Raw genomic sequence first — 144,179 nt, forward strand, 5'->3', positions numbered from 1 at the left:
CCCACAGGGGAGTAGGGTGTTGAGGAATGATCAGAATCCACCAAAGAGGACAAGAGGCATACAAGTTTCTTAGGGAAGAGTCAGCATTTTGTTTAGTTAAGGAAGTGGAAGGAGTATGGTGTAGTTTAGGGATGTAAGAATGTTTGTGTGAGAAGTACCAGGGGATTCAGAGAACTTGGAGTGATGTTCTTGGGTAAGAGAGCGATGGTGAGTGTGCATTGGGAAGTTGGGTCAGAGGAGAGGAAACACAGAAAAATGTGAAAAGGATAGCTGAAAAGATAGCCATTTAAAATTTGGAGGGTGACCAAGGATATCAGGAATGCGAGGCCTGGTGAGTTAGGTGACATTGAGGTCATGACTTCCTATTAATTTGAGCTCCTTACTCTCTCCCATACTATGCCTTATCTCTTCCATGATCCTACCATTTTCCTTAGAGAGCACACCCTCCTGAATTACTACAGCAGTCTCCTAATTGATCCCCCTGGATTCAGTCTTATCTCCCGCAATCCATTTTCCACACAGTGGTGTTATTGAAATCTTAATATTACAAATCTGATGCCACTCTCTTATTTAATATACTTTAATAACTGCTCTCAAGACCATCTCCAATCTTCTTGGCATATTATACAACATAGATCATGATCTGGCCAGGCTGACCTTTCATCCCTTGTTTCTTACTATGGCCCCTAGCCTACACCTATCTTCTTCCATCCCTACCCAAACTCCACTTTCCTCCATACTGATCAAATTGGAATTATTCAGGAAACGGTGTTTTCTCTTGCCACTAAGCCATTACACCTGCATCTCCCCCTACTTAGAATGCCCCTTTCTTTCTTCTCTTCCTATTCCACATACCCTTGATCCTTTTTCTTGGTTAAAGCTTCCCGGTACTTCAGAACATAACCTGTCACTACCACCTAGCAGCTTGTTATTATGGCACATACCTGAATTATAGAATATCCTTAATGATTATTCTTTGAATGAATGAGACCAACATCACTGAGGTGTCCAGGACCTAGAGTATGGGTGATGTTTCTTAATCAGCTACATTTCCTAACTAGGTTCCTGCTCCCATTTCTTAACCACTCACTTACAGACATCTCATACATCCCTTCCACTTCTCCAATAGAGATAAAATCCTTACCTCAGACAGGAGATGTTGATGATAGATATCACCGAAGACCGTGTAGCTTGTTCAGGGGAGCCAAATGTGCATATACAAATTAGTGAGTAAAGAAAGTAGTTCTTTCACCGGTATTGGGGAGGGTACCAGCCATGAGGAGATGTGCGAGATCAGTGAGTCAGAGCCCTACTATTCTTCAGGCTTTGCAGTCCATCTTTGGAAAGGGGCAGCCTGGTCCCTGAATGACCTACACTTCTGAGAGAAAGGTCACGTAAGAACAAGAGGTTGCCTGCCTCCTCTCTTATGTGAATGAAGAGTTAGGTCAGGCTCCTTCTTCAACCCAGTCACCCTGTGAGGGAATGTTTCTAGCCATGAAGCAATTGTCAGACAGAGGTCAATTCTTAGTCTTATAAAAACACTTTCACTCCTATTAGACTCTGGAGAAAAAGCCAAATTAAAAAAAGAAAAATAAAAATAAAGAAGAAACAGGAAGATGACTAAGAGGGGAAGAAGTGAGCCAGGGTCCTGCCCTTGGGGGTGGCTCTTATGCCTCCTTATGTGATGACAACAACTTTGTTCCTCCACTCAGAAGTTTTATTTAAAAGGAAAACTCTCCCTAGCTGACAAGATCCCTCTCTGGAAATGCTGGTCTAGGAGGTAGGATTTTAATAAATCCCTTGGGTGCGATTCCTGACATTTCACTTCTGCTTTCTTCTGGCAGTAAATGAGCTTTGTGGCGAGAGGAACCCTCCATCTGTAAAGGAACCTCGGAGGGCTCTTTCCACATCCTCCACTATGTGCATAGTGACCAAGCCTGAAGCTAGTACACATGTGCCCCAAGTCATGGGATATAGTGAATACCCCAGTAGGTCTCAGAAAAGCTGCAGAAGCAGGACTTAGTCTTTTTTTCAAGAGGTAATTCTCTCAATGAACAGAAATGAGTACCCCAGAGTAAATTAACTAAGATTGATGCCTGCAGTTTTCATACTTTGTTTTCCCTCCTTTTTGTGGTTTAAAATTAAAAACATTTTTTTTCTCATTCGATCTTATTGAACTTTTGCTATGTGCTAGATACCAAATGCTAAATTACATAGCAATGAAAAAAAATAGACAACTATCTGTTATGACATAAATCATAGACATAAAGACATAAATTCTAGAGAGGGTGGGAGGACTAACAAGAATAAAATATTAGAAATGCTATATATTACATGATTGAAAGTGCTTTGGAGCTAAGAGAAAAAAGGTAAGGGGAATAGAGAATATGGGAAAGAGTTGTAACTTTAAATAGGGTGGTTAGGTCAGACCTTAATGAGAAGATGACCTTTGAACAAAACTTGAAGAACATTGTAGGCAGAAAAAAATAGCCAGTTGAAAAGATTCTAGGGTGGTACCAAGGAGGGCAACAAGGTACAGTGGAACCGGGAATAGTGAGTGAGCTGGGATGCATTTGGAGATGAGGTAAGAAAAGTAAGTGGAATAAATATGTTAACCCATTGTAAAGAGTTCAGCTTTTAGTCTAAGCGAAACAGGAGGCTATTAGAGGGAAAATAGAGAATCAAAATAATTTAATTTTTTGTTTAAGAGAATTCTTCTGATTACTCTGTTAAGGACTTGAGAAGGACAAGAAAGGAAGGAAGGAGACCAATTAGGAGATTATTGCAGTGGTCCAGGAGGGAGCCAATGTCTTGGGTCAGAGAAGCTGCTTGGAAGAGCTGTTAAGTGATATGGTTCTGAATATATTTTGGAAAAGAACGTGTATGTTTATAAATGTTAGTATGTAAATGTTAGTATTGTCATGTTGTCTCTGCTCGGTTAAGCTAGATGGTGTGAACTCTGCGCTGATTTTAGTCCATTGAAAATTCTCTGTGATGCTGAGATTCATTAATGAATTCAACAAATAATTATTTAATTTCTAGTATGTGCCAGGCACTGTGCTATGCATAGTGGACTCTGCGGTAGGAAATAATATAGTTTCTGCCCTGTTTACATTGTAGTGGGTGAGATATTGAGAATCATAGAGATAGCTCATATCTGAATTCAGAAGGATCTAGACAACCTATGTGCTGGCTGGAAAATTACTGTTTGGCTATCACCCATGGGAACATAATGCTCTAACAATAAGCTTTCTGCTTCTGTACCCCCCACTTGTACAACCGACCTGTGGGTTGACAGTTAGTAAAAGGAAGAAAAATAGACTTGTGTGTTTAAATGGGATAAAGAATGGGGTTTAGGGCTTAAAAACCCTGTACCTCTACATTTCGGGGCTGCTTAATCTGGGGTCTGCATACCCCCGGCACGCAGAGTATGTTTTCTATAACTCACTGATTTCTGGGGGTCTGTGTGTCTGTCAGGGGCTGGCGGCTACAACACCTAGAGTTGCTAAGAAGGTGTATTTCTGCAGACTTCACGATGGCACACCACTGTATAAATAGGAAGAAATCATCTTTTTAAGGGGAAATGGAGTCTGTAGGTATTGTTTGTTCCCTCTGCTCCATGGGTGGTGGAACTGAAAAGCAGAAAATTTGTGATGGTCCCCAAGATGGGGAGAGAGCTTCTCAATCACAAATTGGATGTTTGCTGAATCCAAAGACCTGCAGATCTGTCTCCAGGGCACTTCAAGTGAGGAGAAAGAAACTTAGGAAGAAGATAAATGTTACTCTTTGTATATGGCCCTAAAGAAACCATTATCTTCTTTAGCCTGTGGCTAGGATTTCTAAAAATTACACCTAGAGTATCACTCTGCCAGTGGCTAAATTATATGGTAAAGTAAATTACTAAGTTTCCAAGGTGTCTTTCATTAAAGTGAAGGCATCGATTATGAAAGAATGGGATCCTGAAAATTGTATTGGGGCCATATAGATAGATCTAATGACCCTGGGGACATTGAAACTTGAGTACTGCTAAATTGTTGGGTTTGTTTTGTTTTGTTTTGTTTTGTTTTGTTTTGTTTGCCAATAGAAGCAGTTCTTCCACTTCTACCTGAGAGGTTAGCCCTCCTTTGTCATAAGAACTAGTAATGGCCTCCCCTGAGGTCATTGCCTTGCAAAGCACTACCGATTTTCCTAAAGTCCCACCCTTACCATCACTTTTTGCTTCTAAACCAATTAGTAGACTCATGTTCCTGCAGACTCCAAAGGGGGCAGTACAAAGTTGACCCCTGAGATGTGCTAATACCAAAAAGAACAGCATGATTTTTTTTTAAATGTATATAGACAAAAATCTGGACAATGTGTGGGAATGGATCTTATGGGTGTGGAATCATGGTGGAAGAAAAAAGTTGAGTTGGCTTGAATTTATTGATGTGACAATCTGCAGATATCCTGGATTCAGAGTTTCAGCTTGTGATGTTAGATAGGGCACTAAAGATAGTTTAGTTGGTTGGCTGAATATGAACCCAAAGGTGGTCTAGTTCCTAAATAAGATAGAAATGTCGGAATTGCCTTGGTATACTGTGGAATAAGGTGTCCAAAGGCTAATGAAGATTAATCTGTTGGGATGTATTTATTCCATAAGACCTGCTCCTTGACTCCAAAAAAATACATCTTTCACTGTGACTATGAGAAATAAATTTAGAAGAGAGACTAGCATCTTTGAAGGGTCCTGTGGTTGCTCTCCACTGTAGGTCAGAAATGATGACTTACTGATAGTGAGAATTGACGCCATTAAGCTTGGATCCCTAAATGAAATGAAGATAATGGGATCCCAGGATGACCTGGGCCAAGTGATGGTACTCAATCATCAAAGATAAGGTGAGTGTAGTTACTATAATAGATGGAGGAGTGAAAATAGTAACCATACTCTGACTCACAGAGACTTTTGGTAAGGCTAATTGATGACGTCACTAGTAAAGGCATAGAAGGCGACTTACCAAATTTTTACTTGATTTGTATCAGCAAAATAGTTCTAGATCAAGTGAAGATAATTCTAATCGAATCACCCAAACAGAGATTTATAACCTCTCAGTCAATCCCCCAAATTAAGCCAGTTTACAGACTTGGAGTCCCTGTACAGGGAAGTTGTAATAAAAGAACCCCAATGTACTGTTAATCTATTAATATTTCCTTCAGCCCTCCCCAAAGAGACCTGCAACTCTTTTACCAGACTGGTATGTACTAGTTAGAGAGAAACGATAAGGTTTTCAGGGTATTACTGGGTACTGGCTCTGAACTAGCATTAACTTCTGGGGACTCAAAATGGCAGAAGAGGGGCTTATGGAAGTCATGAAATCATTGGAGATTTAGCTCAAGCCTGCCTCACAGTGAGTCTAGAGGGTCCCTGCACCCATCCTGTGGTTATGCTCCAGGCTCTGGAATGCATAATTGGAATTGATATACTCAGCAACTGGAAGAATCCCTACATTGAGGTCTTGACTAATCTGTTGATGAGGGCTATTATGGCATGGAAGGCCAAATGGAAGCCACCACATCTGCTCATCTACAAAAATAGTAAAGCAAAAGCAATACAGCAGGTCCTTGAAATAACATTTTATCAATATCATTTTGTTATGTTGATGACAAAAAATAATCAGTTCTGGCTGGGGAAACCGTGTATGTGGAGTTTGCATGTTTTTTCCCATGTCAGCATGGGTTGTCTCTGGATACTTCAGTTTCCTCCCGTATCCCAAAACTGTGCACATGAGGTGAGCTGGCATGTATAAATTGTCCCAACCTGAATGTGTGTGTGTGTGTGTGAGTGTGCATGTACACACATGTGTGCATGAGTGTGCATCTGTGATGGAACAGCATCCTGTCCGGGGTGGATTCCCCCCTTGTGCCCTGAGCTTGTACCCTATTCTGGTCACCTATGACCCTGAAGTGGAATAAGTGGATTGGAAAAAATTCTCTTACTTTTTTTTTTTAAATTAATCTTTCTTAAATGTGTAAATGTATAGCTCACATTTATTTCAAGGCTTAATATTTGAAGCGTTTGGGGGTCTTTATTTAAAAATTTGGTGATGTTTTAGTGAAAAGAGATACTCTGTAAAAAGTTAAATTTGTTGTTTCAATTAGCTCATGGAAAAATTGGTTTTGTTATACTTCATTTCCTTTAAAGTCATAGTTTCCAAGAACCTATTGATGATATGAGAACTTACTTTACTGCCTTCTGGTGGGACTGCAGGGATTCGTGATTCATCCAAGTTTGAAATATGCAGGGGCGGTAATTCCCAACATATATCTATTCAACCTTGTCTAATTAGAATGTGCAGATAACTGCTGGATCTTGCAGAATGACAGTGGATCATCGTAACTTAACCAGTTAGTAAGTCTAATTATAGCTACTGTTCCAGATGTGGTTTCTCTGCTTGAGCAAATGAACACATACCCTGGTACCTGGTATGCAGCTATTGATCTCAGAAATACTTTTTCTGTCTCTATATCTATTACTAAAGACCCCCAGAAGGCTTTCTTTGAGCCCACAAGGCCAGCAATACACCTTTACTCTCCTACCCTCCGGCCCTGTCATAATTAGTTCACAAGAGCCTTCATTGCCTTTCCCTTTCACAACACATCATGATGATCCAGTTCACTGATGGTATTATGCTTATTGGACCTGGTTAGCAGGAAGTAGCAACTACTCTAGACATATTGGTACAATATTTGCATGTCAAAGAGTGGGAGATAAAAATGACAAGAACGCAAGTGCCTCCTAAATTAGTGTAATTTCTAGGAGTCCAGTGGTGTGGGGCATGTCGAGATATTCATTTTAAGGTGAAGGATAAGTTGTTGCATCAGGCCTTTCCTACAACCAAAAAGAGGCACGACATCTAGTGGCCTTTTTTTTGGGGGGGGGGGAGAGGCAACATATTGCTCATTTGGGTGCACTATTCTATCTCATTTACCAAATAACTCAAAAAGCTTCTAGATTTTAGTAAGGCCCAGAATAAGGACCCTGCCATGGATCCAAGCTGCCATACAAGCTACTCTGCCACTTGAACTGTTATAGTGCTTGAAGCGTCCATGGTGCATAGGGATACTGTTCAGAGCCTTTGGTAGACCCTTAGGGTTTTGGAGTAAGTGTCTGCCATGCCCTGTGGATAACTACTCTCCTTTAGAGGAACAGTTTTTGGCTTGCTGCTGGACCTTAGGAGACCTGGAACACTTAGCCATCGGCCACCAAGTTACTGTGTGCTTTGGCTGCCCAGTATGAACTGGGTGTTGTCTGACTCATGAACTTGTAAGTTTATGCATGGACAGCAGTACTCCATGACAAAGTGGCAGGCTTGAACAGGCCCTGCAGGCATAAATTACATGAGAAAGTGGCCCAAATGCCCATGCCTTTACTCTTGCTGTATTACCTTCTATCTCCCAGTCTATACATATAGCCTCATGGGGAGTTCTCTATGACTTGTTGACTAAGGAGCAGAAAACTTGGACCTGCTTTACAGATGGTCCATCACAATATGAAGGAACTGCCCCAAAACAGACAGCTATGGTAATACAGTCCCTTACTGGGACATCACTGAAGGTCTTGACCAGTGCATCTGATTGTTCATTTTGACTAGAATGAGAAATGACTAAAAGTATATGTCTGTACGGTCTGTATATTTATAGGCTGGAGTCAATGGTTTGTCTGAGTAGTCAGGAACTTTGAAGGAACATGATTTGAAAATTGGTGACAAGGAGACCTGGAGAAGAGAAATGTGAATTCGGCTCTCTGAATGGGCAAAAATCATGAAGATATTTGTGTCCCAAACCAAAGTTTGAGGTCAAACCAAAGTTTGACCTCAGCAGAAGAGTGTTTTAATAATCAAGTATATTGGATGACCCATTCTGTGGGTACTGGTTAGCCTTTTTCCCCAGTCACGGCTGTCATTGCCCAATGGGCTCATGAAAAAAATGACTATGGTGACAGGGATGGAGGTTGTGCATGGGCTCGGAAGCATGGCTATAGTCAGTGCCCAGGCAGTTAGCTGGCCTGGCTATAGTCAGTGCCCAAGCAGTCAGTAGCAGAGACCAACACCAAGTCCCCGGTAGAGCTCTATTCCATGGTGTGATCAGCCCGTTAGCTAGTAATGATTGATTACACTGGCCCACTGGAAGAGGCAGCATTATGTTCTCACTGGAAGAGACACTAACTCTGGATGTAGATTTGCCTTTCCTAAATGGAATGTCTGTCAAAACTAGCATCTCTTGACGTACTGAATGACTTATGTACTGTCATGGTATTCCACACAACTTTGTTTCTGATTAATAAAGAAAGTATACTTTTGCATTCAACAAAGTATAGCAATGGGCCCGCGCTCATGTAATTCACTGATCTGACCATTTTCCCTACCATCCTAGGGCAGCTGGTTTGATACAAAAATAGAATAACCTTTCAAAGTTGCAGTCATAGCCCCAGTTAGGTGGCAATATTTGCATGGCTGAGGCATTGTCCTCCAGGGTGCTGTATGTGCTCTAAATTGCCATCCAATGTACAGTACTATGTCTCTCATTACCGGTATTCATGTGTCTAGGAATCAAAGGGTGGAAAAAGGCGTGGCTCCACTACCAATTACCCCTAGTGAGGCAAGAGTAAAATTTTTGCTTCCTGTCCTTGTAACTTTTCTGGTCTAGAAGTCTTAGTTCCAAAGGAAGGAACATTTCTACTAGGAGAGACAACAATGATTCCATTGAACTGGAATTTGAGACTGTCCTGGCCACTTTGGGCTCTTTATGTATTTGAACCAACAGGCAATCACCAATGCTAATGACTAAAAGGAAATTAAGTTGCTACTACACAATGGAGATAAGGAAGAGTGTGTAATATAGGAGATCCCTTAGGGAATCCCTTTTATTAAATTTATTGGGGTGGCATTTGTTAATAAAATTATATAGGTTTCAAGCGTACAATTCAATAATACATTATATGTAACTTGTATTCTGTGTTCATCACTCAAAGTTAAATCTTCTGTCACCATATATTTGACCCTCTTTGCCTGTGTCTACCACCGTCTTTTCCCCGCTTTCCCTCTAGTAACCACTAAACTGTTGTCTGCATCTGTTTTTTTTTCTTGTTTGTTGCTTTCAGTTTTATAAACCCACATATAAATGAAATGAACTGCTTCTCAACTTTTTCTGCCTGACTTATTTTGCTTAGCATGATAATCTCAAGGTTTATTCTTGTTGTCACAATGATGTATTTTATCTTTTCTTATGACTAAATAATATTCCATTGTATATATGAACCACATCTTTATCCAATCATCTATCAAAGGACACTTCGGTTGTTTCCATGGCTTGGCCACTGTGAAAAATGCTGCAGTGAACATTGGGATGCATATGTTTTAGGGGTTAATGGGGTTAATATAAAAAATATATGAAGAATTCATACAACTCAACAACAAAAAAACAGTCCAATGAAAAATGGACAGAGGACTTGAACAGACACTTCCTTCAAGAAGATGTACAAATAGATGTACAACTTCATTAGCTATTAGGGAAATGCAAATTAAACTATAATGAGATACCATCTCACACCTGTTAGAATGGCTATCATCAACAAGACAAGTAATAACAAGGGTTGGAGAGGTTGTGAGGAAAAAGGAACTGCCATACACTGCTGGTACAAATGTAAAGTGGTAGAGCAACTATAGAAAAGAGTATGGAGGTTCCTGAAAAAGTTAAGAATAAAATTACCATATGATCTCACAATCCCTCTTCTGGATATCTACCTCCAATATTTTTAAACATCCATAAAGATATATCCACCCCGATGTTCATGGCAGCATTATTCACAGTAGCACAGTTGTGGAAACAATCATAGTATCCTTTAATAGATGGTTGGATAAAGAAAATGCAGTTCATTTATACAACAGAATATTACTCAGCCATAAGAAAAGATTAAATACTGCCATTTGGAACAACATAAATGGATCTTAAGATTATGCTAAATAAAATAAGTCAGACAGAAAAGGTTGAGAACCATATAATTTTACTCATATGTGGGATATAAAAGTGAAAGTAACAAATGAACAAGACAAACAAACAGAATCTCGCAGACATAGACAACAGTTTAGTGGTTACCAGAGGGAAAGTGGGAGGGGAGAAGTAGGTAAGTGTAAAAGGGGTCAAATATACGGTAACAGGAGGGAATTTGACTTTGGGTGGGGAAAAGACAATGCAATATATATGGTGTGTTATTAAACTGTACATTTAGAGCCTATATAATTTTATTAGCCAATGTCACTCCAATAAATTTAATAAAAGCATTTATTAATCTCTAAAGGATAATTATTGCTATTTAGAAATCTAACAAAACTATTTATTTTAAAAAACTTTTTAATTTTAGTTAATCTGTCCTGAGGTCATTCATAATTATAACCTCTACTATCATCTATATTTATAACCTGGCATTTTTTTTCTGGTCTAAAGCATCTGATTTTTAAACTTTGTTGTAGAGACATTAGATTATTTGTTATGCAAATTCTCTCTGTCCTTATTTTCTGTTTTACTTAATAATTTGGACTTCTGACAGTTATTGTCTCCATAACAGTACATTTTTCACTCTCCTTTTATTGTTATGAATTTGCTTTTTATGTTTCTTTTACTTTAATACTTAAAATATTTTACTTCTAAACATTTAAAACATACAGAAAAGTAGAGAAAATAGTATGACTGAAACTTTGTCCACAACTCAGATTTTAAAAATTGAAGATTAAAAGCAGCACATAATTAAATTATATAATTTGTTACATATTTAGTACTGTAATTATAACTATGTTGCTTTATATTAATATATAATATATAATACATATATTAAGAGATGTATCACATGGACCTGGCTTATGCAATTGTGTAGACTGACAAGGCAAATCTAAAATTCATATGACTAAATTTCTGAAATTTAGAAAAGGCAACCTGGAACTCTCGATCATGAATTGAAGTTGTTTCTCACAGGTGGAATTTCTTCTTTTTCAGAGAAGCCTCAGATCCTCTGTTCAGGCTATTCGACTGACTTAATCAGCCTCCTCTAGATTATCTAGAATAATTGTTAGTACTAAAAGTCAACTTATTATGGACTTAAATCACATCTACAATATACCTTCACAGCAACATCTAGATTAGTGCTTCACTGAAAAACTAGGGACTAAAACCTAGCCAAGATGACACATAAGGCTACAATGGTCCATCCCTTGTCCTCTTGGCACTCATACACATCTCCTTAAACTACACTTAATCCTCAAATAAAGACAGTAATAAAATCATACTTCCACCTAACGCTTTGCCACTATCCTGTGTATAACTGAAAATATGCTTTCTCCAGGAGAGGCAAAGTTCTTGGAGTGTTCACTTTTCTCTCTCGATATACTATAACTTAAATACTATAATACAAAGTTCATTTATTTGAGTTTGGAGAAACATGGTGGAGTGAGAGATGTCCTCAGATCTCTCCCCTTGAAACAACAATAAGCTGAATATCTAAAATGCAATGAAAAACACCCAAACTGCACAACAGCAGATCTGAATGTGGGACCTGTGCATAAGAGCTACCACAGGTCAGAACCATGGGTGTCGGGAGGAGGACTGGGAGAAACAAAGAACCTGTCTCTTGCAGCTGGAGCTCCCTGTAAGAGGAAGGGGAGGGAGAAGGTATGGCAAGTTCTCTGAAAAGCCTTGCTCGGGAAAACAGTGACCTCCCCATGGCAGTGGCAAGGCCCAGGCATCAGGGCAGAAAGTAGAGAAGTGGGATGGCAGAGAAACAGCGTTGAATTTTTATCAGCCATGGTTACAAATATGAGGCTGAGCTGCAGCCCCTATACCTCAACACAGAAGGCTCCTCCCCCCCCCATACCCTCTGAGACTGATCACCAGGAGACCCAGAGGAATCTGAGCAAATGCTACCGAAACTGTCACTAACACTGACAGGGACTGAGACTGAGAGTAGCAAGTGTGGTAACAATAATAATAAAAAAAGAGATAATTAAGGTTTTATATAAAGCAGGAATCCAAGAGGCTTAGACTCCACCTACTGGAAATCGAAAGAAAAATGCATTCTTTGCAACTAGCTAAGAGACCTTTAAATAATAAATCTTCTCTCTGGAAAAACTGCAGAATACACTTCCATTAATGTCCCGGTGGAGAAATAGTCTATTAAACACCATGAACAGCCAAAGTGACAAAGCATCTCAGAAAGAAAGAGAAAAATCTCCAGAAAATAAACTTACAGACATAGAAATATGTGATTTAACAGACAGAGAAATCAAGATGGTACTTCTGAAAAAACTCAATGAGATCCAAAACAAGTCATATCAAAAATTTTAAGAATTGAAAAAACACCTAAATGAGCAGAGCAAGGAGATTAAACTCTCAAAAAGAACCAAGTAGAACTCCTGGAGATGAAGAACACACTACAAGAGTTGAAAAATAAAATAGCAAGCTTGGGAAATAGAGTTTACAATATGGAGGAAAGGATCAGTGATATCAAAGACAAATCTAGAAATGCATCAGAAAGAAGAAGAGAGAAACCGAAGAATGAAAAATAATGAAAGAGAAATTCAAGATCTAGCTAATACCATCAAGAGAAGAAACATAAGAATAATGGGCATTATCGAAGGTGAGGAAAAGGAGCAGGGACTAGAAAGTATTTTCAGACAGAAGGTTGACGAGAATTTCCCAAATCTAAGGAATGAGCTGGAGCTTGGAATTCAAGAAGTCAACAGAACACTTAATCCAAAAGGCCTTCACCAAGACACATTGTATTAAAATTATCAAAAGTCAGCAACAAAGACAGAATTCTCAGGACAACCAGGAAAAAGAAGACGGTAACTAATAAAGGAAAAACCAGTAGACTTTTGTTGGGCTTCTCTGAACAAACCTTACATCCAGAAAGGGTTGGAATTAAAAATTCAAAATATTAAGAGAAAGGAAATACCAGCCAACAATAATGTATCCAGGAAAGCTCTCCTTTAGATTGAAGGAGAAATAAAGACCTATCCAGTGAATTCTACCACACTTTCAAAGAAAATTTAATACTTATTCTCCTTAAACTCCCCAGCTCATTCTATGAGGCCAGTATTACTCTGATACCAAACCCAGTAGGGATAACACAAAAAAAGAAAACTACAGACCAATATCTCTCGTGAACACAGATGCAAAAATATTAAATAAGATACTAGCGAGCAGAATAGAGCAGAATACAGCTACATATTAAAAGGATTTTACACCACGATCAAGTGGGTCATCCTGGAGGCTCAAGGATGGTTCGACATAAGCAAATCAATTAATGTGATACACTACATAAATTAATAAGAATCATATGATCATTACAATAGATGAAGAAAAAGCCTTTGCCAAAGATACAGCACCCATTTATGATCAAAACACTTAACAAAATTGGTGTAGAAGGAAAGTACCTTAACATAATAAAGGCCATCTATGACAAACCCCCAGCCAACATTTTACTTAATGGTGAAAAACTAAAAACCTTTCCTCTAAGATCAGGAACAAGGCAAGGCTGTCTACTATCTCCACTGTTATTCAATATAACATGGGAGGTCCTAGCGAGTGCAATCAAGCAAGAGAAAGATATAAAAGGTATCCACATAGGAAATGAAGAAGTCAAATTGTCACTATTAGTGGATGACATGATTCTCTATATAGAAAACCCAAAAGACTCCACAAGAACACTACTAGAAACAATAAGCAAATACAGTAAAGTCTCTGGGTACAAAATCAATGTTTAAAAATCCATGGCATTCCTATACTCTAATAATGAAGTGTCAGAAAAAGTAGAAAAAATAAGTCCTTTGCCATTGCACCAAAAAGAATAAAATACGTAGGAATAAATATAATGAAACGTGAGAAGGACCTTTATAATGAAAACTACAAGACCTATATTAAAAGAAATTGAAGAAGATAAAAAGAAATGGAAAGATATTCCATGTTCTTGGATTAGAAGAATCAACATAGTTAAAATGACCATATTACCTAAGCATTATATAGATTTAATGCAATCTCCAGCAAAATCCCATCAGTAGTTTTTAAAGAAATAGAATAAAAAATTATCAGATTTGTATGGAAACACAAAAGACCCTGAATTGCCAAAACCATCCTGAGAAAAAAGAATGAGGCTGGAGATCTCACTCTGCCTGACTTCAAATTATACTACAAAACAACGGTAATAAATATGGCATCATATTGGCAGCAAAACAGACACACGAACCAGTGGCACAGAATTGAGAGTCCAGGAATAATCTCCTGTCTATATGGGCAAATAATTTTCTACAAAAAAAGCCAAAAACATACAGTGGAGAAAGGAAAGTCTTTTCAATAAACGGTTCTGGGAAAATTGGAAGGCCACCTGCAAAAGAATGACTAGACTGGTGTTATCACCACACACCAAAATTAACTCAAAATGGATTAAGGACCTGAATATAAAACCTGAACCAATGAAATGCATAGAAGAAAACATAAGAACTAAACACAAAAATTTTGGCCTTAAAGAGGATTTTATGAATTTGACCTCGAAGACAAGGGAAGTCAAAGCTAAAATAAATGAATGAGACTACATCGAACTAAAAAGCTTCTGCTCAGCAAAAGAAATCATCAAGGTAAAGTGACAGTCATCCAAATGAGAAAATATGTTTGCAAGCAACACCTTCGATAAGGGCCTAATATCCAAAATATGCAAAGAACTCATTCAACAACAAAAAGCAAATAATCCAGTTAAAAAATAAGCAGAGGACCTGAACAAACAGTCCTCCCTAGAGGACTTAGAAATAGCCAACAAATATTTGAAAAGAAGCTCAACATCACTAGCTATTAGGGAAATGCAAATCAAAACCACAAGGAGTTATCATCTCATACCTGCTAGCATAGCTATGATGAACATGACCAGTAATAACAAGTGTTGAAGAAAATGTGGAGAAATAGGAACCCTCTTACACTGCTGGTGGGACTGCAAACTGGTGCAGCCACTATGGAAAACAGTATGGAGTTTCCTCAGAAAACTACGAATTGATCTACCATATCATCCAGCAATCCCTCTACTGGGTATTTACCCCAAAGATTTGAAAACTCATATCCAAAAAGATATTTGCACACCAATTTTCATAGTGGTCTGGACATGGAAGCAACCAGTGTCCTATGATAGATGATTGGCTAAAGAAGCTGTGATACATATATACAATGGAATATTACTCAGCCATAAGAAGAGATGAAATACTGCCATTTGCCACAACATGGATGGACCTTGAGATCATCATACTAAGAGAAATAACCCAGACAGAAAAAGTTGAAAATCACATGATGTCACTTAAATGTGGTATATAAACCTAAAAGCAACAAATGAACAGGACAAACAAACAGAGACTCATGGACATGCAATATAGACTAGTGGTTACCAGAAGGTAAGGAGGAGGGGGGAAGGGGAGTTAGAAGGGGTAGAAGGGGTCAAATATGTGGTGACAGAAAGAAATCTAACTATGGGAGATAACACACAGTTTAAACATATGCATGTCTTACTGTTAGAGCGTACAGCTGAAACTTACTGAATTTTGTTAATCAATATCACCATAAAAAACTAATTAATTAATAAATAAAAATAAAGTTAATTTATTAACATATTCTATGTTCCATGATGTAGGGATAAAAGGAAGAACAAAAAATATATACATCTATATATATACTTTTATGTATATATATTCATATATTCATAGCAAAAGAAATACCGATAATTAACACAAATGTTTCTGTAACTGCTTACATGGTCTTAATGATTATATTTGTAGTCCTTTGCCTGTAGGGTAGCCCAAACCTTCATTTTGAAGGGCCTGGACCATTAGATGTCTTTCTTGAACTGGGTCGTTGTTTCTTTCCATTACCTTTAATCACAGTCATAGTGATATTAAGAGATACCCTTTATGAATAAATGTTTTCAAATTTTGTGGGTAGATATCCAAAAGAAGGATTTCTGGGTCAACTGGTAATACTATTCTTAAGTTTTAGAGGAGTCTCCATACTGTTTACCTTCATGGCTGTACCAATTTACATTCCCACCAGCAACGTATGAGGGTTCCTTTTTCTCCACAACCTCTGAACTTTTATTACTTGTCTTGTTGATAACAGCCATTCTAACAGGTATTTGGTTGTATCTCATTGTAGTTCTGATTTGCATTTCTCTAATAGGTAATGAAGTTGAGTATCTTTTATATATCTGTTGGCCATTCATATGTCATCTTGGAAGAAGTGTCTGTTCAGTTCCTCTGCCCATTTTTTAATTGGATTATTATTATTTTTTGTTGTTGTTGTCGAGTCGTATGAGTTCTTTATATATTTTGGATATTAACTGCTTATTGGAAGGGTTATTTGCAAATATTTTCTTCCATTCGGTTGGTTGCCTCTTTGTTTTGTCGATGGTTTCTTTTGCTGTACAGAAGCTATTTTGTTTGATATAGTCCCATTCATTTATCTTTTTTTTTACTTCCTTTGACTTTGTGGTCAAATTCATAAAATCCTACCAAAAAGAAAGAATATCTAGGAATAAATTTAACAGAGCATGTGAAGGGCCTACATGCTGAAAACTACAAAACATTATTAAAAGAAATTGAAAAAGACATAAAGAAATGAAAAAATATGTCATGTCATGGATTGGAAGAATCAATGTAGTTAAAATGGCCATATTACCCATAGGAAAATACAGATTTAATGCAATACCCATTAAAATTCCAATAGCATTATTTAAAGAAATAGAAGAAAAAGTAATCAGATTTATCGGAAATCAAAAAAGATCTCAAATAGCCAAAGCAATCCTGAGGAACAAGAACAAGGTCACTAGTATCCCAAAGCCTGACTTCCAATTATACTACAAAGCAACAATTATCAAAACAACATGGTTGGGCAGAAAAACTGGCACACAGACAAATGAAACAATTGAAGTCCAGAAATAAACCCAGAGAAAAGAAAGCTTCTTCAATAAACAGTGCTGGGTAATTAGAAAGCCACATGCAAAAGAATGAAACTAGACTGATATTTGTTACCATACACCAAAATTAACTCAAAATGGATCAAAGGCCTGAATATAAGACCTGAAAAAATAAATTGCATAGAAGAAAACACAGGTACTAAATGCATGGATCTTGATTTTAGAGAACATTTAATAAATATTTTTAAGCATACATATATACAGTATAACACTACTATTCTACAAAAGGACTAGAATATTCTAGCATTGGGATAAGAACTTACACGATTCAAAGTAAAGCATATGTATTATTTTTACTGTCTAAGTGAGGGTCATGGCCCAAAACATTACTTTTTTGACTGAAGGAAAATGGTCCATAAAATTGGGAATATACCTTGTTTAAGTTAAAAGTAATGAAGGCCAGGAGAATATAATAGGTTTAGATAAACCGGAAACTGACAGTTTGTAAATTAGCTTAATCTATACAAAAACTAAATTAAAACTATTTCATCAGGCTAATATAAAAACATAATACAAAATGGATAAACCATGTAGTTACAAGGTAAATAAAATCAAAGCATATAAGGTTTATACATCAGTAACCCAACTAAACTTAGGAAAGAAATGTGTTTTCGAAAGTGCTAGGGTGAAATAGCTTGTCATCCTTAAACTCTTGGCAGACCATATTTGTTAATTCACTCATCCAATATTGTTGCTGAGCCAGATAGGAGCACTTTCTCTTCTATCGCTTTATGATGGCTAAAGAACAGCATATACCACTTCTTAAGGCATTGCATCCACCTTTCCAATATAAAATAAAAATCAAAGAGAACAGGAAAGTTCTGGGAGACCTAGGAAAATCCTGCACATCCAGGCCAAGTACCATCTAAACAAAGCACATGGCCTCTTGTCAATGCTAATGCTTCCTTTACCCAAAAAGGAACGGGCTTTAAAGAGTTACCATTAGTCTTTTATTAGGGGCAAGCCCCCAACTATTACATTAAAAACAAAACAAAAACAAAACAAACACATGTACAGAAGTTCGAACAAAGAGGATTAAAGTATGAAAACGCATATACATATATATAGTATAATTATATATAAAATTTCACGCCTTAGTTCTCTTTCTTTGTTGGAATGTCTACATTTGTGTATACTATATATAATAGTACATATATTTTTTTTGTTTATTTTTTGTTTTTCTCTTTGCCATGACAAGTTTTACAGCAAAAAGACTACAAAGAAGTCTCATATTTTCCTAAATTTGAAAAAGTAATTAAAATGAGGTATTACAAAGTCAATTGATTATAAGAGGAACCAGTCTCCTAACCCCCTTGGAAGCAATAAACAGGCCAATTGCCATGAAATTGACTATGGTAGAACCTCTATTGGTATACTCCTCCTAAGATAGAGAGGATATTTAAAACTAAACAAAACAAAAACCAAAATGGAAAAATATCATCAATAGAATTCTAAAAACTAGTTGGATAATAATTGGTTATTTCTTAATATCTTCACAAAATATAAAATTATTGTATAACTCTTTTACTAATATGTCTCTTAGAGTTCTGGTTATTTTATCAGTGCCTTGTTAAAGGAAACACTAATGAAGGCCTAGCAGAAAAGAGGATTTTCTTTGATATCTGGCTCCTTATCCCTAAATCATTATACTATGTTAGTATGTTTATAATTGCAGACTTTTACCAGATGAAGGTGTTTTTTGAGGTTAGGTAAGGATGAAAAAAATGTGTGGATCTCTTCACCAAAGAGAATCTCTCAAGAAAAGGTCTCTACCACTCGCCATGGTTTTTCTGATGGCATCTTTGACTTCCTTGTTCCTCAGACAGTAGATAATAGGGTTGAGCATGGGAGTGAAGACTGCATATATGGCTGAGATCAATTTGTTATAATCGAAAGAAGCAATGGCTCGAGGTCGAACGTACATGAAGATCATAGCTGTGTAGAAGATGACCACCACTGTAAGGTGAGAGCCGCAGGTGGAGAAGGCCTTTCGCCGTCCAGTGGCGGAGGGAATGAGCAGGATGGTAGAGACAATGAAGGCATAAGAAATAACAGTGGCTGAGAGAGGAAACACAAGGATGATGATGGCAAGCACAAAGTCTACCATCTCGGCGATGGAAAAGTCCATGCAGGCCAGTTTGAGGATGGGGGACACATCACAGAAAAAATGGTTTATGATATTATTGCCACAGAAGGAAACTTGGGAGATGAAGTAAGTCTTTACCATGGAGATGGTGAAGCCACTCACCCAGGAACTGAAAGTCAGCTGAACACAAAATTCTGTGGTCATGATGACTGGATAGCGAAGAGGCCAACATATGGCCACGTAACGGTCATAGGCCATGGCAGCCAAGAGCACACACTCAGTACAGGCAAGTGCCATAAAGAAATAGAGCTGGGTCATGCATCCTAGGAAGGAGATGGTATTGGGGCAAAGTAGGAATCCAGCCAGCATCTTGGGGACTGTGACAGATATATACCAGGTCTCCAGAAAAGACATGGTGCCCAGAAAATAGTACATGGGCTTGTGCAAGGACCCAGTGACCCATACAGTGAAGATGATGACCAAATTCTCCAGCAGCACAAACAAGTAGGTGATGAGAAAGAGGAGAAAGAGCAAAACCTGTAGCCAATGGGAGGCAGAGAAACCCACCAGGATGAACTCGTGAATATGGGTGATGTTTTCCTTCCACATAATTAGAATGCTGAAAGACAAAGGATTTAATGATAGTAGCACCAAACTGAGGAGTGAGATCAACATTAGCAGCAAGGGGCCCTTAGACTACAGGTATTTATCATTAAATTTAACCCTAGAGCCATTATCTGGACCTAGGACATTATTTGGGAATTACAAGAGGCCGCAAAATCAGGTGTCAGAACAAGAATCAAAAACAAATCTACCACACACACAAAGCTAGGAATCTTGAAACAGAATCTCAAGGTCATAGTCAGGGTTCAGACCTTTGGATCTAGGTCAGAAAGATCTTCAGGTAGTACTAGGAGTAAATACTTTCCTTATTGGCATATTCCCAGATTTCAGAGGCAGCCATAAGACCGGAGACCATGGAGACTGGAATAAGTTCCAAGAATGGCCCGGGAAGCAGAGCAGGGAAACAGGGAAGTTCAAAATCTGAAGAAAATAAAAGCAAAATATTAACTGGAAAAGACCCTTCTGGCTAAGAGAATTGCTGACCCTGGCTACTCTTCAGCTATGTTGTAAATCTTTTGAAGACTATGATAAAGGTGGCTAACAATTTTCTATTTGTGGACCATTGCTCAAAAAATTGAGGAAAGGGATATCTACCCTCTTATAATAATTAAATACATTTTCAGTTTTTAGATGGCTCCAAAGAACACTAATAATAATAGTTATATATATTTATCTATAACTATTTTATATATTATTATGTATAACTTTTATATAATATAACACAATATATATTAATATATAACATGTGTTACTATATATAATAATTATAGATACATATATAATAGTTTGTATATATACATATGTAATAGTTATTATACATATATACATATACATAACAGTTATATTTATATAAAATGTTTACATCTATGTATTCTATATGATATAAAAGTTCACATTTGACCCCTAATTAATTTGTGCATTCATCTATATCTACTTCAAAGACTGGCTCAGTTTTTATATTGCAGGAAGAAGTTACGTTATTATTCAATCTGCTCCTTGACCCTGGAACTTCTCTTTATTGTGGACACTACTTGAACACCAGTTGCATTTAAGGAGCTGCCTTGGGAGTGGGGAGTGGGAAGATTTGACAACTTGGCAGGGTCCTGGGCTTCCAGGGTACAGTATGGTCTAAGGAGAGAATTGATTAAAAAACACCATCTTCACAAGTAGGTAGAGAAGAATAAGAGAAGTAGAGATAAAAGTTGGCTTAAGATTATAAATGAAATTAATCTAAGAAACATACTATTCAAGGCCAATAGAGATGTCCTGGAAACGGAAATACAAAATTAGGTAACTGGAAAGAAGAATAAGGTATGAAATTTCCTCAATTTCAGTATTATTACTGATTTATATGTACTTTATGGCCTAAAACTCCCTGATCAATAAAAGACATTATAGTAAAGTGGTTTTTTATGTGTTGGAAAAATGGACACAGTGAAACAGAACTCCAATTTGATTTCTTTCTCCACTAAATAGAAGGATCCTTTAATTAATTTTAACTATGCTCTCAGGGAGGTCCTTTTGCCCAAGAGGTGTGAGGCAGCATGAAAGCACATAGACTAAATATGAACAATTACAGAAGAAGTTTGTGAAGGAATTTTCACATGTGAATGCATAATCCTTCATGTCTGATTTTTTAGGAATCATAGAAAATGAAAGAGTAGCATAATAAGAGACTCAGCATGAACAAAATTTCAGAGTGTCCTAAAACATAAAGAAAATAAAACAAAACAACAAAACAAAAAAACTGCAGAACAGTGAGACAAATAATTGGAAGACTTGAATTGTATTTACCTCTTACTAACTTCACAATCTAAAGCAAACTTCAATTTTCTTAACACTGGTTCCCTTAAAAGTAAAAAAAAAAAAAAGTCTATAATATTAAAAAATCCAACAAACCATGAATATATACAATTTATAACATTGTTAAGATAAAGATCTATGAATACTCATTGGGGGCTTGGTCCCACCCTGTATACTGAAAATATCAAGATGAAAAAGTCAGGTTTCCCTATTCAGAGTTTTGAGAAGGAAATAAAACAAGTAAACAAGCCATTACAGTCCAATGTGGTACAGCCGTAAGAAAGACACATGCTAGGTAGCACATTGGATGAGGTGCTAGCACTGCCTTCAGAGGTGGCTTTCAAAGAAAGCAATGGGGCTTTTTTCTTATCTGTACCTGGGGGGCTGAGCCCAGATTATGCTGGAGAAAAATAACAAAGGAGACAGATATTGGCATTAGTTTATGGTCAACTAGGTCACAAATAATGTCTGGCTAGCCTCACTGTTTTAAGTCAATTCACTGCCCACTTTTCCCAAAGAGTCTTGCTTTGTCATCAATTCACCCCTCTACTCCCTCCTCCAAATGCCAGCAGACAATTTCAGTTTTTAATTTACAAAGACAAATGAGCCTATGAAATGTGTATTCAGTCAACTTCCCACTATCAAATCATTATGCTCACCTTCTGACATCTCTGTTCACCTGAAATCACCGCTTGTTTTATCTTACTTTTTTGTAAGGCCAGTTCCTCCACCTGCTTTACGTCTCATTTCTCAGGAGACTCATCTATTAGAAATACCATCTCTTTCTGTATATTTAAGTCATTCTTTTCATAAATAGTCACTGCGCACCTACTATGTGACAAGCACTACTCTAGATGCTTAAAATAGCTCACTGAACAAAACAAAACAAAACAAAACAAAAACAGGCCATAAACCATAATCTCAAGAAGTTACATCCCAGTGAAGGAATACAAGCTATAAATAGATTCCTTCTCAAGACTTTGAATAAGTGCAATAAAATTATAAATGTAGAAATTGAAAAGTTCTATTGAGAAAATAGAACAAGTTAAGGTGTAGTGGCAGGTTCATATTCTAAATAGGTTGACCAAGATAAACCCCTTAGAGCAGAGTCAGAAGAAGGTGAAGGCATTGGCCATCTGGCTGTCAGGTGGAAATGCTTTCCACACACAAAAAATAGGTAATTCAAAGACCCTGAGTTGAGATTCAGTTTGAGGTACAACAAGGAGTCCAGTATCGTTGGAGCAGGGTGAATGGAAGCAGGAAAGGAAGTCAGAGAAGTAGGAGTGGAGGAGATGATGGTGAGCAGATCACTATGGTCCTTTCAAAGCAGTTGTAAGCATGTTGGCTTTTACTCTGAGTGGAGTGGTGCCACTTTGGATGATTTTGAGCAGTCGAGTGACCTGATCTTATTGATGTTGTAAGAATTATACTAGCAGATTATTTTTTTATATTTTATTAAATTTATCTGCAATGACATTGGTTAGTAAAATGATATAGGTTTAAAGTGTACCGTTCTATAATACATCACCTGTATATTGCATTGCGGTTTCCACCCAAACTCAAATCTTCTTCTTTCATCAGATTCTTCAGAGTCATTTTCTAAGCTTTTAAAGATGATCAGTCATTTCTCTTCCTAAAAACAATCCTTCTTTACTGTTCATATTTTTGTATCTGCTTTAGAATACTGTATGATCAGTTAACCCTGTTTTGTCCTTACTTTTGACTGCTAACTTTCTACTGCTGATACCTTTCTGGTAATACCTTTTTCATCTATAAAATGTTAGTTCCCTAACCTCTCTCCTAACACCAGTCCCCACACCTTTAACCCTACCAAGGGCCAGGTAGTCCCAGGCCCTGAAAATTCCAAGATAAATAGACACTGGAACTGTCTAATAAAGGAGGCAGAGAATGAAACAGAGAGTTGGAATATAATGTCTTAAGCATTACAATAGATAATCCAGTATTAGGAGCCCAGAGTGGAGAATAATTCTTTCTGTCAGAGGGGCCCAGAAAGCTTTCACCAAGGAGGTGTCATTTGAACTGATGTGAAGCATTGTAGAATTTTAGAGAGGGGAGAAATATGAAAAAGAGAAAATAGCAAATGTAAAGATATAGATAAAGAGAGAAAGAGTTAATGATCAAATGATTTGCATTTCTATTAGAAAGAAGTGATGTGAATGGATCCAGACAAGATCGGATTATAAGGCTGTACAGGATTAGTCTTCTTCACACTTTTCCCAAAATTTTTTACTAATTCTTATTTCCAACACACTGAGTTCTCCTATACCTGACAGACTATCTCTTGTCACACTGACCACATGTGGGAAAAAGATGAGTCCCATTCACATGTTATCTAACATTACCAGAGCTCCTTTGAATTTTAAGATTCATGTTATATTCTTGAAACCTTAAGTAAGTTGATGGTACTTTATTGCTTCAGTCATGACCTAGATCTCTGCATATAACCCACCATTTGGGCATGTGAATGAAGGTCACAGAGGACTCCTGTCCTACACTTTCCTCCTGCTGAACACTCACCTGGTTTTCCTACTTGGCTTTCATCATCTTCGCTCCTCATCTCTGTCTTTGCCTGTATAAACTGTCCAATAGTAAACATTTATCTTTTGTTGGGTACCTATTATTTGGCAGAATTTATACTAGGTTCTTTCCATACTTTATCTCACTTAATTCTCACACAAACAAATTAGGAAGATATTATTGGTTTCAAATTACAGATAACAAGGTAAATTATTTGTCTATGTTTACACAAGTAAACATTAAAAATCATAGAATTATAACCTAAAACTATCAGTTTCCAAAGACTATACTCTCTCTATTATGCAATAATACTCCTCCTTTAAATATTGCTTCCCACGTGTCTCTCCGCTCACTGCCAATGTGAATCTACAGTCTGCTCCCTGCCTGTTTCTTTACCATCTTGCTCACTATCTTGATCCCTGGCTCTGATCCTCATACTTAAACCAATTTTCCTTTTCATTCCAGTCTCTTATGCCCAAACTCCTTGCTTCTGAATTTAGTGTTTACACCCCATCTGAACTTATGTGATTAGTCTAAAGTTCTAAAACCTGATTACTCTAGCTGTTCCACGAGCAAGGTGCTCCCCAAGTCTACATAACAGTCAAAACTTCCTAATATTTGTGGTACTTTTCACCCTACCCCTAATAAGACCCCCATGTGTGTCTAAAGTCTGAATATATAGGGCCTCCTTCACTGTACATTGACTTCTGATCCAGCCACTAACCTGGTGTATTCTACCCAGTGACTGCTCATTTCTTAACTCTGAAGGGCTTTATTACGAAGAGCATGTTGGCTCATTCAGAGGAGGGACTTACCTGCTGAATCGAAGGAATAGAATTGATGTGTATTCCTTGGAAGATGCTACAGGAGTGAAATAGGGTTTCTCCAGAAGGAAGTGGAAATTGGAAAAGAATCAGGAAAATACTGCTAATGATACAGGTTTTGTGTAATGGGGTGGAAAGTAAGCTTTAAAAAATCAAAAGTTCAAGCCTCAGCAGAGTGGGCATGCACTGCATGGGGCCAGGACCCAAATAGAGCTGGCAAAAGGTCTTCCATCAATACGTATAGATACTAAATAGTATTCCTGTCTCCAGTTTGAGTCATCTTGCTAAAATATAAATATGAACATGTGACTCTGTGGTTCAAATCTATCAGTGGCTACTGTTCTCTGAACTCCTTATATTACATAACAGGTCCCTCATGATCTGAACTCCACATTCCTACTATCTTAATATTCTTCTTTTGATAGATATTCAGTTCAAACCACACTGAGAATTTGCAGTTCTTCAGTGCAACATCCTCCTTCAAGACTTTATGTAGTTGTATATACTGTCTTCTGCCTGAAATTCTTTCTAACTCTGCCACCTGGCAAATGCCTACTCAGACCCATCCCTAAGCACCCCACTATCACCAGCTACTGCCCATCACCTCTAGTTATCTGATTTTGTAACATATTGGACCTTAGAGCATCTTATCATGGTAACATGTATTATTTGCTTACCTGTCACTGCTATGAGACTTGTGAAATCCTTGAAAATACCAATTTATATTCTATTTTCAGCTTGTTCGTCCTATCTCCATTGTCTAGCACAGTTTCTGATGCATGGTTGGCACTTTGAGATGTTTAATTAATGCAGATACCTCACCATAGTACATTCTGTTTATTTCTGGTTAGGGACTGGGTGAAGTAGGTCATCTTGGTTGAGTCTGACTTAGAGATCTTGTTTCAGTTGTCCAGTGTTTTGATCTTTAGAGAGGTGTTCCAGCGAACATGGCCAATGTCATCCTGTGAATCCTTGCCTTGTCACCTGAAATGAGGTGCAGATAGATTACAGAAAGCAAAAGGTGAAAAAAAAAAAGGGAAAAGGAAAAAAATGAGAGACTTTGAAATAGTCTGATCTAAATCCTGGAAAATTGCTTCTCTGTGAAACTCAGGAGTTTCATTATTTTGTGATTCTTGTCAGTTGAGAAAGACTCTGGGATCCAGATCGATTATAGGGAAATAAAAAAGTTATTCTGCTATTAATTAAAAGAAAACACAGCAGAACCTCGATTCATATTTATGGTCACACCTTTAAATCCCAAATTCAAAGGTTATGTTTTGGCCTGTTGGATGCTCCCATTGGATGATAAGAGCCCAAGATGGAAGAAATTTTTCTGTTTTATATGTCTTTTTCCCTCTACATCTATTCAATGTTGTTTCTTTCCCACTCCTCTCTCTCTTACTCTCATTCTCTGCTTCTCTGCCACTGATCTTGGATTGGCTTTGTGTGTTGACTCCTCTGGCAGTCTTCATCCAGGCAGAACCTATAGCTGGAGAGGTCTAGTCTGCAATGAGCTCACTGCTCAGTAGAGACAACTGTGTTCTTTAAAGACACTTCCTTAGGGAGCTGATTCACAAATGCTTGAGGATTTCGAAGAGCAACAATGACAAAGAAGTTAGAGAAAATTCCCTAGTGATGTCCATGGGTCAACAAACAGAGGTGATACTAGAATATTATAGATGAAGAAGCAGAACAGCAAGTTTCATGGCAAATCACCCTGGTGATTGATCCTACTCCTAGTTTCAAGACTTCATTTTCCTTTCTGGTTCTGATTCTCTGGGCAGTAACTGTTACTCATTACCTATTACTTTAAAGCATTAGTATTATTCAAAGTGGTTACTAGTGAGAAGATTAAAAAATATGCAAAAGATGATTTAGCACTGTTAATAGTATGTGCTAAACTCAAGGGAGAAGCACAGCTGTCTCTCCACTTTCTCTAGTCAAAAGAAGAGTACCGCTAAGCTTCAAAGATAAACAGTTGCACATAGGACTAGGAAATGGAGCTTTGGTGGTAAAGAGATTGCAACATGCCCTCTGGATAAATCTCTGTTTCAAGACAGTAAGTGTGGTGGCATCATCTAAAGATTCTTGTTCAATATTTGGAGATATTCTTTGTTCCCTGTTAAATACTTTTCTTTTAGAGATAAGACCAACAAACACAAATATATTGATAGGTAAAATGCTTTAAAGCATATTTTCTAGAGTAAAAGTCCTGAGCAAGAACAAAGAACATTTTTATTGGTGAAATTGATTTTTATAAAAACACAAAGAGTGTTATCAACAGATATCAACTTATGCATTCAATTAATGTTCTTTATTAAAATAAAATAAAATGAAATAATTATAAAATTCAACAGAAAATAGAGTTACTATGCTTATGTGGTATTTTCATCATTCGTCTAGCATAGGGGTTCATATATTTTCCTTGTATACTTAAAGAACTCTGCTTCTAATTGAATATTCATAAGATTTATTGATTTGGTTAATTTAATTATTAGTAGCTGAAACATTGGAATTCTAGGATAATTCTACATACTTTAGGGACTAGTTAAACTGTTCATTTAATGTCTCATGCCAGAAACCTTTACCTGAAAACACTCCAATCAATCAAATGACTAAGGTCAACTCTATTTGCAAAAATATGAGGACTGCCATACATAAGAGCAACTCTTTGTAGAAAACGAAATAACATTCATAGGTTGTGTGCTTTCTATTGCGAAAGACTTCACATGTGTTATCTAAATTAATGCTTTAACAACTCTGTAAAATGTTATTAATAGTCACAGTTTTCAAACAAGAATGTATCAAGGTTCAGAATAAATAGTTATTTTTGTAGAGATATTGTATCACTGTTCTGTTGTAGATAATGGAAATCAACTTAGTTTAAGCAGAAAGACAACTTGGTCCTTATAAAATCATACAGAGGACAATAGTGGGGGTCTTTATTTAGGCTGAAACCCAGGAACAACTTTCAGTCCCCTAAATTACCTTGTCTTGATCGCAGCAGAGAAAGTTGCTGCTGTGGCTGCTGCTTCCTCTCCAGGGCTGATGAACTAGAATCTGCTGGCTCCAAAACTTTGGGCATAATCCACATTAGCTGAATGAATTCCCTGCACTCTGCGTCCTGCTGCTTGTGACATATGTCTGGGTCAAAGTCTTATATACATGTGGTCAGACAAAACCCTAAACATAAATGAAAGCCTGAGAACTGTTGTGTTAAGCTTTCCAGCCTCAGTATGTTAGAAAGTATTAAAATTCATATGAAGATCTAATCCATGATATTTCCCTCAGTCTAAAAATTGGAAAAGTTATAGTAAAAGGAATATTTTAAATGGGAACTATGCCCCCATATTTGGAAGATATGGGTGTTGTGGTTATTAATTGAAAGTATGACATACATTCAGATGGGGATTTATTCAATATATAAATATCTATTGATCATAGAATACATAATAAGTAGAAATAATTTTTAGTAACAGAATAATAAAGAGATGTCTATGAGATAAGCAATGTACAATTCAGTATGAGAAATAATGTGTGTATTTGAATCATTATCAATATAAGGTGGAGTCTGTAAGAGTATTGTAATCAAGATATTGTCACACTGAAAAGGAGTTAAGTACAGCAAGAGAGAATTTCTTCCTGATAGATATGGAGATAAAGAAAGAATCTGTAACTATTTGTTGTTGCTGTTTTTGATGACTGTTATATTCTCATAGGCTATTATAGTGTTTGGCAAGGGATAAGGGCACAAAAACTATGAATGAATGAATAAATGAATGAATGAGTGAATGAAGTTAAGCAAGATAAGAAGTAGTATAATGTAATTATTAAGTACATTAAGGTGACTAATATCATCAGAATGGATGTTTCATATTGAAGATCAGAAAAATCAAGGCTGATTCCAAAATAATAATAATGAATCAAATGAGTAGGTCCTATTTAATTGAAATTAAGAATTCTTCAGTAGTAGAGTAACCTTATGAGAGCAATGTAGAGGAAAGATTAGTTCAATGATGTTGAGAAAAACTGAAGGGGGCTTAGGTCAAAAATAGGAGACCAATTTTAGACTCCCACTTAAAATGGGTAGCATATAGAGTCATGCTACCACTTTCTTATTATTTCTCTCATATTTTAGTCTCAGTTTGATGAATATTGTAGAATTCTCCCTAGTACACTACATTTCCTTATCTGATCAGCAGGTCCCCCTGTGATATCTAACCCTCGCATTTGTCTTAGGAAATTTTATATTTGTTTTTCACCTGATTTGTATATAGCATCTATGTTCTATTTGTGTATTGAGGGCATATACTGAGGTAATGGTGTTCCATTAATTTGCTGATAACAATCACAATATAGCATAGAAAGCCACAAGGATCCAAGAGCGCAAAAGTTGTCAACTGCAAAAGTTGCAGTAATACTGGTTCTTTCATCTTTCACGAAACTATTGATCTCATCCCTATAAGGAGAAATGAACTCATACAGTCTTGGAAGGTGGCTAAAATTGGGAGAGGACTGGGACATGATCAACGTTATTTTTTAACATCAATGGGATTCCATCATCAATATAATAACAAACAGCACTATCACTATCATCACTACCACCACCACCACCACCACCACACCATTATCACCTATCATCACATCTACATATAACTTACTGACTGGATTGCTTGTTCCTTCCAGGCATCAGTGTTTGTTAACTAATGTGTCCCTAGAGCTATTGTCATAGACTCTTAGACATACAGGGAATCTAGTTCAGAGTGTTGCAAGCTAGACTCCTTGGTTTCAAATAATGGTTTCACATTTATTAAGTGTGCATCTTGGACAGCTTATTTAACCTCTCTTTCCATGAATCAGTAAATTCTGTAAAATCAGGTAACTAATCATAACGAACTCACAGAGGTGTTATGAGAATAATGTAGTTTATTACTGTCAAAAGTTAATAACATCACTTTATATGTTAACATTTATTATTATTACTCTCATTTCAGACACTGATTAAATATATACAATATGTATTAAACATAGTTCAATACTAAGTAATATGTAATGAGCCATGTTTTGATTTTTCTTTTTTTCTCTTCTTCCCATCATGTGCTTACTTTAAGAATCCAGATTATAAAGTAACCTAGTATGCAGACTTATGATAAGTGTCATGGGAATGATATCTTTGCTTGGATACCATTTTATTCTTAAGGCAGTGAGGCTTAGGTGAGCAGAAGGCCCTGGCCAATCCCCATGGCCTTTATGATAGCATCTGACTTCCTAGTTCTTAAGATAGTAGATGAAGGAATTTAGCATGTGTGCGAGGACTTCATACACAGCTGAGATTGAGGTATTATATAAAATAATGCAATAGCTCTGGATTAAACATACATAACAATCATGACTGTGTAATAAGTTATAGTTTCAGTGAGGTGGGATGCACAGGTAGAGAAGGCTTTTTTTCTTCCATGGATGGAGGTTTATAAGCAAACGATGGGGACAATGTAGATATGGGAGAGGACAGTAATGATGAGAAGAAAGACAAGAATGACAGTAGCCAAAGCAAAGTCCAGTCGCTCAGTTGTGGACATGTCTTTGCAGATCAGTTGGCATTTGGCGGAATGTCACAGAAAAAGCAGTTCATGACATTGGAGCCATAGAAGGTGACATGCGAAATGAAATAGACCTTGATTACAGTGCTCGTGAAACCAGTTATATAGGAGAAAGCCACCAACTGCACACAATAACCTGTGGTCATGATGACTGGGTACTAGAAAGAACACGTCAGTGCATTTTATTTATGATAAGAGAAACACAGCATATGCTAAACTTCTACAAATACAGGATTAGTTAAACAATTGATAGTTTGTAAATTATATGTCTATGTAAACAAATATTTCTGGATCAGAATGTTTTCAATATTTTTAGTATTTGTGACACATGTTGCCAAATTTCCTCTCAGCAAGGCTGAGCCAACTTGAACCTCTCCATACTCAAGTGAAGCATGAGGGTTTAGGTCTTGCACCTGCCAATCCCATCTATAAGTGTGAAACTCATGCCTTGCCTACATGACTGCAAATTATATTCATTCATTATGTTTCTTCATAGACACCATATGCTAGACATTGTTCTGGGACATGGTAATAAAATGATGAATAAGCAAATGTGATTCTTATCTCCATGGAACTTACAATCTAATTAGGAAGACAGAAGACTAAATAAACAGCTCTACTCAGCCACAAGTTCAATGTGTGCACTGACCTCAGTAAATCAGAAATGAAGCTAAAATATCTGTAGTACAGGAGGTGATATGCTGCCAAAACAAAAATCCACATTTTCCTGTCTCCATGCCTTGTAACTCACACTAGAATGATCACCTCCTGGGCCCTGTTACCTCATAGGCTGTAGTTGGTGGCCTATGGGTAGAAAAGAATTCATCCTGAGTCTTTGATGCTTTTCCATAATGAAGCCTATGCTTCCCTGAATGGCTTCATCCTTTTGCTTCCCTTTGCTACACCTTCTGCCTCAAACTAAAGCCAAGGGCAAACCCGGGAAAGACTGTGTAGAGAGAGGCCAGTTCTGTGTTTGTTTACTTGTTTAAATATTGAAATGTAGTCATGCATTTTGCTCAGTGTCAACACTTTTCCCTTCACCAGGATGCATGATTCATGAACCTGCTCCATGTAAATTATATAGAAATTCAGATGCTAGCTTGCAATTGATCTCTGTTCTTTCTCCAGAACTAGTTTCTTGGAAGTGTCTTTGAAATTCTAGTCCATAATTATGCCCTAAAAACTGCTCTGGACTTCATGGAAGACATAGATCCCAAGTTTAGAAACATGTTCTAAGACAACACCTCCATACTACCCATTCCTGCTGGTTTTCTGGACTTAACATCCTGACCCTAGTACAAGTGCAGAGTATGGCGTAGGGCTCTCTTGACCTCTTGGTTGCGCAAGCAGTAAATGATGGGGTTGAGCAATGGTACAATGACAGCATAGAGGACAGAGACTAGCTTATTGGTGTCAAAAGCTGAAAGTGCCTTTGGCCGAGCATAGATGAAGATGCTGGCTGCATAGAAAATGACCACAACAGTGAGGTGGGAGGCACAGGTGGAAAAGGCCTTGTGGCGCCCAGCTGCTGAGGGAATGCGCATCACAGCACCCGTGATGGCCATGTAAGAGGCTCCAGTAACAGAGAGTGGCCCTAGAAGGATAAAAATGGCTAAGACAAAATCTGTAAGCTCTGCTGTCGACATGTCAGTGCATGAAAGGTTGAGCAATGGGGAGACATCACAGAAAAAGTGGTTGATGATGTTGGGGCCACAGTAAGAGAGACGAGAAATGAGAAAAACTTTGACCATGGAAATGCCAAAACCTCCAGCCCAGGAGCTGGCTGCCAGCTGTACACACAGCCGGCCGCTGACGATGATAGGGTAGTGGAGAGGATGGCAGATGGCCACATAACGATCATAGGCCATAACGGCGAGAAGGACACACTCAGTGCAGCCCAGACCCAGGAAGAAGTAGAGTTGTGTCATGCAGCCCTCAAAGGAGATTAGCTGTCCATTGCCCTGTTTGGACCCAACGAAGCCAGCTAGCATCTTGGGAATAGTGACAGTAACATACCAGATCTCCAGGAAGGACATATTAGCCAGAAAGAAGTACATGGGTTTGTGGAGGGTGGGGTGGTTCCTAATTGCCATAATGATGAGTGTGTTCTCAGTTAGCACCAACACATAGGCCAGCAGAGAAAGGGCAAACAACAGTGCCCGCAGTGGCACAGGAGCCGGGAAGCCCAGCAACACAAACTCGCTTACTCTCCCACTCTGGTTTTTTCGGTCCATCGGTTGGGTCTTGCCTGCAGCACTTCAAGAGAGGGAGTAGAGTGTCTTCTGGAGGCAGCAGCAGGTCTCCAGCTTTTCTCTTGGTGCGTTTATATTGGTAGGATGCAATGTATGTAGTACATACAATCTGTCAGCGATCTGAGGCCACTGTTCTCTTCTGTAATCTGGGAAAGAGCTAAGACAATAGAGGACAAGAATAGGATAGGAGACAATAGAGGACAAGATAGGATAGGAGTCTGTTCTGGCACTTGGAGAAGCAGGTATTGATTGATAAGCACCAGGTAAAGATGATACACTAGTTTTTCCCTGAAGGACATAGATACTAAACAAAAATAGGAAGAGAATCTGATCTGCCCTCCTAACATGAAAGGTTGTTTCTGAGCTGGATTGTGACTTTGTTTTGAGGAACTAAATTACATCATGAAGGAACAACAATAATACATTACACTAGTGAGTATTTGTTCTGTGTTATTAGTACCAGCATCGTTCTAAAAAATTTGCAGATATTAAATCACTTAACCTTCAAAAGAACTTTGAAGAAGTGCCATTAAACCCCACTTAACACTGAAGGAAAGTGAAACATAGTTAAATGACTTGTTCCAGGTCATGCAAATAGCAAGAGGTAGAACCTGGAAGTCAGGATCTCAGAGTTTCCTAAATATTCAGACAACATGAAGTATGGACAGTAAGAGACATCCTGGATTTACATCCAAAAGAAGGAAACTTTGAGGCTTATCTAGGGAAGCAGTTTTTTCCTTTGAGGGTACAAAGTGATTCCAAAAGTTCAGCAGCTATTGAATGAAAGTCCTGCATAACCTAGTACTTCAGAGGAGGACCTGGCCTCCACCTGACAATCATATTAGGGAGAGGATTCTGGACGGCAGGAGAACTGAGAATCCCAATGGTTCTGAAAGTTGTTCTCTCTTGGAATGAAAGTAATACACCTTTTTAGTACTATTAAAAGCTGAACTGAATATTGCATTATGTGTTCACCATCCAAAGTTAAATCTACTTCCATCACCATATATTTGATCTCCTTTACCCTTACTTACACAATGCAGTAAACGGATGTATTAGTGAATTGTCCACTTGAAGCCTATGTAATTTTATTAACCAAAGTCACCCAATAAAGTTAACTTTAAGAAAATGAAACAAAGAAACAAACAAACAAATAAAAAGAAAGTAAAATACATTCTTGGTGGAAGAAGCATGCCTGATTTAAAAAAACTAAACTGAGGCACATAAAAATTTTCAAGAGTTTATTTGAGGAAACATCAGTTCAAATCAGGCAGTGCTGAGCTGATAGCAGTTAGGTGTGCACCGCTGAGAGAAGCTAGTGGCAAGACTTTTATAGAGTGGACCTGGAAGCAATGCAAGGATATTATTTGACTGGTTATAGCTTAACTCGTTGCCTTTTTGGAAAGGCCTAGCTGGCTGTTTTTGACTGGTTATTTTTAAATTTAGTGTTCTCATGTATGAATGCATTTACAATTAACTCTCGCTTAAGTTTTGGTTTGTTTACCTATGTAGGCTACCAAAGCTAATGCCACCTAGTCTAATGGCATACTTGTTTAATTATTTTGACAGTATCAAGACCAATATTAAAGCATACCTTTAGTGGAGTACTCTATTTGTTTACCTTAATATCAAAAATAAAACTTGCCCTTTCAAACTTCAAGCCTCTTCTGGATCTAATGGGGACATTTCCACATGGGAGCTGATATGAGGAAATGGTTATTGTTCCCCTACTGTCCCTGTATGGTTTTATCACTGGAAGGGAGTATAGAGATTAGAAAGGAGAATGTGGGGAGAATCAGCTACACAGCTGAGCACTAGTACCCTTCAGCAGATTCCTTATTTATTAGATTTAGTCTTGTTTCTATGAGGTTAGCAGGAGCAGAATGTGTTCACACATCAGACTTTAACCCTTGAATGATTTTTTTCCATTTTTATTAAGATTAATTGGCATACAATATCATGGAAATTTAAATTGTACAATGTGACAATTTGGTACAAGTATATATTGTGAAACGTACCACAATAAGGTTAGTTAATTCATCTTTTACCTCACATAATTACCATTTTGTTGTCGTGGTGAACACTAAAGCTTCGTCATTGTGACCTTCAAATTTACAATACAATATTATTAACTTTACATATAATATTGTACATTATATCCCCAGAACATATTCATCTATAACTAAAAGTCTGTACTCTAGACCAACATCTCCCCAACTTCCCAAACCTCAGCCCTGACACTTGCTGTTCTGCTTTCTGTGTCTGTGAGAATCCAAGACATGGGAACAACCTAACTGTCCATCAGTAGATGAATGGATAAAGAATATGTAATACATAAAATTTACCCATACAAAAGAAGAAAATCCTGCCCTTTGCAACAACATGGATAGACCTTAAGGGCATCTTACTAAGTGAAATAAGCCAGACTGAAAGACAAATGCTATATATCCCATTTATATATGGAATAAAAATTATCAAATCTGCTAATAGTTTTATACCTGAGGTTTTTTTTCTCTTTATGCTCTGTGATCAATAGTTGAACATTTCTCTCCATACTAGAGAACTCTAATACAACTACAAAATCCCAATTACCCTGGCTTTTATTTCCCACCACTCCATCCTTAACATTTATACCCATTATTTATTTTGAAATTTATGGTCGATTAACTATGTCCCAGACCACAGGCTAAGAATTACATTACATAAATGGTAAACAAGGCATGTACTAAGTTTTCAAGGAGCTCATAATATAGGGTAAACTTCTCATCTCTAAAAGTTTAAGCTGCTACACCTGTCCCTACATTATATACTAGTTTCATAAATGGGAATCTCAGAAGTACAATGGTCATTCCTAAACTTAGCCTCGATCCTTTCTCCTCAATACTAGTCTCATCTGCCATTCATTGGGCAGTTGACCTTCTTGGCCCCAGACCTTCCTGCATATTCTTTATTTAATCTTCTCCACCTTCACATTTGATGCTCTGAATCCTTGAATAAAAAGATTAGTTTCTCACGCACGGACTCCTAGTTGGTCTTACTGCCTATAGTGTCTCCCCTACCCCTCAAATCTTCCTATAATACCCCATTGCCTACACAATAATGTTCAAGCTATTTAACAAGGCATGCAAGTATTTCCTGTCCTGCCATTTCTGCCACCAAAACCTTATCTCTTGTCACAACCTACATCATATTTTATACCCTGCAGCACTTGGCATACAGCATATGTATTACCAGTGTAGCTTTGCTCATACAATCTCTATGAGTATGGCTAACTTCTAGTTGTCTTCAAATCTTGGCTCATGTGGCATCTCCTCATAGAAACATTAGTTGTCCTTGTATCCTTTCCCCTTCACTGCTTTGGTGAGCTTCCTCTCACTTCTGTTCCCAGTCTACATTTCTACAGACATAGCTTATTCGCTGGTATTTTTGTCTTTCCTTTTGACAATAATTCCTATTATAGGATCTGCTTTAGTAACCAATTAGTAAAGATATTATAATATTTGTATGTATGCATGGATGGGTGGGAAAACAAAGAAAGTTATGATATAGGCAAATCAGGTGAATTGTAGGTGATATGAATGAAATATGAAGAAGGCAGAATGTAAAATGTTGTTGGGTAGAAATATCAGGAATAGAGAATTTAAAAGGATTACCAGAAAATCTAACAGAGTCAGAATAATATGTAATGAAAACAGACATCAAAAGTAGGAAAGTGAGGAAATCCACAGAGATGAGATAAAACATGAGGAAGTTAGATTACATGCAGAGACATTGGAACTTCTATGCATAAGATGTATGACATTTGGTAGGATAAATTTGCTGTATAGACAACAAAACCAATGAGAGAAGATTAGATAAAGATAAATATCATATAAAAAGGATAGACTAGGAATCAAAGTTCATAAACACTGTAGGGAGGACAGACAGATTATGAATAAATAATGAGACCAACTACAAGTGGAAAAGATGAAGTAAGTGACCTTGGTCTGAGTATCCACAGAATGGGCCAAATGTGGAAAATGTTGATAGGGGTTTGGGTTTTATTAGGTGTAGAGAGGAATAGGAAGATGAACATAAGAGGATTAAGTACTTGAAGAGGAATGTAGCAGATAACAGAATCCACTCACTTTATTCAAATGTCTTTGACTCAGGGTCCTCCTAAGATGGCCAGGCTGGTTAGAAAAAAGACTCAGGAGTGTATATGAAAAGAAGGTTGAAGCATCAGGACAAAGAAAGCTGTTGCAAAGACTCCACCTTCTCTTACTCTCCTGATTAGAGAACTTGCTAAACCAGGTAAGATTGTTTACATCCCCCGCCTGTAGTCCGCATTTTGCCCTCCTCCTTTCTGACGCTTTGGGATGGCACTGATGCTGTAGCCCAAGAGACCAAAAGAGGTACAACAGAACGGGGTGAAAAAAAGACTGAAGCAGAGGACAGGAAAAGAGAATATTTGGGAAACCTATAAAATAGAAGTTTATCAAGAAAGTTCCGTGAAGGAGAGGGTCACACTAGACCCTACAAGCTCAAGGTTCTCCCCTTGCCTTTTCCTTCCTTGGCAGTCTTCATGTCTTTCTATCATGCCACATTCCTGTTGAAGGGAAAGCCTTCGGGGTTAGGCTAGGCCAACCTGGGATTATATCCTAGCCCAGTCATAGAATCTTGGAAAATTTATTTAACTACTTTCAACCTTATCCGGAGTGCTTGGAACATTATAGGAGTTCAACGATGTTATTCCATCTTTTATCTTCTGGGTTTCAGTCCATGTTTGTGATTTGTATTTGGTTTATTCTAGTTTTCTTATATATCAGTTTGTTTTTCATAAAATACTAATAACATATATTCCAGGTATTTTAAGGATTAAGTGAAACAACGTTTGTGAAAGGTTTGCACAGTGCTTAGTCCATAGTAAGCAGTGGAAGTACAGGTTAATAATGTGGGCTCCACAGTCCCACTGCTTGTGTTCAACTGTGTGAGCTTGGGAAAATTATTTGACCTCTCTGTGCATCTTTTATCTGTAAAATGAGAATAGTTCTAATATCTATCTCACAGAGTTGTGAAGAGTAAATAAATATATGGATGGAAATTTTTAGAACAACACATGAAAGACCATATTTCTCAATAAATGTTAGGTGGCGTTCAAGAAATATTTGTTAAACCTGAGTCCGCTGAGATTGGAGAGGAAATTATTCATGGGAATATTTAGAGATGTAAGAGAAGACTCTTTGATATTCCCAGTTTAAGAGAGATTCTCATATATACTTGGGAGAAAAAAGTTCTTATTTTCAATAATTATAAAATTTCTTATTTTAAATAATTCTATCATGAGTGTGATTGGGCCTTTATCATCGTCTGGATCATTATGCTGTTTATGAGCCTCACTAATCTCATTATGGAAACAAAAATCAGTATTCAGGAATGGAAAAGATACCTAGGAAGACATGGGGGAAGGAACCAAGCCAAAAGAAAATGATGCAGCAATAAGGAAGGTTAGAGCTTAAAAGAATATCTGCAAAGGCCTTTGCAAAAACAAACAAAAAAAACCCTAGTTTTGAGTAAACTCATCTGCCACAGATGTTGTAGTAAACCCTATTTTGAATAAAGGAAAATATCTATATTCATAAATATTATTGACATGTTATCCTGTTAGTTTAAAAACTACCAGCGCCGGCAGCTGGTCGTTAACCTAGATCTGGTTGATGTGGTAGTGCTGTTTAAATGAGGAATGTTTGTAAAAGTTTGGATTTGTTGAGGTTGATGTCAGTTTGCCTTTGGTGATTATTAACAGTCAACATACCATGACAAAAGGCTAAATAAAATGAGCAATAATCATGTTTACTATTTAATCCATCTGACAAACACAACACCTTCGAGAACAGAGGAAGTACATCCATAAAATAAAAAATACTAATCCAAATTTCTTTATCCAAAACGAATGGGACACTTGGAATTTCCAGATTTTAGAAAGGTGATATGCTGCATGCACCGTGCGATTCCTAACACCTTCGGAGTGTTCAGAAGCAGCATATTGAAATCAAGCACGTGAATATGTCTACAGCAAAATCTGTGACTACTTTTACAATGTGGAATAAATAAAGGTAATAAATAATCTCATATCAATTCATAACAAAGTTTGTCATTCAATGAGTATAAGCCTCAAACACAAAAAAAATAATTAGCAAAGTTGCTTGTATTTTGGATTCGCAGATAGAGATTTGTGGAATCCATATCTATTTAAAATCAAAAGAATATAAAAATGGAGAAATACTGAATAAGTTCATCTTGAGACTGAAGATGGCAAAAATATTCTTCATCCCCATTATTTTGTGCTGCTTAGGCAGTTTCTGTGAATATAATTTGTGAAAGAAATGAATAATAAATATTGAAAAGATAGATGCAAAAATATTATTTCCATATATGGTTATTTTTTATTGTATTAAATTTATTACAGTGACATCAGCTAATAAAATTATATAGGTTTCAAGTATATATATTCGATAATACATCATATGTATATTGCATTGTGTGTTCATCAATCAAAGTTAAATTTTTTTCTGTTACTGTGTATTTGATCCCATTTACTTTTATCTACCTCCCCCACCACCTCACACCTAACTGAATTCTAAACTCTTGTCTGTTTCTGAGTTATATTTTACTTGTCTTGTTAATTTCTTGCTTTCATTTTTATATCCTATGTATGAGTGAAATCATATGGTTCTCATCTTTTTCTATGTGACTTATTTTGCTTAGCATGATTATCTCTAGATCCATCCATGTGCAAATGGCAGTATTTCATCTTTTCTTGTGGCTAAGTAATATTCCATTGTATATATGTTCCATATCTTCTTTATCCAATCATCTATCAAAGGACACTTAGGTGGTTTTAACATCTGGGCTACTGTAAATAATACTGCAATGAACATCAGGTCCATATATCTTTCCCAATAAATATTTTCCAATTTATTGGGTAGATACTCAGAAGACGGGTTGCTGGGTCATATGATATTTCTGTTCTTAATATTTTGAGGAACGTCCACACCGTTATCCATAGTGATCATACCAATTTACACTCCCACCAGCAGTGTATGAGGGTTCCTTTCCCCCACCCCCAACCTATGCAATACTTGTTATTACTTGTTCCATTGATGATAGCCATTTTAACAGGTGTGAGGTGGTATCTTATTGTGGTTTCAATTTCCGTCTCCCTAATAGCTAGTCAGGTTGAGCATCTTTTTATATGTCTGTTGGCTGTTTGTATGTCTTCTTGGGAGAAGTATCTATTCAGGTCCTCTGCCCACTTTTTAATGGGATTATTTGTGTTTTTGTTGTTATGGAGTTATGTGAGTTCTTTGTATATTTTGGATATTAACCCTTTATTGGAAGCTTTGTTTGCAAATACATTCTCCCATTTAGATGGTTGCCTCTTTGTCTTGTTGGTGGTTTCTTTTGCTGTGCAGAAGAAGCTTTATAGTTTGACATAGTCCCATTCATTTCTTTCTGCTTCTAAAGAACAAATTAATAAAATTCTCTCTAAATGTAAGGCTCATGAATTTAGTACCTATGTTTTCTTCTATGCTATTTATTGTTGTAGGTCTTCTATTTTGGTCTTTGACCTATTTTGTGTTAATTTTGGTGCGTGGCGATAGATAGCAGGTCTAGTTTGATTCTTTTGCATGCGCTATTCCGATTTTCCCACACCATTTACCAAGGAGGCTTTCTTTTCTGCAGTGCATGTTTTTGGATTCTTTGTTGAAAATTATTTGTCCATATATAGGTGGGTTTATTTCTGGGCTCTCAAATCTGTTTCATTGGTCTGTGTGTCTGTTTTTTATGCCAACACTGTGCTGTTTGGATTGTTAATGCTTTGTAGTATATTGTGAAACCAGGCAGTGTAATATCTCAGGCTTTGTTCTTTTTCATAGGATTGCTTTGGCTGTTTGGGATCTTTGGTGATTTTTTTTTCACTCATGGATGCTCAAATGTTCCAGCACTATTTGTTGAAAAGGCCTTTTTTCAACTTTTACATGTTTTTCAAAAATCAGTTAACATATATCGAAGGGTCTAGATTCTCTATTTCTTATTCATTGGTCTGTGTGTCTATAACTCCATAAAAAACTCACAGTCTTGATCACTGTAGCTTATATGATGTGAAGCAGCTGTTGGCTAACACTTTGGTGGTAATCATATTGCAATATGTAAATGTAGGAATAACATGCTGTATACCTTAAATTTGCAGAATGTTACATGTCAAATATATCTCCACTAAAAAAAAAAAGAAAACTGAAGAGAAGTCTTAATTTACTCATGGTTTTGCTTGCTCTGTTCTTTCTCCTTCCTTCCTTCCTTCCTTCCTTCCTTCCTTCCTTCCTTCCTTCCTTCCTTCCTTCCCTCCTCTAGTATCAATTTTTTTTTTTTCATTCTCTTTCAGTTTGGGGACTTCCTATAGCAATTCTTTAAGGGTATTTTTGCTGGTAACATATTCTCTTCATTTTCATTCACCTGAGGATGTCTAGATTCCATCCTCATTCTTGAAAGATATTTTCACTGGATATTGGATTCAGAGTTGACTGTTTTTCCTCAGCACTTGAAACCTAGTGTGCCCCCTTCTTTCTGGCCTTCATGGTTTCTGATGAGAAATTTGCTTTCATTCAAATTGTCTTTCTTTGTAGGTAAGGTGTTCCTTCCTTGCTGCTTCAAGGGTTTTAATTTACCTTCAGTTTTCAGAAGTTCATCTCTGATATTTCTTGTGAGTCTCATTGGGCTTATCCTGCTTAGGGTCCACTGAGCTTCTTGAATCTGTAGGTTTATCTTTTGTCAAATTCGTGTATTTTCAGCTATCACTTTTGAGTACTTTTCACCCACTCCCTTGCTCCTCTTTTTACTGGACTCTGATAATCTGAATAGCAAGACCTTTTGTGATAGTCTCACCAGTCCCCTTTGTTCTTTCCCCTGTTCTATCCATTCTGATGTTGAGCCTGTCCACTGAACTTTTTTATTTCCTCATTTTTTTCAGTTCTAAAATTTTTGTTTCTTTTTATATGTTCTATTTCTTTGCTGAGACTTTGTACATAAGTCTGACATTTCTATAATCTCAGTATTGCGTCCCTTATTTGATTTTTATCATTCAGTTTGAGGTTTTGCTGGTTCTTGGTATGATAAATAATTTTATGTTGAAACCAGAATATATTGGATTTCCTCTTATAAGTCTTGGATCTAAAGCTTCTGCTTTATATAAACAGGAGAGACACAGCCTTGTTATTGCCAGGTGTAGACAGAAGTCCAGGTTCATGACTCATCTTCCAATGACATTCAAAGGTGGAGCTTCTCATTACTGCTAAGCAGGGATGGCAAGTCCAGCTCCCTATATACTCCAGTGATACCTTCCTGGGTGGAGTATGAGTACTTAGTTAGTACTCACTATGTGGTCTCTACTGACACCACAATGGGAGGCCTTGTTACTGCTGGGTGGCAGTGAAAGCCATCTTCTGATACTACCTGCACATGAAGGGAGTGGGTGGGGCACCTTATTACCCCTGGCTGGAGATAGAAATCCAAGCTCTTCAGTGACACCTGGTGGTACGAGGGCAGCAGAGCTCACCACCTCCCAGTGGGGATGAAATTCCTGGCTTCTTACCCAGCCTGCTGGGGGTGGAAGTCTAGACTCCTCACTCAGCCTTTGCTACTGTGGATGGAGGTAGCACCACAGTGCTGTGTTTTCGGGGAGTGGCTAGAGTGGTTGTGGTCTAAAACATTCTGTGTTCCTAGGTTTCCCCTTTTCTTCTCATTTGGCAAGAGGGACACACTTTGGTTGGAGCTCTTTTGTTTGTACCAGTAGTTAGCATGTCCAGATTTCTGGCTTCTCCAATACCAGGTTTGGAATAAATGAAGCCAATAGTAAACCCAGGGAACTCACTATTGTTTTATTCCTCGAGCCACAAGGTTTCTAGCTTGTTAGGCTTCTTTCCTCCACCTTTCCAAGTCTTACCGTGTGTGTGTGTGTGTGTGTGTGTGTGTGTGTGTGTGTGTGTGTGTGTTCAGTGTCCAGGGGTTTAGTTGTGCTTATGGATAGAATCAGTAAAGTGGCAAATCAATTTTTATAGCAAAGTAATAATAGTAACAGTGTGTTGTGAAATTTATAGAAGATTTATAAGTCAAATGTATGTCAGCAATAGCACAACAGAAAGAGAGTTAAACTGTACTTTTTGAAAAAATATTACATTAAATATGAACAGTTATATTGCTTCAGGTTGGATTCCCACATGTTGAGAATGCATATGGTAATCTCTAGAGCAAACACACAAAGAATAATTCATAAGCCTACTTAAAATACCTAAAGAAAAAAAAATAATCCAATAGAAGGCAGGAAGGCTAATAGACACAAATTTACAAATTAATTGTAAAGTTAGTGTATTTTGACAGAAGATGATTTTCATACCAATAATTTTCACAGCAATAAGCAATTATTTTAATGTAATATAGAAATCATTATATAGAGATCTTATTTTTTTCCCTCCATTGATTGATTGATTGATTGTTTATTGGGGTAACATTGGTTAATACAATTATATAATTTTCAGATGTACATTATAATTTTATCTGAGTATTCTATCATGTGTTTACCACCCAAAGTCTAGTTTTCTTCTGCTATCATATATTTGATCCCCTTTACCCACTTCTCTCTCCCACTTCATCCCTGTATTGGACCTCTTTTAACTGTCTACATACCCATTTCTCCCCTACCCTCTACCCTCTGGTAACTACTAGTCTATACTCCATGTCTATGAGTCTCTGTTTGTTTTTTCTGTTCATTTGTTGTTTTTAGGTTTATATCCCACTATAAGTGATATCATGTGATTTTCAACTTTTTCTGTCTGGCTTGTTTCACTTACCATTATTATCTCGAGGTCTATCCATGTTGTTGCAAATGGCCATATTTCATCTCTTCTTATGGCTGAATAATAAATAGTCCATTGTATATATGTACCAGAGCTTCTTTAGCCAATCATCTACCATAGGATACTTTGGTTGCTTCCATGTCCTGACCATTGTGAATACTGCTGCAATGAACACTGGTGTGCAAATATCTTTTTGATTGTGGGTTTTCAAGTCTTTGGGGTAAATACCCAGTAGAGGGATTGCTGGATCATATGGTAGATCAATTCTTAGTTTTTTGAGAACCCTCCATACTGTTTTCCATAGCAGCTATACCAATTTGCAGTTCCACCAGCAGTGTGTGAAGATTCCTTTCTCTGTGTCCTCTCCAACATGTGTAATTACTTGTCCTGTTGATTATAATTATTCTAACAGATATGAGATGGTATCTCATTGTGGTTTTGATTTGCGTTTCCCTAATAGCTAGCAATGTTGATCATGTTTTCAAATATTTTTTGGCTATTTGTATGTCTTCTAGGGAGATGTGTCTGTTCAAGTCCTCTGCCCATTTTTTGATTGGATTGTTTTGGTTTTTTTGTTGTTGTTATTGAGTTGTATGAGTTCTTTGTATATTTTGGATATTAGGCCCTTATCAGAGGCATTGCTTACAAATATACTTTCCCATTCAGATGGTTGTCCCTTTACCTTGTTGACAATTTCTTTTGTTGAGCAGAAGTTTTTTTAGTTTAATGCAGTCCCATTCATTTATTTTAGCTTTTACTTCCCTTGTCTTTGAGGTCAAATTCATAAAATTTTCTTTAAGTCCAAGGTCCTTGAGTTTAGTTCCTGTGTTTTGTTCTATACATTTTATTGTTTCAGGTCTTATATTCAGGTCCTTAATCCATTTTGAGTTAATTTTGGTATGTGGTGATAGACACCAGTCTAATTTCACCCTTTTGCATGTGGCTTTCTGGTTTTCCCAGCACTCTTTATTGAAGAGGCTTTCCTTTCTCCAATGTATGCTTTTGGCTTTTTTGTTGAAAATTATTTGCCCATGTAAACATGAGTTTACTTCTGGACTCTTGATTCTGTTCCACTGGTCTGTGTGTCTGTTTTGCTGCCAATACCATGCCATATTGATTACTGTCACTTTGTTGTATAATTTGAAGTCAGGCAGAGTGATGACTCCAGCTTCTTTCTTTTTTCTCAGGATGGCTTTGGCAGTTTGGTGTCTTACGTGCTTCCATACAAATGTGATGATTTTTTAATTCTATTTCTTTAAAAAAGGCCAATGGGATTTTTCTAGGGATTTCATTAAATCTATATAATGCTTTAGGTAATTTGGTCATTTTAACTATGTTGATTCTTCCAATCCAAGAACACAGAGTATCTTTCCATTTCTTTATATCTTCAATTTCTTTTAATAAGGTCTGGTGGTTTTCATTACATAGGTCCTTCACATGTTTTGTTAAATTTATTCCAAGTATTTTATTCTTTTTGGTGCAATTACAAAAGGAATTGTTTTTTCTACTTCTTTTTCTGACACTTCATTATTAGAGTATAAGAATGCTGTATATTTTTTAATATTAATTTTATATCCAGAAATTTTACTGTATTTGCTTATTGTTTCTAGTAGTGTTCTTGAGAGAATCTATTTAGAGATTCTATGTAGAGAATCATGTCATCCACAAATGGTGATAGTTTGACTTCTTTGTTTCCTACATGGATGCCTTTTATAACTTTTATATCTTTTTTGAGAAGATACAGTACAGGGAGCTCTCATATGCCCTCCCCTCCCTATACACACTTTCCCCTAGTATTAAGAGCTTACATTATTACATTTGTTACAATATAAAAATAACATTGAAACCTCATTATTAACTGACATCCATACTTGTATTTTTTTAGGATTTTCTTTTGTATTCTGTATTTTCTTACTTACTTACTTATCCTTTTTCTGAGCCAGGATCTCATCCAGGATATCATGTTACATTTAGTTGTCATGTCTCCTTAGACTCCTCTTGGCTACGACAATTCCTCAAACTTGTTTTTGATGACCTTTACAATTTTGAGGAGTACTGGTCATATATTTTATAGGAAGTCCATTTTTTAGAATTTGCCTGATGTTTTTTGCATGATTAGATTGAGGTTATGGGTTTGGGGAAGGCAGTTAACAGAGAAAAGTGCTATTTCCATCGCATCATCTCAAGAATACATACTATCGACTTATCACTTTTGATGTTAACCTTGATCAATTGACCGAGGTAGTGTTTGTCATTAGACAATTTTTTTTCTTCTGTCAGTGGCAGAGGAAGCAGCAACATCCCAGTTTCCAGGCTCAGCAAATAAGCAGCTCCAGCGGTAGGGCTCCCACTGGTGATGGTAGCAGTGTAGATTGCGCCAACTAGTGCTGATTTTGGTCTATGGTTGTGACTACAGGAACAGAATCAGCATTATTTCAATATTTGTCCTTTTAGCTTTAATCATGCATACTCAGTTTCTGTTACTTGAAAATAAGAATACTGAATGATACATCTTATTTATTTTTATGTTTTCGGAGTTTGTGTACTAAATATTTTTTCTTTAGAAACTTTCTGGCCCTTTATCCCTATCCCCACCCCCCATATAGCATGAGAGGTAGTATTTTCAAGCAGGTAGCTTTTCACTGGTACTGTAAAAAAGCCCCACTGGCATCTACTTTGATGAAATTAATAGAAGCATGATTCTCTTAGCATTTTAGTTACCCATTGCCGAGTAACAAAACATCGCAAACTGTAGTGCCTTAAAAGAGCAACACTTTTATTTTTCTCAGGATTCTTTGGGTTTATAATTTGGACAGTGGGAATGGCAACTATGGTAGAGAAGGAATTTTAAAGGAACAAATAGATGGTTGGCTGTGAAAATTGAATTTAGACAAATAAAGAAATTGACTTTAGTGAGTTGTGGTATAGAAGAATAATGAAAATTGTCCCAGGAGTAAAACTAAGGAAAGTGAGTTGAAGATACATGGAAATTGGTTTTAATCTACTATGATAAATATCTTTTTAATATAAAACTATCTATGTATGAAAGAGAACAATCCAAGAGAGTAAGGGTCTATATGATTCATATTTAATAAAATATTAGACAATTATTCAATAAAAATAGTATGGGATGGTTTAAGCCCTCACACGAGTGGTTGGATTAGATGACTGTTGAATTTATTTTTTATCCCAATGCTCTATACTCATATAAAATTTGGAGTGATGATATAAAAAAAAAAACTTTTTGAGGAGCTTTCAGTAAAGAACAACATGAACTACGAAGTAATATTGCCTCTGGCACCTTTTTACAAGCTAAAATCTTCTAAGCCATGACTGGTGGCAGTATTAAAGGCTCTTTCTGATATTTTGATTTTTTCAGTCAAAAACTATTTCTACCTTTGTATGACTGGGATGTTCACATTTAAAATATTTTTGATGTTAGAATCATGCATGCAACTCATATTAGACATTATTTCAGGATAATCCACTTTAAAACTCCTAATTGCGATCATACTTAAAACATGTCTATGTTAGCTTAATTAACCACAAACTCCTTCAAAATAGAACTTAATTCTTTTCATCTTCAGGATATAACCTAACTTTTCATCCTTTTACTTCTTCCCTATGTTCTAGCTTCAAGTGGAGTATTCAGTTTCTAGAATATGGTTTCCGCTTTCACACTTCTCCCTGAAATTCAGCTCCTTTTTTAAGGATGTTACCATAGCTCTAAAAGTCACACCCTGAGGTCACTGCCTCTGAGAAAAAGACTTTCCTACAGTTAGTTTCCTTAGAGCCCCTTTGACATCCTTGTTTCTCAGGCTATAAATAATGGGATTCAACATTGGTATTACCACTGTATAGAACACAGATATAATCTTATCCCGTTCTTTTGTGGTCTTGGAGTTTGGCCGCATGTAGGTGAATATTCCTGACCCATAAAAGAGGACAACAACAATGAGATGGGAGCCACAGGTAGAGAAAGCCTTGAGCCTCCCTTCCCCTGACTGCATCTGGATCACAGTGGAGATAATATTCCAGTAGGAGACAAGGATCAGAGAGACAGGAGCTAAGAGGATGACCACACCCATTGCAAAGATGGCCATTTCTGTGCTGTAGGTATCTGCTGAAGCCAGCTTCAGGAGTGCAGGAGGTTCACAAAAGTAGTGATTGATGATGTTCTGTCCTCGATAAGGAAGTTGGAAAGTAAAGGAGGTATCCACCAGAGACACAAGTGTCCCACTGGCCCAGGATGCTATGGCCAACTGGAGGCACACCTGTTGGGTCATGATGGTGGAGTAATGCAGGGGCTTGCAGACAGCCACATAGCGGTCATAGGACATCACTGCTAGCAGTGCACACTCTGTACAGCCAGCCAGAAGGAAGACAATTATCTGTGCCATACATCCAAAAAAAGAAATTGTTTTCCTATTTACCAGAAAGTGGATCAACACTTGAGGGACAATGCTAGTAGAGAAACAGAGATCTGCGAAAGAAAGGTTTCTAAGAAAAAAGTACATGGGTGTGTGAAGTCGAGAATCTATGAAGATGAGAATGATGATAAGCAGGTTTCCCAGCACAGTCAATAGATAAATGATGAGAAAAAGGACAAATAAAAGGATCTGGGTCTGTAAGTCCTGGGAAAGGCCGCGGAAGATAAACTCAGCCACCAAAGTTTGGTTTTCTTCTCCCATTGAGATTTATGGCTATTTACCTGTTTGGCACAAACAAAAAGAAAAACTTTAGGTTTATGATATCAAGTCCTGTAGAAGAGGCTCATTTAAAACTGATGCCTAATTTGATATTTCTATCCAACTTGTTCAAATTGATACTAAATAAAATATTTTTTATTTTTATTGGTTGTAATTTTAATTCACTTATTTTTCCAAAAACTCTCTCCCCCAGTGCTAGTTTTTTTTTTAATAGATAGAATGTGACATTGTGAAAGCCTTTTTGACAAGTTCTGATGTGAGTATATTAGAGTTCGTGTAAACTTTACTAAAGGGCCATCACATACTGTTAGGAAATGACTGTATACCATAAGGACTGTCACCATGCATAAAACTACATTCTAATTAGGACTATCACCATGCATAAAACTATACACTACCTGTTCAAAAATACTGTATATTTAGTTATAACCTATCCTCGAAAATGTGAAATAGCTTTTAGGTATCAAATTTAACTTGACCTTTTAAAAATCAACAAACTTTACTTGGGTTTAAAAATAAAGCCCCAACATATCATACACTAAGGACCATTCTATTTGGATTAAAAGGCAAAATATTAAAACTAAAAGAGTAAAAAAAGAAAAAATAAGTTGAAATTGCGGTGACATCTAGGTAAGATGAGATTGAAAAACACAAAAAGTTCCTAAGAAACCATGAAGAAAAATATGTACAGTTTACAATACAAATTGAAAGACTTCAATGAGATAATATCTGAAGCAAGATTAAAAGAGAAACTGCAAGCTGAGGGAATTATTCAAGGGAGATGCCAGACAAAAGTTAAAATACTTTATTACATTAAGATTTGATCTAAAACAACATGAAAACTGCTGAGTCCAAAGACATGAACAGACTTATTTAAAAAGAAGAAATGCAATATCTACTCAATCTAAGAAAAATATTCAATATAATTATAACTCAATAATACAGTAACAATAATGAGAGATACATTTTTTACTTGGGAAATTTGCTAAAATTTTAACAGCAATGACCACAACCAAAAATAATAACTAGTATTTTATTGAGCATTTAACCCATGACAGGTATTACTTTAAGGACCTCAACTCAAGATCTTGAGAATATCACTCTCAGCAAAATCAGTCAGACAGAAAAAGTCGAGAACCATTTGGTTTCACTCATATGTGGGATATAAAACCAAAAGCAACAAATGAACAAGACAAACAACAAAAACTCATAGATACAGACAACAGTATAGTGGTTACCAGAGGAAATGAGTGTAGGGTATAAAAGGATAAAGGTAATCTACTATGTGGTGATGGCAGGAGATTTGACTTTGGGTGGTAAACATGCAATGCAATATGCAAATGATGTATTATAGAATCGTACACTTGAAACCTATATAATTTTATATTTTAATGCCACCCCCAATATTTAACTTTAAAAAGCGAGAGAAAAAAGACCTCAACTTTTCTTACAGCTTAAATCCATAGTGTATCATCATATTATCTTCTGGCTGGCAACATGGTCAATTAATATAAAGTGGTGCCTTCTTTTTTCTTTTTTCTTTTTTGTAGACTCTAAGGGGAGAAATGACCAGGACTCGAGTAGCATTAGGAGTTCCTGAGTCTCCTAGGCCTAATATCATCTAATACCCCCAAATGTTATCTCGATTTTTAAATCCAATTCTAAGAGTTCATTCTAAATTAATACCACAAGTTGCAGAAAATATTCCCAAGAAAATATATTTATCACGTCATATAATAAAATAATGGTTTTAAATAGACATACAGACAAATATAATATAATAGAGAGCTCAGAAATGAGCCACACGTATATATGGTCAATTGATGTGTGACAAGGTTCCAAGAATACACAATGAGGGAAGAACAGTGCTCATTAAATGGTGTTGGAAAAACTGCTTATCCACATGCAAAAGAATGAAATTGGGCTCTTATCTCACACTTGACACAAAATCAACTCAAAATGGATTAAAGACTTAAATATAAGACCTGAAATCATAAAACTCCTAAAAGGAAACATAGAGACAATGCTTCTGGACGGTAGTCTTGGCAATGATTTCTTAGATATAACACCAAAAGCACAAGCAAGAAGAGCAAAAGTTGGTAAGTGAGACTACATCAAATTAAAGAGCTTCTGCAGAGCAAAGGGAACAATAAAAGAAATGAAAAGGCATCCAATAGAATGGGAAAAGATATTTGCAAACCATATACCTGATAAAAGAGTTAATAACTGAAATATATAAGGAACTCATACAACTCAATGGCACATAATCCAATTTAAAAATGGACAAAGCAACTGGATAGACTTTTCTCCAGAGAAGACATATGAATGGCCAACAGGTACACGGAAAGGTGCTCAACATCACTAATCATCATAGAAATATAAATCAAAACCACAATGAGATATCACGTCATCCTTGTTAGGATAGCTATTATTAAACAAACACACACCCCAGAAGATAACAAGTGTTCACAAGGATGTGGAAAAAAAAAAAACACTTATACACTGTTGGCGGGAATGTAAATTGGTGCAGTCCCCATGGAAAACAGTGTGGAGCTTTCTCAAAAAATTAAAAATAGAACTCCCTAGTCTATGGCCATGCTACCCTGAACAAGCCTGATCCCATCTTATCTCGGAAGATAAGCAGAGTCGGACCTGGTTAGTACTTGGATTGAGATGACCTAAGAAGGCAAGGTGCTGTAGGCAGAAAAAATAAAAATAAAAAAATAAAAAATAAGAGATTGTAAACTGACAAGTTCCTTGAAATCTGTGAGGTCAACCAAGGGCTGCTTCGCCAAAATAATAATAATAATAATAATAATAATAATAATAATAATAAAATAAAATAAAATAAAATAAAATAAAATAAAATAGAACTACCATATAATCCAACATTCTCACTTCTGAGTATATATCTAGAGGAATGGAAATCAAGATCTTGAGATCTCTGTGCTACTACATTTATTGAAGCATTATTCATAATAGCTGAAACTTTTGATGAATAAAGGCAATATTGAATATACAAACAATGGAATACGATTTAGTTTGTAAAAAGAAGGAAATCCTGCCATTTGTGACATCATGTATGATCCCAGAGGGCATTATGCTAAGTGAAATAAGCCAGATACAGGACTACACAATATCACTTAGACGAGGAATCTAAAATGGTCACATTCATAGACACAGAGATTGATATGGAGATTTCCAGGAACTGAGGGGAGGAAGAAATGTGGAGGTGTTAGTCAAAGGTTATACAAGTGTCAGTTATGCAAGATAAATAAGCCCTAGCAATGTACTGTACAGCAAAGTTCCTATAGTTATTCAAAGAACCACATCTTCTCTCACAATTATTTATGAAATCCCACAGGGAATAACTTACCTGTTCTCAGAAGTGTCAGCCCCAAAGAAATGTCTGTCATTTCTTTTTTCTCTGTCTCTTGTCTAGGCATTATCTGAGCATTACCGTTTCCTCTGTACCCTGCAAATAAGTATTAATATCATTAATAATTAAACAATAAAAATCATCTTCCATTGGTACTTACCTAAAGTGGTTTTGCTAATGCCTTATGTACCAATGCTAATATATAGTTTCGAAATGCACAGAAAAGACCAAAATAAAAATATTTCCAAAATGTGGAGAGTGGTTGACTTTGGGTACTGAAATTATGGATGAGTTAATTTTCTTCTCTTCCAATGTTTGGGTACCTTACAGTTTTTTAAAGGCTATATATTACTAATACCGAAAAAATATATAAAAATAAGAAAATCTCAATAGTACTTAATTGAGGATACTCTAAACAAAAATCACTTTATTGCTTCTATTGTCAGCCTTGATAAAGTAACTGGTACAGGAGTAGTAGTTAGAAACGAATATAAAACAAAATGTGGAACAATCATTTTTAGACACTGTACTATAGCCAATGCAGAAATCAACCACTCAATGCAATAAAACAGAGAATTCAGAATCAAGTTCAAGTATATAAGGGAATTGATGATAAAGATGTCATCCAATTCAATAGGAAAAAGATATATTATTTAAAAATGGTATTAGAGTATTTGGCTGCCTTTTTGGAAACAAAGCACTCTCACATCAACTCTTACTCTTCCCCCAAACCCAGATAGATTAAATATCTGAATGTAAAACAAAACAAAAAGAAAAGACACCATAATATTACTGGGAGAAAATGTAGGTGAATATGTTCTGTAATCTTTGCATGGAAAGGACCTTCTAAGGATACCATGAAAACCATAGCCATTAACTTAAGTTTGGCATATTTTATTATTCAAATGTTTTAAATGAATGGTTAAAGAAAGAAAATGTGCATTTAAAATATAATCGACAGATAAGAAAATGACTTACCATGTCAAAGAGCTTTTTAAAAATCAAGAATAAAGAGAATTCCAATGGAAATGATGGGAACTGGACCTTAAAATGGCAATTCGAGAAGAGACAAGATGTTAAACAGGCAATTTGCAAAAGAAGTACAAATGCCTAACAATGTAAACAATGTTCATCCTTGCTTGGAATCAGACAAAAGTAAATAAAGTAAAATAATAGTTATGATTTTTTTCTCACATTAGATTAGCAAAAGTAAAATAGATTGAAATCACCCACTGTATTTTTGAGAGTGGGGCAAACAGGTATGAAAAATGTAAGCATGTACATTTTAAAAATATCTGTGGAAGGTAATATGAAAATATTTTAAAATTACAATTTGAACTAATCTTTTTTTCTGAGCATTGGTATTTTCAGGACTTTATATTTTGTAAATCATTATAGGTATGCAGAAACCTGTTTCAAAGGATATTCACACATAGAATTATTTACAGAAAAAGGCAACTAGAAGTTAATAGTAGGTGATATGTGAAATAAATTATAGTTTTCCTTATAATATAATCTATAACATATAGAGAAATGAGTAAGAGTGAAGATGTCTCATTCACAGAGACAAGTTAAATTCTTGTTCTCCCATTTCTGGGCTCGGTGACCCTAGACAATTTATTGATCTCTTTTATGCCTCAGTTTCCTAATGTACAATGAACATAACATCACAACTTCATAGGACAGTTATAAAAATTAAATTACGAACCAAATGAAAAATAGTTTGCTCAATGTCTGGCAACTACATTTAGAAAACGGCTGTTACGACGATGATGACGATGACGATGATGATGATGATGATGATAAAGCTGATGACAGTGATGATACAAACTTAAACCATTAAAAGGTAAGTAGATCTGTATTTTCCATAGAAACATGTGTGACACACTGTTGAGTTACAAAAATGGGTTGCAAAATAATATGTGTGGGTATGATTTATGTAAATGTGTGTGTGTGTGTGTGTATCTTTCTCTCTCTGTTTTTCAATAATTCCATTAAATAATACCCTTACCACACTGATAAATTCTTAACACACAACAAAACTTAGAATCCAAGTCGAATTGTATGGTATATATAAGAAGAGTTATCCACCTGTTCAAGGTAGGATTTGTACACTTATGTACACATGTGTATATATATGGATTGAGGAAGAATATGGTTTAATCTCCAAAAAGGAAAGGAGGGTAATAAATGAGTGAAAAGGAAGTAAATAAGATGAAATGTGGTATGATAAATATACCAAGAAAGGCCAGGGATAAAAATTTAATATAACTATCAACTTTACTAATTAAGTCAACGATGATGACTCTTTAATATGCAAGAAAAAAATAAGAGTGGTGTAAATAGAATAAAGAGAACAGAAGTTAGTAGAAAGCCGTGCAAGAGAGCTGAACATAGAGGACAGGAGTCCAGAGATATGGAGAAAAAGCAGAAAGAAGACAGGAAACAGGAAGAGGTCTGTAAGTCTGGCTGTTTCCACACACCAAGAGAATGGACAATGAATCCTTTATCCCTCTGAGGCCCAAACTCCTTATAACTAATATGGCCTTTCCAGATATTTCCTCATAATTACTTGGATGCACACAACTGCAAACATGAGGATTATTATACACACACACAACACATGCTACATATACATACATATACTACTTCATAAACAATAGCTCACACAAACACATAGACATCCACACATCACAGATATGTTCACATAAGTATTTCATATTCTTATATATGAGCCTTCATGGCCACCAAATCTTTCACCATAACTAAAGGAGTTACAGAGTAGGTACTGAGCCAGTTGGATACTGACCAAGGCTGAGTCGTGTGGGAACCCACCATGCCTGACTTGCATGGTAAAGATATTGGGGTGTGGGGTGTAGCTATGACAGCACAGCAGTGGAGGTTCGTATCCTCCTCTGGACTAGAAGGACAGCACTGATTGTAACTGGACCCACTCCCTTCCATCTGCTCTTACTCACCAAGGGGACTGGAGATGGCTGTGCCAGCATTCCTGGTGTACTATACAGTCCTGGGTCCTTCATGTCTCCTAGACAGAGAGCATGCTTAAGATCCAGAGGGTCTTGATGGGGTTCCTCAAAGCAAGAGTCCTTGTTTCCTTTCAGTTCCCTGCCTGTTGCATGGGAGATGGTGGGACAGAGGGAAGCTGATGGAAATAATGAAAACAAGGGCTGACAGCAGTGGGCAGGGGAGAGTCAGGTTGACTGACTTTTCAACAGCAAGAGGAAAGTGATCTGAGAGGACTGTCTCTGTGATTTCTCTGGAAACGAGTTCATCCCTGAAGAAGAAAGTCTAAACAAGGATTTTGGAGCTGGAATTCTAAAGAAGAGTGGGAACAGAATTATTGTCTCTGAAAGTCTAGCAATTAAAAAAAAAATCGAGGTGTAAGAGAGTAAATGTCAAAGTTCAGCTTTTCTCAACACCATGCTCGCCTCCTACCCCCGCAACCAGTATTGCAGAATCCTGCAGACCGAGGCTCAGCAGCAGCCTTCCTGCTCTTTTTCCCAGCTTTCTCACCTGAGGACAGACACCAGGCAGAAACAAGGCTGAGGACTCATTGGTTCAGGAATCAACATCAAGCATGGGAAGGAGTAATTTCTGTAGCCTGCATGCTCACTCTTGGAGGACAGTACCAGTTATGGGCTGCCTCTTGATCAATGCCCCCCAAGGACTGTCTAGAGTCTTCCTAGGAGTTGGACTTCATCCCAAGCCTCCCTGCCTTATTTGATTCAAGGGACAATGGCAATTCTCCTAGGTCCCAAGTCTGAACAGAGGATCTCCTTTCAGGAAAATATTTAAAGGTGAGGTCCTGAGGTGATGTAAACAGGGCACTCCCTGGAGCTTTAAGAGACCTCAACTTTATTATCTTTCCATCCTGTGAGACACCCTAGGGCACTTAGAGTTGTATTTGAAATTAAAGCCTAAAGCCTCCAAATCATACCCATCCCTCTTTCAAAACTTACATGAATTTCATTTAACTGGAATCAGCAGATATATTCTGAGAGAGTCACAATTTACCAAACTCGTGTTTTTGTTTACATGGAGATTAAATAGAAGTGACAATCAGCGGATGTTGGATTATTTGGACGCCAATGGTCTAATTTAGGAATGCAACTTGTATTTTGGTTTTTGGTTGTTCTGGTGCAATGTGATCACCTTAAGTGGTGGAGTTTAATTGGTCAATACTGTCCTAATATCAACATGACAATAGGAGTTTTGAGTGTGTTGCTATATTCAAATGGTATACTTTTACTGAACATAGTTAAAGTCATTATTTTGTGGGGATAATTCGAAGAACAGTTGTGTGTACAACTGTTTCTTAAACAGTTAATTTCTTGAAGTATTAAATTAAGATTGTTTTTTAAAGCCATTTTTAATTAAATTTGTTGTGGTGACAATGTTAATAAAATTATATAGGTTTCAAGTGTACAATTCGATAATACATCATCTGTACATTGCACTGTGTGTTCACCACGCAAAGTCAAATTTCCTTTCATCACTATCTATTTGACCCCCTTTTACCTTTATCAACCTCCCCCTCTCATCCCTTTCCCCCTTGTAACTATTAAACTGTTGTCTGTATCTATGAGATTTATTTGTCTTGTTCCTCTGTTGCTTTCAGTTTTATATCCCACATATAAGTGAAATTAAATGGTTCTCAACTTTTTCTGTCTGACTTATTTTGCTTAGCATGATAATCTCAAGGTCTATCCATGTTGTCACAAATAGCAATATACCATTTTTTCCTGTGGTGGAGTGATATGTCATTGTATATATGTACATTTTATATTCTTTCTTTTCTTATTTATTTTTAGAATTTATTATAAATTCCTGATAGTAAGTTCTTATTTATTACTGGTTTTATATATCATTGTGCAAATATCTCATTCATTTTCTTATCTATATTTTAACTTTGTCCTTAATATCCTTTATTTAAGATAAACCCCAGATTTTAATGAAATAAAAGTCATCAAATTTTTCATTATGGATTGTGCTTTGGAATTATCTTACTCTAAGTAAAAAAGATGTACTATGTTTTCTTCTGTAATGCCGGTGTTCTATTTTAACTTTTAGGTTTTAATCCATTTAGAGACTACCACTCTATGCTATATTAGGTTATATTAGGTAGGAATCCTGTTTTATTTTTCTAATTGTAGTAAACTAATTTTACCAACACTATTTACTAAACTATTTGTCTTCACCCTGATGATTTTTGGAATTAATTTTGTCGTACATTAAATTTCCACATGGGTTTATCTGTGAGACCTCAATTCTGTCTCGTTTGTCTTTTTTTTCCCAACAGTACCACTTAGCTTTTATTTCTGTATCTTGGCAATTTGTCATCATATATTGTAGGTCATCTCTATATCACTCCTTTCAATATTTTAATTGTGGGTTTTTATTTATCCACATTAATTTAAGAATAAATGTCTTGAGCTACTCAAAAAGTCCACCTGGAATTGTTATTGGTATCACCCTAAATTTATAGATCAATTTGGGGGAAAATGATATCTTTATAGTATTGAAGTCATCTGATCCAAGAGATGAAATATCTCTCTCTTTATTCAAAGCATCTTCTACTTCACTAGAGCTGATTCACCCTCTCCTCCCATGGAGACTGTTTGTATTCTTCACTTGTTTCTACATAGTTTATAATTTTTGCTGCTATTGTGAAATTGTATTCAATTTTTTTAAATTATATTTTCGAGTTGGTTATTATTGTTAGAGAGGTAGAGCATTTTTTTTTTTTTTTTAGGTAGAGCTCTGATACAGGAAACTGGCAAATATTTCTTTGTTACTTGTAACAGTTCAATGAATTTTTTTTTTAGGTGGATAGTCATACATTCAGCAAATAGTAGAGTTTTTTTTTCTTCTCCTCCAATTATTACATCTTATATCTTTTTCTTTCTTCATGGTATTTTTAATGACTTGCAGTACTATGCTAAACGGTAATGGTGGTAGAAGCATTCTTGTCTTGTTCCTGATCTTAGAGATTGCACCTAAAATTTCTCTGTCAAATATGAGATGTATTATTGGGTTTTAGTGCATGTAAAAAACCTGTATCTTATTCCTGGTTTACAAAGATGAAAAATAATAATAAATAGGTGTTTTAATTTTTTTTTAAAGTAAGGCATATATATATTTACTCTGTGCGTTCACCTCTCATAGTTAGATTTCTTTCTATCACAACTTATTTTATCCCCTTTACCCGCTCTACCTCCCTCCTCCCCCTTACCCTCTGGTAACTACTAGTCTATTGTCCATGTCCATGAGTCTCTGTTTGTTTGTCCTGTTCATTTGTTGCTCTTAGGTTTCTATCCCACATATAAGTGATATCATGTGATTTTCATCTTTTTCTGTCTGGCTTATCTCACTTAGCATAATTATCTTGAGGTCCATCCACGTTGTCACAAATGTCAGTATTTCATCTCTCCTCATTGCTGAGTAATATTCCATTGTATATATGTACTGCAGCTTCTTTAGCCAATCATTTTTGTAGAACACTTTGGTTGCTTCCATATTCTGGCCACTGTGAATAATGCTGATATGGACATCGGTGTGCAAACATCTTTTTGGATATGGATTTTCAAGTCTGCAGTAAATACCCAGTAGAGGGATTGCTGGATCATATGGTAGATCAATTCTTAGTTTTTTGAGGAACCTCTGGACTGTTTTCCACAGTGGCTGTACCAATTTGCAGATCCACCAGCAGCGTTTCCTTTTCTCCGCATCCTCTCCAACATTTGTTATTACTTGTCCTGTTGATTATAGCTATTTTAACAGATGCGAGATGCTATCTCATTGTGATTTTGATTTGCATTCCCCTAATAGCTAGCGATGATGACCATCATTTCATAAGTTTGTTGGCCATTTGTATGTCCTCTAGGGAGAAATATCTGTTCAGGTCCTCTGCCCATTTTTGATTGGATCTTTTTTTGTTTTGTCTTATTATTATTGAGTTATATGAATTCTTTGTATATTTTGGATATTAGGCCTTTATTGGATGGAGGTGTTGCTTGCAAATACATTTTCCCATTCGGATGGTTCTCTCTTTACCTTGCTGATGATTTCTTTTTTGTGTGGAGAAGTTTTTTAGTTTGACATAGTCCCATCGTTTATCTTAGTTTTTACTTCCTTTGTCTTTGAGGTCAAATTTATAAAATCCTCTTTAAGTCCAAGGTCCATAAGTTTACTTCTTATGTTTTCTTTAGTTCTATGTTTTCTTTTAGTTCTTATGTTTTCTTTCTTTAGTTCTTATGTCTTCTTTCTTTATTGTTTCAGGTCTTATATTCAGGTCATTAATGCATTTTGAGATAATTTTTCTTTGTGGCGATAGAAAACAGTCTAATTTCATTCTTTTACAGGTGGCTTGCCAGTTTTCCCACCACCATTTATTGAAGAGGCTTTCCTTTCTCCACTGTATGTTTTGGCTTTTTGGTCAAAAATTATTTGCCCATGTAAATATCGGTGTACTTCTGGACTCTTGATTCTGTTCCACTGGTCTGTTTGCCTCTTTTGCTGCCAATACCATGCTCTTTTTAGTACTGTCACTTTGTAGTAGAATTTGAAGTCAGGCAGAGTGATGCTTCCAACCTCTTTTTTTTTTTTTTTTTTAAATCAGGATGGCTTTGGTGATTCAGGGTCTTTTATACAGATGTCATGATTTTTTGTTCTATTTCTTTAAATTTTTGAAGGGAGTTGAATTAAATCTGTATAATTCTCTAGGTAATAAGGTCATTTTAACTGTTGATTTTTCCAATCCAAGAACATGGACTATCTTTCCATTTCTTTGTATCTTCTTCAATTTCTTTTAATAGGGCCTTGTAGTTTTCATTATATAGGTCCTTCACATGTTTTGTTAACTTTGTTCCTAGGTATTTTATTCTTTTTGGTGCAATTGCAAAAGAAATTATGTTTTTCCACTTCTTTTTCTGACATTTCATTATCAAAATATAGAAATACTATGAATTTTCGAACGTTGATTTTGTACCCAAAGACTTTACTGTATTTGCTTATTGTTTTTAGTGGTATTCTTGTGGAGTCTTTAAGGTTTTCTATATAGAGAATCCTGTCATCCACAAATAGTGACACTTCGACTTCTTCATTTCCTACATGGATGCCTTTTACATCTTTCCCTTACCTGATTGCACTTTTTAGGACCTCCAATGTTATATTGAATAACAGTGGCTACAGTGGACAGTCTTGCCTTGTTCCTGATCTAGGAGGGAAGGTTTTGAGTTTTTCACCACTGAATATAATGCTGGCTGAGGGTTTGTCATATATGGTCTTTATTATGTCAAGGTACTTTCCTTCTATACTGATTTTGTTAAGTGTTTTGATCATAAATGGATGCCGTATCTTGTGGAAGGCTTTTTCTGCATCTAGTGATATGATCATATGATTCTTATTTTTGAATTTGTTTATGTGATGTATCATATTAATCAATTTGCATGTGTTGAACCATCCCTGAGCCTCCAGGATGGAGCCCGCTTAATTGTGGTGTATATTCCTTTTAATATGTTGCAATACTCGGTTCGCTAGTATCTTATTTAAGATTTTTGCATCTGTGTTCTTGAGAAATATTGGTCTGTAGTTTTCTTTTTCTGTGTTATCTTTATCAGATTTTGGTATCGGGGTGATATTGGCTTTATAAAATAAGTTGGGGAGTATTGCCTCCTCTTTGAGTTTTTGGAAGGGTTTGAAGAGTTTGGTATTAAATCTTCTTTGAATGTTTGGTAGAATTAACTGGTGAAGTCATCTGGTCCCTGACTTTTACTTTTCGGTAGGTTTTGATGATTGTTTCAATTTCCATACTGCTGATAGGTCTATTTAGATTTTTCCAGTTCTTCTTGATTCAGTCTAGGAAGGTCGTATTTTTCTAAGTACCGGGCCACTTATTCTAGGTTATTAAGTTGGTGTTATATACTTTTTTCATAGTATTCTTGCATGATCCTTGGTATTTCTGTGGTATCTGTCATAATTTCCCCTCTTTCATCCCTGATTTTGTTTATTTGCATCCTTTCTCTTTTTTCTTTAGTGAGTCTAGCCAGGGGTTTGTCAATATTATTTACCTTCTCAAAGAACCAGCTCATTGTTGCATTTATCTTTTCTATTTTTTTGTTTGTTTTCAATTTCATTATTTTTTGTTCTGATTTTGATTATTTTCTTCTGCTGACTTTAGGCTTTATTTTTTCTTCCTTTTTCTAGTTTTATAATATGACGTGTTAGGTTGTTTATGTGAGCTTGTTCTTGTTTTTAGAGATAGGCTTGTAATGATATGAACTTTCCTCTTATGACCACTTTTGCCAAGTCCCAAAAGTTGATATGTTGGACTATCATTATCATTCGTTTCTATGTATCTCTTGATCTCTCTTTTTTTTTTAAATTTCTTCTTTGACCCAGTTATTCTTCAGTAGCATGTTGTTTAATCTCCAAGTATTTGTGGTTCTTCCTGATTTCCTTCTGCAGTTGATATCTAGTTTCAAAGCATTATGATCAGAGAATGTGGTTGGTATTATTTCAACCCTCTCATATTTGTTGAGGCTATCTCTGTGTCTGTGTGTCTTAGTATGTGGTCAATCCTTGAGAATGTTCTATGTGCACTAGAGAAGAATATGTAATCATCTGTTTTGGGATAGAAGGCTCTGTAAATGTCGATTATGTCCAGTTTGTCTAATGTGTCATTTAAGGATGTTATTTCCTTATTGATTTTCTATTTGGATTATCTGTTCATATTTAACAGTGGGGTATTTAATTCCCCTACTATGATAGTGTTTTGGTCGGTTTCTCCCTTCGGTTCTGTTAGTAATTGCTTTACATATTTCGGGCCTCTCTGATCGGGATCATAGATATTAATAAGTGTTATATTTCCTTGGTGCATGTTTCCCTTTATCATTATGAAGTATTTTTCTATACCTTTTTGACTTCGAAGTCTATTTCATTCAATATTAATACCGCTACTCTCGTTTTTCTCTGAATGCTATTTGCTTGAATAACATTTTCCACCTTTTCACTTTGATACTATATCTGTCTTTGGAGCTAAAATGTGTCTCCTGGAGGCAGCATATGGTTGGGTTTTGTTTTTGATCCAATCTGCAACTCCGTACCTTTTTATTTGTGAGTTCAGTCCATTTACATTTAGGGCGACTATCGAAATATGAAGTTTTCTTATAGCCATTTTATCTTTTGCTTTCTGGCAGCTCAGTGTTTCCATCGCTTCCTTGTCCTTGTGTTTCTGTTTTTATTTTGGTTGGCTTTTGTGGATTTTCCCTCTGGTCTTTGTTTTAATTTATATACTTCAGCTCTAAATCTTTGGCATGCAGTTACCATTACAAATACGAAAAAGAGTTGTATATGTATACAGTCATTCATTTTCTTCTGAGTGTGACTTATCTCCATTCCCCCTTGCGAATTTGGATCTTTGAATCCTCCACTTTTCCATTATGGTTGTCTCACTTTGTCCCTGTATATGGTGAATGTTCATTACCATCTTGCTATAGCAAATCTCTTCTTATTGTTTAAGCTCGTAATGCCCTGTTCTTAATAAGGGTTGCGCTCCTTTGCTTCTATCAACCAGCTAGTGTCTTTCCTAATTATGTGGGGTTTTTTTTTTTTGTCATTTTGTTTTAGGTGAGCTGAGACCTTTCAGTATTTCCTGTATACAGGCCTTGTAGCGGAGAATTCTCTCAATTTTTGTATGTCTGCAAAGGTCTTAATTTCTCCTTCATGTCTAAAGGAGAGCTTAGCTGGAGACATTATTCTAGACTGGTAGTGCCTTTCCCTTACTAGTTTAAATATTTGATTCCATTCCTTTCTGGCTTATAAGACCCATGTTGAGAAGTCCTACAATAATCTGATGGGTTTTCCTTTATAATTTACCATTTTCTGCTCCCTGGCTGCCCTGAGAATTCTTTGTCATTGATTTTTAATAACTTTAATACAATGTGTCTTTGCGAAGGCCTTTTTGGGTTGAGATAATTAGGTGTTCTGTTGACTTCTTGAATTCCAAGCTCAAGCTCATTCCTTAGATTTGGAAAATTCTCATAAACTATTTTTCTGAAATGTTTTCTAGTCCGTGCTCCTTTTCCTCGCCTTCAATAATGCCCATTATTCTTATATTTTCTCTCGTGATGATATAAGCTAGTTCTCGTATTTCTCTTTTATTATTTTTCATTCTTCAGTCTCTCTCTTCTTCCTTCTGATTTATTTTTAGATTTCTGTCTTCGATATCACTGATCCTTTCCTCCATTTGGTCCACTCTATTTCCTAAGCTTGCTATTTCATTTTTCATCTCTTTCAGTGTGTTCTTCATCTCCAAAAGTTTTATTTTTTTTTTTTGAGGGTTTCAGTCTCCTTGCTAATGAACTCATTCTGCTCATCTATTTGTTTTTTTTCAATCCCTGAAGTTGTTAATATGAATTGTTTTGGATCTCATTGAGTTTTTTCAGAAGTACCATCCCGAATTCTCTGTCATATAAGTCATATATTTCTATATCTCTAAACTTATTTTCTGGACATTCTTCTCTTTCTTTCTGAGGTTCCTTGTCACCTTGGTTGTTGATGGTGTTTAATGGACTATTTCTCCTCCTGGGCATTAATGGAAGTGTATTTTGCTTTTTTTTTTTTTTTTTTTTTTTTGCCAGAAAGAAGATTTATTATATACAGGTCTCTCTAGCCTGTTGCAAAGAAGGTTCTTTTCTTTTGGTTTCCAGTAGGTGGCATCTAAGCCTCTTTGATTCCTGATTTATAGAAGGCCTTAATAATGCCTTTTATTTCCTAATAGATGTTTAATCACGCTCACTACCCTCAGTCTCAGTCCCTGTCAGTGTTAGCAACAGTATTGGTAGTGTTTGCTCAGATTGCCTGGGGTTCCGTGGTATTTAGTCTTAGAGGGTATGGGGGGAGGGGCTTTTGGAGTTAGGGGGTAAGGGTTGTGGCTCAGCCTAATTTTTGCAACTGCGGCTGATAAAAATCAACTGTTGTTTCTCTGTCTTCCTCGCTTTTCTGCCATCTTCACTTGCCTGCTTTCTGCCTTGATGACTGGGCCCTGCCTCTGGCCATGTGGAGCTCCCAGCTTTCCCAGCCAGGGCTGTTCAGGGAACCTGCTGCACCTTCTCCCCTCACCCTCCTCCTGCAGGGAGCTCCAGTGGCTACAATAGGCAGCTTCTTTGTTTATTCCAGTCCACCACCCGACACGTGGTGTTCTGACCTGAGGTAGCTCTTTTGCGCAGGTCCTATGCTCAGACATGGCGGTGTGCAGTTTGGTGTTTTTTGTTGAGTTTTAGATATTCAGCTTATTGTTGTTTCGAGGGGAGAAATACGGGGACATCTCGCACTCTGCCATGTTTCTGACATCACTCTGTGGTGATTTTTTTTTCTACATTGCTGAGATTATTATCTGATTTTACCCATCAGTGTAATATTTTGGAAATTTCTTTTTAGGGTTTCTGATATTGCAATGTATTTGCATCCCAGAAATAAACCCTATTTGATCATGCTGTGTTATTTTTAAGTACACCTTTGCATTCAATTAGCTCTAATTTTTGGTAGGATTTTCTCATCTACATTGTCTCATAAACAGAGATGCAAATGCTAACTATATGTTATTTTCTGTCTTCCTTATAACCATTTGGGAAGCTTCTGAGAGGAATGGTAGCTCAGGATCCACGTTAATGATTCAGAATTCTCCTGAGCACTTTAGCCACTCCAGAGACTGCTTATGTGTCCCTCTGTTTACCTCATTTAAATGGAACTATTGTTGTACATTATGAACTGAAGTCAATGATAAAATCTCTCAATAGAGTGGGAAGACATTGGAGATGTAGTGATTCCCCTTCCTGCCTTGTCCTTGATGTTACTGAACTCTTTGACTGTATGACAAGATGCTTCTAGTCTCTACTCTGTCCATTCTGCAGCCAATACACCTGCAACAGTTTCCCTCTCAACGGTGGGATATTTTTACTGACTCTGACATGCTAATCTGATCTTTTGTCTCTACCAGATGAGAAAATGTTGGTAAGATTATTTGAGGGAGGAAAAAAGAAGACAGGATTTAAACTCAGGAGATAACCTGGCATATATTGGCAGTGAAATTGGTTTCAATCCCTTTATAGATTTGATGTTTTTAAATTCAAATAATTTTGTCCAAACGATCTGATTCTTAGAGCTAAACATTCTGTAATAGATCTACCCGAGGTTTTTTTCCACAGTGTATCTACCTTAGCAAACCACGATTACAATGCTGAATTCCCTGTGAGGAAGAATCATGGTCCTTACATGGTGGAGATGTAAATATGGCTTCCACAGAGTCAGTATTGACCCTTTGGCTGGAAATTCTTATGCTTCTGTGAACTGGGCTTGGAAGAGAATAGTGGGTGTGGAGGGTAAGGAATACATGATTTGGAGGAAAAAAGACCTTGGAATCAGAAGATAAACTTAGTATTTTCTCTTGGTTCCTATAGATTTCCTCAATATCATCTTCTTAAAAGAAATATTAGCTTAGACAACACATGGCTCTGTGACCCTATTAGTCTAGTCTACATCCAGTAATATATGTCATTTTTAGACAAGTGAACTTACAAATGGAGAAAAAGCAGAATAACATGAGAAAAAGATTGACAAAGGCATGATTTTTTTTTACAGAAGCTTCCTGACCTTAAAGGTCAGATTACTTGGGGGAACATTCTCTCTTCCACATTTGCTTGGGAGAATAACATGCTTTGAAAAACAAATTGGGAAAGGTCAAGGGTGTAACTTTCTAATGTTGTACTCTTAGGGTCAGTGGGAACTCTTACCATCTGACAAGTCACATATCACACTCATCTCTTTTATTTGCTCCTGATACTTTGGTTAAGGTCAAATCAGCTCAAAAAACACCAGTGGGACACTTATTCTGTGCCAGGATTTATCTTATTTGCTGTGAATAAAGATGAGTCAGATGTGGTTGCTGCTCTTGAATATCTTGGAGTCACAGAGAAAGAAAATAATTTCAATATAGTTTGTTAAGAGCTATGATGGAGGTAAGTACATCATGCTGTAAGTACACTTATGTATCTAGGGTATACTAGATGTTTGTGAATGTGTATACTTGTGTGTGTCTATGTCTATGTATGTTGGAGATAGGTGGGAGTGCTGCCCTTCATTAAGTTAACTACAGATTATAGGCATCACTTAGAATTTTGTGACAGTGTTTAGTTTTATCCTCTATATCTCTTTTCAGTAAAACTGAGAAACATTGTTTGCTTACCATTTAATTTTCCCTGAGATCTAGACACCTGATTGATACTGGTGTACTAATTTCTACTCTGGGAAGGATATGAAATGAAGCAAAAGTAAGTCCAAAGGACCTGAGCTGAACCATAAGTGGAGACTCTAAGAACCAACCAGGTAGTGCTTTCCACTAGATGGATGGTAATTTCAAAAGTATCTATCTTAAAATAGCTTGAGTTTTCAAATTTTATTTTTATGTCAGCTATTTAACAATAGACTATACTTATCATTAGAAGCAATTCTGTATCAGTTTGGCTTAATTGTTAGATCAAGCAGACTCACTTGGTCCAGTACATTTATTCATTAAACCAACATTTGCTATGGCTCTATGGTGTTCCAGGGGACCTGGGGATAAAACTATAGTTTGGTACCTCCTATCTGAGAGTCTTTGGCCTCAGGAGCTGGGTATTCCCTCTATGTCTCCATTACCAAGGAAGTGCTTGGTCAATAACATTTAATCAATAAATAATGTTATCAAATACTCAAAATATGGTGAATGTTCAATGAAAATGATACTAACTCCATGTAGTGGGCATATCTCTGAATAGAGAGGCTATGCTGAGCAAAAACCAGTGGAGCATAAAAACCAATGTGTCCTAGTTCTGTGGCAAGGAAAGCAACTGGAAAGGTAGAGATGTTGATTGTTCATATTAATGTTTCATTTATTCATTTATTATTTCAATGATGAATTGAAATCTTTCATCATTTGACTCATGGACTCATCCAAATGCCTAAGACTCTGTTATCAGATTACATAGAATATAATTGTGTCTTTTTAAGAAAACTGGGCATTCCTTTAGCCCAGGAGTTCTTAGAATTAAGGGCTTTCTTCAATTTAGATGTTAATGTTACTTTTTAATTTTTACTTCACTCTCACTGAAATTTAAAATTTCCTTCTTGTTTGAATATAGGTAACCAACCCAAATCAGCATTATCAGTATCCATAACTTTATCACCAATAAAAATCAGAAGTATTTTTATATTACATTGCAATTGTTTAAGATATCTCAAAATATAATATAAGCTCATTATTTTGAAATTAAGGTGGTTCTTAGACTTTCAATAACATTTTAAAATTTAACATGTTGAAAGAGCACATGTATTATTATTATATCACATATTTGTTTTCTAAAACCATTTCAATAACTATATTTTGATATAATTAGTTTCCTTGGTAATCCCATACATTCTATTTGTTGTTTGTATATAAGCACATGTGTATGTATGTATATATGTTTGTATGTATTTGAAGTATTTAAAACATTATTTTAAAGCACCTTTACCAGACAGATAAAGAGTTGAAAGCCTAAGCTTTGCACAGGCTCTTAAACTTTAGACTTTAAATTTATTTTCTCTCTTTTTCAAACAGCTCCATGATATTTCAGTATTGTTCCCAAATTCCTGCAAATGCCTCTAGGGATATTGGCAGGCTTTTAAAACAACTCTACTAAATTATGTGACCAAATTGTTTTTATTTAATTTAATTAATTATAATTTATCAAACGAAGTTCTATGCTATGTCTAATAAAGTACATAAAAGTAAAAAATACATAGACACAATTTTTAAAGGCGTTTGTGATCTCCGGGGGGAGTAGACAGATAATGCAAGGCGTGGAGAGACGATGAGCTGGAAGTGGCAGATTAGTGCTGTTTAGTCTGAACATAGAGAACAAGTGAAGTTGGTGGCTTACAATGGAAAGTCTGTTTTGAGGGTGTGTCTGCTACTTTGGAAGTTTACCGATGGTTTAAGAATGATATCTGGGAACTGCAGCTGAAGCTGGGGATAGGATTTCCAAAGAGATTATGGCACTATCCAGAGCTGCCTCTTGGTTTCCCAGCTCCTTCGAAACAGGTTTTCTCTAAGAAAAAGTCAGTTCTGTGGGGTACTTGGGATCTTTTTGAATTCTTATACCCTGGAGATTATCTTTTCAGGGTGGCAACAATAGGTGCGGTTGTATGTCTAAAGAAATCAATACATCTACATCATCATGAGATGGGACGGTGTGCAAGAGCAGCATAAGGCTAAAGGTTTTTGTTGATAAAAGGTGAAATCAAATGGCATGATTTATAGATGAATTCAACCTATTGTTTTGTTATTAGAATAAAGAAGATGATATTCAGAATAAAGAAGATGATTTTTTGAGCTGCTCTACACTTGCCAGATGGCACTAAAAGTAAATGCACCGTCTTATAAAGTATTAAGTTTTCCAGCATTGAAAATGTTTCAACTAAGGTGGCATGATCATCTTCTAAAAATCTTAAAAGGGGATTCCAGAAATGGTTTATAGTGATTTAGGGCAATTTCTAAGCCCTTCGTCTTAATCATATTATTTTATAGGTTATACACGTTTATGTTTTGTATGTGTGACTTTGTACCAAACAAACAAACTATGAAACAGACAAATCAGACACAAGTGACAGAATTCCTCCTCCTGGGACTTTCTGATGACCCACACACCCAACAGCTGCTATTTATCTTATTCCTGGGTATCTACTTGGTCACTGTGCTTGGGAATCTGCTTCTCATATCCCTTGTTCAGGTTGACTCCCTGCTTCACACACCTATGTATTTTTTTCTCTGCAATTTATCTCTGGCTGACCTCTGTTTCTCTACCAACATCGTTCCTCAGGCCCTAGTCCATCTTCTCTCAAGGAAGAAGGTCATTCCACTTACACGTTGTGCAGCTCAGCTCCTACTCTTCCTCATTTTTGGGGGTACACAGTGTGTCCTTCTGGCAGTGATGTCCTATGATCGGTATGTGGCCATCTGCAATCCTTTGCATTACCCCAGCATCATGACTTGGAGGGTGTGTGTCCAGCTGGCTGCCGGATCATGGACCAGTGGCATTCTGGTGTCTGTGGTGGACACCACCTTCACACTACAGCTACCCTACCGAGGCAGCAACAGTATTGCTCATTTCTTTTGCGAGGCCCCTGCACTGTTGACCCTGGCATCTACAGACACCCGGACTTCAGAGATGGCCATTTTCCTCATGGGAGTTATGATTCTCCTCATACCTGTTTCCCTAATTCTGGTATCCTATTGCCGCATCATAGTGACTGTGGTCAGGATGAAGTCAGCTGCAGGGAGGCTCAAGGCATTCTCTACCTGTGGCTCCCACCTTATGGTGGTCATCCTTTTTTATGGGTCAGCAATTGTCACCTACATGACACCGAAGTCTTCCAAAGAACAGGAAAAACTGGTGTCTGTATTCTATGCAGTGGTGACCCCCATGCTTAATCCCCTTATCTATAGTCTGAGGAACAAGGATGTGAAGAGAGCTCTGAGGAATGTAGCCACAAGAAATTTTCCATGCAGGCTCGGGATTTTCCACTGACAGTGAGACCCTCCTGACTCCCTACTTGTAAGGCTCACTGAGTAGTTCCCTAATCAAGCCTGGAACGTGGTACAATTCTTATCCTTCGGCGTTATCCATGGGCCTATCCTCCATCTTTCATCCAGTACTTCCTTTGTCGAAGAAGAATTCATGGAGAAATAGAAAGGAAGGTCTGCTTCCTTATAGTTGGTTTTTTAGCACTTATGTGTTAGGAAATCCTTTGAGAAATATTCACATTTTATAGACCCTGGAACCTATAAAATACATATATTTTTATCATGCTACATACTATTATCTATCCCAGATGCTACTTCAAGTCCTTTATCTTTTGGTATTTCGTAATCACTTTGCATCAACAAATAATCAATAAATTAACAAACACTACTTAATCACTTACTATGAGCTAGATGTTACATATATGTGTGCATATACATGTACCTACATGTGTCTTTGAGGTGGTATGATGAAGCAGAATTTATGAGCTCCGCTGTACTTTTCACACTCTTATTAGAGACATGAGTATTGTACATATCAGGACACAACCGTATAAAGGTAAAGATGGGGTTTTAGAAACCAATAAATTCTGACATCCCAGAGTAACAAGAATGAGAAGCTGTTACCAAACCTGGGCCTGATGGATCAAGAGCAGTCAACTAGAACTTGGAGAGGGTAGCTGTATGTAGAAAACCACCAGGGAAGAATTGTGAATTTAGGTATATGGAGGCGAGGAAGCTATGTGAATGAATATTTCAAGCTCATTTTTTTTCCTACCTTCTGATTTCTTATTATTGTATTAAAAAAAAATCCAGGATGGCCTCCCCATATGATGATTCCTAATTTAATCATATTCTCAAAGTCCTTTTAAATGTAAGGTACCATATGTACAGGTTCTGGGTTTAGAACATGGACATGAGAGCTGAAGGACACCTTGTACAGGAGATTGAACTGGCACATAGAGTCTGTAGACAGGATGTGCCTATGCAGGAATGCTATTTTATGTTGTTAATTATCAATACATTCTTATGAATAGTTTACACAAACTACGGTGTCCATGTTCCAAGTCTGTTATTTGCCAAGAGTCCAGAGTTGGACAATGTTTGCTGGACAAAATCATAAAGAAGGGCTGGTATATTGGTTGAGTGATAAGTAAGCTTAAAAGAGACAGTTGATTTCATCCAATAACAATAAGATTCCAAAAATAATTTAGTAACAAAGACACTTTGGGTTATTCATAGCAGTTTCCTATAATTTGTCCACTTATACTTGACTGGAGATTTCTTTCTGTCAAACGAATGTCATATGTGGATAATTTCAGATTGAGGCAGTTGTTGGTAGTGTGGAATTATCTTTCTCCAGATGAAGCACAGACCAATTATAGTAGTAGAGGAAGAATTCCTCATTTGCTAGCATTTAAGTATGTGTATTTTATAAGTGAGTGGAGGTTTTAAGCATCTTTTTGTTACCTCTATTTCTCACTATAATATAATTTCCATGAGGTAAGTTTTGTTTTGTTCCCCAATGTGCTTCGAGCCCTAAACAAGGTCTAACATAGGCTGAATACTGCATAAAAATTTGTTGAAATTTCAAGTTCAAATAAAAGAATGAAAGAATAAAATCAGACTCTATTGTTTATTGTCATTATTTTATCTTGTAAACAAAAGGATCCTTAAAAGTTTCAGATAGAATTTTTGGACAATCAGAAGAAAGTAAAGGAGAAGATTATAAAAATGATATGGGTGAAGAAATTCAAGAAAAACTAAAACAAATAAAAAATGGCAAATTGTAATAGGCTCAGATAGGCTCCCAACCTGTGCAAACAACCAGCATCCTCAGGAACACTGGTACCACAGTCCCACAGAACACTGAACCTGCTACTGTCCTTTTTGTCACCACTATGTTCTTTTATTCAGAAATGGATCTCAGTGGAAAGTCCAAAATCCCAGTGGGTATACTGTGGCTCCCAGAAATAGTAGAGACCAAAAGCCCATGCGAGGAATTTGTTTTTCTTTCCTTTGTCCTTGGATTCTAGCTTTTCAGTTTCTATCTAAGTCAGTCATAGTTTCTGTGGCCCCAGTGTCCTGCGGATGACCCGCCTCAGTGCAGACTTCACTTCATTATTCCTTAAGCTGTAGATGATTGGGTTCAACATGGGAGTTACCACTGTGTAGGAGAGTGATAGCAGCTTCTTGCTCTCTGGAGAAGTGCTGGACCGGGGTCGGAAGTAAGTGAGGATGGCAGTGCTGTAGAAGAGGGAGACAACCAAGAGGTGGGAGGAACAGGTAGAGAAGGCCTTGCGTTTCCCCTCAGCTGAGGGCATCCTGAAGATTGTGGAGAGGATACGGACATAGGACCCCAGGATCAACAAAAAAGGGAAGAGGATGAATAGGACAGTGGCTGTCAGAGCCTCCAGTTCAAACAGAGAGGTATCAGCACAGACCAGTGCAATGACAGGGGGGCTGTCACAGAAGAAGTGGTTCACCCTGTTGGGGCCACAAAAAGGGAAGCTGAAAATCCATGAGGTTTGCACAGTGGCCACTGGAAACCCTGCAAACCAAGAAGCAGCGGCCAGCTGGGCACAGGCCTTGTGGCCCATGATTACTGGGTATCGCAAAGGGTCACAGATAGCCACATAGCGGTCATATGCCATTGTGGCCAGGAGGCAGCACTCAGCAGCCCCAAAGAAAAAGAAGAAATACATCTGAGTGGCACAGCCAAGGAAGGAGATGGTTGTATCTTGGATGATCAGGGTCCCCAGCATCTTGGGCACAATGACCAAGTTGAACCCTATCTCCAGGAAAGACAAGTTCCGGAGGAAGAAGTACATAGGACTTTGTAGGGCAGAGTCAGCTGTAGTAACCAGGATGATGAGGACATTGCCCATCAGTGTAATCAAGTAAATGGTCAAAAAGAGGAGAAACAGCAGAGCTTGTAGCTCAGAGGACAAGGCTGAGAAGCCTACAAGAACAAATTTGTTGACAATTGTCCAGTTTCCCCACATCATGCTTCTGCCCACAACTTCACTGGGCATTTGCATACCAGGAAGGAGAAGTCTCCATATGTTATTTAGACCTCAATTATATTTTATTTAGACCTCTATTAGACTCTTAGAAAATTAACTTCCTATGGCTTCTTTTTCCACAGCCGTACTTTCAAAAATGTAAAAAACAAGTCTAACTATGGGATTCACAATTTTTTGGAAGAATATTATCTTTTTTTTCAGACTGAACTGAGGCTTACTGTATATATCTATACATATCCTGATTTTCTCTGCTTTTCTATTTTCTTTAGCACTAATCGCAGTGCAAAAAAAAAAAAGCTAGGTCAAGCATTTCTGAAGAGAGGGTTCTTGAGACACAGTGAAAGATGGTGAGGTAGGTCAGAATATGTTTTCTGCAAAATAAAAGGGTGAGAAGGAGAAAAGCAACAGAAGTGAGCCAGCAGTTACCAATGATCCCTGAGGCAGAGACCTTAATGTGTCCCAGTCTCCAGCAGTTCACACCTGAGAAGATTTCAGAATATTAGAGGAATCATCATTTCTATATTCAGACAATCTCAGTTATAGCAAGAAGACACACAATATAAAAACTGGTTTGATTCCTGGGCTAAATATTCTCTATTGAATATATGTGATCAGACAAAGGGAAGACATAGTATGGAAGACAGATTTTAAACAAATTATATAAATAGAATGTATAGCATATTAGATATTAATAAGAATAATGGAGAAGAATAAAGCAGTGGAGAAGGAGATAGGCACTTGGGGTATGTGTGGGGAGTGTCACAGAAGGCTTCACTGAGAAGATTATATTTGAGTGAAGTCCTGAGCAAGTGCAAGAGGTAAAGTCAGTGTGGTGAAGGAAGGAGGGAGGTAAAGAGCGAACATACTGAGAAAGTGTTAAAAATTTTTGATTGGATAAAGAAGCTGTGGTACATAGATACAATGGAACACTACTCAGCCATAAGAAAAGATGAAATATTGCCATCTGCCACAACATAGATGGACCTCAAGATAATCATGCTAAGTGAAATAAGTCAGACAAAAAAGCAGAGGACTATGTGATTTTACTCATATGTGGGATATAAAACTGAAAGCAAAGGAACAAGACAAACAAAAACTCATAGACAGAGAGAACAGTTTAGTCATTCATTACCAGAGGGAAAGGAGGGAGTAGAAATGTAGATAATGGTAAAGGGGGTCAAATTTATGGTGAAGGAAGGAGATTTAACTTTGGGTGGTGAACACACAATCAATATACATATGACGTATTATTGAATTGTACACTTGAAACTTATATAATTTTATTAATCAGTGTCCCCTCAATACATTTAATAAAAAATTTTTTGCTGAATTCTATTCATTTTAAAAACTTCAGTCTGGGCATCACTTGCATGAAAGCTTTTTTTGATACCTTATCTCGATTTTAATAGTGGAAATTAACATTTAACACAAAATAAATGCCAGACACTAGTCTAAGTGTTTTGCATGTGTCACGTTTTTTGTCTCACAACAACATGAAGGCAGATTATTATTTTACAGCCAAGGAACTCGAGGCACAGATAAGTTGTGTAATTTTTCTAAGGTTAGGCAGCCAGTAAATATTGGAATTAGGACATGCATCCTGGGCAATCTTACTCCAAATTATGGATCTAACCATTAGGCAACACTTTCACGCACTCTCTGAAAATAAAAATGAGTCTCAGCTCACAGACGAGGTCAAGCGGAGTGTTTTGCACTGGTGGCAGTTGGAGAGCAAAGAGAAAGACAATTTCTAGAGAGGGGCAGGAAGTTTCGAGATAATAGCAACGCGAGACCAGAAAGCCACTTTCATAGTCTTTATCTTTGAATAACCAATTATTTATGTCTCTATCTTATATTCTAGACGATATACTCCTTGAAAGGAGAAATTATGTTATTTAACTTTTTATCCCAATTCCTAACAAGGTATACGCCTAGTAAATTGTTATTGAATGAATGAATGAACAATGAAGATAATATGGAAAATAATCAGAGAAATACCTGCACAGACAGAATGTGGGCACAATGAGCTTCACACATAAGGAATGTAGACACAAAGGATTACATACATCAACATTATAGCCTCATATAAGACACACAGATTTAAATAGTGATGAATTATAAATTATACCCATTAATATTCCTCTGCTCCAAGCCTTCTTTTTCATCTACTCCATTTTAGAAAATGACAATACCCACTGCATAACCCAAGAACTGGGATAACAATCATTTCATCCCAAACTTGTTATTTTTCCTCCTAAAGGCTAATTCTTCATTCCTACTACACAGCTTTAGATTCTGGCTCTTATTTTCTCCAGTCTGGAATACTGTAGGAACCTAATTCCAGTTCATTCTCTTCAAACCATCTCTGACTTCTCGTGTGTGATCTGACAGCAACTGATTAAGTTACCTGCTTAACATTTTTCAATCACTCCTTACTGTCTCTGGAATAAGTATAAACCCTTTAACAAGGTCTTTTTCTCTGATATCTGCTTATTTTTCCAGTTTCAAATAGCCTAGACTGCTGATGCTCTAGTCACATGAAAATATTTCTGTTTTGCGCACATTTCATATTCTCTCACTCCTCCTTGCATTTGTGCATGTGACTCTCCACTCTTAGAAACCTCTTCCTGTAATTATGTATAACTTTCTACTCTTGCAAGTCTCAGCTGAAATATCATTTTCTTTGGTAGGTTTTCCATCTTCCCTTGGCCTACTCAAAGGATTGTTCCTTTACTCTCTTGTAACACTGTGTCAACCTCTATTAGAACACCTTTATAATTGTATATGTATGCATCTATTTATATTATCTAATTGTTAACACTATGAGTACAAATCTATTCCTTCATCATAGCACTATCTGCACTTAGTGGAGCTTAACTCCTAGTGCTTAGTAATTAGTGTAGCCTATTTTTACAGCAGTTTGCTGACACTATTGGATTGTTAGTTAAACTTATAGTCAAGTAAGACTTTTGAGTGTGTGTGTGTGTGTTATAGATGGCACATTAGGTTTCATCTTCCAAGGTATATTTATTTTGTTTAAATTTTTTGCTATGTTCTGAGAAGATATTTTTAAAACTTTGCTTTATTACGAGAGCTTTGCAGCACTCAGTATGCCAGGGATGTCCACTCCCCTCAAATACATAATCAAAATATATCCTAGAACAGAGACAAGATTCTGGGCACATCACTTGAGCCATATTACAAAATGGATTGACACTAATTTTTTTAATCTCTAATTTTGGGGCAAATAGCAAAGCTATTTATTATTATTTTTTCTATCAGTGATTATAAATCACTTCAGACATGGGTTGGGTATAAATAAACATAAGTTATATGCTATAATTGGGAACATATCTCTTTAATGTAGTAACGAAGGTCTCATGAAAGAGTTCATGAAATGCCTTAGTGAAATGCAAGTAAATCATGCCACTACTCACTCTTCAGTCCAAGATCTAATGCCAACTTTTTTGCAAAATCTCTTCTGACACCACCATCCTCCAGCTAAATATAATTAATTACTCTCTCCTTTGTGTTCCTCATAGCATTTTAAAATACCTTTATTATAACGGTGGTTTTCTACCATGATTATTTTTATATGTGTCCTCTCCTGCAAATTGTGCACTCTCTGAAGACACAAACCAAATGGTATCCATCACTGTATCTACATTACATTGTCTGGTACCTACATAGTACCAACAAATGTTCATTGAATCACTAATTAACTTTTATATTAATGACTTTAGTTAATTGGTTTAACACACTAATATCTTAAAACATTAATGAAGTTCTTTGTCATGAGTCCACGATGGATTAATCACTACTCTTTTTTTTAAGTATTTGTAAAAAATCTTTTTAACAATACTTTAAATTATCATATGGAAATAAATGTAGAATTATAAAACCCTACACAAATTAAAATCATTATTATTATAATTTTGATATTACTGTAATTTCTATAGTTTAAAAAAGACTCTAAATCAAATCTTTTAGTAAAGCAGTGTTGGATAGAAAGGAAAAAAAATCTAATGAAGTGTAGCTGAGACCCATAACAATTGAAACCAAAGGAAAACTACAGTACAGCATAATTTGAGAATTTCCTAATGACACACTACCAGATGACACCACTTAGACATTGGACAACATGTGATGAAAGGCTGGAGTAAAAAAGGTTCTCAGACCAAAAATTCAAAAGTTATCAAAGAGAATCTCTGAATGTCCAGTAAATGAAGTTGAAGAAAATTACATATGCTTAACTGTAGGTTTTTGACTTTTAAAGCAGAGGTGCCCTCTCCTCTTTTTTTTTCTAAACCAAATCTGATAAGGAATCTCAATACTTAAACCCAGCGAAGATGAACAAGGGCAGGGGTAGGTGCTCAGAGCCCCACTTGTTTGGCTTTCCTTTTTCTCCTATACACTAAAATAGCTCCTTTATGGATCTTCTTAGGACCCTAGGGCTGCACAAAACACAATATGAAAGCATGATTCATGACTTCACATCTGCCTCTGTCCCATAGTTGTAATTCCATATTTTTCTTCATTTACCTTGATCCTTCTCTAACCCTTCACTTTATATTTCCTTCTTTTGAGCTAGACTTCCTTCTCTTTCTCTTTCATATGTTTCATTTTACTCTCTGTTTTTATTTTTCTATTTGTTTTCCCCTACTAAGTGGGAGATGGATTGTAGAGGGGAAGTTGCTGGGAAGAATTTGAAGAACCGATTTCCTGTAACCACATGACTGCAGTTATGGTTGTAAGGATGTTATCGATGCAATGTAATTCAAGTGCTGTTTTACTGCTGGTTTTGCAAGCACAGAGTCTTGGATAGGTGTGGTTGTGGTTGCAGCCATCAGACATGGGAAGAGTGAACCCTTAGAGGTGAGGGGAAGATACGGAAACACTTGAGGTTGCCTGCCCAGCAACAGCTCTATCCACAGTGTCTCCTTTCAGGGATAACACCATGGAGATTCTATGTTTTGTTTCAACAAAGAGGAACTGAATAGCAGACTTTAGAGAATTCTGTGAAACTACCACATATGTGATAGTTTGAGACCACATAGTTTTATTGGCAAGAACTTTGGAGTCATAAATTCAGAGAGTTACAGTTTGGGTTATTAGTTTTGTTTGTTTGTTTGTTTGTTTTTAGCTGTGAGACATAGAGCTACTGACATGATGTTTTCTGAGTTATGGGTTTCTCAACTATAAAATGATGATTATTATAAATGCCCTATCCACCTGACAGGGTGGTTGTGAAATAAGGTAATATTTGTGCAAAAACTTCCAACATTCTAAAGCACAATACATTTTTATCATTGTTTTCTACCCTTTCTCATGTTTCATAATTTGTTGAGTCTTACAAAATTGCATGTTCTTTTCTGGCCACCTCTGATCTCCTTCCTTGTCTCTCAAAAATGTGTTAAAGAAGACACTTTTTTGGTGGTGTGCTAGTATCCCCCTTAATGAAGATTTTAAGCCCTATCTTCTCACCCTTTACTTACCTCCTGTCAGTGAGACTTGTCTGTATCACATTTCAGAGAAGCCCTGGTTTGTGACAATCACTTTAAAACAGCCTGAGACTATGTCTGAATGAGTGACTCCAGGGGAATCCTTAAATAATGGCTGCGTCTATGCAAGTCGTGCCAGAAAAGCCCTGGACTGTGTCAGTCATTCCATAGATACTCTGGGTTGTGCTAGTCTTGGTCCACATTGCTGGTGAATCCTAGGGTTGTGCCTTGTCACATTCTCAAAGAAGCTTTGTCCCAGTGCTGTGTCAGACATCCCAGGGAAATCCTGGGCTGGTGCTGGGTCGGTCCTTGTGAAGATGCTCTGAACTGTGCAGCATTAGTCATACCAGAGAAACTCTGGGCTGGGCTTGTGTCAATCACTCTAGAGGATTCCAGGCTAGGTCTCAGGACTATTTAGGTCCCTGCTGTTTACTGTAGGGAAGTGATTCCCCCAATGCTGCTTCTTTCTCAGGTGAAGTCACAGGTTCACTTTCTGACAGGTGTAAGTTTGAGGAGTTCCCAGGAGTGCAAAAATTCATAAAGATTCTGCAAACCCATAATTGGAAGAAGACCTGTACTGCAGCTCCAACTTTTCCTGCACTTCTGAGGTTACAGAGCAAAGGGACAAAACTCAATAGTCTGTCTTTTAAGGTTTCCACCTGAAAGAGATTAGAGGAGTATGCCAGAATTCTTTTTATTTTAATTTAATTTTTATTTTTTCCCAGCTTCATTGAGATATAATTGACATACAACATTGTTTAAGTTTAAGGCACACAAAGTGATGATTTGATACATGTGTATATGCAAAATGATTATCATAATAGGGTTAGTTAACACTCTAGCACCTCAAATAATTATCTTTTTTTGTGGTAAAAACAATTGAGAGATATTCTTTTAGTATCTTTCAAATAAATGGTACAAATTGTTAACTATAGTCACCATGCTATACATTAGATCCCTAGAACCTATTTATCCTATAACTGAGTTTATACCCTTTGACAAACATTTCCCCATTTCCCCCACCCTACCCAACCACTGGCAACCATCATTCTTCTCTGTTTCTATAGTTTGTGTGTGTGTGTGTGTGTGTATGTGTTTTAATTTCACATATGAGATTATACAGTATTTGTCTTTTTCTGTCTGATTTATTTCACTTAATAACATATCTTCAAGTTCCATCCATGTAGCAAATGACAGGATTTCCTTTTTTAAAATGGCTAACAAATAATCCTGTGTGTGTATGTATGTGAGTGTGTGTGTGTGTGCGTGTGTGTGCGCGCGCGCGCACATGTGCTTCTATGTGTATCTCCTGGTTTCTTTCTCCAGTCATCTGTCAATGGACATTTAGGTTATTTCCATGTCTTGGTTATTGTGAATAATGATTCAACGAACAAGGCAGTGCAGAGAACTGTTAGAGTTAGTGATTTCAGAAATGTTTCTGATGTGGACTCATAAGAAGTTTTCAGGCATAGGGAAGAAAACCCATTTTTATTATCTAAGCCATGTGGAGAATATTAATAAAAACGGTAAGCAGTTGGTTGGGAAGGACATTAACTCCTGATTAAGATAATGGCAGAGAAGTCTGACTAACAGTATCAAAATCCAAACCCTTATGGAATAGGAATTGAAGCTGAAGGAGAAAAATGAAGTCCATACTTTGAGATAAAATGTCCCTCAGTTGATTATGGCTTCATCCAAAGACTCTAATGTATAGCTGAACATTTCTTACAGTTCTTCCAAAATAGATATTCTTATAATTTATTAAATAATTTTAAAATGACTAATATTTTCTGTCAATTTGCTTACCTAAAGTTCTGTAAAATAGGTATATGAATTTTAGAACCATTTTTAAAATTAAACTTATTGGAGGTAACAATGGTTCATAAAAGTATACAGGTTCCAAATGTACAATTCAATAATACATCATATGTATAATGCTTTGTGTGTTTGATTGGATATTTCTAACTGAAAGTGGTCACCATATCTGACTTGTTCATTATTGTTTGCTTCGTATCTAGCACAGTGCCTGCACATATATGCTTGAATTTCTGGCCAAGGTGTATTTAAAATATTGATCTCCTGGCACATCCACCACCTTTGCAACTTTCCATTTTGAGATTTTCCATTTTGATTGATTAAAATGGCCTATTCATCTTGCACTTTGCTCTAGGGAAGGGCTCCACATTTACAACAAAAGTGATAATAGGGAGGTGACTCAGTGGATAAAAAAAGAATAGCTATATATTGTCCCCCTTGATAACCCATTTCTTTGTTTAGTACATAATCTAAATCCCTGTTGCACCCATTTGTATTTGGGATTACAGCCAAAGATAATGGAAGAGCAGAAACGTCTTTCTCCCATCCTTTCTTTAATCCTCTTCTTTCCAAGTCCTGCTTACTAGCATTTGGAAGAGGACAGTTAGCCAATGAACAAATACATAAGATCCACTTGGGATGTTTCTTTATTTGCTCAACAAATATTTACTAGGTATCTAACGTAAACCGGGCACTGGGATTTCAGTAGTAAATTTAATAGACATTATCCCTGGCCTTGTGGAACATAGGATATAAAGGGAAAGACAAACATCAAAGAACCATATAAAAATGTAAAATTGCAACTGCAATAATATGTAAATAGAAGGAAATGTAGATGCAGAAACAGTACCACTGTTTTGCATTTCTGTGGACAAAACTATGAGTATGAGAGACTTGAATAATAATTTAATGAATTAATTGTGCATAGCAACCTCAAAGTTTTTAGCCATGTTTTCGGATTGCTTAGCAAAAAGATTTTAAGAGATAAATCAATCACTATGAGCTATTTTTTTAGTTTCAGCAATCCCCAAGGGATGCTCTGTAAAAGTGGGAGATGAAGAAAAAACACTATCACTGCTCTCTATAATGATATGCAGTTCTGAGTCTATTGTAAAAATAAAAGATACTTTGAAAATGATGAATTAAATAAGGTAATATTTATTTCATACTTATGTGTTTGACTATATAGTTTCTGATAGTTAATGTGTATCCTTGGGATATAAACTTGAAAGTTTGTGTCTTTAAATTATAGTAGTTCCCCTTATCCTTGGAGGATATGTTCCAAGACTTCTAGTGGATGCCTGACATTTCCAATAGTACTAAACCCAATATATATTGTTTTTTCCCATACATACATACATACATACATACATACATACAGTTTACAGCTTTTCTTTGGCATACTTGATTTTCCAGCACCACTATTAAGTAAAATAATGGTTACTTGAACACAAGCTCTGTGATATCATGACAGTCAACCTGATAACCAACAGGGCTACTAAGTAACTATGAGTGTGTAGCCCATACAACAGAGATACACTGGACAAAGAGATAATTCACATTCCAGGCATGCTATAGTGGAATGGCATAAGATTTTACCACATTCCCCAGAACGGTGTGCAATTTAAAACTTATGAATTATTGATATTTGGAATTTTCCATTTAATATTTTCTGAGTGCAGTGGACCACAGGTAAGTGAAAGCATGGAAAGCAAAACCAAAGATTAGAGAGAACTACTGTACACATCTGGAAAAAATTAGATGTAACAGCAACTCACACTGTTGGTAGATTTGAACTTGGAAAAAAAATCATATGCTGAGTTGAATTCTAGATTTAGGGTTTTAGTGATCATTTTTTTTATGGTCATTTTTTAATGTTATGACCTTCAGAAGAATGCTCCTGGGCACTAGAGACCCTCTCCAGAGACAGAGGTGCCTGGGAATTTTAATCCTCCCTCTTCTCTACCCCATGGTTCACTATAGCTAATGGATGACTGATTTTTGGAGTATAAAAACCTATTTTCTATGACCTGAAGCAGGACAAACTCTGAGCTTTGCTTATGTTCTGTAGTTCCTTACTGGCTCAGGTGGTATCTGGGATTTCCCCAGAAATTACATTTTTCACATAGTTTCTTCTTCATTCCTACTCTACTTTCCCCACTTGTTTAATGGTTTCTTTCTAATAACTCACTTTCACTTGAATCCTGGGCTCCTTATCTAATTCTGGGAGAATGTGGCCTATGATAAAAGATTTTGGTCCCAAGGCCTGATCAGTTACCGAAGGTCTGGGGTAGACGTTCCTAACAGGTGAAAGGGGATTCAAAACAAGGATGTGAAGGAAAAAGCTTTCAGCTTTACCTTTCTGGGAAATTATCACTTTCATACCTCTTTTATAGATCTCCTCCAGACTTTCAGAACACTTATCCTCTACCAGGAATTGGTCTTGTTCTGGAATCAATCCACCTCTCTTCAGCACTGTTTTTGGCCACATGCAATCCATCATCAAGACATACCAACCCTCACTCTAACAATTATTTAGAATCACTGTCTACTGATACCACTCTCTTCCAAGTCACCATTTCTCAAGGATTACCCATACATTTATTCATCTTTCATATACTGCTGAAAAATTGGAGAATGATTTTTTTTAACAATATGAAAGATTTTATTTGGTAAAGCAAACCAGACTAGATGGACTAAAGTGATAACCTACAACACTGAAGTAAATGTCCTTAGGCCTTGGCCAGAAGCCCTCATAATTGTTTTTAAGAAAGTGTTGAAAGTGTGTCTGTACCTGAGGCTCTATCCCAGAGAGAGGCACCTCTTGCTTTGTGGAGCTTTTGACTCCTGGAAAGTGGCAGTGACTCCATGACCATCTAGGGGCTGATTCACTGGTTCAGAATATCACAGCCATCTGCATTGTCTCAGCACCATATACCCTTGTTTCAAGTAAAGTTATTATCACTTTCATCCTGTGCATGTTAAACATCTACTGTGGCAACATCCAGCCTCACTGAGCTGCATGCCTGGGTAGTCTATGTTGTCTCTCCAGGTACAAATTATTGTTTCTGCTAATGCTTTGGCTTAATATTTGTGTGTATTTTGAGTGGTCTCAACCCTATTTCCCCATAGAATTTTTAGTGCAGAGTTTTGCACAACACACAGTTCTTAGGAATGCTTGTGTCATTTTAAAACAGAAACACTGTGCAGTTCTCATTTTCAAAGTTTTATAGGTACTTTGGAAGACAAACATGTAAAAATAAAGCATAATAAATAAGTTATCTACTGATAAAGTTGGAATAGATGTGTATAGGAGAGAATAATTTATACTGCTTGAGAGATCACAGGGGGACCTTGAAAGATGAGATGGAATTGGCTAAAATAAAGGAAAATAAACCTTTCAGTTGGAGAAAATAGGATACCAAGACATCACCAACTGCTAATCATCTAAATTATTAACTCAGAAGTCTGAATGAAACACATCCCTTTTCTCTTATTTACTCTTCTATTTCTACTATATTCTTTGAAATTTAATTCATTACCATTAAAATTTAATTCAGTTTTTTAACTATTATATAAGCAAAATTCCAAATGTGTGATGACAAATGTTATTGACAGGGATGTGGAGAAATAAGCTGGTGCAAGTGCAAAATGATACAATCATTGTGGAGGGAAATATGACCATATATATCAACATTAAATGTGTGTTTACCTTTTTTCAAGAAATCCAATTTCTAGATTTTCATCTGTGAAAATTTTCTAGATTTTCATCTATATTGGCCAAAATATAAAAAGGCATATTCACAAAGCTATTCTTTTAGTATGATTTGTAATCATTAAAGGCTCAAGTAAACTATAGTAATCTATAAAATAAAGTACTGTGAAGTTATAAAAGGAATGAGAATACTTTTTGTGGTTAAAGAAGAGTTATATTGGAATCAGCTTTGATGAAAGTAGCATCATGAGTGAAATTTATTATATCACTTCAACAAGCATAAAAATTGAATGTGGCATAGAGAGAGAGATCTCACGGAAGCTAAAGTCATTCTTTCTAGGAAAAATAGAGAGACAAAGCAAATGATTGTTGGGCTTATAAAGATATATATATGAGGTTTATTGATTCACTTTCCTATATCTATACTACATACCAGTGAGCTTTAAAGAACTAACACTGCCTAAAAGGCATGAGAACTGAAATAGAGGATAGTTATGCTTTGGGAGGGAACATAGGGTTCTATCTGATTAACAGATTTTCTCAAAGGAAGAGAAAGTGACAAGAGGATTTTGTAATGGTTTTTCCCTGTTTTACTATGTGTGTATTTAAGTTAATATTACAATCAGTTTCATACTCTTTACAATGTGGACATGGGAATGTAAATATCTGGACTTACTTTGATAGGTCTAAACTACCTCTACACTGTTTTCTATCTACTGAGTTCCACTAGTCATTTCAGCAGTTAGGTTTCATCCCAATGGAAATATGAAGCAAGGCAGAGAAGAATCTCAAATATAAATCAGATTGTTCTTTAGTCAATAAACTTTAGTCTTATCTCTTATTGTCTATAGTTTCTAAGGCCTATGGCCTTGCGGAAGGTCCGGCTGAGGGCATTCTTCACCTCATTATTTCTCAGGCTGTAGATGATGGGGTTTAACATGGGAGTCACAACAGTGTAGGACAACGATAGCAGCTTCTTGTTCTCAGGAGAGTAGTTGGACTTAGGCCGGAAGTAGGTGAGGCTTAAAGATATATAGAAAAGGGAGACAACAAGGAGGTGAGAGGAGCAGGTGGAGAAGGCTTTTTGCTTCCCTTTAGCTGATGGAATCCTGAGGATGGCAGCAGCGATGTGAGAATAGGAACACAGGATCAGCAAGCAGGGTATCATGACGACCAGAATGGTTCCGACAATTGCATAGATCTCAAACAGTGTTGTGTCTGCACAGACCAGCCTCAGCACAGGTGGGCTGTCACAGAAGAAATGGTTCACCTTGTTGGTGTCACAGAATGGAAAGCTGAAGAGCCACGTGGTTTGCACAGTAGCTACGGGAAAGCCTGGAAACCAGGAGGCAACAGCCAGTTTGGCACATGTCTTTTGGTTCATGATGACAGAGTAGTGCAAGGGACTACAGATGGCCACATAGCGGTCATATGCCATGGTGGCCAGAAGGAAGCATTCAGCAACCCCCAAAAAGAATAAGAAATACATCTGTGTGACACAGCCAGGGAAGGAGATGGTTGTGTCCCAGGTAAGCAGGGTCCCCAGCATTTTAGGCACAATGGCTAGGTTGAAGCCAATCTCCAAGAAGGACAAGTTCCTGAGGAAAAAGTACATGGGACTGTGTAGCATGGGGTCAGCCAAAGTAACCAGAATGATGAGGCTGTTTCCCATCAGGGTGACCAGGTAGATGATTAGAAATATCAGGAATAGTAACAACTGTATTTCAGTAGGTAAGGAAGAGAAGCTCACAAGGATAAACTCACTTACTCTTGTCCAGTTTCCTCCAGCCATAGATATAGGAATAAATCTCCAGCTGTGGTCATGGAGAGAAATTCTCAATTGGAAGAGTCAGATTCTAGATTTGTTATTCAGATTCCTTCTTAGTGTCAGAGAAAGAGGCAGGGTCAGGATCTCAGGTGGAAGAGAAAGGGCCTTGTGGTGTCTAAGAATAAAGACACAGAGAAGTATGGCCAGGGCTTATGCTCTGAGATGGGCCTGGGTGAGCTTTTGGAGGAGTTGATATTTCCCTATATGCACATTAACATATACTAAAAGGTCATGCCAATGCAGAACCATGTGTCTCTGAAGGGATCACCGAAGGACCCACATTGGGAGACAGTGATATTCCTGAAAACACCTAAATGTTTGAAAAGCAATCCTGATGTTCATGATTTCATTAAAGAGCACATATGTGTGAATTTAGCAAACCTTAGAAATATATCTATAATCATAATACAGAATAATGTATCTAGTGACTTTTCTACTCTTCATAAATATTTCTTGCCTGGCAGGACTAGCATTAAGGACAGTTCACATGTGCATGTATTTTGTCCTCTTACATGCACATTTAATATGTAAAGAAACTGAACCCAGAGAAGGTAAAGAACAGCGGTTAAAGTGGCAGATCTGGAATCCGAACCACATCTGTTGGATTCCAAAATCCCCTGAGTTCAACTGAACTATGCTTCATTAGACTGGTCTGCCTTGACCTGAGGACTAACTCATTAATGCTTAAGAGAACTAGAATTGGGATTTCTGAAAAATCACAATGAAGATAGAGGGAAGAAGAACCGAGAGAATCGACATCATTAACATCAGCTCATCCAGGAGGTAGAAACAACCTAAGTGTCCACTGACATATGAATAGCTAAAAAAGTTGTGATATATGTACGAATGGAATATTATTCAGCCACAGAAAACAAAGAAATCCTGCCATTTGCAACAACATGGATGGATCTTGAGGGCATTATGCTACGTGACAGAAATCAGACAGAAAAAGAGTAATACTGCCTAATCAATAAAACAAACAAAACAGGAAAAAAAATAACGAAGCAAACTTATAGAAAAAGAGATTCGATTTATGGTTACTAGAGATGGAGGGTGGGGGTAGCATTGAAGGATAGTGGTCAAAAGTATAAATTACTAGTTTCCAATAAGTACCAGAGATGTAATATAGAACATTGTAACTATAGTTAACAATGCTCTATGAGATACAGGAAAGTTAACAGTAGATCCTAAGAGTTCTTATCCCAAAGAGAAAATTTTTTTTCTTTTTATTGTATTGATGCGAGATTAAAGATGTTAACAAACTATATTGTGGTAATCATTACACAATATATGTGACTCAAACCATTATATCGTATGCCTTAAACTTATAGTGATGTATATGTCAATTATTTCTCAAATAATTGGGGGATAAAGAATAAATCTTAAGAGTTCTCATGACAAACTTTTAAAAATTTTTCTTTCTATTGTATCTGTATGAGATGATGAATGCTAACTAAACTTACTGAGATAATCATTTTGCAATATATGTAAGTCAAACCCCTATCCTGTATACCTTAAACTTATATAGTGATATATGACAATTGTATCTTAATGAAACTGGAAAAAAATGTTTGGGAGTTCTTAACTGGTTCCCCATTTTGTGATATTTGTTTCTAATTTGCAAATGATAATCAAGAAGCTCTTTTTTTCTTGTTATCTTGGTAATCTAGAATATTAAATTCTAATGGAGAAATTATGGGATGAAGTTGGAAAATAATACTGGCCAAGAGGCTGGAATAAATAAATAAAAGAATTGGATATGGCTAGGGAACTATTGTAAGAAAAATACTAGCTTAATAACAAAAACAAAAACATTATTAGGAGTAGTAAAAACCAGAATTGACACAAAGTGAAAGAAAAACAAGGATGTGGTCATTGTTTTGGGTATGTTATTACAATAGACTTCTGTAGGAAGGAATTTGAACTTTATTCTATAAAGAGAGACACCTGAATATTTGAAGCTAAGGAGTGACCATGTCATATATGCCATATAGAAAGATCACTCTGATATTGTTGTGAGCATGGATGGAATAGGATGGGAACAGGGAGGGATCAAAGCTGAATATCTGGGATCAAGAAGACCGGATGGTATGCTTACCCTTCGGTATTTTTTTCACTTACAATCCATTTTCAAGCAGTAGAGAGGCTAATATTAGTCAGGTCATGGTGAATGATTTGAATTTCGAGGTTACATGTAAAACTCCAAAAAATCTATGCAGGAAAATAAAATCATTCTTACCAAACGATAGTGATCAGACTGATTTAAGATTTCTTTAAAGCACGAAAAATTGAATAAAGCCATGCCTACAATTTTGAGCTCAACTTCAAAAAAAAAAATACAAATTTTTTTTAAAAAAGGATCAATGATGCACCAAACAGAGATTCTCAATTAGAAAGTCTCCACTATCTTAACAAGTCAAATTTGTCTTTCAGAATAAGCAAACAGAAAAAGTCTTGGAAGATATATACAATAGTTTAGATTAATGGGATGAATATAAGACATCGGAACAGTTGCTCCCCTTCTCAAAAAAAGAGGCTAGAAGGAACTAAAAAGACAGTGAATTGTTTTCAATATAAACTCTCAGCAAAGCCCTATATTATGTTGAATATTAAATAAGTTGTCATGAAAATGACAGTCTTTGGTCAGAAAAGGCCACCTGAGGTAGAGGCGAGGGGTCATCATTACTGTAGTAAAAGTTGTGGAACACATTGCTAGAAACTTAAGAAAACTGAATTAGTGGATTAGAATACAAATTGAGAAATTATCCTCAAATTACTGAGAAAAATTATGAAAAGATAAAAATAATGAGGAGAGGGTGAAGTAAAATATAGGAAATAAAATCAAATAAATGGCAATTCCAGAATGACATAACAAAAGGGAGGGAAGAAAGACAATTTAAAGAAGTACCAAGGAAAGAATAAACATCTCTGAGCTAAAGGAAGACATGACTTTTGAATTGAAAGAATCCCTAACTACAAAATAAATTTTTAAAAATAATTTACACAAACATTTAACTTTATATTAATGAAATATTGTTTTTTTTCATTTTGAAGATAGGGAAGAATTCTATTTGGTAACCAGCCTAGAAAATGATGAAAGCAAAACAAAACATTTTAAAAACTCTAGAGGAAAGGAAAAAATAAATCAGAGAACTTCTGTTTCGAGGAAGATGGGGTAGATGTACTTTTCTTTATTCTTTCCACTAAGTATAACCAAAAACTCTAGACATTATATATATATAAAAAATGTAAGGTTCTGAAAGATGGAGGGAAGAAGGTAGACCAGCTACGTACCTTAGAACCCAAGATTGTGATGATTAGTTTGCTGGCTTTTCTTTTTGCCTCATATATCCCAGACTTGGAGCAACATTGAAATGCTAAGAGGCACAGAAATAAAAAATCTCGAAGAAAAAGCCTACTCTAATCAGCCGAAAGACCCAGAAAGAGCCAGTCTTGCAAGACTTTTAGACAATAACTCATCTACCTCCAGCTAAACACTAAATAAAAAACTGTGGCCTGACCCCAAGTCACAGCAGCAAAGTCTGAGTGGGAAACAGACTTCTACTGTCAGCAGCTGTAATAGGTTCTCTAATTCATCTGCTGGGGTGGTATTAGAGAAGACCTAGTAGGGAGCCAGGACTTTCCTCCCTGCAAAGTAATGATGAAGCCCACCACCTGGCAGCAATGAGATGGTGCTCCCACCTCCTTTCCATGCATGGGCAATGTTAAAGAAAGCCAGCTAAAACAGAAGGCTCAAAGAAGATTCAGAGTTTCATAATACTTTGTATTCAAAATGTCCTGGTAAAATAGTAACCAAAAATATGGGTAGATACTATTGACTTTTCTTCCCCTTTTGTTTTCTAAGTTATGATTAGTAGTTGAGACAAATTTATAATACTGTCTAATATGGTTTTAAAGGTATGTAGAAGAAATATTTAAGAGAATTATAAACAGGAGAGGCAAAGGAATATAAAGGAAGGTAAGTTTTCTATAATGTACTTAAACTGGTAAAATGACTTCATCAGTAGACTGAGATAAGTTATGTATATATAATGTAATACCTATAGTAGTCACTAAAACAATTATACACAGAGATATATTCAAAAACACTACAGATAAATCAAAATGGAATAATAAAAATGTTCAAGTAACTTGAAGAAAGGAAAGAAAAAAAAGCAGAGAAATGAAGGAGAAAACAGAAAAAAAAATAAAATGACAGACTTAAGCTCTACTCTAACATATCTATAATTACATTAAATGCGAATGTTCTAAATGCATAATTAAAGAAGAGAGATTGGCAAAATGGGTTAAAAAATAGGACCCAACTATATGTTGTTTACAAGAAACTCACAGCAAACATAATTACATAGGTAATTTTAAAGTAAAATTAGAAAAAATACATCATGCAAATATTAATTTTAAAAAATGTTAATAAAATTATTTATAATGTGTAATTGTGACAATAATATAGTTTTTTTCAGAATTTGAAAATGTAATGCATGTAAAAACCTCAATGGAATAACTTCACTTGTGAATATAGATGCAAAGAGTTGAAATAAAATTTATTTATTTATTTTTATTTTATTTTTTTAAGCAAGGTAACCCTTGGTTGACCTTACAGATTGCAAGGACCTTGTCAGCTTACATCCTTTATGTTTTATGCCTATAGCACCTGGTCTTCCTAGGTGGTCTCCCATCCAAGTTCTAACCAGGCCTGACCCTGCTTAGCTTCTGAGATCGGACGGGATCAGGCTTGTTTCGGGAAGTATGGCTGTAGACCAAAATAAAATTTAATTCTAGTATAATAAATCCAAAACTATATCTCATTAATGCATTATGCAAAAGTAGAATTTATTTCAAGAATGCAGATATGGTACACAGTTAATATGGTTCACTCTACTAATGATTCAATTTTTAAACTGTTAATCTCAGTAGATCCTGAAAACGTATTTTATGCAATTTAATATTTATTTCTGATTTTTAAAAATGTCAAAGTTTTAGTCAATCAGAAATAGAAGACTACTTTCTTAATACAACCTGAATATCTACGTTAAATAATAGCCAACACTATACCTACATGTAAAAAATTAGAGCAGGGGTCTTAAATTTGAGGAGTTATACAGTCTTTTGAGAATCTCACAAAAATATGGAATCTCCAAAAAATATCCATAATTTGCATGTATTTTGGAGGAAGTCTCCTGAAGCCCATCTAGAAACTCCCACTTGAGATTCACAATAAGTTTTGGAGATTTTTGGCCATTGCATTAAGACTAGGAAAATAGAGTATAAACATTGGTAAGAAAAAGATAACATCATTTCAAGAAGATGAAAAGTTATTAATACTAAAAAGTTCATGAGTTGGCCAATTATAGAATAGATATATCAAATAACTAGTTTTCCAATATTCATAGGGAAAAAGTTTTGCTATATCAATAAAATACAAAATATTTTAGAATAAGCATGTTAAAAATAGACACATTCTTATAGAATGTAGTATATTTATATATTGTTAGAAAAATGTCTTTGACAAATTGACTACCATATTATTTTTATAAAAATAAAGATATTATAAAGATATCAATTACTAACAAATCAATAAGTAAATTTGATGTAACTTCAAAAACAAGAAGAGTAGAGCAAGAAATATATACACCATCAGATATTAAAACATTTTATATTATCTCATAATATTTTATTATATTCTCTAATAATATTAAAACATTTTATTATGTCTATTTGTACGTGCTTGGAAGAATTGAGGTTTAGGCAAATAATTGAAACAGAATGAAGCTCAGGAGCAGTACATTCATAAGAGGAATTTAGTAAACAGCTCTGGGGCAATTTGAGGGGAAATAAATGTTACTTTTTCACCTTAAACAATACAACCTAATATATACAATCTGGATAACAGTTTAAATGTAAATACAAAGCTCTAGTTGAATTTGAATAAAGTATAGGTTAATATTTATTTAGCTTTCTAAAGGTTTTTCTTAGCATATATTCTAAAGCATAATCCAAAAAAGAAAATATTCAATGATTTGAACACAGAACAATTAGTTTGAACATTAAAAGCCTGACATAGAAATTAAAAGACACATTCCAAATGGAGATAATATTTACAAGATAAATGTCAAGAAAGTGTTATAGATTACCCAAGAAAAAAATTAGATAATTAGATAATTCACATCATCGTAAATCAAATGCCAGAAAAAAGAGAAAAAAGTTAAAAGTCATCAGTAAATAAATATAATTTTTAAAAAGAGATTAATTTTCTCTAAAAAATTTAAAAATGATAGTATTTATTTTGGGTAAAAGTGAAAGAAAATAAACATTCAAACAGTGTAGTTCCAAATGATAAGTAGATTTCACAGAATGTATCAGAGAGAGACTCTTTGAACTAGCAATTCCGTATCTTCAATTCTAGATTATGTGCAGATTTTATTCATAACACAGTAATTAAAACAAAAAATAAAGGAAAATCTAAGTATATAAAAATAGTAGATTGGTAAAATAAATTGTGTTATATCTATGCTATGAAATGCTATGAAATAATTTAGAAGTATAAGAATATCAAATGACATGAGAAAATATTCAATAAGTTTTGTTATGGTGATAAAGTAGGTTATAAAATAGTGTGTTTAATGTAAGACATTTATTTAAAGAAATTTATATATGTATTATATTTATATGTAGAGAAAATCATGAGCTCTATTCCTTTGTTAATATCTTAGTGGTTCAATTCCAAGTGTTTTAAATTCCTTCTTTACAGTTTGTATTTTTTACATTATTCACAGTATTGTTTTTTTTTGAAGAACAAATTAATGGATATTATTAAGAGTAAAATACAACATAACACAATCAATAAACAAAAGAGAAAGGCAAATGACAGACTAGGGAAGATATCTGCAATAATGGCAACAAATAATAAAAAGTATTTATTTATCTGATATAGAATAAGCCAAAATTACTTTTATAGACATGATCTCCCCAAAAGAAAACTAGAAGACACAAAGACTTATTTTATCAAAAGGTGCCAATGGTCAGTAAGCATATGAAAATTATTCTATTTTGCTAGTAATAAAATAAAAAATTATCTACATAGAAATTAATTTCTTCATCAAATTTGAAATATTCAGTGCTAGTAAGGGACTGTGTACAAAGCAATATCTTACTTTATTTAAGACTGTGTAAATTAATATAATTTCTCTGAAAATCAATTTGGTACAATTGTCTGAGGATCTTTTAATGTTCATACATTTCGATACAAGAACTCTTTCTGATAAAAGGGATGGAGGCAATGATTTTATGTGTAACTTTGTTCAGTGCTAAGGGTTATAGTGATAATTTGAAAATAATCATTAATAGATTATTTTATGTTTTAATATCTGATGGTGTATAAATGAATAATTCAATGATAAAGAATACATTTAAGGAAATGCCATGCAATCATTTAAGTAATTTTTGAAGAACATTTAATGCTGTAGCTTAATAATCACCATATAATATTAGATGAAAAAATAAGAACCTAACACTGCATATATATGATAAATTACCACTTCTGTAAATATATATCTGTATAAAAAGGCTGAAAGGGTAAATGCAACATTCAAAATTGATCTATTTCAGATTGTGAAAAGGAGGCGATTTATTTTTCTTATTTTCCTGGATTTCCAAATTTTCTACTGTGAGCTCCATTTCTTACATAATAGCAATAAAAACATTCAAAGTGAAAATATCATCATAATGATGATGAAGCTGGCAATATTTACTGAGTATATAATAGAGTTATGCTTTGTGTTTTACACTCGTTCTCATTTTCTTCTCACGACAACTCTATGACTTAAATGTCAACACTATCCTCTCCATATTAGAGATAAATAAACAGAAACTTAAAGCAGATAATTTGGTAGTTAAGAAACTTTGTAATAATATGAAGAGTAAATAACAGAGCCTCCATGTAAAACCATAATCAGAAAGAATAAAAACAACACTAAGGTTTTTAACAAGGCATAAAAAAATGAACATAACCTACATCTTAAATGTCATCTTTGGTCTACTCCCTCCATATCTCCCTCCTCTGTCTCAGTGTTGAGCTTCTACTATTTATTGAATAACTCAATCCTTTTGTGTCTCTATGCCTTTGTATGTGATACTGTCTCTCCTACATCCACCCTCTCTTCCACCTGGCTGCCTTCTTCCTTCTGATCCTCAAAACTCAGCTCTGCCTCTCATGTAATACTTCCAGATAGGATCAATCATCTTCTCTATTTTCCTATATTCTTTAAAAACATTTAAATTAATCTGATATAATTATGTATTTACATTTCAGTCTGTAGATTCCTTCAGAGTATGAACTATTTCAATTATCGTTATAGAAGGAAACCTAGTGTCCATCTAGATAAGCTAAAAATATGTGTTTGGGATGACTGATTACATGAATAAACACATGAATTTGACAGAGTTCATTCTACCTAAAGTTTCCATTCATCATTAGAGTTCTTACTTTCCTCAATGACTGTTCTTCCTTCCATCAGAATTCTACTGTCATTAGAAGCTCAGTGTCAGTACAAAGGGTTGTACAAAGTGTTGGTTGGATGCTGGTGGAAAGATATCAGGAAGGAAGAGGGAAGAGAAATGAAAGAACCTGTTGAGATTTCCCATAGAACTTCTAGAAACTACTGGGGAAGAAGAGATCTCACCCTGGTTCAATGGGCAAAGACATCACAGAACCTGTGGCCCAAGGCTGGCTCACAGGCTCCTTACCATTTCCTCCAGAATTTCTGCAAGAACAGCCCTTTGCTATTCATTTGACTGACTTTCCCAGGCCTTCTGCTTTCATAGAATTGTCCTAAAGAAACAGTGTACTCTGATGTGCTCTTCCTCATAAGTCTTCCACAGAGGCAAGTCTTCCCTCAGTTAATTGGAGGAAAGTCAAAAGGTAGAGAAAATATATATCCCATTGAGGCTGGAGGGCCTGGAAGTGTCCTGACCCATAAAACTTCAGAGGACAGAATTGGAAAATAACCTTGGTAATCTCAATCTTTTTGTGATCTCGGAGCTTACTTATGACATAGAAAAGGGAAACTGAGACCCAAAAAAGAGAGAAAAACTGTTGAGATTTTTCAATGTGGACAGAGGAATTGAATTAGGTGTCTCACTAAACCCTTGCCTAACCTTATCCAGTCAAGCAACTGGACCTGGAGAGGAACCTTTGGCTGATCTGGCTCTTGGTAAGGAGCCTTACCTGTACCCAGTAGAAGATTTGCTTTGTTCAGTTCTGCCTGACACCCATGTTTCATGCATGTCCTTGAGTATTCGAAGAGCTCTAGCTCTATTGTCAGAAAAACCAGAAGAGGAACCAAGGAAATCTTATTCTCTTTTCTGGTTGAATTTTTAATGGCTGGACCTGAAACCAGGTCACGATGCCTTCTCTCAGGTGTGAGTGAATACACCACTTGGGTTGGCCATGCTCCCCGTCCTGATTAGGAGAGTTATTTCCAGCTGTGCCTTTTTTTTTTGTCCGGGGACAAGTTGAAGGGCTCACCTTAGCTCCTTTTCTTTCTCTTTCCCATGGGGGCCTGACCTCTCTTGAATCTATTGTCCTTTGAGACCATAATGAATTTCAGATGCCAACAAGATGAAGTTCAAGAAAAGAGAATCAAATCAAGGCTCTGTAGAATAAAGCACTAAGTTTCAAGTCAGAGTCATGTAAATTTAATCCTGTCACTAGATCTCTCTGACTTGTGATGTTTAGCAATTTTAAAGTTTATTTAAAAAATCAAAGCAAGGAGCATTACATTCACATCACACAACATAGCTGCATCTATTTTATAAAAAGAAAATTTCATAAATTTATATATGTAAAATTCATTATTAGAATGTTTCTGTAAGGATATATAAGAAATCAATAATAGTTGCTTCTGATCAAAGAAATGGGTAATGGAGGTCAGTATTGAGAGGGAAATCTACTTTTCATTATTTATAATTTCATACTGATTGAATTTTTTTGCTTAGAACATTTTTAATTTTGAAATTATTTTTTATTTATAAAAAAGTCACAAAGATGGTAAGAATTCCTTTTTATATTCAATCCAGGTTCCCCTAATTTTAACATCTTCCATAAACTTGGTTCATTGGTCAAAACTAAAAGATTAACATTAGTACAACACTATTAACTAATCTACAGGCCTTATTTGAATTTGATCAGTTTCCCCCACATGTCTGTTTTCTGTACTGGGATTCAACCCAGGATACTATATTGTATTTAGTTTTTATATATCTTCTCTTTTCTCCAATTTGTGTTTTCAGTGTTCCCTTATTTTTAATGACCATGGCACTTTTGAAGAGTAAACTTGTCAGGTATTTTGCAGAATGTCCATCACTTAGGGTTTGTTTATTTCTCGTTTCATGACTAGACATTTTTTTAAGATGGAGGAATAATGCCATAGGAATGAAGTGCCCTTCTCATCACACCACATCACTGTGTATATGATATTAATATGACATTACTATTTCCTTTAATACTCTATTCCTTAGAAACAAGTTGCAAAGTCCAAATCACAGGCAATGGGGAGGAATTTATCTCCACCTCCAGGAGGAAGAAGTCTGGTTGAATTTTTTTTAGATTGAATTTATTGGAGTGACACTGGTTAATGAAATTGTATAGATTTCAAGTGTATAATTCAATACTGCATCATCTGTATCTGCATTGTGTGTTCACCCAAAAAGTAGAGAGGGAAGGAGGGAGATAGCTCAAGGTAAAGTGGGTCGAATATATGATGACAGAGGAGATTTGACTTTGGTTGAATTTTTATCATGTGCAAGTATTTGGCTTCTTAATAAAAAAGAGATGTTGAGACAAAACAAAACTAATGTTCTTGTTTCCTCCACTGATTCTTAACCTTATGACCTGAAGAAAATGATTCCATGTCTCATTTTCTCATGCGTAAAATGCCCAATACCTGTTGTGAGAAGGAAATGAGATCAAGTATAGAAAACATGTTAAGCCTTGGCAAGTGTCTTATATGATAAAGCTCCATCAAGATACTATTTCACCTGAGCCTTGAAGGTTGCCGTCAAGGAGGGGTTGGGGCATTCCCGTTGACTATATGATGTCCAACATTACTACTATTACTGCTACCAACACCATTTCTGCAATAACCAACTTAGAATTTTTGTATGTACTAATCTTTTTGCTTTGTATATTCTTCTCTATTTTTACCTGATTAACTCTTACATACTCTTCTGACACCACTTTTAATGTCATTTCCTCAGTGAGGTCTTCTCTGATCTGAATGCAAATTAAGATTCCCTCCTTTTATTCTTTCTCAGAGCATTATGTTCTTTTCCTTCATTGTGATCATATAAATTTGTAACTACATATATATAATTATATATATAAAATATATTTCTATATATAAAACATATATAGAATATATACATATTTATATATAAAATATATATTTATTTTTATATATATGTATATTTGCACAGTTCTTTGTTTAACATATCTCTTCTCCTTTGGACTGTAATGTCCCTGAGGACAGGGACTCTGTTTTGCTTGTTCCTATAAATCCAGCACTTAGCTGTGAGTATAATGGAAGATTGGGAAGTAGGTATGGAAGCAATGAGAATAGTGAGGAAACACTTATAATAATAATTTAGAACTAAAAGCCTGGCTAGTGTCATATAATGGCATGTAATACTAGTGACAATGAAAATGGGAATTGAGCCAGGGTTTGAGGAAGACGAATTTTGCAAAGGAAGAATGAATAGGATTAGGAGACTGATTGAACAATTCTATGATAGTATTTGTCAAATTATAGAATAATAACATAATATAACACTTTGCATAGTACTGCCTTTTTGTTGAACAGCTATTTGTATACTTATCTGTCTCATAGAGCCAGGAATTCCTTTTGAGTAGCACCTTGTGGATTGTTATATGTTGAATTCAGTATATAAATATTCACTAATTAAATGAAAAAAAAAAGTCAATAATGCAGGTCAAAAAAAGGAATAAGTAACGAGAATTTTTTTTTTCAAGATTTGGAGATCAGGAGAATAAGATTGTCTGGAAACATAGTGCCAGACATAGGTCTTGACACATAAGCAGAAATGTCTTGGTGACAGTTGGAAATATGGAACTCACATTTCAGTGAGAGGTCAGGGCTAGGGAAACATGTTGGAAGCAAGTTGGAAATTATTGAGTATTTACTGTACACTAGGCGATGGACTAGGCCTCAGAAATATAAACGTGAATGATAAACTTCTCCTACTGTGGGCTTCACACATATTAAAAAAAATTATAATGTCTTTAATGTTTAACAGTGCCGTATGCAAGATACCATATGTATATGAGGAGAGTAAACTTGGATTTACCTAGAGGAATCAGGGAGGTTAATAGAAGGAAAAGCATTAGAACTTAATCTTAAATAATATGTAGAAGTGACGTCGGTATGGGAAGTACGGGGTGAAAGGCAGGATTTGTAGACAGAGGAAATGAGAAAAAATATAAATATTTAATAATAATGTCTTCCTTTTGTTGAAGACTTATTCTGTTCCAAGGTGTTTTATTTAGAGAATAAAATAATTTTGTTAGTCCTTTCAATTATCCCAAAGAAACAGTTCACTATGTATACTATAGATCTTCTATTTATTTATATTGGCCTTAAAGTCTTTTTCCTCCTGTGATCCTCTCAAAGCCTCTTGGACTTTCATGTTGCATATCATTCTTTTCCTCCTAACTTCTTTATAATTTCTGCCTTTATGTTTTAAAAGAGGCATATGCTATATTGAAAAGAACATATTATGGGGTCTGATAGACCTGGATTCAAACATAAGCTCTGACACTTACTGGTTGTTCCTTTGTCTTGTTCTATATATCTTGATAATACCTGTAATGCATAAATGACTTAATCTACAAATAGGTACTCATACTTGATAGTAAATATATGTTAATTCTTTTCTTTTTTTTACCTTGCTCTTTTAGAAAAGAAGGGACCTAATAATTTACCTGTTATAATTAGTAGCAAACTAAGTGATAATTCTGCATACCTGATATCCTGATTTATTTTTATGCTTTTAAAAAAATTTATTAAATTTTTTAGGGTAACACTAGTTAATAAAATTATATGGGTTTTGAGTGTACAATTCAGAAATATGTCATCTGTATATGGCATTGTGTGTTCACCACCCAAAGTCTAATCTCCTTCTGTCACCACACAATTGACCCCATTACTATCCTTATCTACCTCCCATCCTCTCCACTTTCCCTCTCTAATATCCTACTTTAAATTGGAAGGGATACTAAAGAATAGAAAGAATCATAAAGTCTACAAGTGGAAGTGGTTGTCTACATGGTGACTCTGTTGCCACATAATGACTAGCTTTAACACTTTCACAGTAGGTCTCATTATTATCATTTTCATCTTTACATTAAGCCACAGGTAGACATTACCACCTCATTCACAGATGAGAAACTGAGGGTTAGAAACTTAAAGTAATTTGCATGAACTTGCATAGCTGGTAAAACACAGACACAGGATCTGAACTCAGGTTTTTCAGACTCCAAAGTGTTGAGGGTAATAAAAAAAAGACTATAATTAAAGAAACAAGGAATTCATAGAGGTAAGAAAGTAGTATCTTATGATAAGAGTTGAATATTCACATATGGTTGAGGTATAGTAATAACTGAAATTGGAAAGAGAAGTAGAGCTTAACTATAAGGAGGCTTGAATGACATACTAAAAATAGTTTCATTCTGAAGATGAAGGTTTTTAAACATGACAATGACAGATTATCTGATACATATTTAGAAATAACTCTGGAGGCTATGGAGACTGTATTGGAAAGAGGTGCATATGAAAATCTACAATATGAATGAAGGCTGGGAGACTCAACAATAATCCTAGTGGAGTTTACATCAATACCCAAGTTTCAACTTCACAGGGGTGATTTGTCAAAATCCTGACAATAGAAGAGATCTCTAAGAGATGGTACAACAGGAAGGGAAAAGAAGAGTGCCAACCACTGCTGAACTCCCATAAAAGTATAGTTTTAAAGGACTTGAAAAATAATAGAAAGAATATGCATTTGGACATGTAGGAAAAATAGCTAAGGGAACCCATTGTTATGGAAGGCAAGATTACAAAAACCTTCAAGAGCAGTGTTCCATTGACAAAAGCATCAAAGGCATCCTGAAGAAAATTTCCTTTCCTCAAGAATTTCTCTAGACCAAGAGTTGGTCCAAGTCTGAGATGTATGACTCTGTTATACTTCCTCCCACCTACAGCTCTGGCACATGTAGACTTCTATCTGCAAAATCAAAGTCTCTGAGATCTGAAAGGGACCCTGGAGACCTAAGTTAGAAGCCTAGGAGTCTCGGCTAAAGGGACTTTGTTCTCTCTGTCTCTGATACAGCTATACTTAGGCTGAGCTCTTTTCTCACTGGCTTCTATCCTCAGTTCCCTCCATCCCTGGGGTTGTAGACTAACCAGCTTATTAATAAGCAGTTACGGTCTGTGATCTCATTAAAAAGTTGTTAATGAGGTACACTGGTGATTAGGGAGCACAGCTGAGTGAGGCTCCCAGTGGCCTACCCCGAGGCCTGGAGGGAAACAATAGGTGAATAGACAGAATCAGATCTGGGGAGAAGGCTAATGAACTCAGGCTGCAGAGCCATATCTCCGAATGAACTCATCTTGGCAAGCAGGCCAGTTCTGAAGCTCAAGTCCCTGCTGGCCTGGAGGCTTAAATGAGAGGGTGCAGTGCAGAGCAGCAGCGATTTTCCTCTGAGCTGGCAGCTCAACTTATCTTCCTCTATTCTGACCCATACAATGGAAGACTTCAAATTCTGAGATTAAGAAGTAATTCTGTGTTGCAAAATTGAGTTTGTGGCTCACAAACATTTGTGTAGGATTTACCCTTATTGTCACCCATTTTCCACAATATTGCCTGCACAACCTTTCCAAACACATAGCTGATAGTTATCTCATGCTGAGGGGTAGCAGAGTTGGCTACCCCAAAATATGCCTTTTGGGATATTGCTTATCTTAGGATGGTTATTTTTAAGAAACAAGACTCAGAAAGAAACTTTGACCTTCCCCCAATTGCCTAAAAGAATTTAGACAGAGGACCTGCTCCAGAAAAGGATCTATTATCATAGATAACTAATAGCTTATTATGAACTGAGTATGCTAGACAGGGAGGAACCCAGCAAGACCCATTTGATCAAAGTTCCCTCTGTGTCCCATTGTTAAAGATGGCCAGCAAACATTTGCTTTTTAAATAAACCTTTGCTTTTCTAACCCCATGTGAATTGCTCTTCTGCCCATTGAAGTCCCAAATAACACTCTACCTTCTCCTTAAGATGGCATATATACCTTACCTTCCCTATCTGTCCTGGCGTCTCATTCTTATGAAACTCCTGTATGTACGCATGTAATAAATTTGGTTGTTTTATCATGTTAATTTGATTATTAGTCCAGCTAGAAGAACTTACAAGAGTAGAAGGAAAATGAATTATTCCTCCCCTTAAATCTTTTATTAGAAATACTTTACAAAATAAAATTCAAAGTCCTCAGCATTTAAGGTGTCTTCTGCCTATCTCACCACCCTCATCTCCTCTAGACTTCTCTCCCATGTTAACATTTTCATTATTATTACCACTACTATCACTGTCATTGTTATAACCATCATAATGAACATTTCTGTAATGCTTCTTATGTACCCAGCAGTGTTTTGCATTTAGTAATTCATTTAAACCTCACAACAACACAGTGTAATATGTGTTATGACTATCTCTATGTTACAGATGACACTGAGTCAAGAAATGGTAACTTGTCTAATATCTAACAGTTACTCTGAAAGACAGGGCCAGAATTACAATACAGGCATTTTGGCTTCAGAGTTTATACTCTTACAAATAATAAAGATTTAGGCTTCTGCACTTACTACTTCCTTGTCTTGAGATGCCTATCTCATATACAATCCTTAAAGCTTAGCTTCCATTCTTTCTTACACCTCTTATCTTGCTACTACTTCCAATCATTATGCCTCTATCATTACATAGGGTCCTAATGTTTACGTGTCTATCTCTCCACTGGACTGAGAGTTCTTGTACGTCATAGACTGAGTTGGGTCCAGTAACTGCTCCTGTGGTTTTACTGAATCTTTTAGTATTTATCATATTAGTGTCAACATACAAAATACTGTATTCTCTTTGATAAACTTCAGAGAAACTAAATTCTTGACCTCCATCTTGCTGCCATGCTTCTACTGCGATATATGCTCATCCTCCTTATTTTCCCATCTCACTAGAAGGAACCTCTATCGACACAACTGCTTATATCAAAAATATGAGTGTAGTCCTTGACATCTTTCCCAAACTAAGCCATTATCAGCTTTCATCTGGTCTAGGGCCATTTCTATATTAGTCTTTCTCTTTACACTCTTGCTGAGGCAGAACAGCACAGGAACACTGCTCCCCCCCCCCGCCCCCCACAAGGATATGGCTATGGAAATTTTTCCTTTCTTCAGACCTTCCTTCATTTTAGTCTTGGAAAGGGGAGATAAGTCCAAACCAGTATTTCCAGCTTAAAAGGCCATCTTTGGCTAAGGCATGACCTTTGGCTACTTATAATATCAATAGAACCCCATTCACATTGCAAATACTATAGCTCCCATGAAGCACCTGATGCCATATAAGGTCTGGAAACACATATAAGGAAGAAAGTGGAAACTGAGCTCCCCACCTACTGGGCAGAGACAAAAAGACTATGTCAGTCCAGATGACCCTCCCCCTGCACCCTAAGCCTGTGCTCCCCTATTGAGTATAGACCTAGTCATATTTAAAAACAACAACAAAAAACACCCCTGTATGAAATGCTTCTCTGGCTAGCTGTTGAATTTAGATGAATATCTAAAATCCCTTCTATGATCAAAAAGAGGTTCTGAATGGTATGACATCTTCTTATCCATGCAATCAATATTTACCTGTCTTGTCCTTATTCACAACATGTCAATCAAATAAATTTTGATATCAGGGTAATATTGACCTCAAAGATGAACTGGAAACTGTTCACTCCTCTTCAATTTTTTGGATCAATTTTTGAAAGAAAGTTCAGTAGAATTGGCCAGTGAAGCATCTAGTCCTGGGCTTTTGTTTGTGGAGAGGTTTTTGATTACAGGTTCAATCTCCTTGCTAGGAATTGGTCTGTTCAGACTTTCTATTTTTTCATGATTCAGTCTTAGACTCATGTTGATAGGAAGCCAGGCACTGAGTAGCAGCCTTTAAAGTATGCAAATACACCTCTTTCAGGGAAAGACTGGGAGATGAGTGTTTCTCTCTGCACCCTCTGCATTGAGCTCTGAGGCAATAGCCAGTCAAGAACAATTTCTTGGACATCAAAAAGGGGACACCATGACAGCCTGGGGCAACGACAGAGTAGACCTTGTTGCCATACTGGCAGTGGTCAAGGAAATAGCAAGCCGTATAACTCCAACTGCTTCTCTGTTTCCCAAACCCTTAGCCAAATGGGACCTCAAGTACTTTCTACAAGAAGTTTGGTTTAAGATTGAAAAGGGGATCCTCCTCCCTGGTAGATGGTGGAAGTTCAAGTACAGATGAATTGCAGTCCCTGGGACCCTAACCCCAGCTTTTCTCAAACAGTTGGTCACATTGCCCTAGAAACCACTCTGGGCCAATACTTCTATGTCCCCCTGGCACACTAGCATCTCCCAATCGGTGTGTGAAAAGCGCAAAGTCTCTATCCACAACAACCCCAGACAAAGGCCATGTGCCCCACCGGGGGTGCAAAGTGTCAGTGGTAACCTCTTTGAGGAACTCGAAGTAGACTTCACTGAAATGCCTTGATCTCAGGGCCTCAAGTATCTCTAGGTCTTTGCGTGTACCTATTTGGTTAGGTAGAGGCTTACCCCACTCAGACAGAGAAGGTCTGAGAAGTAGCCATAATGCTCCTCCAAGACATCATTCTATGATTTGGCCTACCAATTACCATTGGCTCAGATCACAGGCCAGCCTTTGTAGCAGAAATAGTGAAGCTACTAGCCAAGAATTTAAATATTAAATACAAATTGCATACCGCCTTTCGACCACAGAGTTCAGGACAGGTGGAACGCTTGAACAGGACCCTCAAGGCTCATTTAGGAAAACTGTCAGGAGACATATCTACATTGAGATGAAGTCCTCCCCATGGTACTATTAAAAATCAGGTCAGCCCCAACCAAGACTATGTTCTCCCCTATGAGATCCTGTATGGGCGGCCACCACCACTCATCAAAGGACTACAAGGAGACCTCAAGGAAATAAGTAAATTGACTCTGAGACAACAGCTTCAGGCCTTAGGGACCACATTTCAGAGTCTCAACCAATGGATTAGAGAAAGGCTCCCTGTCAGTTTAACCACTAAAGTTCATTCTTTTAAGCCAGGAGACTGTCTGGGTAAAGGAGTGAAACATTCATTCCCTAAAACCCCTGTGGAGAGGCTCCTTTACTGTCATTTTGTCTACTCTCACTGCAGTTAAGGTTGCTGAAATAACACCCTGGATGCATCACAGCAACTTAAACTCATAGCTGCTGAGTACGAATGTGTTCCAGACTCTTCTGAGGCCCTCAAGGCAACCCTCTGGAAGAAAACACCAGCTGTGCCAACAGACCAAGGGTAAAACGTCAGCCCCACTTTGGTCACACCGGAAACTGACAAATCTGTGTGTGGTAAGAGCCTGAGGACGTCTCATCAGGATGGCAAAGCTGTGACTGCCATAGCTACTAATACTAGGAAAATAACTCATGTGCCCATCCAAAGTTGGAAAGGATGAGATCCTAGTAACCTTTTTGAAGGCAAGTTCTCCACTTTCGGTGGCTTTAAGACCTTAATTGTGATAGTACTCCTCCTCCTCAGGACCTGCCTCCTCCTCCCATGTCTGTTGCCTCTTGTTATCCCGTCAATCACTTTACTCATAGAGGCTATAGAAGAAAGAAAAACTGCAGCAAAAGTCCTTATGCTATAGAGATATCAGCCTCTAAACCAAAAGTTAGAAGAGGGAGATGATGCTCTCTGACCCGGTCCTGGGTCCGAGCATCCAAGGGGGAAATGTGTCAGTCTGACCCTGCCTGGCCATTTCCTACTCGAACGAGTTTACTCCTGATCGCCCTTCCCCCCTGGCCCCAAGGACTCTCCAGCTAACATCACTTGTTTCATAGCTTGCCAACCAATTAATGTTCTTCCTTATATCTGTAGCTGTGTAGGGATGGCGAGACTATATAAAACTGCCTATTACAGTACAATCGGGGCTCAGCCTTTGGATAAGAATCCACCGAGCTGGTACCGACATCAATAAATGCTGTTTTCTGCTTGTAGCTTTGGTGTCCCATCTCTCTGTTTGAGAATCCCGCAACATTAGATGCAAAAAGACAATAGACAGGCTCACTTAAGGTAAGAATTGATCTTTGTCAAGAAAGCTATGGATGTGACTACCTGCCATGACTTGCTTTTAGTTAGGAATTTTTATGTTCAGAGCATCCAATGTGGTTATTTTCAGTGTCTGAGTTTGTAGAAGCCACCATGCTGGTTTTCCCTGAGCTTGTCAGGTTGAGCATGTGGCCCTTTTTTCATCCACACTCTAAACCATTTTTTCTAAATGAAAAGATTTTTGACTCCAAAAATCTTTGTTACAGAAGCATCCCACATCTAGCTGTAAGTCAAGATAGCATAGATTGTGATAAAATAAAAAAGCAGCACTAAAATGTCAGTGGCTTTCATTCACAATGGTTTATATTTTACTTATGCTCCATTTGCAGTGTGGTTTTACTGCAAATTTGCTCCATGTTTTCTTCCCTGGAGGATCTAGGCAGATGGAGCAGCCTCTTTCTCAAACATTGTCTCATGATTGAGAAAGAATAGATAGGTGATAAAACACATGATAGCTGTTAAATTTTCCACTCAGAGAGGACATTCTTCCACCCACATTTCATGAACCAAAGGAAGTTCGATGGCCAAATCTGAATTGATCAGGAAGGAGGTATAAAATTCTTGCACAGGAGAGGTACAGTAAGTCACATGGTCAAGTTAGACCTCAGCAGTGCAGGGATCTATCATTGCTCTAGAGAGAAAAGAACTGTAAAAATAATATACTATATCCCACCCTCTGTATTATCTTGTGGCAAGTTAAAATTTAATTGAAACCAATGATTTTTAACAAATATCCTGTTGTGAATATGTAAATAATACAGCCATGTAGCTAGATTCTTCAGAGAGTATATTCATTTGTAACAGACTCTTGAGGTTGTTTCACTTGCCGTATTATTTGTTATTAAAATTCTTGTTATGGTTTTATAGAGAAGCAGAAAATATTGTCACATCAGTGATGTATTGTGCTACATTCTGTTGAAGCTAGTAGTTCTGAAGGCTTTTCATTTTGTTTTTTAAAGAGTCCACTATATTTTCCATAAAATATATTTGGTAATCTAATTTTTATTCACCTTTTCCCATAAATATTTCTTTCTTTTCAAACACTGATACTTTTCTAAATTTACTTCTAATATCTGGAAATAAATATATTAGTATTTTATTTTAAATTTATAACATTTTAAAATAATATATATGTGACAAATCACAAATTGTAACATAAGTTAATTTTTATATTGAGAAAATTTCACAACAATAAACAATTACTTTAATATAATTAGGGAATGGTTCTACAGTCATATTTTTGTCTACAAAATTTACTCTGTGGATTATTGATGATAAATAAATAGTAATATTACATAACGATGCCCATTATGCTAAAAGATTTGAGTAAAATTGGGAACTCAGCAATTCTATTTCTAAACAAAAGGGAAATAACATGAACTATAACATAAAGTACCAAATTTAGCTAGTCAAGTAATACCAATAGGACTTTTATTTGTAATATTAGTATGCTCACTTACCTCTACGTAGTCCAGACAAGCAGCACATTATGTTCTAATATCACCTCTTTATTGTATTTTTGTCTAGTCATTATATCAATTACTGAGAGAGCAATAGGGAAAGCTCCTGCTATAATTATAGACTTTTCTATTTACCTTTTAAATTCTATTTTGATTTCACATATTTTAAGCTCTGTTATTAGAAGCGATCAAATTTAGGGTTATTACGTGAATGTAGTGAATTAATCTTTTTAGTATTAAAATTTTACTTTCTTTTTTTTGGTAACATTCATTTTTCCAAAAATTTTTGATATACTCTGTTAACTCAGTTGCTCTAATTTTATTATGATTAGTGTTTGCTTTATATACCACTTTTCCATCTCTTCATTATAGCCTATTTGTGTTTTTATATTTAAAATCATCTCTTGCTGTCAGTGACTATTTGGGTCATGCTTTTTAATGCAGAGTGAGAATCTCTGCTTCTTAATAGGAATACTTAGTTTACCCCTAGTAAATGCTTAGTGTAAATATTGGTGGTATTTACTTCCAAGTTTTAATCTACAAGTATTTTTATCATGATAGGCATCATAATGTAATACTACTACTACATTTATCACCAGTAATCTACAGAGTAAGTTTTGTAGATTTAAAGATTGGAAACATGGTGAAGTGTGAGATGTCCCCATATCTCTTCCCTTGAAACAACAATATACTGAACATCTAAAACTCAACAAAAAACACCAAAACTGCACACCAACATGTCTGAGCATGGGATTTGCACAAAAGAACTACCACAGGTCAGAATCCCAGGTGTCGGGTGGTAGACTGGGAGAACTAAAGAAGCTGCCTCTCGGCAGCCACAGGAGCTACCTGTAGAAGGAGGGAGAGGAGAGAAATAGCAGTGAGTTCCCTGAACAGCCCTGCCTGGGAAAGCTGTAAGCACCCTGCGGCCGGCGGCGGCAGGGCCCAGTCATCAGGGCAGAGGGCAGAGAAGAGGGAAGCAGAACAATAACAGTTGATATTTGCCAGCAGAGTTTGCAAAACCGAGGCTGAGCTGCAGCCCCCAACCCCCACCAGAGGGCCCCTCTCCCCATACATTCTGAGACTGAATACCGTGCAGCTTGAAGAGAATCTGAACAAATGCTACCGAAATTGTTGTTAGCACTGACAGGGACTGAAACCGAGGGTAATGAGCAGGATTAACTATCTATCAGAAAATAAAAGGACATTACTAAGGCTTTATATAAAGCAAGGATCCAAGAGTTTTAGACGCCACCTACTGGAAACCAAAAGAAAAGTGCCTTCTTTACAGCAGGCGAAAGAGAGATCTTTATATAATAAATCTCTTTCCTGGAAAAATAGCAAATACACTTCCATTAATGCCCAGGAGGAGAAATAGTCCATTAAAAACGATGAAAACCAAGGCCATGAGGCATCTCAGAAAGAAAGAGAAAAATCTCCAGAAAATAAGCTTACAGACATAGAAATAAGCAATTAAAATGACAGAGAATTCAGGATGGTATTTCTGAAAAAGCTCAGTGAATTCCGAAAGGAGTCATATCAAAAATTTCAGGAATTGAAAAAACACCTATATGAGCAGAGCAAGGAGATTAAATTCCCAAAAAGAACAAAATAGAACTTCTGGAGATGAAGAACACACTGCAAGAGTTGAAAAATAATAGCAAGCTTGGGAAATAGAGAAAAGAATCAGTAATATTGAAGAAAGAAATGTAGAAATAAATCAGAAGGAAGAAGAGAGAAACTGAAGCATGAAAATTAATGAAAGAGAAATTCAAGAACTAGCTGATGCCAACAGGAGAGGAAGAATAAGAATAACAGGAATAATCAAAGGTGAAAAAAAAAGGAGCAGGGACTAGAAGGCATTTTCAGACAACTAGTTGATGAGAATTTTCCAAATCTAAGGAATGAGCTTGAGCTTGGAATTCAAGAAGTCAACAGAACACCTAATTATCTCAACCCAAAAAGGCCTTCACAAAGACACATTATATTAAAGTTATCGAAAATCAATGACAAAGAATTCTCAGGGCAGCCAGGGAGCAGAAAATGGTAACTTATAAAGGAAAACCCATCAGATTATTGTAGGACTTCTCAACATGGGTCTTATAAGCCAGAAAGGAATGGAATCAAATATTTAAACTAGTAAGGGAAAGGCACTACCAGTCTAGAATAACGTCTCCAGCTAAGCTCTCCTTTAGACATGAAGGAGAAATTAAGACCTTTGCAGACATACAAAAATTGAGGGAATTCTCCGCTACAAGGCCTGTATACAGGAAATACTGAAAGGTCTCAGCTCACCTAAAACAAAATGACAAAAAAAACCCTCATATAATTAGGAAAGACACTAGCTGGTTGATAGAAGCAAAGGAGCGCAACCCTTATTAAGAACAGGGCATTACGAGCTTAAACAATAAGAAGAGATTTACTATAGCAAGATGGTAATGAACATTCACCATATACAGGGACAAAGTGAGACAACCATAATGGAAAAGTGGAGGATTCAAAGATCCAAATTCACAAGGGGGAATGGAGATAAGTCACACTCAGAAGAGAATGAATGACTGTATACATATACAACTCTTTTTCGTATTTGTAATGGTAACTGCATGCCAAAGATTTAGAGCTGAAGTATATAAATTAAAACAAAGACCAGAGGGAAAACCCACAAAAGCTAACCAAAATAAAAACAGAAACACAAGGACAAGGAAGCGATGGAAACACTGAGCTGCCAGAAAGCAAAAGATAAAATGGCTATAAGAAAACTTCATATTTCGATAGTCGCCCTAAATGTAAATGGACTGAACTCACAAATAAAAAGGTACGGAGTTGCAGATTGGATCAAAAAACAAAACCCAACCATATGCTCCCTCCAGGAGACACATTTTAGCTCCAAAGACAGATATAGTATCAAAGTGAAAAGGTGGAAAATGTTATTCAAGCAAATAGCATTCAGAGAAAAACGAGAGTAGCGGTATTAATATTGAATGAAATAGACTTCGAAGTCAAAAAGGTATAGAAAAATACTTCATAATGACAAAGGGAAACATGCACCAAGGAAATATAACACTTATTGATATCTATGTTCCCGATCAGAGAGGCCCGAAATATGTAAAGCAATTACTAACAGAACCGAAGGGAGAAACCGACCAAAACACTATCATAGTAGGGGAATTAAATACCCCACTGTTAAATATGAACAGATAATCCAAATAGAAAATCAATAAGGAAATAACACCCTTAAATGACACATTAGACAAACTGGACATAATCGACATTTACAGAGCCTTCTATCCCAAAACAGATGATTACACATTCTTCTCTAGTGCACATGGAACATTCTCAAGGATTGACCACATACTAAGACACACAGACACAGAGATAGCCTCAACAAATATGAGAGGGTTGAAATAATACCAACCACATTCTCTGATCATAATGCTTTGAAACTAGATATCAACTGCAGAAGGAAATCAGGAAGAACCACAAATACTTGGAGATTAAACAACATGCTACTGAAGAATAACTGGGTCAAAGAAGAAATTTTAAAAAAAAGAGAGATCAAGAGATACATAGAAACGAATGATAATGATAGTCCAACATATCAACTTTTGGGACTTGGCAAAAGTGGTCATAAGAGGAAAGTTCATATCATTACAAGCCTATCTCTAAAAACAAGAACAAGCTCACATAAACAACCTAACATGTCATATTATAAAACTAGAAAAAGGAAGAAAAAATAAAGCCTAAAGTCAGCAGAAGAAAATAATCAAAATCAGAACAAAAAATAATGAAATTGAAAACAAACAAAAAAATAGAAAAGATAAATGCAACAATGAGCTGGTTCTTTGAGAAGGTAAATAATATTGACAAACCCCTGGCTAGACTCACTAAAGAAAAAAGAGAAAGGATGCAAATAAACAAAATCAGGGATGAAAGAGGGGAAATTATGACAGATACCACAGAAATACCAAGGATCATGCAAGAATACTATGAAAAAAGTATATAACACCAATTTAATAACCTAGAATAAGTGGACCGGTACTTAGAAAAATACGACCTTCCTAGACTGAATCAAGAAGAACTGGAAAAATCTAAATAGAACTATCAGCAGTATGGAAATTGAAACAATCATCAAAACCTACCGAAAAGTAAAAGTCAGGGACCAGATGACTTCACCAGTTAATTCTACCAAACATTCAAAGAAGATTTAATACCAAACTCTTCAAACCCTTCCAAAAACTCGAAGAGGAGGCAATGCTCCCCAACTTATTTTATAAAGCCAATAACACCCTGATACCAAAATCTGATAAAGATAACACAAAAAAAGAAAACTACAGACCAATATTTCTCAAGAACACAGATGCAAAAATCTTAAATAAGATACTAGCGAACCGAATATTGGAACATATTAAAAGGAATATACACCACAATTAAGTGGGCTCCATCCCGGGGGCTCAGGGATGGTTCAACATATGCAAATTGATTAATGTGATACATCACATAAACAAATTCAAAAATAAGAATCATATGATCATATCACTAGATGCAGAAAAAGCCTTCCACAAGATACGGCATTCATTTATGATCAAAACACTTAACAAAATCAGTATAGAAGGAAAGTACCTTAACATAATAAAGACCATATATGACAAACCCTCAGCCAGCATTATACTCAGTGGTGAAAAACTCAAAACCTTTCCTCCTAGATCAGGAACAAGGCAAGACTGTCCACTGTAGCCACTGTTATTCAATATAACATTGGAGGTCCTAAAAAGTGCAATCAGGTAAGGGAAAGATGTAAAAGGCATCCACGTAGGAAATGAAGAAGTCGAAGTGTCACTATTTGTGGATGACAGGATTCTCTATATAGAAAACCTTAAAGACTCCACAAGAATACCACTAAAAACAATAAGCAAATACAGTAAAGTCTTTGGGTACAAAATCAACGTTCGAAAATTCATAGTATTTCTATACTTTGATAATGAAATGTCAGAAAAAGAAGTGGAAAAACATAATTTCTTTTGCAATTGCACCAAAAAGAATAAAATCCCTAGGAACAAAGTTAACAAAACATGTGAAGGACCTATATAATGAAAACTACAAGGCCCTATTAAAAGAAATTGAAGAAGACACAAAGAAATGGAAAGATAGTCCATGTTCTTGGATTGGAAAAATCAACAGTTAAAATGACCTTATTACCTAGAGAATTATACAGATTTAATTCAACTCCCTTCAAAAATTTAAAGAAATAGAACAAAAAATCATGACATCTGTATAAAAGACCCTGAATCACCAAAGCCATGCTGATTAAAAAAAAAAAAAAAAAGAGGTTGGAAGCAACACTCTGCCTGACTTCAAATTCTACTACAAAGTGACAGTACTAAAAAGAGCATGGTATTGGCAGCAAAAGAGGCAAACAGACCAGTGGAACAGAATCAAGAGTCCAGAAGTACACCGATATTTACATAGGCAAATAATTTTTGACCAAAAAGCCAAAACATACAGTGGAGAAAGGAAAGCCTCTTCAATAAATGGTGGTGGGAAAACTGGCAAGCCACCTGTAAAAGAATGAAATTAGATTGTTTTCTATCGCCACAAAGAAAAATTATCTCAAAATGCATTAAGGACCTGAATATAAGACCTGAAACAATAAAGAAAGAAGACATAAGAACTAAAGAAAGAAAACATAAGAACTAAAAGAAAACATAGAACTAAAGAAAACATAAGAAGTAAACTTATGGACCTTGGACTTAAAGAGGATTTTATAAATTTGACCTCAAAGACAAAGGAAGTAAAAGCTAAGATAAACGATGGGACTACGTCAAACTAAAAAACTTCTCCACACAAAAAAGAAATCATCAGCAAGGTAAAGAGAGAACCATCCGAATGGGAAAATGTATTTGCAAGCAACACCTCCATCCAATAAAGGCCTAATATCCAAAATATACAAAGAATTCATATAGCTCAATAATAATAAGACAAAACAAAAAAAGATCCAATCAAAAATGGGCAGAGGACCTGAACAGATATTTCTCCCTAGAGGACATACAAATGGCCAACAAACTTATGAAATGATGGTCATCATCGCTAGCTATTAGGGGAATGCAAATCAAAATCACAATGAGATAGCATCTCGCATCTGTTAAAATAGCTATAATCAACAGGACAAGTAATAACAAATGTTGGAGAGGATGCGGAGAAAAGGAAACGCTGCTGGTGGATCTGCAAATTGGTACAGCCACTGTGGAAAACAGTACAGAGGTTCCTCAAAAAACTAAGAATTGATCTACCATATGATCCAGCAATCCCTCTACTGGGTATTTACTGCAGACTTGAAAATCCATATCCAAAAAGATGTTTGCACACCGATGTCCATATCAGCATTATTCACAGTGGCCAGAATATGGAAGCAACCAAAGTGTTCTACAAAAATGATTGGCTAAAGAAGCTGTAGTACATATATACAATGGAATATTACTCAGCAATGAGGAGAGATGAAATACTGACATTTGTGACAACGTGGATGGACCTCAAGATAATTATGCTAAGTGAGATAAGCCAGACAGAAAAAGATGAAAATCACATGATATCACTTATATGTGGGATAGAAACCTAAGAGCAACAAGTGAACGGGACAAACAAACAGAGACTCATGGACATGGACAATAGACTAGTAGTTACCAGAGGGTAAGGGAGAGGAGGGAGGTAGAGCGGGTAAAGGGGATAAAATAAGTTGTGATAGAAAGAAATCTAACTATGAGAGGTGAACACACAGAGTAAATATATATATGCCTTACTTTAAAAAAAATTAAAACACCTATTTATTATTATTTTTCATCTTTGTAAACCAGGAATAAGATACAGGTTTTTTACATGCACTAAAACCCAATAATACATCTCATATTTGACAGAGAAATTTTAGGTGCAATCTCTAAGATCAGGAACAAGACAAGAATGCTTCTACCACCATTACCGTTTAGCATAGTACTGCAAGTCATTAAAAATACCATGAAGAAAGAAAAAGATATAAGATGTAATAATTGGAGGAGAAGAAAAAAAAACTCTACTATTTGCTGAATGTATGACTATCCACCTAAAAAAAAAATTCATTGAACTGTTATAGGTAACAAAGAAATATTTGCCAGTTTCCTGTATCAGAGCTCTCCCTAAAAAAAAAAAAATGCTCTACCTCTCTAACAATAATAACCAACTCGAAAATATAATTTAAAAAAATTGAATACAATTTCACAATAGCAGCAAAAATTATAAACTATGTAGAAACAAGTGAAGAATACAAACAGTCTCCATGGGAGGAGAGGGTGAATCAGCTCTAGTGAAGTAGAAGATGCTTTGAATAAAGAGAGAGATATTTCATCTCTTGGATCAGATGACTTCAATACTATAAAGATATCATTTTCCCCCAAATTGATCTATAAATTTAGGGTGATACCAATAACAATTCCAGGTGGACTTTTTGAGTAGCTCAAGACATTTATTCTTAAATTAATGTGGATAAATAAAAACCCACAATTAAAATATTGAAAGGAGTGATATAGAGATGACCTACAATATATGAAGACAAATTGCCAAGATACAGAAATAAAAGCTAAGTGGTACTGTTGGGAAAAAAAGACAAACGAGACAGAATTGAGGTCTCACAGATAAACCCATGTGGAAATTTAATGTACGACAAAATTAATTCCAAAAATCATCAGGGTGAAGACAAATAGTTTAGTAAATAGTGTTGGTAAAATTAGTTTACTACAATTAGAAAAATAAAACAGGATTCCTACCTAATATAACCTAATATAGCATAGAGTAGTAGTCTCTAAATGGATTAAAACCTAAAAGTTAAAATAGAACACTGGCATTACAGAAGAAAACATAGTACATCTTTTTTACTTAGAGTAAGATAATTCCAAAGCACAATCCATAATGAAAAATTTGATGAATTTTATTTCATCAAAATCTGGGGTTTATCTTAAATAAAGGATATTAAGGACAAAGTTAAAATATAGATAAGAAAATGAATGAAATATTTGCACAAAGATATATAAAACCAGTAATAAATAAGAACTTACTATCAGGAAAATATAATAAATTCTAAAAATAAATAAGAAAAGAAAGAACATAAGATGTACATATATACAATGACATATCATTCCACCACAGGAAAAAATGGTATATTGCTATTTGTGACAACATGGATAGACCTTGAGATTATCATGCTAAGCAAAATAAGTCAGACAGAAAAAGTTGAGAACCATTTAATTTCACTTATATGTGGGATATAAAACTGAAAGCAACAGAGGAACAAGACAAATAAATCTCATAGATACAGACAACAGTTTAATAGTTACAAGGGGGAAAGGGGTGGGAGGGGGAGGTTGATAAAGGTAAAAGGGGGTCAAATAGATAGTGATGAAAGGAAATTTGACTTTGCATGGTGAACACACAGTGCAATGTACAGATGATGTATTATCGAATTGTACACTTGAAACCTATATAATTTTATTAACATTGTCACCACAACAAATTTAATTAAAAATGGCTTTAAAAAACAATCTTAATTTAATACTTCAAGAAATTAACTGTTTAAGAAACAGTTGTACACACAACTGTTCTTCGAATTATCCCCACAAAATAATGACTTTAACTATGTTCAGTAAAAGTATACCATTTGAATATAGCAACACACTCAAAACTCCTATTGTCATGTTGATATTAGGACAGTATTGACCAATTAAACTCCACCACTTAAGGTGATCACATTGCACCAGAACAACCAAAAACCAAAATACAAGTTGCATTCCTAAATTAGACCATTGGCGTCCAAATAATCCAACATCCGCTGATTGTCACTTCTATTTAATCTCCATGTAAACAAAAACACGAGTTTGGTAAATTGTGACTCTCTCAGAATATATCTGCTGATTCCAGTTAAATGAAATTCATGTAAGTTTTGAAAGAGGGATGGGTATGATTTGGAGGCTTTAGGCTTTAATTTCAAATACAACTCTAAGTGCCCTAGGGTGTCTCACAGGATGGAAAGATAATAAAGTTGAGGTCTCTTAAAGCTCCAGGGAGTGCCCTGTTTACATCACCTCAGGACCTCACCTTTAAATATTTTCCTGAAAGGAGATCCTCCGTTCAGACTTGGGACCTAGGAGAATTGCCATTGTCCCTTGAATCAAATAAGGCAGGGAGGCTTGGGATGAAGTCCAACTCCTAGGAAGACTCTAGACAGTCCTTGGGGGGCATTGATCAAGAGGCAGCCCATAACTGGTACTGTCCTCCAAGAGTGAGCATGCAGGCTACAGAAATTACTCCTTCCCATGCTTGATGTTGATTCCTGAACCAATGAGTCCTCAGCCTTGTTTCTGCCTGGTGTCTGTCCTCAGGTGAGAAAGCTGGGAAAAAGAGCAGGAAGGCTGCTGCTGAGCCTCGGTCTGCAGGATTCTGCAATACTGGTTGCGGGGGTAGGAGGCGAGCATGGTGTTGAGAAAAGCTGAACTTTGACATTTACTCTCTTACACCTCGATTTTTTTTTTTAATTGCTAGACTTTCAGAGACAATAATTCTGTTCCCACTCTTCTTTAGAATTCCAGCTCCAAAATCCTTGTTTAGACTTTCTTCTTCAGGGATGAACTCGTTTCCAGAGAAATCACAGAGACAGTCCTCTCAGATCACTTTCCTCTTGCTGTTGAAAAGCCAGTCAACCTGACTCTCCCCTGCCCACTGCTGTCAGCCCTTGTTTTCATTATTTCCCTCAGCTTCCCTCTGTCCCACCATCTCCCATGCAACAGGCAGGGAACTGAAAGGAAACAAGGACTCTTGCTTTGAGGAACCCCATCGAGACCCTCTGGATCTTAAGCATGCTCTCTGTCTAGGAGACATGAAGGACCCAGGACTGTATGGTACACCAGGAATGCTGGCACAGCCACCTCCAGTCCCCTTGGTGAGTAAGAGCAGATGGAGGGGAGTGGGTCCAGTTACAATCAGTGCTGTCCTTCTAGTCCAGAGGAGGATACGAACCCCCACTGCTGTGCTGTCATAGCTACACCCCACACCCCAATATCTTTACCATGCAAGTCAGGCATGGTGGGTTCCCACACGACTCAGCCTTGGTCAGTATCCAACTGGCTCAGTACCTACTCTGTAACTCCTTTAGTTATGGTGAAAGATTTGGTGGCCATGAGGGCTCATATATAAGAATATGAAATGCTTATGTGAACATATCTGTGATGTGTGGATGTCTATGTGTTTTTGTGAGCTATTGTTTATGAAGTAGTATATGTACGTATATGTAGCATGTGTTGTGTGTGTGTATAATAATCCTCATGTTTGCAGTTGTGTGCATCCAAGTAATTATGAGGAAATATCTGGAAAGGCCATATTAGTTATAAGGAGTTTGGGCCTCAGAGGGATAAAAGATTCATTGCCCATTCTCTTGGTGTGTGGAAACAGCCAGACTTACAGATCTCTTCCTGTTTCCTGTCTTCCTTCTGCCTTCTCCACATCTCTGGACTCCTGTCCTCTATGTTCAGCTCTCTCGCATGGCTTTCTTCTAACTTCTATTCTCTCTATTCTATTTACACCACTCTTATTTTTTTCTTGCATATTAAAGAGACATCATCGTTGACTTAATTAGTAAAGTTGATAGTTATATTAAATTTTTATCCCTGGCCTTTCTTGGTATATTTATCATACCACATTTCATCTTATTTACTTCCTTTTCACTCATTTATTACCCTCCTTTCCTTTTTGGAGATTAAACCATATTCTTCCCCAATCCATATATATACACATGTGTACATAAGTGTACAAATTCTACCTTTGACAGGTAGATAACTCTTCTTATATATACCATACAATTCGACTTGGATTCTAAGTTTTGTTGTGTGTTAAGAATTTATCAGTGTGGTAAGGGTATTATTTAATGGAATTATTGAAAAACAGAGAGAGAAAGATACACACACACACACACATTTACATAAATCATATCCACACATATTATCTTGCAACCCATTTTTGTAACTCAACAGTGTGTCACACATGTTTCTATGGAAAATACAGATCTACTTACCTTTTAATGGTTTAAGTTTGTATCATCACTGTCATCAGCTTTATCATCATCATCATCATCATCGTCATCATCATCATCGTCGTAACAGCCGTTTTCTAAATGTAGTTGCCAGACATTGAGCAAACTATTTTTCATTTGGTTCGTAATTTAATTTTTATAACTGTCCTATGAAGTTGTGATGTTACGTTCATTGTACATTAGGAAACTGAGGCATAAAAGAGATCAATAAATTGTCTAGGGTCACCGAGCCCAGAAATGGGAGAACAAGAATTTAACTTGTCTCTGTGAATGAGACATCTTCACTCTTACTCATTTCTCTATATGTTATAGATTATATTATAAGGAAAACTATAATTTATTTCACATATCACCTACTATTAACTTCTAGTTGCCTTTTTCTGTAAATAATTCTATGTGTGAATATCCTTTGAAACAGGTTTCTGCATACCTATAATGATTTACAAAATATAAAGTCCTGAAAATACCAATGCTCAGAAAAAAAGATTAGTTCAAATTGTAATTTTAAAATATTTTCATATTACTTTCCACAGATATTTTTAAAATGTACATGCTTACATTTTTCATACCTGTTTGCCCCACTCTCAAAAATACAGTGGGTGATTTCAATCTATTTTACTTTTGCTAATCTAATGTGAGAAAAAAATCATAACTATTATTTTATTTTACTTTTTTCCTATTCCAAGCTAGGATGAACATTGTTTACATTGTTAGGCATTTGTACTTCTTTTGCAAATTGCCTGTTTAACATCTTGTCTCTTCTCGAATTGCCATTTTAAGGTCCAGTTCCCATCATTTCCATTGGAATTCTCTTTATTCTTGATTTTTAAAAAGCTCTTTGACATGGTAAGTCATTTTCTTATCTGTCGATTATATTTTAAATGCACATTTTCTTTCTTTAACCATTCATTTAAAACATTTGAATAATAAAATATGCCAAACTTAAGTTAATGGCTATGGTTTTCATGGTATCCTTAGAAGGTCCTTTCCATGCAAAGATTACAGAACATATTCACCTACATTTTCTCCCAGTAATATTATGGTGTCTTTTCTTTTTGTTTTGTTTTACATTCAGATATTTAATCTATCTGGGTTTGGGGGAAGAGTAAGAGTTGATGTGAGAGTGCTTTGTTTCCAAAAAGGCAGCCAAATACTCTAATACCATTTTTAAATAATATATCTTTTTTCCTATTGAATTGGATGACATCTTTATCATCAATTCCCTTATATACTTGAACTTGATTCTGAATTCTCTGTTTTATTGCATTGAGTGGTTGATTTCTGCATTGGCTATAGTACAGTGTCTAAAAATGATTGTTCCACATTTTGTTTTATATTCGTTTCTAACTACTACTCCTGTACCAGTTACTTTATCAAGGCTGACAATAGAAGCAATAAAGTGATTTTTGTTTAGAGTATCCTCAATTAAGTACTATTGAGATTTTCTTATTTTTATATATTTTTTCGGTATTAGTAATATATAGCCTTTAAAAAACTGTAAGGTACCCAAACATTGGAAGAGAAGAAAATTAACTCATCCATAATTTCAGTACCCAAAGTCAACCACTCTCCACATTTTGGAAATATTTTTATTTTGGTCTTTTCTGTGCATTTCGAAACTATATATTAGTATTGGTACATAAGGCATTAGCAAAACCACTTTGGGTAAGTACCAATGGAAGATGATTTTTATTGTTTAATTATTAATGATATTAATACTTATTTGCAGGGTACAGAGGAAATGGTAATGCTCAGATAATGCCTAGACAAGAGACAGAGAAAAAAGAAATGACAGACATTTCTTTGGGGCTGACACTTCTGAGAACAGGTAAGTTATTCCCTGTGGGATTTCATAAATAATTGTGAGAGAAGATGTGGTTCTTTGAATAACTATAGGAACTTTGCTGTACAGTACATTGCTAGGGCTTATTTATCTTGCATAACTGACACTTGTATAACCTTTGACTAACACCTCCACATTTCTTCCTCCCCTCAGTTCCTGGAAATCTCCATATCAATCTCTGTGTCTATGAATGTGACTATTTTAGATTCCTCATCTAAGTGATATTGTGTAGTCCTGTATCTGGCTTATTTCACTTAGCATAATGTCCTCTGGGATCATACATGATGTCACAAATGGCAGGATTTCCTTCTTTTTACAAACTAAATCGTATTCCATTGTTTGTATATTCAATATTGCCTTTATTCATCAAAAGTTTCAGCTATTATGAATAATGCTTCAATAAATGTAGTAGCACAGATATCTCAAGATCTTGATTTCCATTCCTCTAGATATATACTCAGAAGTGAGAATGTTGGATTATATGGTAGTTCTATTTTATTTTATTTTATTTTATTATATTTTATTTTATTTTATTTTATTATATTATTATTATTATTATTATTATTATTATTATTATTATTATTATTATTTTGGCGAAGCAGCCCTTGGTTGACCTCACAGATTTCAAGGAACTTGTCAGTTTACAATCTCTTATTTTTTATTTTTTAATTTTTATTTTTTCTGCCTACAGCACCTTGCCTTCTTAGGTCATCTCAATCCAAGTACTAACCAGGTCCGAACCTGCTTATCTTCCGAGATAAGACGGGATCAGGCTTGTTCAGGGTAGCATGGCCATAGACTAGGGAGTTCTATTTTTAATTTTTTGAGAAAGCTTTACACTGTTTTCCATGGGGACTGCACCAATTTACATTCCCGCCAACAGTGTACAAGTGTTTTTTTTTTTTTTTCCACATCCTTGTGAACACTTGTTATCTTCTGGGGTGTGTGTTTGTTTAATAATAGCTATCCTAACAAGGATGACGTGATATCTCATTGTGGTTTTGATTTATATTTCCATGATGATTAGTGATGTTGAGCACCTTTCCGTGCACCTGTTGGCCATTCATATGTCTTCTCTGGAGAAAAGTCTATCCAGTTGCTTTGTCCATTTTTAAATTGGATTATGTGCCATTGAGTTGTATGAGTTCCTTATATATTTCAGTTATTAACTCTTTTATCAGGTATATGGTTTGCAAATATCTTTTCCCATTCTATTGGATGCCTTTTCATTTCTTTTATTGTTCCCTTTGCTCTGCAGAAGCTCTTTAATTTGATGTAGTCTCACTTACCAACTTTTGCTCTTCTTGCTTGTGCTTTTGGTGTTATATCTAAGAAATCATTGCCAAGACTACCGTCCAGAAGCATTGTCTCTATGTTTTCTTTTAGGAGTTTTATGATTTCAGGTCTTATATTTAAGTCTTTAATCCATTTTGAGTTGATTTTGTGTCAAGTGTGAGATAAGAGCCCAATTTCATTCTTTTGCATGTGGATAAGCAGTTTTTCCAACACCATTTAATGAGCACTGTTCTTCCCTCATTGTGTATTCTTGGAACCTTGTCACACATCAATTGACCATATACGTGTGGCTCATTTCTGAGCTCTCTATTATATTTGTCTGTATGTCTATTTAAAACCATTATTTTATTATATGACGTGATAAATATATTTTCTTGGGAATATTTTCTGCAACTTGTGGTATTAATTTAGAATGAACTCTTAGAATTGGATTTAAAAATCGAGATAACATTTGGGGGTATTAGATGATATTAGGCCTAGGAGACTCAGGAACTCCTAATGCTACTCGAGTCCTGGTCATTTCTCCCCTTAGAGTCTACAAAAAAGAAAAAAGAAAAAAGAAGGCACCACTTTATATTAATTGACCTATGTTGCCAGCCAGAAGATAATATGATGATACACTATGGATTTAAGCTGTAAGAAAAGTTGAGGTCTTTTTTCTCTCGCTTTTTAAAGTTAAATTTATTGGGGGTGGCATTAAAATATAAAATTATATAGGTTTCAAGTGTACGATTCTACAATACATCATTTGCATATTGCATTGCATGTTTACCACCCAAAGTCAAATCTCCTGCTATCACCACATAGTAGATTCCCTTTATCCTTTTATACCCTACACTCATTTCCTCTGGTAACCACTATACTGTTGTCTGTATCTATGAGTTTTTGTTGTTTGTCTTGTTCATTTGTTGCTTTTGGTTTTATATCCCACATATGAGTGAAACCAAATGGTTCTCGACTTTTTCTGTCTGACTGATTTTGCTTAGAGTGATATTCTCAAGATCTTGAGTTGAGGTCCTTAAAGTAATACCTGTCATGGGTTAAATGCTCAATAAAATACTAGTTATTATTTTTGGTTGTGGTCATTGCTGTTAAAATTTTAGCAAATTTCCCAAGTAAAAAATGTATCTCTCATTATTGTTACTGTATTATTGAGTTATAATTATATTGAATATTTTTCTTAGATTGAGTAGATATTGCATTTCTTCTTTTTAAATAAGTCTGTTCATGTCTTTGGACTCAGCAGTTTTCATGTTGTTTTAGATCAAATCTTAATGTAATAAAGTATTTTAACTTTTGTCTGGCATCTCCCTTGAATAATTCCCTCAGCTTGCAGTTTCTCTTTTAATCTTGCTTCAGATATTATCTCATTGAAGTCTTTCAATTTGTATTGTAAACTGTACATATTTTTCTTCATGGTTTCTTAGGAACTTTTTGTGTTTTTCAATCTCATCTTACCTAGATGTCACCGCAATTTCAACTTATTTTTTCTTTTTTTACTCTTTTAGTTTTAATATTTTGCCTTTTAATCCAAATAGAATGGTCCTTAGTGTATGATATGTTGGGGCTTTATTTTTAAACCCAAGTAAAGTTTGTTGATTTTTAAAAGGTCAAGTTAAATTTGATACCTAAAAGCTATTTCACATTTTCGAGGATAGGTTATAACTAAATATACAGTATTTTTGAACAGGTAGTATATAGTTTTATGCATGGTGATAGTCCTAATTAGAATGTAGTTTTATGCATGGTGACAGTCCTTATGGTATACAGTCATTTCCTAACAGTATGTGATGGCCCTTTAGTAAAGTTTACATGAACTCTAATATACTCACATCAGAACTTGTCAAAAAGGCTTTCACAATGTCACATTCTATCTATTAAAAAAAAAAACTAGCACTGGGGGAGAGGGTTTTTGGAAAAATAAGTGAATTAAAATTACAACCAATAAAAATAAAAAATATTTTATTTAGTATCAATTTGAACAAGTTGGATAGCAAAAAGCTAGAAATATCAAATTAGGCATCAGTTTTAAATGAGCCTCTTCTACAGGACTTGATATCATAAACCTAAAGTTTTTCTTTTTGTTTGTGCCAAACAGGTAAATAGCCATAAATCTCAATGGGAGAAGAAAACCAAACTTTGGTGGCTGAGTTTATCTTCCGCGGCCTTTCCCAGGACTTACAGACCCAGATCCTTTTATTTGTCCTTTTTCTCATCATTTATCTATTGACTGTGCTGGGAAACCTGCTTATCATCATTCTCATCTTCATAGATTCTCGACTTCACACACCCATGTACTTTTTTCTTAGAAACCTTTCTTTCGCAGATCTCTGTTTCTCTACTAGCATTGTCCCTCAAGTGTTGATCCACTTTCTGGTAAATAGGAAAACAATTTCTTTTTTTGGATGTATGGCACAGATAATTGTCTTCCTTCTGGCTGGCTGTACAGAGTGTGCACTGCTAGCAGTGATGTCCTATGACCGCTATGTGGCTGTCTGCAAGCCCCTGCATTACTCCACCATCATGACCCAACAGGTGTGCCTCCAGTTGGCCATAGCATCCTGGGCCAGTGGGACACTTGTGTCTCTGGTGGATACCTCCTTTACTTTCCAACTTCCTTATCGAGGACAGAACATCATCAATCACTACTTTTGTGAACCTCCTGCACTCCTGAAGCTGGCTTCAGCAGATACCTACAGCACAGAAATGGCCATCTTTGCAATGGGTGTGGTCATCCTCTTAGCTCCTGTCTTTCTGATCCTTGTCTCCTACTGGAATATTATCTCCACTGTGATCCAGATGCAGTCAGGGGAAGGGAGGCTCAAGGCTTTCTCTACCTGTGGCTCCCATCTCATTGTTGTTGTCCTCTTTTATGGGTCAGCAATATTCACCTACATGCGGCCAAACTCCAAGACCACAAAAGAACGGGATAAGATTATATCTGTGTTCTATACAGTGGTAACACCAATGTTGAATCCCATTATTTATAGCCTGAGAAACAAAGATGTCAAAGGGGCTCTAAGGAAACTAACTGTAGGAAAGTCTTTTTCTCAGAGGCAGTGACCTCTGGGTGTGACTTTTAGAGCTATGGTAACATCCTTAAAAAAGGAGCTGAATTTCAGGGAGAAGCGTGAAAGCGAAACCATATTCTAGAAGCTGAATACTCCACTTGAAACTAGAAAATAGGGAAGAAATAAAAGGATAAAAAGTTAGGTTATATCCTGAATATGAAAAGAATTAAGTTCTATTTTGAAGGAGTTTGTGGCTAATTCAGCTAACATAGACATGTTTTAAGTATGATCACAATTAAATCTAGGCGTTTTAAAGTGGATTATCCTGAAATAATGTCTAATATGAGTTGCATGCATGATTCTAACATCAAAAATATTTTAAATGTGAACATCCCAGTCATACAAAGCTAGAAATAGGTTTTGACTGAATCAATCCAAATATCAGGAAGAGCCTTTAATACTGCGATCATTCATGGCCCAGAAGACTTTAGCTTGTAAAAAGGTGCCAAAGGCAATATTACTTCGTAGTTCATGTTGTTCTTTCCTGAAAGCTCCTCAAAAAGTTTTTTTTTATATCATCACTCCAAATTTTATATGAGCATAGAACATTGGGATAAAAAATGAATTCAACAGTTATCTAATCCAACCACTTGTGTGAGGGTATAAACCACCCCATACTATTTATATTGAGTGATTGTCTAGTATTTTCCTAAATATGAATCATATAGACCCTTACGCTCTTGGATTGTTCTCTTTCATATATAGATAATTTTACTATTAAAAAGGTATTCCTCAAGGTAGATCAAAACCAATTTCCTATATTTTCAACTCGCTTTCCCTAGTTTTACTCCTGAGACAATTTTCATTATTCTTCTGTATCACGACTCACTGAAGTCAACTACTTTATTTGTCTAAATTCTATTCTCACAGCCAACCACATACTTGTTCCTTAAAAATTCCTTTCTTTACCATAGTTGCCATCCCCACTGTCCAAATTCCAAACCTGAAGAATCCCAAGCAAAATAAAATTGTTGCTCTTTTAAGGCACTACTTTTTGAGATACTAACTAAAATGCTAAGAGAATCATGCTTCTATTAAGTCCATCAAAGTAGATGCCAGTGGGGCTTTTTTACACTACCAGTGAAAAGCTACCTGCTTGAAACTACTACCTCTCATTACTATATGGGGGGTGGGAATAGGGATAAAGGGCCAGAAAGTTTCTAAAGAAAAAATATTTAGTACACACATTCTGAAAACATAATAAATATGATGTATCATTCAGTGTTTTTATTTGCAAGTAAAAGAAACTGAGTATGCATGATTAAAGCTAAAAAGACAAATATTGAAATAATGCTGATTCTGTTCCTGTAGTCATAACCACAGACCAAAATCAGAACTAGTTGGCGCAATTTACACTGCCAACACTGCCAGCGAGAACCCTGCCGCTGGAGCTGCTTATTTGCTGACCTGGAAACTGGGATGTTGCTGCTTCCTCTGCCACTGACAGGAAAAAAAAAAAAAAAAAGTTGTCTAATGACAAACATTACCTTGGTCAGATGATCAAGGTTAACATCAAAAGTGATAAGCCGATGGTATGTATTCTTGAAATGAGGCAATGGAAATAGCCCTTTTTCTCTGTGAACTGCCTTCCCAAACCCATAACCTCAATCTAATCACGTGAAAAACATCAGGCAAATTCTAATAAATAGTCTTCCTATAAAATATATGACCAGTACTCCTCAAAATTGTAAAAGTCATCAAAAACAAATTTGAGAAATTGTCGCAGCCAAGAGGAGCCTAAGGAGACATGACAACTAAATGTAACATGGTGTCCTGGGTGAGATCTTGGCTCAGAAAAAGGATCAATCAATCAATCAATCAATACAGAATACAAAAGAAAACCCTAAAGAAATACAGGTAAAGTATGGACGTCAGTAAATAATGAGGTTTCAATGTTATTTTTTATATTGTAACAAATGTAATAATGTAAGATCTTAATAATAGGGAAAAGTGCATGTGGGGAGGGGAGGTTTATGAGAGCTCCCTGTACTATATCTTCTCAATTTTTCTATAAATCTAAAATAGCTCTAACAACAAAATCTATTTTATAAAGAGAAAAACAAGAAACATTTTTTGTCCTTACATGTCACTAGCTCTTAATTCAAATCTAAGCCACGTGTATCAAAATTGATTGAGTCCACATTACATACTCTGCTCTAGCTGCAGTAGAGACAAAGAAAGTGAATTTCAGCTATATTCCACTTCTATAAAGGGAGATAGGCTCTAGCTTCTTCCCAAAACTCGCAGAAAACTATAAAAATAGAAAAGGTACTCAGTGAACAAAGGCCCCAAAATGACAAGTGTCCATTACACATAGCCTATACAACCAAATCACCCCTCTAATGACTTGACTAAAATTTCTGGACTGACTAGTGCAACTCACAATCTACACAACACAATACTCTAAGGATATGTGGAACACAGAGTGTTAAGTGAAGAAATACAATAGTTAATGTAAGGAATGCTTCAGTTAAGCATTAAGACAGTCCTCATCAAATTGTGTTTACTAATACAGTCCCAATTGCTAGTAAAGTGTAAAGTATCTGCCACATATTAGATTCTCAATATAAATTTGCTGAATATATAAGTGGCCAAGCTTTCTCTGTGTTATTTAAAAAATAAATACAGACAGATTAGTTAATAAGTGAGTCAATAAATCAGAAGAGCTGGATTTCATGGTGATAGAAGGGAATGGAGTTTGTAGCAAACAATTTTATGCATCTTAAGGATGTAGTATCAAATGGCTTCAAAGTCCTTTACCTTTACAATGAAAATCATGTATTAAGAGAAATCTTATAAAATTGTGCCATAAAATTAGCTGGACCTTCGGTGAGGTGACTGTAACCTGAAAATAACACTTCTTCAATTAAAGAGCAGTGCCTGAGCTTCGGTGGACTTTTGAAGACACATAGTCAGAAACCTCATATCTACCAGAGGTATGAAAGGAAGGCTGGTAATTGTCCCTCTTTGTGTATTTTCTATTTCTTTGCACTCTTAATTGGCTGAAGACCATGTTCGAGCCTGTTTACTGGCAATATTTCCAAGTTAAAATTTTTATTTTGCCTAGCTAGTTAAATATGACTTTTATAAAGGTCTACCTGATCACAATTGATGGCACAAACCATACCCCCAATCTTGGTAAATATCATTCCACAATTCTGTCATATCTTACCAATGGTCCTCTAACTCCTGAAGCACCGATTAACAGTGGGACATGTATGAAGTGATCTGAACTTGAAGCTTAGCTGTGCCATCTTTTAGTTTCAATAAATTGGGGGCTGATAATCTCTACCTAATAGTATTGTGGTGATGATTAACATTTTTAATTTATTTATAATTTTAAGCTATAATATTTATAATTATGATAGTAATGGATACAGAAGAGGTTCCAAAAAATGTTGTAGTTTCCATCTTGTTTTACCTTGGTCGACTCATGGCCTAAGTTTATTTTATTTTTTTTTTAATTTTTATTATTATTTATGCCTACAGCACCTGGTCTTCCTAGGTGGTCTCCCATCCAAGTACTAACCAGGCCCGACCCTGCTTAGTTTCCGAGATCAGACATTGGGCTTGTTCAAGATGGCATGGCCATAGACCATGGCCTAGGTTTAAAGCTCTCTCTCTGGGAGGATTTTCCCGACTTACTAGAGTTCTTCTGGGGGTCAATCCTAGACCTTCTCCATTTATTGTTTTCTCTATTTCTGCCTCTCTATTTGTCTGCCTGCCTCTGTCTCTCTGCAACATCATCCCCATTCATAACAACTATTACCACCTGCTCTGTTATTGACACAAATTTTACATGTCTAGCTCCCAACACATCTAAGATCCAGATACCTTTATCTAATTGTCTAGTTGAGAATTCTTGGATCTCACAGCTATCTCACACTCAATAAGCCAAACTGGAACTCATGATCTTCTGCAACATCTTTTACCCTGATGAAAAACTGAATTGAATGAATCAGTTAATCAATAACTCAGTGAAAACTATGTTTGGCCATGCCACCCTGAACAAGCCCAATCCTGTCTGATCTTGGAAGCTAAGCAGGGTCAGGCCTGGTTAGTACTTGGATGGGAGAGCACCTAGGAAGATCTAGTGCTACAGGTATAAAAAATGAGATGTAAGGGATTACAAACTGGCAAGGTCCTTGCAATCTGTGAGGTCAACCAACGGTTGCCTCGCCTAAAAAATAATAATAATAATAAAGAAACCTATGTTAAATCACGTTATATCAAGACAGTATTTTCTTGAAATCATGTAACTTATTTGGTTCCAAACAAATTGGGGTGGGGAGTGAAGGGCTGGGAGGGAGAAAGGAGGAAAGATTTTGGCCAATTTGCCTGGAGGGAGTGGGGGTAGGCACCGAAAATTTGACACAGCCTTCTCCCAACCATCCTAATGGCGGTGTGCTTTTAGCCTTTTGGTGGCCCTATGGTTGCAGGAAAGTTTACAGAGCGGGCAGGACCTGGGCAAAAGGCGTGGCTGAGAAAAGCGCCCTCTACAGACCACCCTCTCCCCAGCCGCGCGGGCTTCTGGGGGCTGTTTCCATGGCTGGTGCGCTTGCGCAGGAGTGCCCCCAGGCGCGCCTTGTTATTTGTAAGGCAGTGCGCCCGCAGCGGCGTTTAGGAGGAACTCGGTGTAGTCAGAGCTTCCTGGTTTGGGCTTCGTTGCCAACGCCAGCTCCCTTCGCCAGCCAGGACGGCAACTTTGGCGGCTCCTCTAGGAACTGGAGCCTGGCGTGAGTCAACAGCCCTGGCTGAGAGCCTTGCTCTCAGGTTTCACTGGATTCAGCAGGCGGTGAGGCGAGTGCATGGAATTGGGAGTCCCGCTTCAGGGTGTCCACGCGGAACGCTCACTTCTTGTCTTGTTCTCAGTTACCAGGATTATAACACTGCGCTCAGCAGTCTCTGTATGAGAGAGCAGAGATGAGGGGTTTAGTGGTGGGAAACAGGACGACTGAGTTCCAGCAATTTCACTTTGTTTCCTGTTCCTTCTGACATTCTGTAATGGAGCAATCTCCAGGCGCTTAACCGGGGAAAGGTGTCTTGATAGGCTGGTTTTGGAATGACTGGTATTGATTCCTCATGATACCTCATGGAAATAGAAAGTGTGACTTGATCCATCAACTGGGGGAAAAAATGGAGAGAGGGTCATTCCAACTTGCCTTGCTTTCCCAATCATTCCTGGCCACTCCCCCAAAGCATTAAACGTCCAGGTATCTTTCTTATTTCAGATACTGGTTTGCAAACTATTTTCTGCTCCTCTTTAGCTGGAGGAGAGCCTTTCGAAATTAGCTACTGTTTTACCTATGACCTATTCGATTAAAAACAACCCTCCCCACAGACAATTACTTCTTCCCCATGATTAGCACCTGTCTAGATTCTTTGAAGCTGTAAAATTCTTTGAATTTGTGTCACCTGGTTATTTCATCGAACTCTCCAGATTCCTCTCACCTGAAATTTACTGAGCCCTCCCCTCCCCGATAGCGCTCGGTCATCATCTTAACTCTTCATGGCTCACCATAATCCTCAAAGGCGTCTGTCTATTCAGTAAATTAGAGTTTAAACTTTCACGCTTGTCTTTGTTTATCCCAGCGTTCATCACTTACAGACCACTTACGGCGCTAGCAGTCAGGGCCATACCTAGGCCCTTCTTTCACCTGAACTTGTTCTGAAATCATAAATGCAAGCTTATCATCCTGAACACCTCTACCTGTCCTAGCTCTATAATTATTCACTCTGAGTAATGTATTAACTTATATTTTTAACTTATGGATTCCTAGTATATTTTGTTGCTTTTTTCACTTTGAGTTGAATGTTTAAAACATCTCATGTTTGATTATATATGTGAGGCTTTCTATTGCCTAATAGTGGAGTTTGAGCTGTGCTCTATAGATTATGATGTGAAATGTTTTTATTTGAATTGTTTTTTAGAAGCAATATATACATTTCAAAGTAGTTGAGAGTGTTTTTTATGTTTGGATTAAATTCTGGTTTTCATTCTCATAATAAATGGGGTTTGTACCACTCTATATTTTTTATTTATTGAGTTTTTTTGTAGCCTAATAAATAGCAGTTTTTGCAAACATTCTCATAGGTGCTTGAATAGAAACTACATTCTGTTTGGTGTATATATCAGACTAAGCATATTATATCTCCCATATTACTTAATTTTAGTTTTGTTGTTAAGGACTGAGAACGTTGCCTTAGGCTTCCATTTCTATTGTGTCATTGATTTCATTTTGTTTTTTTGAGGTTTTTGATTTAAATAGATTTTAGTTACGTTATTTGGTACACTTAAAAGCAGTCATTTCATTATGAGTTGTACCTTCGATCATTTAAAGTTTCCTCTCTTTTAATGCATTTGTGCTTTTAATTCAATATGTATTTTAATCCAGTATATCCCTGCATGTTTTATTGTTTACATTTGCTTGTTATATTTTTATTTTTATTTTATTTATCCCTTCATTTTCAGTTTTGGAGTTATTTTGTTTTGGATGTCTCTTGAGTGTTTATCTAGTTGAGTTTAAATTTTTACCTAGTACATATATTGTTACAATGAATAGCCTTGTTATTGTTTCTACTTTTAATCTTTTACTTTTTGTGCTTCCTTGTTGTTTTGTTTCATTTTATTTTTAATATATGGATATATGGCTTGTGAGTCCCCTGCGCCCTTTCTTCCTTTCTGTTAGTTTTTAAAGTATCTGGGCCTGTAGTTCATTTTTTTGACTCAGTTATACCTCCTTGGCATTTTCAAACTTTTTTTTTATGAACCTTGACTTTCCTTAAGCTTTGAAGAAGGTTTGTGTTGGAGCTCAGGAGTCAGGAAATACTTTTGAGCACAAAGTTTTCACTAATCTGTAAGATCTACTAACAAGCAGACATACAAATATATATATATATGATAATCTGTTGAGTGCTTATTTTTTGAATGGACATTACATGGTTTCAACAAGACACAATGGAAAGTATTAAGAAGTGATATTCTTCCCATTTGCTTTTTAGCTCCTTTTTTTTGTTTAAACCTTTTGACTCTCTTTACTCATTTCTCTCATTCTCTCACCTGTTTCTTCTGGCAACCACTAATCTGTTTTCTGAACCTATGAGTTTGGGTTTTTTTTGTTGTTGTTGTTTTGTTTTTAGGTACTGCATATAAAAGAGTTCATCTTATATTTGTCTTCGTCTGGCTTATTTCACTTAGCATAATGCCCTTGAGGTCCATCCATGTTGTCGTGGTTGGCAAGATTTCATTTCTTTTCATGGCTGAATAATATTCCATTTTGTATATATACCACAGTTTCTTTGTTTCATTCATTTACCAATGGACCCTTAGTTTGGTTCCATATCTTGGCTCTTATAAACAGTACTGCAGTGAACATATGTGTGCATATGTCTTTTGGAGTTAGCATTTTTGTTTTCAGATTTATTCTCAGAAGTAGAATTGCTGTGGTAGTTCTAGTTTTAATTTTTTTAAGGAAACTCCATACCGTTTTTCATAGTGGCTGCACCAATTTCCATTCCCACCAACAGTGCACAGAGGTTCTTTTTTCTTTACATTCTCGTCAACACTTGTTATCTCTTGTCTTTTTTAGCTATTATAATAGGTGGTATTTTATTTTGGTTTAAATTTGCATTTCCCTGATCATTAGTAATGTTGAGCATCTTTTCACATATCCGGTGGGTATCTGTATGTCTTCTTTGGAAATATGTCTATTCATATTTTCTGCCAATTTTTTTAAATTGGATTGTTTGTTTTTGCTATTGAGTTGTATGAATTCTGTATATATTTTGGATATTAACCCCTTATCAGATATATGATTTGCAGATACATCCACAAGGCAGTCAGTGTTAAGACACTGCATTAACAAAATGAAAGATAAAAATCATATGGTCATCTCAATAGAAAAGGCATTTGACAAAATTCAATATCCACTTACATTAAAAACTTCCAACAAAGTGTATATTAAGTTTTTACTGTCTGTCAAGAACTGAGACAAGTGTTCTTTTAATCTCTGTAATTCAGTCAGATAGATATTCATATATATATATATATATTAACTTTAACTGAGATTTAAGGTCTTGTCAGGTATGACTTTCAAGTATATGCTCTTAGTATGTATTGCCTATAACAGTTTCTTAATCTCAGAATTATTGATATTTTGGGCTGGACACTTCTTTGTTGTAGAGGGTTGTCTTCTGCATTGAGGGATGTTTAGCATCCCTGGCCTCCTCCCACTAGGTGCCAGTAATAACCCCCAGTTGTGACAACCAAAACTGTCTCCAGACATTGCCTAATTTCCCCTAGTGGCAAAATCCCCCTGAAAACCACTGACCTAGAGGTGTACAGTCAGAATGACCCTTGAATAATAAATTGCATCTGAACTCGGAGAATTATAAATAGTATAAATGTATCTGACTTTACCTGAACGTAAGAGTGTTATAGTTGGGCAAGCTACTTGGGGATCCCTGAGTGCTCACAGAGTTGTTAGAAGAGATATTGGCTTCTGTGGGAAGGCTTTTCAGTCAAGATGCTTTCTACACAACCTATTTAGGTCTCCTTATTTGAGCTATACTCTATGAGGACTTCCACTGAAGAAAAATGCCAGTTACTCTGCTAGCAAGCTGTTTTCTGTCCAATAGCCTTCTTAATAACTGGTGCCAAATTTGACCCATGGTAGTTTTGTGAGTCTAACTGTTTAGTTGAGACTAAGACCTCCTTGGTGGACATTGCACACTGGCCTATAGTGAGTCCTAACAAATGAAAATTGTCTAGGATGGCACTTTTTAATTTATCCCTAACAATGAAATGGCTTGGGGATATTTATTCTTATATTTTTAAAATAATAGTTTCTTACCTTAATTTCTAGTGCTGTTGCCAGTTTTACTCATTTTATATAACTTTATTGGCATTTTAATGAGAATTTAAGAAGGGGTTTTTAGGCATCTCTAGAATGGAACCTTAATAACCTGAATATCCTGACTGAAGATTTGTTTTGCTTAGTTGTAAAGCAAAAATGAGTTGTTACCTGGTATGGGAAAAATTTAACTGCAATTAAATTATGAAGTTTTCAAAGGACTATTTCATTTATCACTTTTTTTTATGCGATGCCTATCAGTATGTGTTTCTGTGTATTTGGCGGATGGTTGGGAGAAGGGACAGCATATCTTCTTGTTCTAAAGAAAGAAACAAGAATGAAAGGAGAATCCATAAGATTTATTTTCTTATATAATCTTATTAATTTTACTTTTTTTAAAAAATCTTTTAGCACTATTCTAGTACATGTACATTATCTATTGGTAATATTTGTATCTTTTTTCAGTCTCTCAGGTACCTGAATGTTGACTTTGTATCTGAAGATCCCGGAACTTTTCTCTTGAACTAAACTTGGTTCAAATCATATGTAGTACACAGGTACTTAATTTCTGGAATCCTCTGGTAAGACAAATTCAAGCAACAGAGGGAGTTTTATTTAGGAAGATGCAGCCCCTGAACAAGTTGATAGCTATCTCAAAACCTGAAAACCCAGGTCTATGTGAAAAAAGTGATGTCCTGAGAGCAAACTTTTCCTGGCAACAGGAAACCATCCCAGTCATGGAGACCTATAACTCTGAGGTCTCTCGTCGAAAGTTCAGACATTTTCAGTACTTGGAAGTGTCTGGTCCTCATGAAGCCTTGAGCCAACTCTGGGAGCTGTGTCTTCAGTGGCTGAGACCAGAGATTCATACAAAGAAGCAGATCCTAGAGCTGTTGGTGCTGGAGCAATTCCTGGCAATTCTCCCTGAAGAGGTCAGGACTTGGGTGAATTTACAACATCCAAAGAGCAGCAAAGAAGTGATGACCCTCATAGAGGATGTGATGGAAATGCTTAAAGACAAAGGTGAGACTATAGAAAACTGGCAGTAGAGTAGTTTACCCTTGTGTGAAATCTAAAAACAAGAACAAAAATACTGAGCTAATAGATTCAGAGACCAGATTGGTGTTTGCCAAAAGCATTGGGTAATGGGTGGGTGAAATGGGTGAGAGGGTCAAAAGGTACAAACTTTCAGTTATGAAATAAATAAGTCATGGAATATAATGTACTGCACGATGACTGTAGTCAATAATACTGTATTATACAGTATTATTTGAAAGTTGCTAAGAAAGTAGATCTTAAAAGTTAGAAAAAAATTGTAATTATATATAGTGACAGATGTTAACAACTTATTGTGGTGATCACTTCACAGTATTTACAAATATTGAATCATTATATTGTACTCTTGAAACGAATATAATATGCCAAATGTGCCTCAATTAAAAAGAAAGAAAACATTAAAAAAACATTGACTCTTCCTATTTGAAGAGAAATATCTCTTTTTGAGGCTATAGGGTGTCAAGGGACAGATCATGAAGGACTTTACTATGTCAGGAAGGGTGAATTTTGTTTGTTGCAACAGAAATAGAATGAGATCTCACAGATTGGGTAGGGATGTAAAAAATTTGATTTGCATTTTAAAAATATGTTAGAGCGGGGGTTGGCAAACTATGAACCACAAGCAAACTGTTTTTGGAAATGAAGTTTTATTGGAAGATAGCCACATTCATTCACTTACATTTTGTCTATAGTTGCTTTCATGCTCTGACTAGATCTGATTAGTTATAGCAAAAACTGCATTGCCTGCAAAGCCTAAAACATTTACTATCCAGATCTTTATAGAAAAAGTTTATCAACTTCTCATGTAATGGATAGACTTGACAGCTCTGAAAATAGGAAAACTAGTTAGGAGACTGTTGTAACAGATCAGGTGTTACAGAATGAAGAGGACATTGGAAAAACAGGAATTTGAACCTAAAGGATTTATTGACTACCTAATAAACAAATTTAACAAAGTTTCAAGATAAAGACCACTATAAAAAAAAATCAATTGTATTTTTATACACTGGCAATGATCAGTACTAAAATGAAACAGATAATTTTATTTACAGTAGCATCAAAAAGAATAAAATATTTAACTATAAATTTAAGGAGATATAAGACTTGTCCACTGAAAATTACAAAACATCATTGAAAGAAAGAAGACCTAAATAAATGGAAAGATATCCTGTGTTTACTGGATTGGAAGACCTAGTGTTGTTAAAATGATAATACTCCCCAAAGCAATCTACAAATTCAAATGCAATTTATATCAAAATCCCAAGTACCTTTTTTTTTTTTTTCCGCAGAAATGGAGAAGCTGATCCTATGGAATTACTTACAAAGGACCCCAAATAGCCAAAACAGCCTTGATAAAGAAGAACAATATTTGAGGATGCACACTTCCCTAATTTTAAAACTTAAACAAAGCTAAAATAATGTACTGAAATAAGACATATAGATCAATGTAATAAAATTGAGAGCTCAGAAATGAACTCATACTTCCATGGTCCATTGATTTTTCAACAAGGATTCTAAGACCATTAAATGTGAAAAATGTTTAACAAATGATACAGGAACAACTTGATATACATAGGCAAAAGATTGAAGTAGGACTTCATACCATATGTAAAAATTCTCTCAAAATGGATCAACAAACCTAAATATAAGAGCTAAAACTATAAAATTCTTAGGAGAAAAAAATAAGAGTAACTTCATCACTTTGACTTTAGTAGTTGTTACTTAGATATGGCACCAAAATACAAGCCACAAGAGAAAAATTAGGCTTCATCAAAACTAAACACTTTTGTTCATCAGAGGATACTATGAAGAAAGTAAAAAGAAAACCTACAGAATGAGAGTAAATATTTGAAAATCATATCTGATAAAGACCAACTTGGGAAAATGTTGTGAAACCAACTCTTATAACTCAACAATAAAAAGACAAGCAACACAATTTTTAAATGGGCAAAGGACTTGAATAAATGTTTCTCCAAAGAAGATATACTAATAGCCAAAAAGCATAAGAATAATTGTTCAGCATCATTAGTCATTGAGGAATTGGATATCAAATCTACAATGAAATATCACATGACATCCACCAGGACAGCTATACTAATAAAAAATAAGTGTTGGCAAGGATATGAAGATATTTTAACCCTCATACATTGCTTTTGGGAATGTAAAATGGTACAACCACTGTGGAAAACAGTTTGGTAGATCCTTAAGTTAAACATAGAATTACTACATATTCAACAGAATTGAAAACATGTTTCCACAAAAATTTGTGCATGAATGTTCAGTATTATTCATAATAGCCAAAAAGTGGACCAATCTAAATGTGTATCAACTGATTAATGGATAAAGAAATTATAGTATATCTATACAATGTAATAATATTCAGCCATTAAAAAGAATGCAGTACTGATACATGGTACAATGTGGATGGACCTCCACAACATTATGTTAATTTAAAGAAATCTAACACAAGGTCATATACCATATGATTGAATTTATATGAAATGCCCAGAATAGGGAACTCCATAGGACAATATAGGAGGGAGGTAGAGTCGGAGTGACTCATTTCGGGGAAATTAAAATGTTCTGGAATTAGATAGTGGTGGCAGTTTCACAACGTTGTGAACATACTCAAAACCATTGAGTTGTATACTTTAAAATGCTTTATATGTGAATTTTATGTTACATGAATTTTACCTCAGTTTTTAAAAAGAGTAGATAAGAGCTTATTTGATCAACTAAGGTTGGGTGTTAGATATAAAGGACAAATATGTAAGGAATTTGAAGACTGAAAACAGCTGAAAGTGATTTACCATGAAATTAAGCTGTATAGAGAAGCTGCAAAGGGACTTCATAAGAGGTAATAGACTGGGAGAAAATTGAGAAATCAATGTCCTGTGATGGGAATTGGATAAAAGTTGGAGAATATGCCAAGAGCAAGAAAGTGAAAATTGAAAGAACAGGAAAACGTAGTTAGGGATTGACATATTCAAGTTTGTTCTCATAGTAGAGCAATTCTAAGTAATAAGGACCCAAGTGTGAAAAAGGAAGTAGCTTGATTACTGATGGTTATTAGAAATAAGGATATTCGGGGTAATCAGGCTGGGTTGTCTGTGCCAGTGTTGAAGTAACTTGTCATAATACTGGCGGGATTCAGGGTGGAAAGCAATAATGTAAGGTAAATAACCAGTTTTTATTGTCCTAGTACAATTATTTCATGTGTCACAGGAGACCGCAGGATCTTTGAAGGCAGGTATTATGTACCTCACACATAAGAGACGTTCAGTAAATATGTGTTGAATAAATGAGCAATTGCTTAGTCTATTACGACATCAAGAAGGCCATAGGTAAGTGGCGTGAACTTCTAAGAAAAATTTTTCTACGAAAGTAGAAAAATCCTTATAAGGAAGTGAGAATAGAGAGGTATGAGTATGTGAAAACAACTTCACAAACCATAGTACAAAGAGGTGGCTTTGATGAAAGCCAAGATCCATTTTAGATTAGAAGAGATAAGTAATATTCTACAAAGAGCTTAAGAATGCATATTAATTTTTCTCTGAATGGAATGGGGGTTTCTTAGAACACACTTGCAAAGGTTCAAGAAGGAGGTCAACAGGGAAGAAGAATTAAGAGAAGGAAACAGTATTCAGTGAGGGCCATTAATAAGGGAGTAGCTGATTGGAGCCTTTTGGGGATATCTCACATCTTTCCAAGAGTGACGAGAATAAGAAACAGTATTGTATTGACTGTCCTAGGGATTATGGGACTGAGCTGACTGAGGTTTCACAAAGTGAAATAAAGTTTTGTCAGCATTCGAATAGTTTGTTGCTGAGAAATTTGGATTTTTTTCCTTCAAATTCTGCCTTTATTTACAAAATGGTCTCAGAAAGTATCTCCTACATTGTTTCTATTTTTTCTTATTTCATCCTGAGTCAATGAAAACTTCCCCACAGACTAGTATTGGTTTACAGTCTGGGATTTAAGGATTATTGATGTAACTAATGAATCTTGGAGAAACTTTAGAGCAGTGGTCATTGGGTATACTTCTCACCAAAGAGCTGCAGAAGAGTGTTGGTTGGTACTCAGATTTTTATTTTTCTTGAAAGAGTAGTTCAAAATGACCGGACTATTTAAGTCTGTGTGTAGCATATTAAAATTTAGAGGAAAGAAACCCTGGAGTAGAATTTTCCCCAATGTGTTTGAGGAGGGATTGATTGGATAAAATATTCTTAGCTCCTAGTAGAATTACAGCCTGTGGTAACTAAGCCTTAGGCTTTAGTTTTAACAAGATTAAAGTTTTTTTTTTGGAATCTGCTATAACCACAAATGAGGCCTCAAAATGTTATTTTGGCCCTCTTTCCTCTGATCCAGTTCTCAATCCCTGGTATAGTATCAGAATCACTTTTAGAGTTTTTTAAAAATACAAGATCTGGGCCCCACCCTTGGAGATTCTGATCACTGGTAGATCCTGACATCGTTATTTTTTCAAAGTTTTTAAAGACGATTCCTATAAATAGCATGTTAAAATTACTGCTGTACATTTCTCCAAGACAAAGCTTTCTCCCTGCTGTTTTCTTTTATCTTTCTCAGATATACCCTGCAAGGATTCTGTCCTACTCCAGAAGGGGAGCATAAAGGAGAAAATGGAAGCAGACTCACTAACAGGCAAATCCCAGGTAAATTAGGATTCTACTCTACTGAAATGACCTGATTGGTGGTGGCGGTGGCGGTGGTGTTCTTCTTCTTTCTTCCTCCTCCCTCCTCCTCCTCCTTCCTTCTTCTTCCTCCTCCTCCTCCTTCTTCCTCCTCCTTCTTCTTCTTCCTCTTCCTCCTCCTCTTCCTCCTCCTCCTCCTCCCTTCTTCCTCCTCCTCCTCCCTTCTTCGTAAGCAAGAGCAAAAGGGAAAGGAGAAAGGCTCACCTCCCCTAAGGAAAGACGGTAGTCACCCTCTTCCTCCTCCTTCTCCCTTCTTCCTCCTCCTTCTCCCTCCTCCTCCTCCTTCTTCTTTTCTCCCTTCTCCCTCCTCCTCCCCCTTCCTCCTTCCTCCTTCCTTCTCCTTCCTCCTTCTCCTTTCTCCTCCTCCTCCTCCTCCCTTTCTTTTTTTGGCTTTTGAACTCTTGCCAAACAAAGCTCCATGTAAGGACATGATTTTTTTTTCCCCACAAGGTATTGGACCTAATTTAGTTGGTGATAGACTCTTTGGAAAATATAATTTTTGCATATTTTCTCTGCATCTATTCCTTCAAGATTATAGATGATAATTGAAGGTATAGAAATAGAGCGTACCCTAAGAGTGTTTAGAAGTAAAGGGAGCTAAGGGCAGAATCCTGAGCAATGTCATTTAATCTGCAGGAGCAGAAGAAACTTCAAAGGATACTGAAATGAAAGGACCAAAATGGTAGAGGAACACCAGGGAAATATGATATCACTGAAAGCAAAGAATGAGAATATTTCAAGGAGAAATCCTTTAAAGTTCAGGAAAATTGTCTAAGTAGTGTCTTTTCACTTACCATCATGGAAATACTAACATGCATGGCGTAGAAGCCAGGCTGCAGAGGGTCGAGGAAAGAGGAGGAGAAGCTAAAGGTAAACATGATTGTAGACAGCTTATTCACAAAGGTGGGCTCTGAAGTAGAAGAAGGGAAAGGAATCGTATATTTCAGTGTTATTGAAAGTGCCAATAATTACAAGATTGAGAATTCTGGAGAGAAGTGCAACAGCTGATGGTATGAGGGCCCTTATAACAATTATTTATGCAGTGCCTAATATGCCAGACACTTTTCTAAGGGCTGGCAATATGGTAAATGAATCAAAACTTGCCTTTGTGGACATTACATTCTAGTAGAAGTGGACGGGCAAACATGAGCAAATAAAATATTGCAGATAGTAATAATTATTACAAAGAAAAGAAAGAGACATAATGCAGTAGAAACCGATGAGGAGGATGGCTGCTTTGAGTAATCAGGAAGGGCCTGTCTGACAAGGTGACATTGGGCTGCGAGACCTGAAGGTTAGCAGGCTGCATTTCTCAATTAGAGAAAATGCCCTGTGTCTTCTGCTAGCAGAGCCTACATCTTTATTACAAATTTCCCTCAAATCGCTCTTAAATTCTTCATGTTCTTTTTTACGTAAATTATTTGTACTCTATAATAATTTTTTTCCATAATTCTGTCTTTTTCTCCTCAACCAAACTGTGAGATAATCTAGAGTTAGGATTATGCTTCATTTTGCTTTCGTAGCCCTCACAGAGCACCAAGTCTATAGGCTTCTAATGTAACATGATTTTTATTATTTAGAACCCCAAACATTGTCCTGTCAGTTTTTCACTTATTCCAGATACCTACCCTTTTCTTTCCACATTCATTTCCTCTTTAGTAATATTTTTGGGAGTGACTTTTGATTAAAAAGGAACTTAATGTTTTAGGATCCAGTGACATTCAAAGATGTGGTTGTGGAATTCAGCGAGGAAGAGTGGGGGCACCTGGACCCTGCTGTAAAGAGCCTGTACAGGAATGTGATGCTGGAGAACTACAGGAACCTGAATTCATTACGTAAAGGTGGCCTTTATGTATTTACCTAATCTGCCCATTAGTAGTGTCTTCATCTACTGTTAAAAACTATAGGACTGCTGAAGTTGTTAAGGGCATTAGGGTTTGGGTTCAGATTTCCTAATGTCCTTTGGGCACAATGGTAGCTTTTTCTCCTGTTTCTGGTTGAAAGCCCTTTCTGATGTAGAGTTAGAAATGCACAGATCTGTGGTGATATCTGGCCTTATCTTTCAGAAACTCTTAATCTACTACATAGGGATGGAATTCTCTTCCCTACAAAAATGCCTGAAGTGTCATGTATGTTTGTTTTTGTTTTCATTTTCTCTATGAATAGAGCACCTATTTTCCAAACCAGTTGAGGTCTCCAAGTTGGAGTGTAAGAAAAAAAAATGGACAATGGAACAAGAAATCCCAAGAACAACCATTTTTGGTAAGAAACAGGCAGATATGAAGCATTTGTAAAAAGCTTCTGTTGGTTAAATATATAATGTACAACCCAGCCTTTGAGGTGATGACAAAACTACCTAAAAAAGTCATCGTTGCTTTTCATTCACAGATTCTTTTGTGTGTGTGGAAAAGCAAAATAGTGTTAGTGTTAGAAACACAGACATTTAAAGCTGTGTGGCCTGCCAGTTTTCTCATCCATAACAGAGTTAGTAACAGTATCTACCTCAGTGTTACTGTGAGGATTAAATGATATGTGTAACACACTTAGAACAATGCCTGGCATGTGGCAAGTGCTATATAAATGAATATCAGCCAATGTAACATTAAATGCTGTTCTTTCTTTTAAAGAAAACACTGCTTTATCCTAGAGTGGCTTCAGTAATCTTCCATTTTTCCATCTTTTACTACAGAACTCCTTACCTTGTGTCTTAACTCCCTACTCTCATCATAATCTCTTTATTCTTATTAACATTTAGTTTGTGAGAGATTATAAATTATTGTGGGTGGGCTTAATGTAAATTTTAACAGGTATGGAAAAATATGAAGAAGAATATCACTCACCCCATTACTTCACTACCCAGAGCTATGTAGTATTTACACTTGCTTAGTTTGATTTTTTAAATTAATTTATTTGTTTATTTTATTAAAGATTATTGAGGTGACGTTGATCAACAACATCCAATAAGTTTCAGGTGTACAATTCAACAGTAAGGCATATAAATATTGCATTGTGTGTTCACCTCCCATAGTTAGACTTCTTTCTGTCACCACATATTTGACCCCTTTTACCCTATCTACCTCCTCCCTTTCCTTCTGGTAATCACTAATCCACTATCCATGCATCTCTATTTGTTTGTTGCTTTTAGATTTATATCTCACATATGAGTGATATTATGTGGTTTTCAACTTTTTATATCTGACTTAATTCGGTTAGCATGGTTATCTCAAGATCTATCCATGTTGTCCCAAGTGACAGTATTTCATCTTTTCCAGTAGCTGGACAACATTCCATTGTATATATGTACCACATCTTCTTTATCCAATCATCTGTTGTAGGACACTGGTTACTTTCTTGCCCTGGCCACTGTGAATAATGCTTGGGTAAATACCCAGTAGAGGGATTGCTGGGTCATATGGTAGTTAAATTCTTAGTTTTTTGAGGAAACTCCATACTATTTTTCATAGTAGTTATACCAATTTACAGTCCCACCTGCAGTATACGAGGGTTCCTTTTTCTGTAAAACCTCTCCAACACTTGTTATTACTTGTCCTGTTGATGATAGCCATTCTAATATGTAACACTTGCTTAATTTTCTCAAGTTTTTTTTTGTTTGTTTGTGATGATGTGTCTCTTTGGTTTATGAAGATTTCTTTTATTCCAGCAGGATTCATCAGGATTCTGTCATTATATATTCTGCTTTTCTACCCTAATGTAATATCCTGAGCAATAGCCTGTTTCACTAAATAGTCTGTAAAATGTGGTTTCTAATTTACATATAACATTTAATCATACCTGTATCAATATATTTAACCACTCCTCCCCGCCACTCCCAACTGTTAGGTATTTGGGTCGATGCCAATTTTTTAGGCATATCTGATGACTTCCATAGGATACCGTTTTAGAAGTGGAACTTCAGTATCAAGGGGTATAAATATATTTAACTGTCTTGTTACAGTGTGCCACATTGTCTACAGAAAGGTTATACCAATTCAGACTCTCACTAATAATTAGAGTATTATCTCTCTATTTCTTAAATATCTATTTATTGCTATCACCCTAGCAAACCCTGGGTATTGTTAATTAAAATCTGTATTAATTTGATAGGAAAATTACTTTATTCATTCCTTTCTAAGATAAATCTTCTCCCTTAGTTATCCTTTGGATCCCATTTCAGTAAAAATGGTCTTTCTTCTATTCTTTGCATTGTCGATTTCTGTTCTTCCTTTGGATCACAAAAGGATCACAATTCTTCAGGGAGACCTTTCTTGACTACATTAGTTTTTTCTGTTATATACTCTCATAGCACCATGTTCTCCCCCTTTTAGCACTTATTACAATTATATTTTACATGTATCTGTGTGAGTTTTTGTCTCCCATACCAGGCTTTACGTTCCTGGAGGGTAGGGACCATGTCTCTTTTGTCCTTTATATCTAGCCCTTAACATGTATATAGGAGCCAAAGGAAAAAAAAATGGGTAGATGGATAGATACTAGGTTATGAGAAAGGTAAAACTTATTTTATTCACTTTTGTTATTTGTGATTCAGAAAGTGGTTTTATGTGCTTTATTAAAACTTTAGTGGTTTTTAATTAATATATTAAGATCTTACGTAAGTTCTCACTATTGCCCCTGGGTATGGCAAATGAGATATCTCTAAGGTGTTCTCCTTATTTATTATTTTATTCATGGTGTCTGCTATACATATTTTTTAAATTTATGTTATCAGACATGTTCCTCTGTTGTTTTATATCTGTTAATTTTATACAGAATAATTTTCCTATCAAACCAAGCAACTTATTTCCTGATTTTATTCTAATTTTACCGCTTAAATATAATACTTTACTCAGTCTGGAATTTACTTCAGTAAATACACATAATTTATTTTCCCAAATAGTTAATGGATTGTGGTGAATTAAAGATGGCCACAAAATCGTCACTCTCTTCATCAAGATATAAACTTTGTTTCCCCTCCCATTGAATCTTAGCTGGCACCAGACTGATTAATCACTAAAATGCATCATAAGTGACACTGTGCCAATTTTAAGTCTAGTATGTAATAAAACTTTCAGCTTTCACTTCTTTCTCTTGGAAGTCAGCAGCAACTAGTTCAACTATCCTGATGTTGCCATACTTGCAAGAAGCCCAACTTACCCACATGGAACACACACACACACACACACACACACGCACACACACACGTGCGCACTTTAAAGGCTCACCAAATGAATCAGATGCACATCTAGATTTAAAAGCCAGTGATCCAAGTTTATTAAAGATAGTATAAGGTAAATTTGGACAGAGAATATAAAACCAAATTTTAGACAGCATACTTAACTACTTGGAACCTATGGATTTTAATCTGTAAGGACAGATAAGCCCATGAACTGATTTGAGAAGTTGAAGGAAATTGTCAGATGGACCAAAGAAAGGCAGAGGTGGTTTGGCATGGTCTGGTCTCCAGGAGTTATGTAGGCAGAGACCTAGGATTTGTACTATAGGCTAAAGTTTAAAGTGTTCATTTTTGTTTTAAGTTAGAGACAGGAACAAAGTCTTATAGATAAAGAACAACTTGTGACTTTGGACTTAGTGGTCAGAAATAAGCTAGTGACTTGAAATCTATTTAGTGAGAGCAAAAGGAGAACAAATCATGGGTTAATATATGAAAAGACAAACAATGGCATTACCACTAAAATCAACAGATAAGAATGCCTATTACCATAATCATCTAATATTGCTGAAAGATGTAACTAAGGAAAGATAAATGAAACATATGAGAAATTTAATTAGAAGAAGAAAAAGCTATTATTTGCAAGTGATAACTTCATTTAGAAAATCTGAAAAACTCAGCATCAAAACTATTACATCTGTTAAGAGTTTTGCAGGTGGCCATGTAAAATTAAAATATCAGTAGCTTTCTTACATATTAAAACTAAGTGACTTAAAAATAACAAAATACATAAAAGTGATTTTAAAAAGAATGAGGAAGTTATAAGAAAAATGAGTTGTGCAAATATGAGGAGAATAACCAAGATTTCCTTAGTGAAATACAATTAAGAA

The 144,179-nt window shown here is 36.0% G+C and overlaps 8 protein-coding genes and 2 pseudogenes across 16 annotated transcripts in view; 3 read left to right on the forward strand and 7 right to left on the reverse strand.

The window, feature by feature from the left end:
* Window positions 1–18,767: 18,767 nt before the first annotated feature.
* LOC107506909 (olfactory receptor 6-like) lies at window positions 18,768–19,724 on the reverse strand. The gene has a single exon (XM_016137856.2). It carries the CDS (start codon window positions 19,722–19,724, stop codon window positions 18,768–18,770), a length of 957 nt encoding a protein of 318 aa, XP_015993342.1.
* A 12,072-nt stretch (window positions 19,725–31,796) lies between these two features.
* LOC107506910 (olfactory receptor 226) lies at window positions 31,797–32,738 on the reverse strand. Its single transcript, XM_016137857.2, has one exon. It carries the CDS (start codon window positions 32,736–32,738, stop codon window positions 31,797–31,799), a length of 942 nt encoding a protein of 313 aa, XP_015993343.2.
* A 14,656-nt stretch (window positions 32,739–47,394) lies between these two features.
* LOC107506912 (olfactory receptor 2D3) lies at window positions 47,395–48,351 on the reverse strand. Its single transcript, XM_016137859.2, has one exon. It carries the CDS (start codon window positions 48,337–48,339, stop codon window positions 47,395–47,397), a length of 945 nt encoding a protein of 314 aa, XP_015993345.2. The 5' UTR covers window positions 48,340–48,351.
* A 20,061-nt stretch (window positions 48,352–68,412) lies between these two features.
* LOC118602924 (olfactory receptor 2D2) lies at window positions 68,413–69,360 on the forward strand. The gene has a single exon (XM_036221433.1). It carries the CDS (start codon window positions 68,413–68,415, stop codon window positions 69,358–69,360), a length of 948 nt encoding a protein of 315 aa, XP_036077326.1.
* A 2,038-nt stretch (window positions 69,361–71,398) lies between these two features.
* Window positions 71,399–72,378, reverse strand: LOC118602929 (olfactory receptor 10A4). The gene has a single exon (XM_036221443.1). The coding sequence runs from the start codon at window positions 72,359–72,361 to the stop codon at window positions 71,414–71,416; it is 948 nt and encodes a 315-aa protein (XP_036077336.1). The 5' UTR covers window positions 72,362–72,378; the 3' UTR covers window positions 71,399–71,413.
* An 11,811-nt stretch (window positions 72,379–84,189) lies between these two features.
* Window positions 84,190–85,226, reverse strand: LOC118602919 (olfactory receptor 10A2). Its single transcript, XM_036221422.1, has one exon. It carries the CDS (start codon window positions 85,200–85,202, stop codon window positions 84,249–84,251), a length of 954 nt encoding a protein of 317 aa, XP_036077315.1. The 5' UTR covers window positions 85,203–85,226; the 3' UTR covers window positions 84,190–84,248.
* Window positions 85,227–89,898: 4,672 nt separating this feature from the next.
* On the reverse strand, window positions 89,899–90,017 carry LOC118603376 (annotated as a pseudogene).
* A 32,496-nt stretch (window positions 90,018–122,513) lies between these two features.
* On the forward strand, window positions 122,514–123,494 carry LOC107499134 (olfactory receptor 2D3). The gene has a single exon (XM_016123030.2). It carries the CDS (start codon window positions 122,550–122,552, stop codon window positions 123,492–123,494), a length of 945 nt encoding a protein of 314 aa, XP_015978516.2. The 5' UTR covers window positions 122,514–122,549.
* Window positions 123,495–126,982: 3,488 nt separating this feature from the next.
* On the reverse strand, window positions 126,983–127,098 carry LOC118603706 (annotated as a pseudogene).
* A 1,031-nt stretch (window positions 127,099–128,129) lies between these two features.
* Window positions 128,130–144,179, forward strand: part of ZNF215 (zinc finger protein 215) — a 19,253-nt gene continuing 3,203 nt past the window's right edge. The window contains exons 1-5 of one of the 9 annotated variants that reach the window (XM_036221406.1): window positions 128,130–128,297; window positions 132,820–132,911; window positions 137,998–138,083; window positions 139,831–139,963; window positions 140,289–140,384. In XM_036221406.1, the coding sequence (XP_036077299.1) occupies window positions 138,051–138,083; window positions 139,831–139,963; window positions 140,289–140,384 (262 nt within the window). In that variant the 5' untranslated portion in view covers window positions 128,130–128,297; window positions 132,820–132,911; window positions 137,998–138,050. Of the gene's footprint in view, window positions 128,298–131,252; window positions 133,378–134,699; window positions 136,755–137,997; window positions 138,084–139,830; window positions 139,964–140,288; window positions 140,385–144,179 lie in introns of those variants that run through there. The other 8 variants (XM_036221407.1, XM_016123023.2, XM_016123024.2 and 5 more) reach the window with 8 other exon arrangements.

Source organism: Rousettus aegyptiacus, unplaced genomic scaffold, assembly GCF_014176215.1.
Source record: "Rousettus aegyptiacus isolate mRouAeg1 unplaced genomic scaffold, mRouAeg1.p scaffold_m13_p_5, whole genome shotgun sequence".
Classification (NCBI taxonomy): domain Eukaryota; kingdom Metazoa; phylum Chordata; class Mammalia; order Chiroptera; family Pteropodidae; genus Rousettus; species Rousettus aegyptiacus.

Coding starts and splice junctions, on each gene's coding strand:
- LOC107506909 (XM_016137856.2), bottom strand. CDS start 19,724: ATGTGGAAGGAAAACATCACCCATATTCACGAGTTCATCCTGGTGGGT.
- LOC107506910 (XM_016137857.2), bottom strand. CDS start 32,738: ATGGACCGAAAAAACCAGAGTGGGAGAGTAAGCGAGTTTGTGTTGCTG.
- LOC107506912 (XM_016137859.2), bottom strand. CDS start 48,339: ATGGGAGAAGAAAACCAAACTTTGGTGGCTGAGTTTATCTTCCGCGGC.
- LOC118602924 (XM_036221433.1), top strand. CDS start 68,413: ATGAAACAGACAAATCAGACACAAGTGACAGAATTCCTCCTCCTGGGA.
- LOC118602929 (XM_036221443.1), bottom strand. CDS start 72,361: ATGATGTGGGGAAACTGGACAATTGTCAACAAATTTGTTCTTGTAGGC.
- LOC118602919 (XM_036221422.1), bottom strand. CDS start 85,202: ATGGCTGGAGGAAACTGGACAAGAGTAAGTGAGTTTATCCTTGTGAGC.
- LOC107499134 (XM_016123030.2), top strand. CDS start 122,550: ATGGGAGAAGAAAACCAAACTTTGGTGGCTGAGTTTATCTTCCGCGGC.